Below are 144179 nucleotides of genomic sequence, written 5' to 3'. Positions count from 1 at the left end.
AAAGCTGTAAAACATTATCCTAAATATAAACCATCAACTTAGTGAATACGTGTTTAATATGAGGATTTCAGCATGAAATATCCTTTATATCTTTTTTTACACACCTATTGATTTGACTATGTCAGTATGTCTTTGTTGTCAATGCTTTCGCGTCAAACTGGTGGCAGTGGTGAAAAAAAGTCAATAGTTGGAGTTACAGCGTTAATTGAAAATAATGCCATTGTTGATTATATGCTTTTTCATTAATTAGGCTATTTCTCTTTAACCATATGATCTAGCTACCAGAAACTCATGGACAATATGTACACAAATACAAAAAAATACTATATACACTACTGGTCAAACATTTTAGAACATCTACTCATTCAAGGGTTTTTCTTTATTTTTACTATTTTCTACATTGTAGAATAATAGTGAAGACATCAAAACTATGAAATAGCACATATGGAATCATAAAAAGGTTTTTATATTATATTTATATTTTATATTTGAGATTCTTCAAATAGCCTTTGCCTTGATGACAGCTTTGCACACTCTTGGCATTCTCTCAACCAGCTTCATGAGATAGTCACCTGGAATGCATTTCAATTAAACAGGTGTGCCTTCTTAAAAGTTAATTTGTGGAATTTCTTTCCTTCTTAATGCGTTTGAGTCAATCAGTTGTGTTGTGACAAGGTAGCCCCCCAACCTTGTCACAGATGGTAGCCGTATTTGGTAAAAGACCAAGTCCGTATTATGGCAAGAACAGCTCAAATAAGCAAAGATAAACAACAGTCCATCATTACTTTAAGACATGAAGGTCAGTCAGTACAGAACATTTCAAGAACTTTGAAAGTTTCTTCAAGAGCAGTAACAAAAACCATAAAGCGCTATGATGAAACTGGACCGCCACAGGAATGAAAGACCCAGAGTTACCTCTGCTGCAGAGGATAAGTTCATTAGAGTTACCAGCCTCAGAAATTGCAGCCCAAATAAATGCTTCACAAAGTTCAAGTAACAGACACATCTCAACATCAACTGTTCAGAGGAGACTGTGTGAATCAGGCCTTCATGGTCGAATTTCTGCAAAGAAACCACTACTAAAGGTCACCAATAAGAAGAAGAGACTTGCTTGGGCCAAGAAACACGAGCAATGGACATTAGACCGGTGGGAATTTGTCCATTGGTCTGGAGTCCAAATTGGAGATTTTTGGTTCCAACCGCCGTGTCTTTGTGAGACGCGGTGTGGGTGAACGGATGATCTCCGCATGTGTATTCCCCAACAAATTATAGTGGGACTATCATTTGTTTTTCAACAGGACAATGACCTAACACACCTCCAGGCTGTGTAAGGGCTATTTTACAAAGAAGGAGAGTGATGGAGTGCTGCATTAGATGACTGGAAGAGCTGGGGGTCCCCGAGGAGAGGTTTGAGAACCACTGGTATAAAGAACATTGTTCCCAAAGCACATCCATTGTCTTTGCATACCAAGTAGTCAAGGCAAACTATATCTTCTCCTTTTCTCTCCTCTCCCCTCCCCTCCCCTCTCCTCTCCTCTCCTCTCCTCTCCTCTCCTCTCCTCTCCTCTCCTCTCACCTGTGTTTTTGGGTGCCTCTCCATACATGGGTCCTGGGGGTGGTCCTCCCTGCCATCCAAACTGGGGCTGTCCTGGGTAACCCCCCTGGTAGGGGCCTGCTTGTCCCTGGCCGGGGTAAGGTCCAAGAGGGCCCCCGGGGCCAGCAGGGTAGTTGGGGTAGGCTGGGTTTTGAGGAGGGTATCCACCAGGCTGCTCCATGTTGACGGGGTAGCCCTGGGGAGGGTATCCCTGCTCGGGGTAGCCCTGGGGAGGGTAACCGGGGGCCGTGGGGCCTGGGCCCTTGTATGGAGGAGGCTGCTCAAAATTCATCTCCTGGACAACAGAGACACCTGAAGAAAGAGAGAGGGAGGGACAGAGGTGGAGAGAAGAGGAAGGGAGGGACGGAGGGGGAGAGAGAGGGAGGCAGGGAGGGGGAGAGAGAGAGAGGCAGGGAGGGAGGGGGAGAGTGAGGGAGGCAGGGAGGGAGGGAGGGAGGGGGAGAGAGAGGAAGAGAGTGAGATGAGGGAGAGATGTTTATGATGTTTAATGTTACTTCTGTTTATACACAATTGCTTTTGTATTGCTCCTATAATAAAGCTCATAAAGCTCATTTGAACTGAAAGAGAATGAGTAAGAACAATGAAAAGAGAGAGATTGGAGGAGGAGAGGGACAAACAAAAGCATTGTTGCAGTTTCATATCCCTGTAAAGTCAACACAGGACGGAGATAAGATTAGACATGTACATACGTGGACAGCTATAGGCAGTGCAGGCTTTTGTTACAGAAAGGCTGGAGCAAAGCTCTCCAGGAGCACATGTCCAGGTTAATAACCCTAGTGTCACTGGTGTATGACCGTTTTCCCTGTGTAGATCATACGCATGTTTGGAGTGTTTATCTGACTGGATTAAAACATGAATAAAAAATAAGAAATATGTCCCCCCCACTTCTAAAACCAAAGTTGCGCCCCTGAGCATGGCCACGTCCTTCTAGTTGTCTTTCTAGAAACACAAAGCTCTGTTCATAGCTATAGTGGAACCCCGTATTATCAGCATATTCAACAGCGTTTAAGAAATATATTAGGTTAGGGCGTGTCCGATGTTGGGGGGAAATTAGCTAGTACAGCCAGAGCCATCATACCAGAGAAGTCTATTAGCTAGCAGTTATAACCCTTCTATGAGGAAGTATGTTTACACACACGTACGTCCAACCTATACACCTAGCACCCTAATGGAAGCGGTAAAGTACAAAGTGTCTAGTATTGCATATCTGGGACCCTAAGGACACACCGTAGCATTATAGTTACACAACCTCCTCTCCATATCTGACTGGTTTATCAGAAATGTTTGCTAACCTAACCTTCCTCTTCCTGTCCTAGGTCCAGTTCAGTTGTGTGTTTCAGCTCTAGTGTGTGTCCGTCGGTTTGTCATTGATGGAAAAGAGCCTCCAGTGTCGAGGCCCTGTACTGACACCGTTTCCACAACACACACACACAGAGGAAAAACTGCATCATCACCGTCTCTCTCGCTCACACCCACACACCCACACGGTATCCCCAAAGCAATACCGTTCTAATGGCCATGGTGCGTTGTCAGAATGTGAAGAAACATGAGTTGTGTGCATCAGTCCCTGTCATGGTGCCCTTCCAATACGCTACAACGTTATCCTCAATCCCCTGCGTATGCCAACACCTTGCATAGTATTAGAGCGAGTAACAGCAAGGCCAGCAGCTTATATGTCAAAATGAAACACGCAAGTGCAATAGTATAATGTTAGTAGCAATGACGGATGACCAAAATGATACAGTACTACAAGAGAGAAGTAGGGCTGTCAGCCAAAGGTATTCCACTGAATTCAAACATCACTACAACTACAGCTGATCTGTAAGCCTAGCTAACTCGGGAGACAGGTAGCATCACTACAACTACAGCTGATCTGTAAGCCTAGCTAACTCGGGAGACAGGTAGCATCACTAAAACGACAGCTGATCTGTAAGCCTAGCTAACTCGGGAGACAGGTAGCATCACTAAAACGACAGCTGATCTGTAAGCCTAGCTAACTCAGGAGACAGGTAGCATCACTAAAACGACAGCTGATCTGTAAGCCTAGCTAACTCAGGAGACAGGTAGCATCACTAAAACGACAGCTGATCTGTAAGCCTAGCTAACTCAGGAGACAGGTAGCATCACTAAAACGACAGCTGATCTGTAAGCCTAGCTAACTCAGGAGACAGGTAGCATCACTAAAACGACAGCTGATCTGTAAGCCTAGCTAACTCGGGAGACAGGTAGCATCACTAAAACGACAGCTGATCTGTAAGCCTAGCTAACTCAGGAGACAGGTAGCATCACTAAAACGACAGCTGATCTGTAAGCCTAGCTAACTCAGGAGACAGGTAGCATCACTAAAACGACAGCTGATCTGTAAGCCTAGCTAACTCAGGAGACAGGTAGCATCGCTAAAACGACAGCTGATCTGTAAGCCTAGCTAACTCAGGAGACAGGTAGATGTATCATATAATATACCTGACTATACCCCATGTGAGCTCATTAGCTAACACATCCATGACAACAGGACACACACACATATATACTCACAGAAACTAGCATCTAAAACAACACCACATATGGCCCCTCTGACCTCCTTCTCCCTGATCCGTATTATAGTCTTCAGGCAAAACAGACCTCACCTGTTCCTGGCTGTACCGGTCACCTGGCAAACCTTGTACCACACTGACTCACTTGCCCCAATGAAAGGCTAGAGTTTGCCTTTCTTATTTCTCCATTTAACCCACCCTTTACAGAAAAATCACTTCATGACTTGGTAGTGGTACAAACAGCTAGGACTTCAGTTGTATAGTCAGGAATCTCTCTCCCACATAGGGTCTTTGTTTTTCAGATTCCAGTTTTATACTGAGAGTGAGTGTATGGTAGGCTTGGGCGGTATACCGGGGTATTTGGAAATAGCCACGGGATGATTTTTCAATACCGTTGAAACTATTTATTTGAAGTTTTTCAATACATTTTCATATTTGTAGCTACTTAAGTAAATACCTGCAGTCAACTTGTACAATACGTTAAGAGATAAAGCAGATCACCTTCATTTCACCTGTCACATTATTTTACATGATGAAGATTCCCAAGAACAGTTGAGCCAGTCACATGTTTGTTTGTAAATAGCACAAGGAGAGAAAGTGGGAGCAGGGGAGTCCAGCTGTGTGTTGACAGGGGTCGTGTTTTATATTGAAAGTCAACAGTGTTTTTTTTGCTTCAATAGATTGATCAGGGACGTACTGAAGAGTGTTAGGGCCAAATGAAAAGAAAAAAGAAAAACTGCAACGGGTGGTGGTTCTTGGATTTTAAAAAAGTGGCAATATCTTGAGAATAAAGCGGCAATATTTCAAGAATAAACTTAAAATGTAATTTCGAGAACGAAGTCAAAATTTGTAGAATAAAGTCAACATTTTGAGAATAAAGTCAGTTATATTTCAGTATGGGATTTGGTCATTAATTGCATGTCTCCCTGGCCCTTTTTTTGTGTGTGCTCACCACTGTTGAAATGGCTGAGTTAGAAGACTGGTGAAACTATACTTTAGAATTGGCTTTAGTAACAAGGAAATCCTTGCTCTTTTAGCACAGAATAACCATATTATTATAATTATTACGACCTGGAAGAGGTTGTGCCACAGATTATTTTCACAAGGAGGAACCGTGGTTACATATACAGGTAGAGACGGGCGGGTTGTGTGTGTATGCAGGTGTGTGTATGCAGGTTGTGTGTGTGTATGCAGGTGTGTGTATGCAGGTTGTGTGTGTGTATGCAGGTGTGTGTATGCAGGTGTGTGTATGCAGGTTGTGTGGGTGGTAAAAAGTAGGGGCAAAACCAGCAAATGGGCATCAATCTAATACACTCGTTCAAACAGGTGTCACTGCACACTCACGCTTATCAATCTAATGATCTAATAACTTGTTCAAACAGGCGTCACTGCACACTCACGCTTATCAATCTAATAACTCGCACACACCCACACCAAGTTTCCCCCTGGCAATTTCAGACTATAAGCATACACTCTTCTAATGGCCATGGTGCCTTATGAGCACAAACAAACAATGTTCTTGTCACTGAATGAGAAGAGACCTGGGGTTGAGTCCCTGTCAGTCACTGAATGAGAAGAGACCTGGGGTTGAGTCCCTGTCAGTCACTGAATGAGAAGAGACCTGGGGTTGAGTCCCTGTCAGTCACTGAATGAGAAGAGACCTCGGGTTGAGTCCCTGTCAGTCACTGAATGAGAAGAGACCTCGGGTTGAGTCCCTGTCAGTCACTGAATGAGAAGAGACCTGGGGTTGAGTCCCTGTCAGTCACTGAATGAGAAGAGACCTCGGGTTGAGTCCCTGTCAGTCACTGAATGAGAAGAGACCTCGGGTTGAGTCCCTGTCAGTCACTGAATGAGAAGAGACCTGGGGTTGAGTCCCTGTCAGTCACTGAATGAGAAGAGACCTGGGGTTGAGTCCCTGTCAGTCACTGAATGAGAAGAGACCTCGGGTTGAGTCCCTGTCAGTCACTGAATGAGAAGAGACCTCGGGTTGAGTCCCTGTCAGTCACTGAATGAGAAGAGACCTCGGGTTGAGTCCCTGTCAGTCACTGAATGAGAAGAGACCTGGGGTTGAGTCCCTGTCAGTCACTGAATGAGAAGAGACCTGGGGTTGAGTCCCTGTCAGTCACTGAATGAGAAGAGACCTCGGGTTGAGTCCCTGTCAGTCACTGAATGAGAAGAGACCTGGGGTTGAGTCCCTGTCAGTCACTGAATGAGAAGAGACCTGGGGTTGAGTCCCTGTCAGTCACTGAATGAGAAGAGACCTCGGGTTGAGTCCCTGTCAGTCACTGAATGAGAAGAGACCTGGGGTTGAGTCCCTGTCAGTCACTGAATGAGAAGAGACCTGGGGTTGAGTCCCTGTCAGTCACTGAATGAGAAGAGACCTCGGGTTGAGTCCCTGTCAGTCACTGAATGAGAAGAGACCTGGGGTTGAGTCCCTGTCAGTCACTGAATGAGAAGAGACCTGGGGTTGAGTCCCTGTCAGTCACTGAATGAGAAGTGACCTCGGGTTGAGTCCCTGTCAGTCACTGAATGAGAAGAGACCTGGGGTTGAGTCCCTGTCAGTCACTGAATGAGAAGAGACCTGGGGTTGAGTCCCTGTCAGTCACTGAATGAGAAGAGACCTGGGGTTGAGTCCCTGTCAGTATGCCCTCCGTTGTTATTTGTAACTGTAGGATGAAAAAGTGCATGCACTGCAGACCCAGTTAGCCTAGCTAGCTATTGTTAGCTATCTTAACTAGCTTCTCGTTACGGTTTGATGCAGTGAAGACAGGTACTACGTAAATCGTATTTGATGACAAATAACTTAGCTATGGCAGCTATTAGTCTACTATAGCGCAAATCAGCTTGGTGTCTCTCGTTTCTCCCTCCCTCCTTCCTGCTCCCCATGCCACTCGCTCACAGTACGGCCCCTCCCTGGCCTGCTAGAGCAGCACCTCTCTCCCTCCTCTCACGCTTTATCAGCTCCGGTTAATAAAGTAGTTTCAAAAATATATATTCTGCTGCTTCCCTCACTGGGTTCGGACCGGGTCTGGATCCAACCAGGACTATACAGAACGTGTCTAGTTGTCCTCGGGTCCAATCGGAACGGGTCTCTATATTTAACAAATAATTTATGCATATCGGGTCCGGGTGGGAAAGCCCAAGGTCCAGTTCGGAACGGGTCCAACTTTTTGGTCCCGTGAAGACCTCTACTATACAGGCTATAAAGAAATAATCACTGATCTGACATGAATTGGTTGGTAGCCTAGCGTAATATCTCCTATCAATATCCGTCTATCGGTGATGTCTTCCAGGATGGGAGGAATGAAGGATGCATAGGTTATCCCAAAACAGGGGCATCGTCTCTGTTATAGGCTATTTGTCTCAGTTATAAATGCTAATTTAGGCTACCACTGGCCCAGCTTATAGAGGCTAGTGGCTAGACCTGTAAGGTTAGAATAATGGACCGTCGAATTACTGTTTCAGACGGGGGCTTTAGCAAAACCCCTTCCCCCCTGCCCCATGGCTATGCAAGGTCCATGAGAGGGGTTTGGTGGCAGCTCATGAACCCGACAGGGAAGCGATATCCTTCTCCACGCAATCCGTAACTTACATTCACAAGATAATACGTATAGGCCTATGAGGTTACTGCTCTGGAAGAGTAGATAAAACACCATGCCATCACACAGTTAACCTTCCATTTTGACATATAAGCTGCTGGCCTTGCTGTTACTCGCTCTAATACTATGCAAGGTGTTGGCATACGCAGGGGATTGAGGATAACGTTGTAGCATACTCGAAGGGCACCATGACAGGGACTGATGCACACAACTCATGTCTCTTCACATTCTGACAACGCACCATGGCCATTAGAACGGTATTGCTTTGGGGATACCGTGTGGGTGTGTGTGTGTGTGTGTGTGTGTGTGTGTGTGTGTGTGTGTGTGTGTGTGTGGGTGGGTGGAAAGTGCCGCCTGTATATGTATATATATTTAAAACATACAATATACTTGCAGTGAAGCCACTCAACAACTACATCACATTAGTCATCTAACAGACTCCCATCCAGAGCGATACACAGAAGTAACCAGGGTCAACGCCCTGCTCAAAAGGCACGTCGACAGTTTCACCAGTCTTCTAACTCAGCCATTTCAACAGTGGTGAGCACACAAAAAAAGGGCCAGGGAGCACAAACCAAATCCCATACTGAAATATAACTGATTTTATTCTCAAAATGTCAACTTTATTCTTGAAATTATTATTTTTTGTTTAATCTCAAAATATTGCCACTTTATTATGTAAATATTGCCAATTTTTATCGAAATATTGCCTATTTTTTTAAAGTACTATCCATGCAAAAAATATATATCCAAGTACCACCACCCATGGGGCTGTTAATTTTTTTTTTCTTCACTTGGCCCTAATACTCTTCCGGAAGATTCTCAAGGTAGGCTACAGTAGAATGATTATTATTCAAAATGTGTGGTTTTAAGATCCAAAACGCAATTACATTATACAGTGCCTTCGGAAAGTGTTCAGAACCCTTGACCTTTTCCACATTTTGTTAATTTACAGCCTTATTCTAAAATGGATTAAATATACTTTTTTTCTCAGCAATCTACACACAATACCCCACAGTGACAAGGCGAAAACAGGTTTTTATAAATTTTTGCAAATTTCTTACAAATAAAAACCAGAAATATCTTATTTACATAAGTATTCATACCCTTGCTATGAGACTCGTAATTGACCTCAGGTACATCCTGTTTCCATTTATCATCCTTGAGATGTTTATACAACTTGATTGGAGTCCACCTGTGATAAAATCAATTGATTGGACATGATTTGGAAAAGGCACACACCTGTCTATATAAAGGTCCAATAGTTGACAGTGCATGACAGAGCAAAAACCAAGCCATGAGGTCGAAGGAATTGTCCGTAGAGCTCCGAGACAGGATTGTGTCGAGGCACAGATCTGGGGAAGGCTACAAAAACATTTCTGCAGCATTGAAGGTCCCCATGAACACAGTGGCCTCCATCATTCTTAAATGGAAGAAGTTTGGAACCACCAAGACTCTTCCTAGAGCTGGCCGCTCCAGCCAAACTGAGCAATCGGGGGAGAAGGACCAAGAACCCGATGGTCACTCTGGCAGAGCTCCAGAGTTCCTCTGTGGTGATGGGAGAACCTTCCAGAAGGACAACCATCTTTGCAGCACTCCACCAATCAGGCCTTTATGGTAGAGTGGCCAGACAGAAGCCACTCCTCAGTAAAAGGCACATGACAGCCCGCTTGGAGTTTGCCAAAAGGGACCTAAAGGACTCTCAGACCATGAGAAACAAGATTCTCTGGTCTGATGAAACCAAGATTGAACTCTTTGGCATGAATGCCAAGCGTCACGTCTAGAGGAAACATGGCACCATCCCTACGGTGAAGCATGGTGGTGGCAGCATCATGCTGTGGGATGTTTTTCAGCGGCAGGGACTGGGAGACTAGTCAGGATCGAGGCAAAGATGAACGGAGCAAAGTACAGAGAGATCCTTGATGAAAAAATGCTCCAGTGCGCTCAGGACATCAGACTGGAGCGAAGGTTCACCTTCCAACAGGACAACGAACCTAAGCACACAGCCAAGACAACGCAGGAGTGGCTTCGGGACAAGTCTCTGAATGTCCTTGAGTGGCCCAGCCAGAGCCCGGACTTGAACCCGATCTAACATCTCTGGAGAGACCTGAAAATAGCTGTGTAGCAACCATCCCCATCCAACCTGACAGAGCTTGAGAGGATCTGCAGAGAAGAATGGGAGAAACTCCCCAAATACAGGTGTGCCAAGCTTGTAGCGTTATACCCCAGAAGACTCAAGGCTGTATCGATGCCAAAGGTGCTTCAACAAAGTACTAAGTAAAGGGTCTGAATAGTTATGTAAATGTGATATTTCCGTTTTTTATTTTTAATAGACGTGCAAAAATTTATAAAAACACGTGTTTGCTTTGTCATTATGGGGTATTGTGTGTAGATTGATGAAGGGAAAAAAACTATTTCATCAATTTTAGAACAAGGTTGTAACGTAACAAAATGTGGAAAAAGTCAAGGGGTCTGAATCCTTTACTAATGCACTGTTTATGTTGTGCTGTTCTTTGTTTCTATTCATTAAATTCGGCACAGGGGCGTCATGCGAATCTGAGGGGGCACAAAGTACATGAGGATGGCTGTTGGGTGGTCCGGAGGGGGGCTATGCCCCGTATGTAAATGCCCCATGTAGCTCAGTTGGTAGAGCATGGCGTTTGCAACCCACAATGCCAGGGTTGTGGGTTCGTTTCCCACGGGGGGCCTGTATGAAAAATGTATGCACTCACATTTAAAATGTACATTTAAGTCATTTAGCAGACGCTCTTATCCAGAGCGACTTACAGTTAGTGAGTGCATACATTATTTTATTTTTCATACTGGCCCCCCGTAGGAATCGAACTCACAACCCTGGCGTTGCAAACGTCATGCTCTACCAACTGAGCTACATCCCTGCCGGCCATTCCCTCCCCTACCCTGGACGACGCAGGGCCAATTGTGCGCCGCCCCATGGGTCTCCCGGTCGCGGCCGGCTACGACAGAGCCTGGATTCGAACCAGGATCTCTAGTGGCACAGCTAGCACTGCGATGCAGTGCCTTATACCACTGCGACATTGTACATTTTCATTTTTCAAACACTTGAAACAGACTTTTCCTGCAATCTAGAGCCATAGTCATTATGCTTAATTCTATGTAAAAAATAAAGTATATATTTCTGAATATCTAAGCATACTTCTTGAGCTGTCTGCCATAATACTCTTCTGTAGGGACGTGCAACGATAGTTTTCCTTCACAGAAAATAATGCAACACATTCAGCAGAAAATACCTTCATTTTCATCAGATGACAACAGAAGTGTAACGCTATTTGGCTGGCAGCCACACAATTAAATGAGCTTACAGTGAAAAAAGCAAGGTATTTTTTCAAAGACGATGCATGGCCATCATATTTCTAATGTTTATCACAGAAAGAATGTAGTCAGCTACATTTCCTAATGTTTTGCTTAAAGTTAACCTTGCATTACCAGAGAAAAGGAGTCTGGTTAAATGTACCTGAGGAAATAAGCTACACATCAGTTGGAGCGCTGTCTGCTGACAGAACGCCCGTTCGTGAATTCTCATCTGAGTAGAGAAGTGCAACTGAAGTACGAAATTAGTCTTATGCCGAGCAGAAATTACAATAAGAAGCATTTTACATCTGCGTTCACAAAACGCAGAAACATCTTTCTTATGCGTTTAATCTTTTTTCCTGCATTAATACGACCCCTAAGTTTAACTTGCTAGTTAATCGAAGTAAGTGGCTGAATTAATAAGGTGACAGGGCATTATATTGTGTTAGCTTTCTGCCGTGTTTGAGAAGTCAAAGCTCATTAGATGAGTTATTTGTACAGCTGCCACCATCTTGATTTCCTTTCGTTTTTTCTCCTCTCCCCTCATCTCCAAGCAGAGCAGGCAGGCCTGTTGCCCTAGCGACTGTAGCCTACACATGTTGCTCCAGAGCCAGTACACAATTGACCAGTACAGTGGTCTAAGGCACTGCTTTGCAGTGCTAACTGTGCCACTAGAGATCCTGGTTCGAATCCAGGCTCTGTCGCAGCCGGCCGCGACCGGGAGACTCATGGACGGCGCACAATTGGCGCAGCGTCGTCCAGGGTAGGGGAGGGAATGGCCGGCAGGGATGTAGCTCAGTTGATAGAGCATGGCGTTTGCAACGCCAGGGTTGTGGGTTCGATTCCCACGGGGGGCCAGTATAAAAAAAATAAAAAATGTATTCACTAACTGTAAGTCGCTCTGGATAAGAGCGTCTGCTAAATGACTAAAATGTAAAAATGTAAATGTTCTTCCTTCAGACAAGAATGCTTCAAAACATTGTTCATTTGCACAATGTCTCTCGTTCACATTCACTTGTAAATGTACATAACGTTATGAGCTGGATTGCCTGTCTTTGCAATTAGTTTATTTTCTTTTGTGCTCATTAGCATATGTAGTTAGCAGCCTCCATTGAAATTCTCTATTACTTGTGCTCATTTTATTAACATTCTGGTAATAGACGCCCAATGGGCTTTTTTGCGTCTTTATAACAGAAGGACAGTATGAAGACATACTGGATACCGCCCAACCCTACTGTATGGTTCCAGTTTTACACTGAGAGTGAGTGTATGGTTCCAGTATATTGTGAGAGGATGGAACATACTTCTCTAACACAATAAGATCCCAGTCCTAAATGAGTAAATGTCCCGGGTTATAATAGTCAACTAGGCCTAATAGAACCGCAGCCGGCTGGGGTATAGATCACACTGTTGACTGTTGGACTGGAAAGAACTGGGATATTTCAACATTGTGCGGTTGATAGTCTAAAATACTCTCTCAATTAGGTTTATTTTTCCTGCCACGTCCTGTATAGGCTACATTTATGAGGGGGACTTTGCTGTGTAAAATAGGCTATTCTTCTTCACAGGCGTCTCATATTAGCCTACAGTGTTGTGGCGTCTCATGTTAGCCTACAGTGTTGTTGCATTGATGCCATATTAATGGCACAAAATAACACTTTACTCGCATCTTCGGCTTTATCAACAACTAAATGCTTGATAGGAAAAATTATACAGCGTCGCGTATATAGGCTTAGATAAGTTGATTTGCTGCGATAGACTAATATTTTGAAAGTGGCCTAAATAGGAAGAAGAAATCATTGTATCACGAATTCTATCATAGATAATGACACGTCCGACACGACTTTATCTCCCTTTCTCATTCAATAGCAGAAAATGATGTAAAATATATTGTTGGATACAATGTATCCGGAGAAAGAGACCTGACTGCGTGGTCTTTGAGCCAGTATGAAAAAAAAGTAATAATAATGTATGCACTCACTAACTGTAAGTCGCTCTGGATAAGAGCGTCTGCTAAATGACTAAAATGTAAAATGTAAAATGTCTTTATAATAAGATAAAGATGGAACACAACTAACACCTGCACCGGGCCACAGCCCAAGAACAACGATGTCGAGTTGCAATTTTCCAACAGTCCGCAACTTCGACATAAGCAACGTTTACAGACATATGGAGCCCAATAAAATATTATCACCTACCTTATGAGAAATGATATCCTTTCTCAACAGACAGTCCAGCTACTCTTCAAAAAACTATTAAGCGTGATCTGTATTGCTTTTTTTTTTTTTACCGCACTGAACGACCACCTCGTCTTAAAACTCAGTGCGTATCTCTCTGTTGCGCGAGAACCGTGACGTCAGCCCGATGGTGGCGCGAGGGGTTTGCAGAAGGAAAACACGAAAACGGAGCTAACACAGAAATAGGACAATGAATGAGTCTTTTTAAATTGAGCAAGCAATACTTATCCTTATCTAGTGTCTTAGGTTAGATTGATTAATATATTGTTTTTATCATAAGATATATAGGCTAACTGTAGAAAAATGAAAATGTGACTAATACAGAGTGTACTTTACTTGCTTATAAAAGTCCTCAAAAAACACAGACGTGAAATTGTGTTTCTATTTATACTTCAGCATAAATAGACTAAAGATAAAACTAGTGCTTCCACATCATAGGTCTCACATACATAATACTGGATCCATAAATCACATGTTTTAATCTTTTTGTGAATGGGTTTGATATAATGGACAACAGAGTAGCCTGGTCACTGGCGTGGGCTACAGTACATTTCCATGAGAGATGCAACTCCTTCTTCCCACCAGCAGAGGTCAGTCTTAACTCACTCACTCACTCTCATCAGCTCCTGTACCAATATATTCTCACAGAGCCAGACTAGTGTGTCTCTGAATAATGCATGTAAATGGCATGCAACATTAATGTAGGCCTACATGACACTGGCTCTCCAGTTTCCAGACCAGACAGACCATGAAATGATGAAATGATATGTTTGGAGATTGTCCAAAAAGGAAGAACACACCTAAACCAATACATGTGCCATCACACAAGTCTCAATAGATTGTATATTCTATTCCACCTCATTCTATTATAATTATCATCCACGTGGATGCTCTGTTCCATTGTGTTCCAGTGTTCCAGGAACACACACACATACATACACACACACACTACACAGTGGTACTAGGGCTATACACTGGTAGGAGACAAGAAGGTGAAACAGTGTCATTCCATGTGGCATCAGACAGACAGCTATGTGACATATGGCAGCTGTAAAAGGCAATAGCAAATAATAGCAGGCCTAGAGAAACTAGCCCACAGCCACTTCCCCTAGCACTATCTCTACTCTAACTCCTACCCACTAACCCCTAGCCCCTAGCACCATCTCTACTCTAACTCCTACCCCCTAACCCCTAGCACTAGCACTATCTCTACTCTAACTCCTACCCCCTAACCCCTAGCCCCTTGCACCATCTCTACTGTAGCTCCTACCCCCTAACCCCTAACCCCTAGCACCATCTCTACTCTAACTCCTAACCCCTAACCCCTAGCCCCTAGCACCATCTCTACTCTAACTCCTACCCCCTAACCACTAGCCCCTAGCACCATCTCTACTCTAACTCCTACCCCCTAACCCCTAGCACTAGCACCATCTCTACTCTAGCTCCTAGCACTATCTCTAGTCTACCCCCTAACCCCTAACCCCTAGCCCTAGCACCATCTCTACTCTGCTCCTAGCACTATCTTTACCCTAACTCCTAACCCCTAGCCCCTAACCCCTAGCCCCTAACCCCTAGCCCCTAACCCTAGCACCATCTCTACTCTAGCTCCTAGCTCCTAGCACTATCTCTACTCTAGCTCCTAACCCCTAGCACTATCTCTACTCTAGCTCCTAACCCCTAGCACTATCTCTACTCTAGCTCCTAGCTCCTAGCACTATCTCTACTCTAGCTCCTAACCCCTAGCACTATCTCTACTCTAGCTCCTAACCCCTAGCACTATCTCTACTCTAGCTCCTAACCCCTAGCACTATCACTACTCTAGCTCCTAACCCCTAGCACTATCTCTACTCTAGCTCCTAACCCCTAGCACTATCTCTACTCTAGCTCCTAACCCCTAGCACTATCTCTACTCTAGCTGCTAGCCCCTAGCACTATCTCTACTCTAGCTCCTAACCCCTAGCACTATCTCTACTCTAGCTCCTAACCCCTAGCACTATCTCTACTCTAACTCCTAGCTCCTAGCACTATCTCTACTCTAGCTCCTAACCCCTAGCACTATCTCTATTCTAGCTCCTAGCCCCTAGCACTATCTCTACTCTAGTCCCTAGCACTATCTCTACTCTAGCTCCTAACCCCTAGCACTATCTCTACTCTAGCTCCTAGCTCCTATCACTATCTATACTCTAGCTCCTAAATCCTAGCACTATCTCTACTCTAGCTCCTAACCCCTAGCACTATCTCTACTCTAGCTCCTAACCCCTAGCACTATCTCTACTCTAGCTCCTAGCCCCTAGCACTATCTCTACTCTAGCTCCTAGCCCCTAGCACTATCTCTACTCTAGCTTCTAGCACTATCTCTACTCTAGCTTCAAGCCCCTAGCACTATCTCTACTCTAGCTCCTAACCCCTAGCACTATCTCTACTCTAGTCCCTAGCACTATCTCCACTCTAGCTCCTAGCCCCTAGCACTATCTCTACTCTAGCTCCTAACCCCTAGCACTATCTCTACTCTAGTCCCTAGCACTATCTCCACTCTAGCTCCCAGCTCCTAGCACTATCTCTACTCTAGCTCCTAACCCCTAGCACTATCCCTACTCTAGCTCCTAGCCCCTAGCACTATCTTTACTCTAGCTCCTAGCTCCTAGCACTATCTATACTCTAGCTCCTAGCTCCTAGCCCCTAGCACTATCTCTACTCTAGCTCATAGCTCCTAGCACTATCTCTACTCTAGCTCCTAGCCCCTAGCACTATCTCTACTCTAGTCCCTAGCACTATCTCTACTCTACCCCCTAACCCTTAGCACTAGCACAATCTCTACTCTAGCTCCTACCCCCTAACTCTTAGCAGTAGCACCATCTCTACTCTAGCTCCTAGAACTATCTCTACTCTAACTCCTACCCCCTACCCCCTAGCCCCTTGCACCATCTCTACTCTAACTCCTACCCCCTAACCCCTAGCCCCTAGCACCATCTCTACTCTAACTCCTACCCCCTAACCCAAAGCCCCTAGCACTATCTCTACTCTAACTCCTACCCCCTAACCCCTAGCCCTAGCACCATCTCTGCTCTAGCTCCTAGCACTATCTTTACCCTAACCCCTAGCCCCTAACCCCTAACCACTAGCCCTAGCACCATCTCTACTCTAGCTCCTAACCCCTAGCACTATCTCTACTCTAGCTCCTAGCCCCTAGCACTATCTCTACTCTAGCTCCTAACCCCTAGCACTATCTCTACTCTAGCTCCTAGCCCCTAGCACTATCTCTACTCTAGTCCCTAGCACTATCTATACTCTAGCTCCTAGCCCCTAGCTGTATCTCTACTCTAGTCCCTAGCACTATCTCTACTCTAGCTCCTAGCCCCTAGCACTAACTCTACTCTAGCTCCTAACCCCTAGCACTATCTCTACTCTAGTCCCTAGCACTATCTCCACTCTAGCTCCTAGCCCCTAGCACTATCTCTACTCTAGATCCTAGCCCCTAGCACTATCTCTACTCTAGCTCCTAGCCCCTAGCACTATCTCTAATCTAGTCCCTAGCACTATCTCTACTCTAGCTCCTAACCCCTAGCACTATCTCTACTCTAGCTCCTAGCCCATAGTACTATCTCTACTCTAGTCCCTAGCACTATCTCTACTCTAGCTCCTAGCCCCTAGCACTATCTCTACTCTAGCTCCTAGCCCCTAGCACTATCTCTACTCTAGTCCCTAGCACTATCTCTACTCTTAACCGCTAGCACTATCTCTACTCTAGCTCCTAACCCCTAGCACTATTTCTACTCTAGCTCCTAGCTCCTAGCACTATCTCTACTCTAACTCCTAGCCCATAGCACTATCTCTACTCTAGCTCCTAGCCCCTAGCACTATCTCTACTCTAGCTCCTAGCTCCTAGCCCCTAGCACTATCTCTACTCTAGCTCCTAGCCCCTAGCACTATCTGTACTTTAGATCCTAGCTCCTAGCACTATCTCTACTCTAGCTCCTAGCCCATAGCACTATCTCTACTCTAGATCCTAGCTCCTGGCACTATCTCTACTCTAGCTCCCAGCCCCTAGCACCATCTCTACTCTAACTCCTAACCCCTAGCACTATCTCTACTCTAGCTCCTAAATCCTAGCACTATCTCTACTCTAGCTCCTAACCCCTAGCACTATCTCTACTCTAGCTCCTAACCCCTAGCACTATCTCTACTCTAGCTCCTAACCCCTAGCACTATCTCTACTCTAGCCCATAGTACTATATCTACTCTAGTCCCTAGCACTATCTCTACTCTAGATCCTAGCCCCTAGCTCTGTCTATACTCTAGTCCCTAGCACCATCTCTACTCTAGCTCCTAGCTCCTATCACTATCTATACTCTAGCTCCTAAATCCTAGCACTATCTCTACTCTAGCTCCTAACCCCTAGCACTATCTCTACTCTAGCTCCTAACCCCTAGCACTATCGATACTCTAGCTCCTAGCCCATAGTACTATCTCTACTCTAGTCCCTAGCACTATCTATACTCTAGCTCCTAGCCCCTAGCACTATCTCTACTCTAGCTCCTAGCCCCTAGCACTATCTATACTCTAGTCCCTAACACTATCTCTACTCTAGCTCCTAACCCCTAGCACTATCTCTACTCTAGCTCCTAAATCCTAGCACTATCTCTACTCTAGCTCCTAACCCCTAGCACTATCTCTACTCTAGCTCCTAACCCCTAGCACTATCTCTACTCTAGCTCCTAACCCCTAGCACTATCTCTACTCTAGCTCCTAACCCCTAGCACTATCTCTACTCTAGCCCATAGTACTATATCTACTCTAGTCCCTAGCACTATCTCTACTCTAGATCCTAACCCCTAGCACTATCTTTTCTCTAGCTCCTAGCACTATCTCTACTCTAGACAACAGGTGGATTCATCTGCACCGGAGGTGAACACGTACTGTAAAACTTTATGACAAATGTGACATTGTATTACATCAAATATACCATGATCCTCACCAGATCAATCCACATGGCATACTGTATAAGAGCATTATAGAACGTTAGAACATTACTGTAACAATCCAGCCTTTTTCTTGCTATTTAGTTTGTTCTTATTTAACCAGGAAATACTTTTTTACATAAGGTTAGAAAGCTCTTCTGCGAGGGCCACCTGTTCTTTCATGAGAGTCTAACATCAATGGCCTACATTATTTTTCAATGGTCTACATAGTTTACAAAATAATCTGCATTTCATAATTAGTCTCAGATTTTTTGACCCATTTTGCTTTGGATATCTGTGTTGCTCTGGTTTATTGCATGATGCAATGCAATCGCAACAGACCTAAGTTATTGCTTTGTCCGGAGATGACTGATATAGGATCCATTTGATCCATATTTTGTTATCTTGGTGTCTGTCTCAATACCAGGCTCTGTCGCAGCCGGCCGCGACCGGGAGACTCATGGGCGGCGCACAATTGGCCCAGCGTCGTCCAGGGTAGGGGAGGGAATGGCGGGCAGGGATGTAGCTCAGTTGATAGAGCATGGCGTTTGCAACGCCAGGGTTGTGGGTTCGATTCCCAAAAAATATATATGTATTCATTAACTGTAAGTCGCTCTGGATAAGAGCGTCTGCTAAATGACTAAAATGTAAATGTAAATGTAAATACGGTCTGTTAAACCCTAGTCTCTTCCCAAAGCCGCTCTATGAAACTGGGCAAGCAGGACAAATACAACCCAAGCCCATCTATTTCTACCCAGGCAGACCCAGGTTGCATCCCAAATAGCACCCTATTGCCTATAGTGTACTACTTCTGAGGGCCCATAGGGCTCTGGTCAAAGGTAGTGTACTATGTAGAGAATAGGGTGCTATTTGGAACAAAGCCTAGTGATCTATTTGTCTGAAAGAGAAGGTGGGACAGCAGAGGAATAGAAGCAAAGTATTAGATACTCTTACAGGGGAACATGCTGGTGTGTGTGTGTGTCTGCTATTTGAGCAGCTGTTTATCCTGTCGCCAGAGCGACTCAGCGGCATTAACATTGAGCGTGTGCATGTCTGTGCGAAAGACGTACGAAAATAGCACCTCATCCCATCCGACTCTAAAGGCAATCAGAGGAGGGTAGGGGTGTCAGGGGGTCAGGGGGGTGAAGGGGCTATGGAAAAGGTCAATGGGACACGTTTACTAGCGCTCAGAATATATTTGGTGTGTGTTTGGTGGTGTGTGTGGTGTGTGTGTTGTGTGTGTAAATATGTATCTATTTATGGTATTGTTCACAACAACTATTCCACTATTAATTGTTGTACTGTAGAAAAACAACTATTCCACTATTAACTGTTGTACTGTAGAACAACAACTATACCACTATTAACGGTTGTACTGTAGAACAACAACTATTCCACTATTAACTGTTGTACTGTAGAACAACTATTCCATTATTAACGGTTGTACTGTAGAACAACAACTATTCCACTATTAACGGTTGTACTGTAGAACAACAACTATTCCACTATTAACGGTTGTACTGTAGAACAACAACTATTCCACTATTAACGGTTAAACTGTAGAAAAACAACTATTCCACTATTAACTGTTGTACTGTAGAACAACAACTATTCCACTATTAACTGTTGTACTGTAGAACAACAACTATTCCACTATTAACAGTTGTACTGTAGAACAACAACTATTCCACTATTAACTGTTGTACTGTAGAACAACAACTATTCCACTATTAACTGTTGTACTGTAGAACAACAACTATTCCACTATTAATGGTTGTACTGTAGAACAACAACTATTCCACTATTAACGGTTGTACTGTAGAACAACAACTATTCCACTATTAACTGTTGTACTGTAGAACAACTACTATTCCACTATTAACTGTTGTACTGTAGAACAACAACTATTCCACTATTAACGGTTGTACTGTAGAACAACAACTATTCCACTATTAACGGTTGTACTGTAGAACAACAACTATTCCACTATTAACTGTTATACTGTAGAACAACAACTATTCCACTATTAACGGTTGTACTGTAGAACAACAACTATTCCACTATTAATGGTTGTACTGTAGAACAACAACTATTCCACTATTAATTGTTGTACTGTAGAACAACAACTATTCCACTATTAACGGTTGTACTGTAGAACAACAACTATTCCACTATTAACTGTTGTACTGTAGAACAACAACTATTCCACTATTAACGGTTGTACTGTAGAACAACAACTATTCCACTATTAACTGTTGTACTGTAGAACAACAACTATTCCACTATTAACGGTTGTACTGTAGAACAACAACTATTCCACTATTAACTGTTATACTGTAGAACAACAACTATTCCACTATTAACGGTTGTACTGTAGAACAACAACTATTCCACTATTAATGGTTGTACTGTAGAACAACAACTATTCCACTATTAACTGTTGTACTGTAGAACAACAACTATTCCACTATTAACGGTTGTACTGTAGGACAACAACTATTCCACTATTAACTGTTGTACTGTAGAACAACAACTATTCCACTATTAACGGTTGTACTGTAGAACAACTATTCCACTATTAACGGTTGTACAGTAGAACAACAACTATTCCACTATTAACGGTTGTACTGTAGAACAACAACTATTCCATTATTAACTGTTGTACTGTAGAACAACAACTATTCCACTATTAACTGTTGTACTGTAGAACAACAACTATTCCACTATTAACGGTTGTACTGTAGAACAACACTATTCCACTGTTAACGGTTGTACTGTAGAACAGCTATTCCACTATTAATTGTTGTACTGTAGGACAACACCTATTCCATTATTAACGGTTGTACTGTAGAACAACAACTATTCCACTATTAACGGTTGTACTGTAGAACAACAACTATTCCACTATTAACTGTTGTACTGTAGAACAACTATTCCATTATTAACGGTTGTACTGTAGAACAACAACTATTCCACTATTAACGGTTGTACTGTAGAACAACAACTATTCCACTATTAACGGTTGTACTGTAGAACAACAACTATTCCACTATTAACGGTTATACTGTAGAACAACAACTATTCCACTATTAACTGTTGTACTGTAGAACAACAACTATTCCACTATTAACTGTTGTACTGTAGAACAACAACTATTCCACTATTAACTGTTGTACTGTAGAACAACAACTATTCCACTATTAATGGTTGTACTGTAGAACAACAACTATTCCACTATTAACGGTTGTACTGTAGAACAACAACTATTCCACTATTAACTGTTGTACTGTAGAACAACTACTATTCCACTATTAACTGTTGTACTGTAGAACAACAACTATTCCACTATTAACGGTTGTACTGTAGAACAACACTATTCCACTGTTAACGGTTGTACTGTAGAACAACACTATTCCACTATTAACGGTTGTACTGTAGAACAACAACTATTCCATTATTAATTGTTGTACTGTAGGACAACACCTATTCCACTATTAACGGTTGTACTGTAGAACAACAACTATTCCACTATTAACGGTTGTACTGTAGAACAACAACTATTCCACTATTAACTGTTGTACTGATGAACAACTATTCCATTATTAACGGTTGTACTGTAGAACAACAACTATTCCACTATTAACGGTTGTACTGTAGAACAACAACTATTCCACTATTAACGGTTGTACTGTAGAACAACAACTATTCCACTATTAACGGTTATACTGTAGAACAACAACTATTCCACTATTAACTGTTGTACTGTAGAACAACAACTATTCCACTATTAACTGTTGTACTGTAGAACAACAACTATTCCACTATTAACAGTTGTACTGTAGAACAACAACTATTCCACTATTAACTGTTGTACTGTAGAACAACAACTATTCCACTATTAACTGTTGTACTGTAGAACAACAACTATTCCACTATTAATGGTTGTACTGTAGAACAACAACTATTCCACTATTAACGGTTGTACTGTAGAACAACAACTATTCCACTATTAACTGTTGTACTGTAGAACAACTACTATTCCACTATTAACTGTTGTACTGTAGAACAACAACTATTCCACTATTAACGGTTGTACTGTAGAACAACAACTATTCCACTATTAACTGTTGTACTGTAGAACAACAACTATTCCACTATTAACTGTTGTACTGTAGAACAACAACTATTCCACTATTAACAGTTGTACTGTAGAACAACAACTATTCCACTATTAACTGTTGTACTGTAGAACAACAACTATTCCACTATTAACTGTTGTACTGTAGAACAACAACTATTCCACTATTAATGGCTGTACTGTAGAACAACAACTATTCCACTATTACCGGTTGTACTGTAGAACAACAACTATTCCACTATTAACTGTTGTACTGTAGAACAACTACTATTCCACTATTAACTGTTGTACTGTAGAACAACAACTATTCCACTATTAACGGTTGTACTGTAGAACAACAACTATTCCACTATTAACGGTTGTACTGTAGAACAACAACTATTCCACTATTAACTGTTATACTGTAGAACAACAACTATTCCACTATTAACGGTTGTACTGTAGAACAACAACTATTCCACTATTAATGGTTGTACTGTAGAACAACAACTATTCCACTATTAATTGTTGTACTGTAGAACAACAACTATTCCACTATTAACGGTTGTACTGTAGAACAACAACTATTCCACTATTAACTGTTGTACTGTAGAACAACAACTATTCCACTATTAACGGTTGTACTGTAGAACAACAACTATTCCACTATTAACTGTTGTACTGTAGAACAACAACTATTCCACTATTAATGGTTGTACTGTAGAACAACAACTATTCCACTATTAATTGTTGTACTGTAGAACAACAACTATTCCACTATTAACGGTTGTACTGTAGAACAACAACTATTCCACTATTAACTGTTGTACTGTAGAACAACAACTATTCCACTATTAACGGTTGTACTGTAGAACAACAACTATTCCACTATTAACTGTTGTACTGTAGAACAACAACTATTCCACTATTAACGGTTGTACTGTAGAACAACAACTATTCCACTATTAACTGTTATACTGTAGAACAACAACTATTCCACTATTAACGGTTGTACTGTAGAACAACAACTATTCCACTATTAATGGTTGTACTGTAGAACAACAACTATTCCACTATTAACTGTTGTACTGTAGAACAACAACTATTCCACTATTAACGGTTGTACTGTAGGACAACAACTATTCCACTATTAACTGTTGTACTGTAGAACAACAACTATTCCACTATTAACGGTTGTACTGTAGAACAGCTATTCCACTATTAACGGTTGTACAGTAGAACAACAACTATTCCACTATTAACGGTTGTACTGTAGAACAACAACTATTCCACTATTAACGGTTGTACTGTAGAACAACTATTCCACTATTAACGGTTGTACTGTAGAACAACACTATTCCACTGTTAACGGTTGTACTGTAGAACAACACTATTCCACTGTTAACGGTTGTACTGTAGAACAACACTATTCCACTATTAACGGTTGTACTGTAGAACAACTATTCCACTATTAACGGTTGTACAGTAGAACAACAACTATTCCACTATTAACGGTTGTACTGTAGAACAACAACTATTCCATTATTAACTGTTGTACTGTAGAACAACAACTATTCCACTATTAACTGTTGTACTGTAGAACAACAACTATTTCACTATTAACGGTTGTACTGTAGAACAACTATTCCACTATTAACGGTTGTACTGTAGAACAACACTATTCCACTGTTAACGGTTGTACTGTAGAACAACACTATTCCACTATTAACGGTTGTACTGTAGAACAACAACTATTCCACTATTAATGGTTGTGCTGTAGAACAACTATTCCACTATTAACGGTTGTACTGTAGAACAACAACTATTCCATTATTAACTGTTGTACTGTAGAACAACAACTATTCCACTATTAACTGTTGTACTGTAGAACAACAACTATTCCACTATTAACGGTTGTACTGTAGAACAACTATTCCACTATTAACGGTTGTACTGTAGAACAACACTATTCCACTGTTAACGGTTGTACTGTAGAACAACACTATTCCACTATTAACGGTTGTACTGTAGAACAACAACTATTCCACTATTAATGGTTGTGCTGTAGAACAACTATTCCACTATTAACGGTTATACTGTAGAACACTTGTTTTGGCTAGACACACCTTGTTTCTGTTTATCTCTGTCTGCATGCCCTCTGGTAAAGATAGCCTTATCAGTGATCTCATAGTATTGACAAAACAAGATGACCATTCTACCAGTTCAGCTCTCTCCCATAGGCCTCATCTTGTCATCCTTGGTAAATGACAGTACATAACCTTTGAAGTCAACTGATATGAGTGTATCATACTGTAACTGTACCTTTTCACATGAGCTGTTTTGAGAGCCTACACGGTGTCGTGTGAGTGTGAGTGTGTGTGAGTTGGTGAGTCGTGTGTGTCCTGTAGCTTTTGGATGTGAGCTGTAGGGTTAGGTTTAGGGTTTAGAGTATGTGCGCGTCGTGAGCTAGCTATTTAAATAGATATAGAATGTCAGAGTTACATTGACTCAGTCATACATACAGTTACCGTGAAGGTTCAGATTTCCACGTGTGTGTGTGAGAGTGTATGTTTGTGTGTGTGTGAGAGTGTATGTTTGTGTGTGTGTGAGAGTGTATGTTTGTGTGTGTGTGAGAGTGTATGTTTGTGTGTGTGTGAGAGTGTGTGTTTGTGTGTGTGTGAGAGTGTATGTTTGTGTGTGTGTGAGAGTGTATGTTTGTGTGTGTGTGAGAGTGTATGTTTGTGTGTGTGTGAGAGTGTGTGTTTGTGTGTGTGTGAGAGTGTATGTTTGTGTGTGTGTGAGAGTGTATGTTTGTGTGTGTGTGAGAGTGTATGTTTGTGTGTGTGTGTGAGAGTGTGTGTTTGTGTGTGAGAGTGTGTGTTTGTGTGCATGTTTACCACACCCAGGATTCAGTCCAAGGTACGTGTAGAGAAGTGCATAGCACTTGACTTTTAAATGTAGATTAAAATTCAGCATACAACCGCAGCAGGAACTGTGAATGTGATCTCTGCGAACGTTGGGGACATTGTTTAAATAGGAGCATTGTCAACAGTGTAATGTGCTTCTCTACAGCACGCCATGGATTCAATCCCGGCCTCAACCAATCAGACACAGAGACACACATAATCTTATTACCATACCTCATTTTATTACCGGTAGTCTGAACTGCTGTCCAGCTGGGTCATTCTCATCAACATCAAAACACTGCAACATGTTAGTGATTGATCACATACTACACAGTTTATCATTGTGCTTGGTTGGTTAGTTAGTTAGTTAGTTAGTGTGTGTGTGTTGTCTCAGGACGGGTCAGTGGGTCCATGGGAGAGAAACAGCTGTTCACTCCAACCTGACCCATGAGGACCTGACTGACATACATACACACACACACACATACACACACACACACACACACACACACACACACACACACACACACACATACAGACACACACACACTCCAACCAATATCACTCCATAGTCTTGCAGGGATCTGCGTCTACCATCATGGTATCATACTGTATGTGGAGGCTAGCCTGGTCTAGACCTGAATCATACTGTATGTGGAGGCTAGCCTGGTCTAGACCTGAATCATACTGTATGTGAAGGCTAGCCTGGTCTAGACCTGAATCATACTGTATGTGGAGGCTAGCCTGGTCTAGACCTGAATCATACTGTATGTGGAGGCTAGCCTGGTCTAGACCTGAATCATACTGTATGTGGAGGCTAGCCTGGTCTAGACCTGAATCATACTGTATGTGGAGGCTAGCCTGGTCTAGACCTGATCATACTGTATGTGGAGGCTAGCCTGGTCTAGACCTGTATCATACTGTATGTGGAGGCTAGCCTGGTCTAGACCTGATCATACTGTATGTGGAGGCTAGCCTGGTCTAGACCTGTATCATACTGTATGTGGAGGCTAGGCTGGTCTAGACCTGATCATACTGTATGTGGAGGCTAGCCTGGTCTAGACCTGATCATACTGTATGTGGAGGCTAACCTGGTCTAGACCTGAATCATACTGTATGTGAAGGCTAGCCTGGTCTAGACCTGAATCATACTGTATGTGGAGGCTAGCCTGGTCTAGACCTGATCATACTGTATGTGGAGGCTAGCCTGGTCTAGACCTGTATCATACTGTATGTGGAGGCTAGCCTGGTCTAGACCTGATCATACTGTATGTGGAGGCTAGCCTGGTCTAGACCTGATCATACTGTATGTGGAGGCTAGCCTGGTCTAGACCTGATCATACTGTATGTGGAGGCCAGCCTGGTCTAGACCTGATCATACTGTATGTGGAGGCTAGCCTGGTCTAGACCTGATCATACTGTATGTGGAGGCTAGCCTGGTCTAGACCTGTATCATACTGTATGTGGAGGCTAGCCTGGTCTAGACCTGTATCATACTGTATGTGAAGGCTAACCTGGTCTAGACCTGTATCATACTGTATGTGGAGGCTAGCCTGGTCTAGACCTGAATCATACTGTATGTGGAGGTTAGCCTGGTCTAGACCTGTATCATACTGTATGTGAAGGCTAACCTGGTCTAGACCTGAATCATACTGTATGTGGAGGCTAGCCTGGTCTAGACCTGTATCATACTGTATGTGGAGGCTAGCCTGGTCTAGACCTGTATCATACTGTATGTGGAGGCTAGCCTGGTCTAGACCTGAATCATACTGTATGTGGAGGCTAGCCTGGCCAAGACCTGTATCATACTGTATGTGAAGGCTAGCATGGTCTAGACCTTTATCATACTGTATGTGGAGGCTAGTATACAAAAAACAGTATACAAAAAACTTTATACAGTGGGGGAAAAAAGTATTTAGTCAGCCACCAATTGTGCAAGTTCTCCCACTTAAAAAGATGAGAGAGGCCTGTAATTTTCATCATAGGTACACGTCAACTATGACAGACAAATTGAGGAAAAAAAATCCAGAAAATCACATTGTAGGATTTTAATGAATTTATTTGCAAATTATGGTGGAAAATAAGTATTTGGTCACCTACAAACAAGCAAGATTTCTGGCTCTCACAGACCTGTAACTTCTTCTTTAAGAGGCCCCTCTGTCCTCCACTCGTTACCTGTATTAATGGCACCTGTTTGAACTTGTTATCAGTATAAAAGACACCTGTCCACAACCTCAAACAGTCACACTCCAAACTCCACTATGGCCAAGACCAAAGAGCTGTCAAAGGACACCAGAAACAAAATTGTAGACCTGCACCAGGCTGGGAAGACTGAATATGCAATAGGTAAGCAGCTTGGTTTGAAGAAATCAACTGTAGGAGCAATTATTAGGAAATGGAAGACATACAAGACCACTGATAATCTCCCTCGATCTGGGGCTCCACGCAAGATCTCACCCTGTGGGGTCAAAATGATCACAAGAACGGTGAGCAAAAATCCCAGAACCACACGGGGGGACCTAGTGAATGACCTGCAGAGAGCTGGGACCAAAGTAACAAAGCCTACCATCAGTAACACACTACGCCGCCAGGGACTCAAATCCTGCAGTGCCAGACGTGTCCCCCTGCAGTGCCAGTACATGTCCAGGCCCATCTGAAGTTTGCTAGAGTGCATTTGGATGATCCAGAAGAGGATTGGGAGAATGTCATATGGTCAGATGAAACCAAAATATAACTTTTTTGTAAAAACTCAACTCGTCATGTTTGGAGGACAAAGAATGCTGAGTTGCATCCAAAGAACACCATACCTACTGTGAAGCATGGGGGTGGAAACATCATGCTTTGGGGGTGTTTTTCTGAAAAAGGACCAGGACGACTGATCCGTGTAAAGGAAAGAATGAATGGGGCCATGTATCGTGAGATTTTGAGTGAAAACCTCCTTCCATCAGCAAGGGCATTGAAGATGAAATGTGGCTGGGTCTTTCAGCATGACAATGATCCCAAACACACCGCCCGGGCAACGAAGGAGTGGCTTCGTAAGAAGCATTTCAAGGTCCTGGAGTGGCCTAGCCAGTCTCCAGATCTCAACCCCATAGAAAATCTTTGGAGGGAGTTGAAAGTCCGTGTTGCCCAGCGACAGCCCCAAAACATCACTGCTCTAGAGGGAGATCTGCATGGAGGAATGGGCCAAAATACCAGCAACAGTGTGTGAAAACCTTGTGAAGACTTACAGAAAACGTTTGACCTGTGTCATTGCCAACAAAGGGTATATAACAAAGTATTGAGAAACTTTTGTTATTGACCAAATACTTATTTTCCACCATAATTTGCAAATAAATTCATTAAAAATCCTACAATGTGATTTTCTGGATTTTTTTTTCTCATTTTGTCTGTCATAGTTGACGTGTACCTATGATGAAAATTACAGGCCTCTCTCATCTTTTAAGTGGGAGAACTTGCACAATTGGTGGCTGACTAAATACTTTTTTCCCCCACTGTACACAAGGGTATACACATTTAAACAAAAATACATTAGGCTTCACAGGCATTTAGGGTTCGCCTTACAATTGTATTTATTTTATGGAGCACGTAAAAGAGATACATTATGTAGACTTTGTTCTGATCCTGATTATTAAATAAAAGTAAAACATCCATACCGTCAAGCTGTACCCTAGTACTAGTTGATCTAAATGCTCAATATCTGTCCCAAAAATCTTAGTACAAATACAAATAAATTACTTATAGTTTCATTTCCAATTTGAAAGAAAAAAACAAAACAACTTTCATCGACATACATTTTAAATCTTGACAGTACCTGGTTAACTGGATAAATTAAGTGAATAATTTTAAAAGACACCACTTTCTATTTAAATTCCATACCGCTTTCCAATTAACGTTATTAAATGTAGAATTCCAGTATACTTCTGCAGGAGTAAAAGCAGGCTTGATAAGAGTCTTATAAGACCTGTAGGTATTCACCGTCACTGGAATTCCATATTTATTCAAAAACATAATTATACAGTTGTCAATTTTCAGTAAATAATTGTGTCATTAACAAAATAACGTTCTCAAACCATCTTTGGAAAAATAAAGATGTATTCTTATATTTTATGTCTTTGTTATTCCAAATGAAACACCTATGAGGGGAGAAAGTATGTTTATACAGTATACAATTAACAAGGATAGTAACGCTTGCTTATGGAAATTGCTAATTTAAGAGGCATGTATTTAGTTCAAAGTTCAATTTTATGAGAAATTAAATTCCACCAACCTTTTCAAAAACAACATTTTGAATAATATTCAAAATCCTATTCTTAAATAGGATGTAATTCTTGAAGGCAGGGGAAAGGGGGATACCTAGTCAGTTGCACAACTGAACGTTACAACCGAAATGTGTCTGCGGCATTTAACCCAACCCCTCTGAATCAGAGAGGTGCGGGTGGCTGCCTTAAATCGACGTCTACTTCATCGGCGCCCAAAGTTGTTGTTGGGGGTTAACTGCCTTGCTCAAGGGCAGAACGGCAGATTTGTCCACCTTTCGGGGTCGAGGATTCGAAACAGCAACCTTTCGGTTACTGGCCCAACGCTCTTAACCAATAGGCTACCTGCTATCTCAAATAAAATAAAATAAAATGTCATTTGCCACATGAACCGAATACAACAGGTGTAGACATTCCCTTGAAATGCTTACTTACAGCCCTTAACCAACAATGCATTTCTTTTTTAATAAAAAAGTAAAATAAAACAACAACAACAAAAAAGAGCAGAAGTAAAATAAAATAACAGTAGGGAGGCTATATACAGGGGGGTACTGGTGCAGAGTCAATGTGCGGGGGCACCGGCTAGTTGAGGTAGTTGAGGTAATATGTACATGTGGGTAGAGTTAAAGTGACTATGCATAAATAATTAACAGAGTAGCAGCAGCGTAAAAAGATGGGGTGGGGGTGGGGGGGCATTGCAAATAGTCCAGGTATCCATGATTAGCTGTTCAGGAGTCTTATGGCTTGGGGGTAGAAGCTGTTGAGAAACCTTTTGGACCTAGACTTGGCGCTCCGGTACCGCTTGCCGTGCGGTAGCAGAGAGAACAGTCTATGACTAGGATGGCTGGAGTCTTTGACAATTTTGAGGGCCTTCCTCTGACACCACCTGGTATAGAGGTCCTGGATGGCAGGAAGCTTGGCCCCCGTGATGTACTGGGCCGTATGCACTACCGTCTGTAGTGCCTTGCGGTCGGAGGCCGAGCAGTTGCCATACCAGGCGGTGATGCAACCAGTCAGGATGCTCTCGATGGTGCAGCTGTATAACTTTTTGAGGCTCTGAGGACCCATGCCAAATCTTTTCAGTCTCCTGAGGGGGAATAGGCTTTGTCGTGCCCTCTTCACGACTGTCTTGGTGTGTTTGGACCATGATAGTTCGTTGGTGATGTGGACACCAAGGAACTTGAAGCTCTCAACGTGTTCCACTACAGCCCCGTTGATGAGAATGGGGGCGTGCTCAGTCCTCTTTTTTTTCCTGTAGTCCACAATCATCTTCTTTGTCTTGGTCACGTTGAGGAAGAGGTTGTTATCCTGGCACCACACGGCCAGGTCTCTGACCTCCTCCCTATAGGCTGTCTCATCGTTGTCGGTAATCAGGCCTACCACTGTTGTGTCGTCGGCAAACTTAATGATAGTGTTGGAGTCGTGCCTGGCCATGCAGTCATGGGTGAACAGGGAGTACAGGAGGGGCCCCCGTGTTGAGGATCAGCGTGGCAGATGTGTTGTTACCTACCCTTACCACCTGGGGGCGGCCCATCAGGAAGACCAGGATCCAGTTGCAGAGGGAGGTGTTTAGTCCCAGGATCATTAGCTTAGTGATGAGCTTTGAGGGCACTATGGTGTTGAACGCTGAGCTGTAGTCAATGAATAGCATTCTCACGTATCTAGTCTTAAAAATACTGTTGGATGTACAAAAATCAAGCACATTTAAACCTCCCTGATCTTGAATATTACATATTACACATTGGAGTTTTATTCTTACAAACAAAATTAAAAAGTATTGTGTCTATGTCTTTAATTGTTGCTTTGGGAACATCCAATGCCATTTCAGCATACACAGAGTGTACAAAACATTAAGAACACCTTCCTAGTATTGAGTTCAAGGGGTGTGAATACTTTCTGAATAATAAAGACAATATGCAAAAACTAATCTTAGTTTTTCCAGAACTGGTTTGACAACAGCATTATCAACGATTATTGAGTTATGATGGACAACTATATAATTATCCAGACTTCATGAGAACACACAATGTTCCAATCACTCCTGAGGAGTTTCAAATAATTGTTGGTACTATCCCTAGAGGTGCTGTCGTCTTCTAGGAGAATGCAGTATAGCGGTGCAACTGTTGAGGAATTTCTAGCCTCAATTCTGCTTGAAGGAATTTAAATGTTTTAAAATCTAAATGTAATAACATATCTAAGAAAACTCTGTCAAGGTGTTACTATTCCTTCTGCTAGAATATACTGGAATGCAGCCCTGGGACAAGTGAACTGGAACAAAGTAAGGTGGAAGAAGTATCATTTAAACTAATTCACAAAGTGTAGCCAGTAAAGACTTTTACTGTACAAATTGCTATTGATGACAAATGTGTGTTTTGGTTGTGAGCCAGAAACTCTGACTGCTCTCATGTCAGAAGATGTTGGATTGATTTAGCATACTTTAAGGGAAAACACTTTTAATGTTTAATTGGAAGACTGAAATTATGTTTTATTTTGACCCAACTGATGTGCCCCCGATATAATTTTCAATGTTAATTAGCTTATTTTTCTTGGAAGATTCTTTATTCATAAGATGAAGTGGGCTCAGAACAAACCCCTCTTTAATTTGTTTAAGATCGTTAACTTTATGTACTTTTTGTCTGTATTTTGTGTTATTGTGCATCTTTTATTTTCTTTGTTTCAGTCTGGTAATAGGAGGCTAGCTGAGTCTGGCTGGTCTCATGTCTTTCACCTCCAGATCATCTGTGTATCCCCTGTAGCCTCGACCCAGACCCAGTACTGGACACGTTCCACTGGGTTGTGCTTACCTGGACGTCTTTAGAACCATTCTATACTGAACTAAAATAAACGCAACATGCAACAATTTCACTGAGTTACAGTTCATATATGGAAATCAGTCAATTGAAATAAATTCATTTGGCCCTAATCTATGGATTTCACATGACTGGGCAGGGGTGCAGCCATGGGTGGGCATAGGCCCGCCAACTGGGGAGCCAGGCCCAGCCAATCTGAATGAGTTTTTCCCCCTCAAAAGGGCATTTATTACAGACAGAAATACTCCTCAGTTTCATCAGCTGTTCAGGTGGCTGGTCTCAGACGATCCCACAGGTGAAAAGGCCGGATTTGGAGGTCCTGGGCTGGCATGGTTACACATGGTCTGCGGTTGTGAGGCCGGTTGGACGTACTGCCAAATTCTCTAAAACGACGTTGGAGGCAGTTTATGGTAGAGAGATTAACAATACATTCTCTGGCAACAGCTCTGGTGGACATTCCTGCAGTCAGCATGCCAATTGCACGCTCCTTCAAAACTTGAGACATCTGTGGCATTGTGTTGTGTGAGAGAACTGCACATTTTAGAGTGTCCTTTTATTGTCCCCAGCATAAGGTGCACCTGTAATGATCATGCTGTTTAATCAGCTTCTTGATACGACACACCTGTCATGTGGCTGGATTATCTTGGCAAAGGAGAAATGCTCACTAACACGGATGTAAACAAATTTGTGCACAACATTTGAGAGAAATAAGCTTTTTGTGAGTATGGAAGATTTCTAGGATATTTTATTTCAGCTCATGAAACATGGGACCAACACTTCACGTTGCATTTATATTTTTGTTTAGATTGAAGCATGATGCTGCAAGGTGGGATCACGTTCTGCATGGGGCATGTATGTTTATGACAATATGATGCTGTTATAACGTACAGTTCAAATAAAGTGTTAGTTAAATAGATGGATGATAAGGATATTTGGTAACCAAGACCCAAAACCCAGAACAGATCTATCATCAGTGTTGACTTTATTTAATTTGGAAAGAATGAGAGCGGTTTCCTTTTTTAGGAATAAAAGGTCTTGGTCCCCTACTAATGGGAGCCATATGTTGGGCAATACATCCTAAATGTTAGTCCATAACTCTACAGTATGCTGCCACAGAGGGCACCCAGGGCTTCATGCTCACGTGTTAAACGTCTGTTCTTAGGAAGCTACAATAGAGGGGTGGTGTGGTCTAGTGTGTGTGTGAGAGAGAGGTGGTGTGGTCTAGCTAGCCAATACTGTAGTGACTACTCAATGCAGCCTAACATTATACAGTGGGGGTACATTATGTCAACATTGTAGAGTAAGTTTTGCCTAGCAAAAGCTAGAGGGGCTCCTTAATACTATGCATTCACTGTCTATTATGTATAGTATTTCCACTCCAGGAACCTAAATGTCAATGGTCTGGTCTGTTCTAATACTGTGCTGTGTACCCAATGTAATGACTACTCAATACTGCCTTCTTTATACACTAGGTACATTGTATCAACAGTGTAGAGTTGAGTTTTGTTTTAATGGCAGACATTTGGAAACGATTCAATAACATGTGTAGGCTACATGTGCAGTATTCCAAATGATACAACACTTTGAACCAAAAAAAAGACCCAGACAGCATTGTCTGAAATCTATGTTATTTCCTGCTTTCATTTCCTACAGCCAGGACTTCAAATAAAAACGTAATACAATTATGTAATACCCTAGTTCAGACGGTTTTAGCTGACGCCACAAAAACGAAGCGCGCGCTTCAAAGGGGCAGAATGCCGTGCGTTATGATTCTGAACAGGCAGATAGCTAGCAACAATCACAAGATGCTGCCATCGTAAGTGGCATGTTTCAGGTCGTTTGATCTTGTTCTTGACACCATGTCTTGTTTTGAGGTGGTGTTTTGACTGATGCCACGTCTATGCTAATATGGCAAAAATTTGCTTGCTAAACAACAAATGTAACGTTGTATTGTGCAACTTTGTTTTAAATAAACACGAGATGAAGCATAGATTGATGATAACATGTAAACTAAGCCAACCTCATCTGCTTTGCCCCATAGTTGCACATGCGGCGGTTTTATTTCTAAACAACCAACCCGTCTACACGTCATTTACTGTTGGTTTGTGCTGGGACTTGTTTAGTGTGTATTAGCTAGGTTTGACTTTTCTCAATAGTTAGATTTCCATCCAATTGGCGAAAGACTTTAATGTGAATACTCTAAAATCTGCATAAAAACAATATGCGCATTTCCCCACCAGAGATGTGTTTCTATCACATCGAATTGTTGCCGGTAAAAGGCTGTGCCTGATGACATACTGCACATAAAAATAACTTTCGCGGTTAAATTCCCTTGTACCGAACAAAACAAAAACAAGTTAAATGGGTTTCCATCGCATTTAACTCTGATGGGTTTGTCACAAAAAGAATTGCGTTATACAGTATAGCGAATGTGTCCACTCTGGTCTTGGCACGTGCGCTCTAGCCAAAAGCTTGCACTCGCATATACAGTGCAGGTATTATTATTATGGACAAAAGAGCAAGATTATTTTTATTTGTCAAAGAATCAATTATAATGTCACCAGAATAAGACCCTCGATATTTATTGGAAATTAGCATTATCCTCACCACTGTGCACATTCACCACCCTGTGAAGTTCATCATAATTTATTTAATCTGTAGCCTATAAACTGCATGCTTTACCGAGTCATAGTGGGAGAACCACACAATATAATCGCGTGACTCCAATTAACTTCGATATGTTATTATATCAATATTTGCGCAAAAGGAGTTTCCACCGCCATTTCTTGCATAATTAATTTAACTGACACAAAAAGATCCCACCTTGACTAGCGTATTTTGTTTTGTCTGCATTTGGACATTTAACTGACAAATTTGCTGTTTCCATCACGCCTGTCGTGACATTTTCTATCCGACATTACTCGCATAAAAAGGATGGCTGGAAACATAGTTATAATAAAGCCATTTAGCAGACGCTTTTATCCAAAGTGACTTACAGTCATGTGTGCATACATTTTTACGTATGGGTGGTCACGGGGATCGAACCCACTACCCTGGCGTTACAAGCGCCATGCTCTACCAATTGAGCTACAGAAGGTTATGCTGTTGCTGATTAGATTAGGGTAATGTTCTAATTGTTCTAGCAATTAGAACATGCATACATTACATACTAGAAGTACAGTCATGGGAGTCTATTTACATCTGAAAATGAAAGACAGCCAGCAGTAGCAAGTAGAGTATTTCTTTATTTCATAACAGCAATCTCAATTACATGTTTGGCGATAAATCATTTGATGTAAGAGAGCAAGCCAGATTATTTCGTTTTGTGTGTGTGTGCATATATAAGTAAGTAATGACATGGTAAACTTGCTGTATGTACACATGGCTTTCTGGCATAGTTTGAAAATAGGAATCACATGAGGAAGAATGAGGCACCAACAACAAATAAGAACATGACGGAACTCAAGTTTAGGTTTTGTCTTTATTTTATTTTGAATTTTAATACATTTCAATTCCTCCTCCACAGGCAGACGCATGGAGGAGCCTGTCTAACAGTCACCCCCAACCTCTGACCTTTAACCTTATGCCAGGCTCAGACAGGGTGACCCCTCATAGGCCCAGCAGCCACTCCAAAATGGGAGTATTAGTTTTAAAAAACAACGCAGCAACTCTGCCTTCATGACCAATCCTGCGGTCCCTGTATGTTTAATGTAAAATCGAACATTTCCCTCCTTTAAAAAAAATTAAAAGTACGGTAGACTTATGTACAAATCAAAAACTGTCCAACAAACACATTGCTTCTTCCAACCCTGCAGCTCAAACAGGAATCTGCAACCATTGAAGCATTCTGTGCTTTATACAGCGGTGATTCATTGTTTTCTAACTCAACATACCCCCATTCTCTTTTTCTTTTGGGGAGTTTCCTCAACAAAAAGTTTTTTTTAAAGATAGTTGAAGAAGGTGAATATGTGACGCATGCTGGTCGTAAAGGACCAATCAGACGTCAGAACAGAAGATACAACAGCTCTCTCCACAGGAGGCAATGAGCTGCTGCTCAGATGTCCATCTCAAACTGGCTGTCATCTAGATGGAGAGAGACAGAGAGAGAGAGAGAGAGAGAGGAGAGAGAGAGAGAGAGAGAGAGAGAGGAGAGAGAAGAGACGGACATTAACAAATCAGTCGTTCCTTGTATCAGTCCACTAAGTCCTAACCACACCCATAATAACGTATTGACGGGGGGAGTGACAGTGTTGTTCATCCTTCTTATCAATGTGGTGTTTTTGTCAACTCCAGACAGGAGAGACAACAAATCTCCCAGAGCAGACACACAATCCCCTAACCCAATACACCCTTCCCCTCCTCTTAACCCCCCTGTCTGTTGGCCAAGTAGAGGGGAGAGAAAGGAGGTCATCTTTCATCTCCATCATCTTTAGCCTCACAGAGAGAGGGGGGACAGAGAGAGACAGAGAGCGCAGAGAGATGGGAGAGAGCTAGAGATGGACAGAAAGAGAGGGGTCAGAGAGAAAGAAAGAGATAGTGGCTGGTGTGCCTTTCTTCAGTCAAACCTCTGACCACACCAGGCCACTCCCGCTCTGCTGTTGAAACAACAAGCTCTATTTAACTGTTTATCTAGTGTCCCTGTTCTGATCTGACCTCAACACACTCAGCACAGATAACCAACCTGATAATTAATGACACTGCCTGCAACTAGCCTACAGCTCACTATCATAGTACAGTGTGTGTCTTCAGCCGCCAAAACAAAACCGTGCACTATGACACCGATAGCCAGCTGATACGTAGAGATATCTACAGCCAAGAAACAGATAAGATACACAGAGATAGTGGCAGTTTTGGATAGGAGAACATTACACAATGTTCTATTGGCAATTCCACGGTAAGGGAAATGCTTTGAGCCTCCGATTTTTCACTTAAAATGTATGCCAAACACAATCCATTGATTTCAAGTTTAACGTACCATACAACTCTATGCACAAGGGCTACTTTTAACAATTTAAACTGAACATTTTATAAAAACACATTTGCTGGAAGAACTGTGCAGATGCAAAGTTTGGTAACAGAATTTCAGTAAAATCTCCCTCAGTTTGTGCCCACATTTTCCAAAAACTCTTAAATATCTGCTCCGAATTAAGATTCAACAATGTCTGCAGAAAGAATGGGGTGTCAGCTATGACATGAGACATTGAGTTATTGAACTACATTAAGTGAAGTGGATTTACACCCCTTAACGGAATTGCGGTAACGAAATTACATCATGAGTCCCTGATCTGTACTACACAGAAATGCATAATTATGGATATGAATGTCATGCTCTTCATGGGGATGTATCCTGAAGAGGGACAAAAATGTATAAATATGCAATCTCCTCTTTTGCATATTTGGTTATTATTCTACATTCTAACTATTATTTTAAATGAGCTCTGCCCCTAAAGATCAAATCTGTACTGAACTATACGCCACTTTTCTTTACTGTACTCAAACTTGTGAACCCAACTGTTCTTTGGAACTACTATAATTTCCCATTATAACCAATTCAATTGCAGAAATTCTGTTACCAGTTTTTCTCAAATTTGGTAACAGAATTAAGTTTTAAATCACTTAATAATTCATAAACAAACTTGATATCAGTAAAAACAGTATAACTAATTGATAGGTCTACCTTTTGTGAACTTTCATTATCCTCCCTCCTCATGGGGGAAATTTGAAAATATCTTAAAGATCTGGGTTTTTGATAACGGAATTTCAAGGTCCAAGGCAATGTCTCCTAAACTTACTGCAGGCATAATTTTTTTAATCCAAAACTAAATATAAGTGTTGATATTAGTTGGCAGGAGTCTTTACTTCAACACTGTGTTCTGAGGCATTTCTAATACCCTAAGACTTCTTTTAAAATGGTAGATATTTTCTAAGATGCCTTTTCCATCTGACCAGAAATCAAAGCCTTTGCTTATTCCTTATTTTTAGGATGGACATTTTTTGAAAGGTGTATATATGCCTTAATTTCTGAAAAACATAGACTCAGCTTTCATTTGACAGCCAATTTGACATGCTCCTATGAACTTCACGTTGGTGTGATTAGGCTACTTCTAGGAAGAAAGCATTTTTCTATAGTAAATGAACAGGGCCCAGGACTTGGAAGTCTAGGTCCTGACAGACTAGTATTAGGTAGGCCTATTACATGACTTTGGTCCAAGGAGTCCTAGTTTCACAGTACTGTCAAGAGGCTAAGGCCTAGTAACGTTCCACAAACACTCAACACACAGACAGGAATAACAGCAGGTGATAATGCTTGACAGACAGACAGGAATAACAGCAGGTGATAATGCTTGACAGACAGACAGGAATAACAGCAGGTGATAATGCTTGACAGACAGGAATAACAGCAGGTGATAATGCTTGACAGACGGGAATAACAGCAGGTGATAATACCTGATAGACAGACAGGAATAACAGCAGGTGATAATGCCTGACAGACAGGAATAACAGCAGGTGATAATGCTTGACAGACAGGAATAACAGCAGGTGATAATGCCTGACAGACAGGAATAACAGCAGGTGATAATGCTTGACCGACAGACAGACAGGAATAACAGCAGGTGATAATGCTTGACAGACAGGAATAACAGCAGGGGATAATGCCTGACAGACAGACAGGAATAACAGCAGGTGATAATGCTTGACGGACAGACAGGAATAACAGCAGGTGATAATGCTTGACGAACAGACAGGAATAACAGCAGGTGATAATGCTTGACAGACAGACAGGAATAACAGCAGGTGATAATGCTTGACAGACAGACAGGAATAACAGCAGGTGATAATACCTGATAGACAGACAGGAATAACAGCAGGTGATAATGCCTGACAGACAGGAATAACAGCAGGTGATAATGCCTGACAGACAGGAATAACAGCAGGTGATAATGCTTGACAGACAGGAATAACAGAAGGTGATTATGATTGACACACAGACCGAAATAACAGCAGGCGAAAATGCCTGACAGACAGGAATAACAGCAGGTGATAATACCTGACAGACAGGAATAACAGCAGGTGATAATGCTTGACACACAGACAGGAATAACAGCAAGTGATAATGCTGCTCTGGCCTTCTACTCCCCCTCACCCACTTCTTCAAACAACCAGGCTAGAAATGGTGTCAATAGTTTTGCACAATAACACATAGATGTTGAAACTGCATACACACACGTCTGGTAAGAATATTTAACAAGGTTACACTGTACACTACTGTACATGCAGAAAGTTATCCTACATTTCACAAAGATGGGAATAAATTGCCAACAATGTGCATGGATAGCAGGCAACACTAGGATCCATAATGACAAAGCACATAAAGCCAGGTACATGTCAACATTATCATATAGCTGGTTGAATGGAAATAAAAAAGGTAAGGTAGAGCTAGCAGCAGGTTTTACCAGTTTGTACCTACCATGTCCTCTTTGACCTCTGTGTGTGTGTGTGTGTGTGTGTGTGTGTGTGTGTGTGTTACGTGTTCATATGCAAGTTTATGTCAGTGTGCACATGTCTGTACAGGATGTGTGTATATACAGTAACATGTCTAGTGTGTTTGGTGTGTGTATATTCCTACCTGCCAGGTCCTTCTCCTCCTCCTCCAGCTCCTCTTTTAGCTCCTGTAGTTTGCCCAGAGGGTGCAGAGCGGGCACCGTCACCCCAGGGATCTGGGGCAGGCAACAGGGGGGGGTACGGGCGATGGGAGAGTTCCGACAGTCCAGGAGGAACTTCCTGTCGTAGATAATGCGTGTTCCTGTCAGAGATGGGGGGGGGCAGGGTCAGTTGACTTGCCAGTGAAGGGAGCTACACCATGTTGACCAAAGCAGTGTAGTAAAACCAGTGTAAATTGACTCATGTACCATAAAGTCTGTTAGACTAGTTGTGAACACAACAACATTAAGCAGTCTACAAAATGGATGATTTAGTTCCTGATTTATCTAATCTGGTCCTTGAAAACCGGCCATGAATAGTTTGATGTCAAAACCGCACAAATACAAGAGAGTAGTAAGTCCCTGACAGGACAGAGGGAGGAATGTATCTGGAAGGAACTGAGAGTCCACCCCTCCCTGGCCTCAGGGTCAGGGCTGGTCGACGCATACTAAACACACACACCCTGTTTTCAGCCCGAGGAGAGGGAGAGAGGGAGGGGGAGAAGAGAAGAGGGGTGGTCGGTGGGTTGGCAGTAGTTAGTCCGTTCTAGGAAAGTGGAGCACAGCAACACATTATCCTAGAACCAGGAAGTGGTGACAGAAGGCAGACCAGAACCAAACACACATAACTCTGTGTAGCCTGCACCGTGTAGTACACTTCAGATGTGTACTGTAGTCACCAGCAGAGTTTCCCCTACATTCTGTTTGCTTAGGTGGGCTGACCAGACGTCCTGTGCTGATACCCCATTCCTGAGGCTGCCTGGTTGAGGGGAGGTTATGTTGAGTCAAACACCTTGGTTGTTGTGGAACCAAATGTCATCTTCTCCTCCCCTAGACTATTAGGCATAGGTGACCGACTGGCTCGATCTTATGTAGCAAAATTTGAAATTGTGTTTTTTTTACACTGGATAAAAGTAATGACTCAGAGCTAGAAAATTGTATATCATACACTACAGTTGAGGAACAATGGGAAAGTAATTCTGCTTTGAAAGTTTATAAAATTGTAAAATCACTTTTGAGAAAATGGCCCTTGAATGTTTTGGTACACATACTGGAGAGCTCTTTGTCTACACCCATTCAGCATTGTTCACACCCTCTTAAACTTTAGCCCCACCCATCTCTTTAAGGATTCACATGTGAGGCCATGTACTAAACAACCAGAGATTTCAAGACTAAAGGCTGGTTTATACTACGGGTGGAGACTAAAGGCTGGTTTATACTACGGGTGGAGACTAAAGGCTGGTTTATACTACGGGTGGAGACTAAAGGCTGGTTTATACTACGGGTGGAGACTAAAGGCTGGTTTATACTACGGGTGGAGACTAAAGGCTGGTTTATACTACGGGTGGAGACTAAAGGCTGGTTTATACTACGGGTGGAGACTAAAGGCTGGTTTATACTACGGGTGGAGACTAAAGGCTGGTTTATACTACGGGTGGAGACTAAAGGCTGGTTTATACTACGGGTGTGTTCGTACATTTAATCTGGAGTGCCAGAGGGTTTTCTGCACGTTCGTAAACTCAGAGCGTTGTCAGATTGTCCGTTCGTAAACTCAGAGCGTTGTCAGATTGTCTGTTCGTAAACTCAGAGCGTTGTCAGATTGTCTGTTCGTAAACTCAGAGCGTTGTCAGATTGTCCGTTCGTAAACTCAGAGCGTTGTCAGATTGTCCATTCGTAAACTCAGAGCGTTGTCAGATTGTCTGTTCGTAAATTCTGAGCGTTTCGCTCTCGGAGCGTTCAGAGCGCACACTGGACACTCTGGCCGAGGAGTATGGTCGATTTGAGTGTTCTGACCTAACAACAGCAGTCAAGCACCCAAGCTAACTGGCTAACGTTGGCTAGCTACTTCTAGACACAAATGAGAGAACACCTCACTCTGACCATTATATTCGCCCTAGCAGAGCTGTTTAGGCTGTTTTTATGTTATCCAGAGCGTTGGTGACTGCAACTGTGCTGCTGGCAACAATTTAATTACACTTTTTCCCCAACGTTTACTGACACCGGCCATATTCAACTGGTGTTGAGCGTTCGTAAATGTGTCAGTTATTCTGAACTCTGGCACACTCAGACGAGACTGCTCTGAAATCGAAGTAGATAGCCAGAGCGAATTTACCAGCTACGTCTATCGACAGTTGTCGCATTGACATCATGAACATTCTATTGAAATGGTTACTTGCATAGTGGAGTCTTTTGTTTAGACATGTAGCTAGCTAGCTAAACAATGAACCATAATCCCAACAACTGGGCTCTGACAGGTTATAATATAATATAATAATATGCCATTTAGCAGACGCTTTTATCCAAAGCGACTTACAGTCATGCGTGCATACATTTTTGTGTATGGGTGGTCCCGGGGATCGAACCCACTACCTTGGCGTTACAAGCGCCGTGCTCTACCAGCTGAGCTACAGAGGACCAGCTGAGAGACTGATGATTCCCTGAATTGCAACAGAACATTGATAAACAACCGTTAGATATATCATACTGAATATGAATATCATGCTGATGAACTGAAGTTTGACCTGAACCACTGTGTACTAGATAAACTAATTAGCAGGCTGCCTTCCAGAACATTTCATAAACAGCTGTTAGATGTGAATCATCCAATGTTGTGGTGTCTACTAGTGAAGTTTTCCCTGGACAGGGTTACATGGAGAGGACAGGGAGTGGTGCCGTGCAGTATTTAGTATTAGTACAGCATGCTGGAGTTACAACTGTTCTGCACTTAATCACTTCTATTTACACACACATACACACACTATGCAACCTCTGCCTGTTGAGCACCCTGTCCTGAACAAAAGGGGAGCGGAGGGGAAGGAGTGTGTGCGTGCGCACGAGGGAACATTGGGGCAGGAATTCAGGCAGAAGCTATGCAGAGAGAGCAGGCCAGCCAGCAGCTAAGCTATAGTACCCTGGCCATGAGTTATGCAGCAGAGGCCCAGCCAAGCCCAGCTCTGTGGCCAATCTCTTTGTTCACAGGAAACGTACCACGTCCCATGTAATGCTACTCACTCTGTTTGTGGCAATGGGACATCACCCTCCCTCCCCTCATCACATTACAACAGGGAGAGGAGATGTTACATGATTGGGCGGGGGACCGGAAGAGTCTCTCCATACCATGTTTGTTGTGCTCACATCAGCAGTTAGTTGCATAAACTTTACTTCTGGTTATAGAAGCATCATGTAAAACTACTCTAGGCCATTGGTTGTAAGGCATCAATGAAGAACCACCAATAACCACTGTAACGACAGTAACAGAGCTGTTATATCCATGTTATAACCCCTTAAAGCTCATAACTAAGTTGTTCTGGTCTGGCCATGCCTTCCACAACACATAAGGGACATGAAGTATCCATAGAGGACCTGAAACCACACTGTTTTCTGGCTCCTCAGCCAAATCACACATTCCACCACTCCCTCCCTCGTGCCCTCACTTCAACCATTCTTAGAAAGGCCTCGTTGCACTCCATTTATGCTTCCCAATCCCTCCCCCCTCTGATCCCTCCCTCCCTCTCCACTTGGCTGGAACACAATGTTCCTACAGTATTCCTGAAATGCACCAGGGCAGCTGCGGGGGCGCACAGAGGGGATGTCTCCCTCTCTTCTTCCCAATCATCACCCTGAATCTGGCACCGCCCACCCATAGGTCAAGAGGAGCTTATTGTCCAACAATCTGCTTTTTCACAAGTATTTTTCCGTCCAGAATGTTGTGCCAAATTTGACAACCATAACACCCATCACTATGACTACTTCACTTACATCCCAACTAACAAAACATATGTAAGCTAAAGTTTAATTTGGCCCAGTCAAAGTTAATTGTGAATTGGTTCCCAACATAACACTTTACGTGGGTGTTGTTGTGAATGTGAATTGCAGCAGCCAGCTCCCTTGTCAGCGAGTTTGCGCAGGTCTGAGCTGTGTGTGTGGTAAACAGACAGTACCGAATCTCACCACCAGATTGCTCTGCACAGACTGCACGTAAGCAGCCATGAGGTTGAACAAGTAAACCTTGTTTTTTTCCACATCACTTAAAAATGCATTTTTTATTTTCGTCTGTCAATAAGAATAAAGCTTTTCCAGTAAAGGAAGAGTGACCTCTGTATTAAAAAGACTGGAGGCAATAATTTGAACACTTTTTTTGAAGATGCATTGATTAAATTTGCATTAGCATTTAAAATATCACATAGCAAGCATATTATACACAATTTCCAACATAAACGCTGTATGCTGCAAGTCAAACTGACAGACAGAACACAGTACGCTGCAAGTCAAACAGATACACAACACAGTACGCTGCAAGTCAAACTGAAAGACAGAACACTGTACGCTGCAAGTCAAACAGATACACAACACAGTACGCTGCAAGTCAAACTGACAGACAGAACACTACGCTGCAAGTCAAACAGATACACAACACAGTACGCTGCAAGTCAAACTGACAGACAGAACACTACGCTGCAAGTCAAACAGATACACAACACAGTACGCTGCAAGTCAAACTGACAGACAGAACACTACGCTGCAAGTCAAACAGATACACAACACAGTACGCTGCAAGTCAAACTGACAGACAGAACACTACGCTGCAAGTCAGACAGATACACAACACAGTACGCTGCAAGTCAAACTGACAGACAGAACACTACGCTGCAAGTCAAACAGATACACAACACAGTACGCTGCAAGTCAAACTGAAAGACAGAACACTACGCTGCAAGTCAGACACAGATAGCTAGACTAGTTTTAGCCAGCTAACTAACAAGCGCGTGGCACTCATTTGCGCATGTATTATGTACGACACAAATAAACTGGAAACTGAGGGTTGAGTAACGATGAGTGGTTGCAAGATTTGGGTAGGTAAATGTACGTTTCAAAACAGCTTTAAAGAACGTGAACGTGTTATTTCGTGCACAACCTTCGACAAGTAGCTAGCTAGTTTAGATCCCCTAATCCCACAATATAACGTTCGTTTTCAAACTATAAAAAAAATAGCTGGCTAATGTTGGTGAAACCATAATATATTATATTTACTACGACACTAACGTTAGATAAATTATCCCTGGTACAAAACGTGTTGAGCGTGGTGCATGGTTGATCATAAACAAACATCCGGCTCCGTGCTCTTACCTCCGGGCGTTGTGGAGAAGAGAGTACCCCCGGGAGTCTGACTGTAGCAGTCGGGGAGCTGAGACCAGTCTTTCAGGGTGAGAACCCGGGTAGGGATGGGGCAACTCTTCGCCTGCTGAGCGTTGGTAGTCATCCTGAGTTTGTTTGGGTTCTTCTGATCAACCGCAGAAAGATGCTTTGTGTGAAGATCAGCTGATCTTACAAATTCGATTGTTTACAAACGTTTACCAAACAAGAAAATCTCCAAGTAATTTGCTAACAAGATCCACAACAATGAAAACGTAGCTAAAACTGGCTAGCTAAACAAATAAGAGACGGAATCGACTGCAGTGCTGTTCAGAGCGGACGGTTTTGTTGGCAGATAAGTATTGCTGTCAGCTCAGCAACAACCGTAGCTAGAGAGAACGAACTGAGAGATGTTCAACATGTTCGCGTGCATTTAATAACTGCCAGGGTGACTCTGGTCATGTGACGTGTTGTGATCGCAAGAACATAATCTCCACGAGGAAGGGCGACTGGTTAGTCACTCATACTAGCTCCGCCTGTGAAGGGTGGGGCTGTCCTAAACGGAGTGATATGGTCCTTTTGATCCAGAAGTAATCCAGTGGATCTAATCTGAAGCGATGGTGTAGAACAGAAAGTAACACTGACCATAAACAAGTCCCAATTTGTTTTACTTGACAACAATGGCAAAGCAAATACATTATTCAGCAGAAACACCAAGACTCAAAATACTATAATTTCCATCCAAAAAATAATAAACTGATCTACATCAACTCACCACATTCTGATAATGTACCTACCTGAATATGACTGTGAACCCAGCAAATGAAGTTATGACATCACTAAATGGATCTGTCTGTGTATTGATACCACTGAACAACATATTCCCATTTACTTTTATTTATTGTGATCTGATTAACAATGTGTACACAGGCTGGGTATATTGTACATTCATGGCTGCACAATAAACTTCTCACCCGCGTGAGATAAATATATTTAATTGGTATACAGCATTGATTGTTTTATAATAAATGTAATGGGAACAGGAAGTGTGCTACTGCATGACAGGTCTTCTGACGCACTGAAGAGAACAGTCATCATAACTCACCGCCCGCCGACAAGGACACAATGCCTAAAATGAAGTTTCACCCCAAACTGTAAACTAGTGCGCACACACACGGTTCCCGAAACGGTGAACGAACACACACACGACCTGGCATGCCTCACATTCTCCTTGTTGCCTAAGGCATACATCACTCTGTTTGTCATTTGGCACCCAGCACCTCCCAGCCCCCCAGCTGTCAGGCTCCCACAGCATTAGATCATCTGTTTATCAGTGCGCTACTACAGCACCAGAGAAGGAAATCCCCAGGTAGTTAGTTTCTCTGGACGAGAGTAGCTAGTTGCTCTAGTGTGACGTGACCAACGTGACTACACGTTGCCAGAGAGGTAGAGGCAAAGCGAGATGTTCCACTCTCGTCAATATGTCCACGCGAGAATACAGCGACAAACTTACTAAGTGGGGGCTTTTTGTATGGCGGTCTATGAGTGTCGGATTTGGTCAACAAAAAATGTGATTGGATGCTAATTTGCTAATGTTTCGTAATGTTTAGGTTGTTACAAATTTACTGATATAAGTGGACGCAAGTGGCATCTCGGCAACTTTGAGAAAAATTATTTTATTTGGAGTTGTGTCTGTTGTTCACACACCTATATGCCCTCTCATTGGCTAGAATGTTCCAACCTGCTTACCTGCCTTCTGCCTTTAAGACAATGGGCGCGTTTGAGTGGTGGTGACAGAATGGTTAGTTCCTATGCTTTGAGCTTGCAGACGCCGGACATCAGTGTTGCCAACTCCTCAGTAAGGAAAGTAGCTATTGGCTGTCCTAAAAGTCGCTAAATGACGTAATCGCCTAATTTGCATAATTGGCCACGTGCATGTAATTGTGATGGACGCTGTAGGAGAGAGGAATAACGTTGTGGGAAAGAAAAAGTGATTAAAAAACACCCTACATTTACATCCCACCCTGAATGTAAGCCAGGGCGGGATCAGCCAGCGCGATTCATTTGCAGTCTGGACACGGAGGGGTGAACATCTCCTGCTCTGACTGCAGCTGGGAGGGACTGCTGTGCGAGGACTGGGCTGCCTGTGTGCTCTGGGACGGGGGTAACAAAGCACCCGCTGCTCGTTGAGAAGAGTAAGAACGATAAGTGCTTTCACGTCAGAGTCTCCAAAAGTCTCCAATAACACAAAAAAAAGTCGCTAGATTTGTCGCTAGACGCTTTTTTGAAAATGGGTCGCTAGAGGGGTCTGAACTCGCTAAATATAGCGACAAAGTCACTAAGTTGGCAACACTGCTTGCAATGCCTGGTATTTTAAGTATCAGCTAACCACAAAATTATAGCAATTTGTCAGTCGATGACGTAGCATGCAACCATTGGTTGTTGCGTCTCCTCGCCTTTAGCTGTGGAACTCGCCTTGTCTAATAAAATACAATAAAATTGTGTTTGTCACAGATTTAGACCATACAGTGAAATGCTTACAGTGGGGAAAAAAAGTATTTAGTCAGCCACCAATTGTGCAAGTTTTCCCACTTAAAAAGATGAGAGAGGCCTGTCATTTTCATCATAGGTACACGTCAACTATGACAGACAAAATGAGAAAAGAAAACGTCTGGCACTGCAGGATTTGAGTCCCTGGCGGCGTAGTGTGTTACTGATGGTAGGCTTTGTTACTTTGGTCCCAGCTCTCTGCAGGTCATTCACTAGGTCCCCCCGTGTGGTTCTGGGATTTTTGCTCACCGTTCTTGTGATCATTTTGACCCCACAGGGTGAGATCTTGCGTGGAGCCCCAGATCGAGGGAGATTATCAGTGGTCTTGTATGTCTTCCATTTCCTAATAATTGCTCCCACAGTTGATTTCTTCAAACCAAGCTGCTTACCTATTGCAGATTCAGTCTTCCCAGCCTGGTGCAGGTCTACAATTTTGTTTCTGGTGTCCTTTGACAGCTCTTTGGTCTTGGCCATAGTGGAGTTTGGAGTGTGACTGTTTGAGGTTGTGGACAGGTGTCTTTTATACTGATAACAAGTTCAAACAGGTACCATTTATACAGGTAACGAGTGGAGGACAGAGGAGCCTCTTAAAGAAGAAGTTACAGGTCTGTGAGAGCCAGAAATCTTGCTTGTTTGTAGGTGACCAAATACTTATTTTCCACCATAATTTGCAAATAAATTCATAAAAAATCCTACAATGTGATTTTCTGGAAAAAAAATTCTCAATTTGTCTGTCATAGTTGACGTGTACCTATGATGAAAATTACAGGCCTCTCTCATCTTTTTAAGTGGGAGAACTTGCACAATTGGTGGCTGACTAAATACTTTTCTCCCCCACTGTACTTACAAGCCCTTAACCAACAATGCAGTTAAGAAAAATAAGTGTTAAATTATTTACTAAAATAAACTGAAGTAAATAATAAATAAAACAAATAGAAAAATAACAATTAAAGAGCAACAAAATAACAGTAACGAGGCTATATACAGGGGGTACCGGTAGAGAGAGCAGTCTATGACTAGGGTGGCTGGAGTCTTTAGCAATTTTTAGGGCCTTCCTCTGACACCGCCTGGTATAGAGGTCCTGGATGGCAGGAAGCTTGGCCCCAGTGATGTACTGGGCCGAGCAGTTGCCATACCAGGCGGTGATACAACCAGTCAGGATGCTCTCGATGGTGCAGCTGAAAAACTTTGTGAGGATCTGAGGACCCATACCAAATCTTTTCAGTCTCCTGAGGAGGAATAGGTGTTGTCGTGCCCTCTTCACGACTGTCTTGGTGTGTTTGGACCATGATAGTTTGTTGGTGATGTGGACACCAAGGAACTTGAAGCTCTCAACCTTGCTAACTGGTTGTAATTATACACAGATAGGACAATGAGAGATATTTCACTGGACATATCAATGCGAAGCATCCGCTTGGCATTTCCACTCACTACCAAATATGGTAGTGACTGGAAGCCCATTGGCCGGCAGTGGGAGAAGATGGAACGAGATGGATTTTTGCTGACATTCTGCACATTTTCTCATCAATGAAACATTTGATCTCTATACAGTTTTCTGTTCCCAAAACTACAATCTGTGCCGAACAGAGTGGACAAAGTTTTGTAGACTTTACCCTTTGCCAGTTTTAAAAAATTGCAGTTGTTTAGGAGTGCAAAGACAAATTGAGTTATTGCACACGCGCACTTCAGAGTAGGCGTTCCCTAACGGAAATATGCAAATGTGGCTAGAATGTGCCAAAAGGATCTTGCTAGCTTGTGCTTGGCTCTGCCCACCTCCTTGCTTGTGTTGTGCACTGTGACTCATTTGTTCCCATTGGAAACGACATGCTGTAGTCTATATTCGTTATAAAAATCTTTGGTTATACACGTACAACCATTAAGCAAGTTGGAAATTTGAGTTTACTAGTTCCAACCAGTCCAGCCCACCCGACTAGAATCACTACTCTCGACGGGTCTGACCTAGAGTATGTGGACAACTACAAAGACCTAGGTGTCTGGTTAGACTGTAAACTCTCCTTCCAGACTCACATTAAGAATCTCCAATCCAAAGTTAAATCTAGAATCGGCTTCCTATTTCGCAAACAAAGCCTCCTTCACTCATGCTGCCAAACATGCCCTCGTAAAACTGACTATCCTACCGATCCTTGACTTCGGCGATGTCATTTACAAAATAGCCTCCAACACTCTACTCAGCAAATTGACTGTAGTCTATCACAGTGCCATCCGTTTTGTCTCCAAAGCCCCATACACTACCCACCACTGTGACCTGTACGCTCTTGTTGGCTGGTCCTCACTACATGTTCGTCGTCAAACCCACTGGCTCCAGGCCATCTATAAATCACTGCTAGGCAAATCCCCGCCTTATCTTAGTTCATTGGTCACCATAGCAGCACCCACCCGTAGTCTGCGCTCCAGCAGGTATATCTCACTGGTCATCCCCAAAGCCAACACCTCCTTTGGCCGCCATTCCTTCCAGTTCTCTGCTGCCAATAACTGGAACGAATTGCAAAAATCTCTGAAGCTGGAGACTCTTATCTCCCTCACTAACTTTAAGCATCAGTTGTCAGAGCACCTTACCGATCACTGCACCTGTACACAGCCCATCTGAAATTAGCCCACCCAACTACCTCATCCCTATATTGTTATGTATTTTGCTCTTTTGCACCCCAGTATCTCTATTTGCACATAATCTCTTGCACATCTAGCATTCCAGTGTTAATACTAATTGTAATTATTTTGCACTATAGCCTATTTATTGTCTTACCTCCATAACTTGCTACATTTGCACACACTGTATATATATTTTCTGTTGTATTTTTTTGACTTTGTTTTTTTACCCCATATGTAACTCTGTGTTGTTGTTTTTATCGCACTGCTTTGCTTTATCTTGGCCAGGTCGCAGTTGTAAATGAGAACTTGTTCTCAACTGGCTTACCTGGTTAAATAAAGGTGAAAAAAAAAAAAGTGAACGCTGCATTAACTAGCACTTGTATTCCGCCTCACCACGCTAGCTTCGCCCTCGTGTGAATGCTAGCAAGCATGCTAGGTACTGCTAGGAATCAACAGCCAATCCAGTAGAGGCTGGAATCTATAGTGAGCTTCGATGAGTCAATTACGGTGCGATGTCACAGAGTATTTGCATATTTGGTCCCGTCCTGTTCACGCTCCCTCGCCCATGCATGCGTCGCTCAACGATCCCCTGCCCACTTCGCTTCTTCCATTGGAAATGAATGGCTTTCCGTAGTTTCATCGCCCAGGCACCTAAAAGGACTCTGACCATGAGAAACAAGATTCTCTGGTCTGATGAAACCAAGATTTAACTCTTTGGCCTGAATGCCAAGCGTCATGTCTGGAAGAAACCTGGCACCATCCCTATGGTGAAGCATGGTGGTGGCAGCATCTTGCTGTGGGGATGTTTTTCAGCGGCAGGGACTGGGAGACTAGTCAGGCTTGAGGGAAAGATGAACGGAGCAAAGTACAGAGAGATCCTTGATGAAAACCTGCTCCAGGGTGCTCAGGACCTCAGACTGGGGCGAAGGTTCACCTTCCAACAGGACAACGACCCTAAGCACACAGCCAAGACAACGCAGGAGTGGCTTCGGGACATGTCTCTGAATGTCCTTCAGTGGCCCAGCCAGAGCCCGGACTTGAACCCGATCGAACATCTCTGGAGAGACCTGAAAATAGCAGTGCAGCGATGCTCCCCATCCAACCTGACAGAGCTTGAGAGGATCTGCAGAGAAGAATGGGAGAAACTCCCCAAATATAGGTGTGCCAAGCTTGTAGCGTCATACCCAAGAAGACTCAAGGCTTTAATCGCTGCCAAAATGTGCTTCAACAAAGTACTGAGTAAAGGATCTGAATACTTATGTAAATTGATAGTTTTATTATTTGTAATACATTTTCAAACATTTCTAAAAACCTGTTTTTGCTTTGTCATTATGGGGTATTGTGTGTAGATTGCGGAAAACAAACAATTTAATCAATTTTGGAATAAGGCTGTGCCGTAACACAATGTGGAAAAAGTGAAGGGGTCTGAATACTTTCCGAATGCACTGTATAGGGGTAAGGTGACTAGGCTTCAGGATATATAATAAATAGAGTAGCAGCAGCGTTATTGATGATTGTATGTGAGTGTGTAGAGTCAGTATGTTTGTTTGTGTTGTGTGTGAGCAAATTGTGTGCGCGTGTGTGTTTTGGAGTGTGAGTGTATAGAGTCCTGTGAGTGTGCATAAAGTCAGTGCAAAAATCGAATTAAAAGAAAACAGTTAATGCAGATAGTCCGTATAGCCATTTTGTTAGCTATTTAGCAGTATTATGGCTTGGGGATAGAAGCTGTTCAGGAGCCTATTGGTGTCAGACTTGTTGCTCCGATACCGCTTGTCGTGTTGAAGCAGAGAGAACAGTCTATGACTTGGGTGGCTGGAGTCTAACAATTTTCCGGGCTTTCCTTTCAAACCACCTGATAAAGAGGTCCTGGATGGCAGGGAGCTCGGCCCCAGTGATGTACTGGGCTGTCTGCACCACCCTCTGTAGCGCCATGCGATCGAGGGCGGTGCAGTTGCCGTACCAAGCAGTGATGCAGCCAGTCAAGATGCTCTCAATGGTGCAGCTGTAGAACTTTGAGGATATGAGGGCCCATGCCAAATATTTTCAACCTCCTGAGGGGGAAGAGGCTGTGTGTGTGGACCATTTTAAGTCCTTAGTGATTTGGACACCGATGTGGGAGAAGTCAGAGCTCAGGGATGATAGACGTTTCCCACTAGTAAATCACCAGTTGGAGGGGCGTTCAAGTGGATTTTTCCCCAGTCATATGTGGTAAATACCACCTTCCCACTTGATTATGAACGCAGCATTAGCTGTCAAAATGTTAGTATTTATTAAATGTATCGCGTCGGAGCCATGAGTTGAGTGTGCAGATTTTATTTTCGAAGACGACAATATATAAATACATTGTGTTGTCACTAGTCAAACATGCTATTTATTTTGGGGAAATAAATACAAAGCCCTACCTACACATATACAAAAAAGTGCACTGCCACAACAAGTACATTTCAATATTTTTATTGAATATTAAGGTAAATATTTCACATTAATACAGGCTACGTAAAGTAGAGCCACTATAGGACGTGAAACGTACTCTCATTTTAACCCTTTTTTTAGTATGTAAACAATTATACATGTATTTACCACTAAAAGGTATTCTGATTTCTTTCTCTCGCCCTCTCTTTAGGTAATCATCATCCTCTAGTTCTTGGCTGAGTATCATTAGCTACGTCATCATCATCATCTTTATCAGGTCAAGCTCTCCCCTTAAGGAGAGCGAGAACTCTGTACGTGGGTGGAAGTCCTAAAGCTAAGCTACACAGAGCATGGAGCCAGTTGGACAGGCTGTCACCATCCGTTTGGTTGTTCATCAGACATCAACAGGACTTTAAACAGAACTAGGGCCCAGAGTTTTCCCTCCCTCCCGACCCCACCACCATAACAGCCCTCGCTCAAATTGTAGTATATTTCTTTATTTCTTATTAAAGAACGGTGCCAAGATAATTTCTCTCCAATTGGTCAAACTCTGCTTTGCTCTCTGTTCTCTACTAAAGTTAGCATGTTTTACAAATCTGTTGGTTTTTGTCTCGTCAAGGTTTTGTTGTCAGTTGGAAATTCAATTCATGTTTGTGGTGTGTGTGTGTGTGTGTTTGATTGCTGTCGATGCCGGCCGGCTAGTTGACGTGGTTCAGGTGCACGTGAGGAGCCCAGGTACCAGGCCACACCTGAACGTGAGGAGAGGCAAGGGGGGAAAGAGGAACAGGGGAGAGAGGAAATTCCATTAGCAAAGACAACTGTGTGTGTGTTTGTGTGTGTGTGTGTGTGTGTGTCGATAAAGTCTCACCTGCTGTGGGTCGGTGTTGTCTGCGTTGTTGGGGACCACCTTGATGATGGGGCTCCATGCAGGGTCGGCAGAGTGCAGCCCGTTGAACATGGCCCCCCCCGGACCCTCTCCCATAGGGGGGTTGGGGGGCAGCATGGTCCCTCCATACATCGACATGGCCATACCCTGGAGACAACAAGGTCATTATACACATCACAACAAGGTCCACTAACTACAGTATATTGACATGGCCCTACCCTGGAGACAAGGTCCACTAACTACAGTATATTGACATGGCCCTACCCTGGAGACAACAAGGTCCACTAACTACAGTATATTGACATGGCCCTACCCTGGAGACAACAAGGTCCACTAACTACAGTATATTGACATGGCCCTACCCTGGAGACAACAAGGTCCACTAACTACAGTATATTGACATGGCCCTACCCTGGAGACAACAAGGTCCACTAACTACAGTATATTGACATGGCCCTACCCTGGAGACAACAAGGTCCACTAACTACAGTATATTGACATGGCCCTACCCTGGAGACAACAAGGTCCACTATCTACAGTATATTGACATGGCCCTACCCTGGAGACAACAAGGTCCACTAACTACAGTATATTGACATGGCCCTACCCTGGAGACAACAAGGTCTACTAACTACAGTATATTGACATGGCCCTACCCTGGAGACAACAAGGTCCACTAACTACAGTATATTGACATGGCCCTACCCTGGAGACAACAAGGTCCACTAACTACAGTATATTGACATGGCCCTACCCTGGAGACAACAAGGTCCACTAACTACAGTATATTGACATGGCCCTACCCTGGAGACAACAAGGTCCACTATCTACAGTATATTGACATGGCCCTACCCTGGAGACAACAAGGTCCACTAACTACAGTATATTGACATGGCCCTACCCTGGAGACAACAAGGTCCACTAACTACAGTATATTGACATGGCCCTACCCTGGAGACAACAAGGTCCACTAACTACAGTATATTGACATGGCCCTACCCTGGAGACAACAAGGTCCACTAACTACAGTATATTGACATGGCCCTACCCTGGAGACAACAAGGTCCACTATCTACAGTATATTGACATGGCCCTACCCTGGAGACAACAAGGTCCACTAACTACAGTATATTGACATGGCCCTACCCTGGAGACAACAAGGTCCACTATCTACAGTATATTGACATGGCCCTACCCTGGAGACAACAAGGTCCACTAACTACAGTATATTGACATGGCCCTACCCTGGAGACAACAAGGTCCACTAACTACAGTATATTGACATGGCCCTACCCTGGAGACAACAAGGTCCACTAACTACAGTATATTGACATGGCCCTACCCTGGAGACAACAAGGTCCACTAACTACAGTATATTGACATGGCCCTACCCTGGAGACAAGGTCCACTATCTACAGTATATTGACATGGCCCTACCCTGGAGACAACAAGGTCCACTAACTACAGTATATTGACATGGCCCTACCCTGGAGACAACAAGGTCCACTATCTACAGTATATTGACATGGCCCTACCCTGGAGACAACAAGGTCCACTAACTACAGTATATTGACATGGCCCTACCCTGGAGACAAGGTCCACTATCTACAGTATATTGACATGGCCCTACCCTGGAGACAACAAGGTCCACTAACTACAGCATATTGACATGGCCCTACCCTGGAGACAAGGTCCACTATCTACAGTATATTGACATGGCCCTACCCTGGAGACAACAAGGTCCACTATCTACAGTATATTGACATGGCCCTACCCTGGAGACAACAAGGTCCACTATCTACAGTATATTGACATGGCCCTACCCTGGAGACACAGACAAGAAGAGGAACAGCCATTTGAGAAGGTGATATGATACTTTCAAAATCAGCAAAGGTGTGTGTGTTACCTTGGGGAAGTCCATGTAGTTGTTGGGGTGGTTGATGTGTTGCTGGTGGTAGTTGTTAGCGGGGTTAGAGATGCTGGTGTCGTCCTGCTCCATGGGCTGGTACTGGGAGAAGTTGTGGTCCGCCTGCAGCCCAGGGTGCATCATGTGACTACCCATCAGGGGCTGGGACCAACCTGACATGGCTTCTAGAGGAGAGGGAGACGGGAGATGAGAAACGGGGTGTGGTCTGTTTACCTATCAGCCGTACATCAGGGGATGGAGAGACCAGGGTGGGTTAAAGGTTGTGTGTGTGACTACTCACCCGAGGCGCTGCCGACTCCGAAGGACCATATGCCTCCCTGTCCTACAGGAGCGGTGTAGGAGGTCTGGAGGAGAGGAGGGTTGACGGTGGTCTGTCTGATCCTAGCCAGCCTCTCTGTCCCGATGGGAGGAGGCACCTTCCTGTCCTGCTGGCTGCTACCCTGGCCCTGCTTGGCCTGGTGGGGAGGGGGGCCCGGGGGGCCAGACGACGACACCGTGGAGGCAGGGGGCACCGCCTGGGACTCGCCTGGGGAGGGGAGGGGTTAAAGGTTGTGTGTCTAGTTAGGCAAAAATCTCTTAAATTGTATTAGTTAAATAATTTATGTTCTGTGTGTTGAATTCCTGGAAAATAAGCTTCATGGGCATTTTAGATTCATTTTCACACATCTGTGTCAGTACCTGATGTGGCAGCGCTCCAGGGGTGAGGGGAGAAGTGCTGTCTGCTGAAGGAGGGGGTTCCCACAGCTGCTGGGCCGTGTAGATAGACTGGACTACCAGACATACTAGTAGCATAGCTGGTCAGAGCTACATACAGAGAGAGAGAGTTAGAGGCCTATAGACTGCAGGTACCCTGGACTACCAGACATACTGGTAGCATAGCTGGTCAGACTCAGAGCTGTAAGACAGGGAGAGAGAGTTGGGGCATATACTGTAAGGTCAAACAAAGTCAAAGAGAAAATAAATCATCTAAAATAGCCTTTTCTTTTACCAATAGGACTGTTGACCATCCTCTGTGAGGCAGAGCGGTATCCAGGGGCCTTGGAGCTGTCTGGAGGAGGGGCCATCATGCCATCCATCTGGCCCATGCCCATGTAGGTGGGGGGGGCAGAATACTGCTGCTCAGGGGGGGAGCGGGCAGGGAGGTGGCACGCACCCCACACCTGGTTGTTACCCACCTAATAGAGACAAGTGGTTAGTGAGCAAATTGGGCACAGGTGTGACCCAAAATGAGTAGGCACTGAAGTTTAGGTCACAACCTTCAAACATGTTGTTACTCTATGGCAGGGCTCTCCAACCCTGTTCCTGGAGAGCTACCCTCCTGTAGGTTTTCGCTCCAACCCTAATCTAGCTCACCTGATTATAATAATAAGCTGGTTGATAGGCTGAATCTGGTTAGTTACAACTGGGGTCGGAAGGAAAACCTACAGGAGGGTAGCTCTCCAGGAACAGGGTTGGAGTTAAAACCTACAGGAGGGTAGCTCTCCAGGAACAGGGTTGGAGTGAAAACCTACAGGAGGGTAGCTCTCCAGGAACAGGGTTGGAGTGAAAACCTACAGGAGGGTAGCTCTCCAGGAACAGGGTTGGAGTGAAAACCTACAGGAGGGTAGCTCTCCAGGAACAGGGTTGGAGTGAAAACCTACAGGAGGGTAGCTCTCCAGGAACAGGGTTGGAGTGAAAACCTACAGGAGGGTAGCTCTCCAGGAACAGGGTTGGAGTGAAAACCTACAGGAGGGTAGCTCTCCAGGAACAGGGTTGGAGTGCAAACCTACAGGAGGGTAGCTCTCCAGGAACAGGGTTGGATAGCCCTGCTCTGTTGTAATAAAATGTTTTTCTTTGGATAATAAAAATAAAAATAGTAGAAAATAATGTGTGGTGGCACCCACCTGGTTGTTGTCGAACATGCTGCTGAAATGGTTGAAGAGGGCTGCAGGGCCGAAGTTAGGGGGCATCTGCTGGGGCTTGGCCCCACCATGGACCTGCTGCTGCTGCATCTGAGAGCCGTTCATCAGACCCATGGAGGACTGGGGGTGGTGAGGAGACTGGGGCTGAGGGGGCATGGAGGTTGGCTGGGACGCTTGGGGCTGCTGCTGGTTGGGGTGCTCATGTTGTTGTTGCTGTGTGTTGTGGGGTAGGAACGGTTGTTGTTGTTGCTGCTGCTGGTTGGGGTGTTGGTAGTAGGGCCCTGTCGGGGGCTGCATGCGGTGTGAGACGCGGGGAGCGGGAGCCGAGAAGTGGGGTACGGTGCTGTTGGGGTGTGTGTGTGAGGGGGCGGAGGAGGATGGGGGGAGGTGGGAGCTGGACTGAGGAGGGAGGAGAGGTGGAGGGGAGTCTGAGGAGGAGGTGGAGGTTAGGGGAGGGGGTTGGTGCTGCTGCTGGCGGGGCTCAGGTTTGGAGGGGGCAGCCATGGCAGGGGCAGTGAAACCACCTGAACTAACCCCATTGTTGACTGAGACGGGCTGGGCCTCCTGAGAGAGGGAGGGGGTCAGCTTCTCCTTGCCTGGGGGAGCAGTGGGGGCGCTGGGGGGTGACTTGGGGGGCTGAGAGATGGGGGCGACCTGGGGTTGATGAGGTTTAGGGGCGTATGTAGCCGTTAAGCCCGTGTATTGGTGGGCGGGAGACCCTGTACCTCTCACTGAGTGACTACTACTATTACTACTACTACTACTGACAGTGGTGGCAGTAACCATGGAGACAGAGTTGACCCCTGTGTGCTTGGGGTCAGAGGTGAACAGCTGTTTCCTGACTGAGGAAGGGGTGGGGGCACTGGGTTGGGCCCCAGGAGGGGTGTGGGGTGACCCTGTAGTCGTAGCAGCGTGACTGTTAAAGGCACTAGGACTGGAGACAGAGGACCCTGTGGATGATGTGTTGTGATCATTATGACTAGATAAGTTGGATCTGGCCTGGTTGTTACTACTACCACCGTTGTGTTTGGGGGAGCTGTTGGCGCTACCGGGACTCAGCGGCCGCACCGGGAACGGGCCCCAGGTGCTGGCGGCAGGGGAGAAGGTCCCACCGAACTGGGCCATGGGCAGTCTGGGGAGCCTGATCTGGTGCATGGTCTGGGCTGCCAGAAGGGCCAGCTGGGGATGGGCGTAGGCCAGGGGGAGAGACACGGGGAAGGGCTGCCTCACCCCAGACGACAGACCCTTACCCATCTTACCCCCTGTCTGAGAGGAGGAGGACTGGAAGGAGACCCCAGAGGACGTGACCAGGGAGCCCAGTGCCTTGGCCCCGACGGTGAGGTTAAGGTTAGCCCCAGTGGGGGTGGGGAAGGGGACTGAGGTGGTCTTGGAGCCCGGGGCCCTGATGTGGTTCCTGGGGATCAGGTCCTCTAGTTCCTTGGCTGGGTCCTGGATCAGAGAGTTGATCAGCTGGACCGCGTGGCGTGTCGACTCTGTGCCACCTCTGGAATGGACCATCACAACACGGGGGTCAGGGGATGCACTACAATGTATACATTCCATATGGAAATGGTTCCAACCAATCACAGTATCTGAACTCTTCACTGATATCCTGGAGATCCAGCAGGAGGATGATTAAGACCACACTTCATTCCATCTAAATACTTAGAATCACTCAGATAAATCAACACATACACTACTGGTCAAAAGTTTTAGAACACCTACTCATTCAAGGGTTTTTCTTTATTTTTACTATTTTCTACATTGTAGAATAATAGTGAAGACATAAACTATGAAATAGCACATATGGAATCATGTAGTAACCAAAGAAGTGTTAAACAAATCAAAATATATTTTATATGAGATTCTTCAAACAGCCACCCTTTGCCTTGACGACAGCTTTACACACTCTTGGCATTCTCTCAACCAGCTTCCCCTGGAATGCTTTTCCAACAGTCTTGAAGTAGTTCCCACAGATGCAGAACACTTGTTGGCTGCTTTTCCTTCACTCTGCGGTCCAACTCATCCCAAACCATTCAATTTGGTTGAGGTCAGGGGATTGTGGCCAGGTCATCTAATGCAGCACTCCATCACTCTCCTTCTTGGTAAAATAGCAGCCCTTACACAGCCTGGAGGTGTGTTGGGTCATTGTCCTGTTGAAAAACAAATGATAGTTCCACTAAGCCCAAACCAGATGGGATGGCATATCGCTGCAGAATGCTGTGGTAGCCATGCTGGTTAAGTGTGCCTTGAATTCTAAATAAATCACAGACAGTGTCACCAGCAAAGCACCCCCACAACATAACACCTCCTCCTCCATGCTTATCGTGGGAAATACACATGCGGAGATCATCCGTTCACCCACACCGCGTCTCACAAAGACACGGCAGTTGGAACCAAAAATCTCCAATTTGGACTCCAGACTAAAGGACACATTTCCACCGGTCTAATGTCCATTGCTCGTGTTTCTTGGCCCAAGCAAGTCTCTTCTTCTTATTGGTGTCCTTTAGTAGTGGTTTGTTTGCAGCAATTCGACCATGAAGGCCTGATTTACACAGTCTCCTCTGAACAGTTGATGTTGATGTGTCTGTTACTTGAACTCTGAAGCATTTATTTGGCCTGCAATTTCTGAGGCTGGTAACCAATGAACTTATCCTCTGCAGCAGAGGTAACTCTGGGTCTTCCATTCCATGAGAGCCAGCTTCATCATAGCGCTTGATGGTTTTTGCGACTGCACTTGAAGACCCAGAGAAACGTATTGACTGACCTTCATGTCTTAAAGTAATGATGGACTGTCGTTTCTTTGTTTATTTGAGCTGTTCTTGCCATAATATGGACTTGGTCTTTTACCAAATATGGCTATCTTCTGTATACCCCCCCTACCTTGTCACAACACATGTGATTGGCTCAAACACATTAGGAAGGAAAGAAATTCCACAAATTAACTTTTAAGGCACACCTGTTAATTGAAATGCATTCCAGGTGACTACCTCATGAAGCTGGTTGAGAGAATGCCAAGAGTGTGCAAAGCTGTCATCAAGGCAAAGGGTGGCGATTTGAAGAATCTCAAATATAAAATATATTTAGATTTGTTGAACACTTTTTTGGTTACTACATGATTCCATATGTGCTATTTCATAGTTTTGAGTCTTCACTATTATTCTACAATGTAGAAAATAGTAAAAATAAAGAAAATCCTGGAATCAGTAGGTGTTCTAAACTTCCTCCTGTTCAGTTCTCTACTCTGTTGACTGGTCTAATAGTGGGCTGCTGCCACCAGAGGTCTCTCTCCCTCTCCCCCGTCCTCTCCATCCCCTCCCTTCCTCTCTCTCCCCCTCCCTCTCCACCCCCTCCCTCTCCATCCCTCCCTCTCCACCTGATGGTGATAATTCTCTCTCCCGCCCTCCCTCCCTACCTGATGGTGATCATTCTCTCTCCGTTCTTGTCTTTCTGTTTGTCCACGTCGATGTGTGCTCCCGTCACGTCCTGTATAGCTGTGATGTTGCAGCCTCCTCTACCCATGATCCTCGACACCACCGAGGCCGGCACCGACAGCTTCTTAGACCTGCAGCCCGGAGAGAGAGAGAGGTTCATATGGAGTTTAGAACCGGGCCAAAAAACAAGATCAATGGGGAGCAACAGTGCTGACAACTCACTTTTCCTTATTGTCTAAAACAGTGGTTCCCAACCAGGGGTACTTGGCCTATCCACAGGGGGTACTTTAGAATACTCATGAGACCATAGGTCTACTGTGAAAATGCACATGAGGGGGTTACTACAGGCAGAGAAAGACTGTTAAAAGTAAACAAAAAAGGTTGGGAACCACCGGCCTAAAATGACCTATAGATTAATTTGAAGCATTTCTAGATGGATTTTATGGATGGTGCGTGCGTCTACCCACCGTCTGACCACCTCCTTCCAGCCCTCCTCTCTCTTCTGTCCCCTCTTGGGGCTGGTGAGGCTCTTGCTGTTGGGGGATGTGACGGGCAGAGACATCGTCTTAAACTGAGACGGTAGAGAGCTGCTGGGGGTCATCTCACTCATGTCTGGAGCTCTGAGAAGGGGAGCGGGTGAGAGAGAGAAGGGGGGAGGAAGAGAGAGAGAAGGGGGGGAGGAAGAGAGAGAGAAGGGGGGGGAGGAAGAGAGAGAGAAGGGGATAAATACTTACAATTATTATAATTACGATTCACAATTAATAAGGTTGCTGTTTTTAACTATGCATTTGTATTAAAAATGCACTGTTCTGTGTAATGTGATGGAGCTTGACCAGCTCCTTTAGGAAAACTACAGTTCTTAGTCTAACTCAAACCAATATCTCTCCTCTAAAGTGCTGCAGGTCACTCACTTCTGTGTAGGTTTGGAGATGGAGACGGTGACTTGGTTGCCTGGGTGTAGCTGAGGACAGTGTCTCTTCTCCGGGCCTGGCAGCAGGCTGTGAGAGGGGCCCGAGGACGAAGACGAGGAGGAGGACGAGGAGGAGGAGGAAGAAGAGGAGATGTCGGGGAGGAAGTTGAGCTCCTGGCTCTTGCCCCCACTGCTGCTAGTCTCACTGGCACAGTCGGTGCTGTCCAGGGGGTCTGAGTCGCTGGTGCCCCCAGCCCTGCCCCGCGGCTCCCCATGGATCTTGTTGGCCTTGTGCGGTGCCAGCACCACCTGCTGGACAGAGATGGAATTATCACTGATTAGACACCTTGACTGACTTGATAATAAGACTGTTTGATGGTAGAATTTTGAGTGGAAATGTGTATGTATTTACAGCCTCCCAGAAACAAAACCATCATAGCTTCTCACTCTTGTCCTTGAATTTAGCTACATTATATTTTGCAGTCATGTCACACACACACTACATGACTAGTGTATGTGGACACCTCCTCGTCAAACATCTCATTCTAAAATCATGGGCATTAATATGGAGCTGATCCCCCCTTTGCTGCTATAACAGCCTCCACTCTTCTGGGAAGGCATTCCACTAGATGTTGGAACATTGCTGCGGGGACTTGCTTCCATTCAGCTACAAGAGCATTAGTGAGGTCAGGCACTGATGTTGGGCGATTAGTCCTGGCTTGCAGTCGGCGTTCCAATTCATCCTAAGGGTGTTCGATGTGGTTGAGGTCAGGGCTCTGTGCAGGCCAGTCAAATTCTTCCACACCGATCTCGACTAACCATTTCTGTATGGACCTCGCTTTGTGCATGGTGGCATTGTCATGCTGAACTTCCCAAAACTGTTGCCACAAAGTTGGAAGCACAGTATCGTCTAGAATGTCATTGTATGCTGTAGCATTAAGATTCCGCTTTACTGGAACTAAGGGGCCTAGCCCCAACCATGAAAAACAGCCCCAGACCATTATTCCTCCTCCAAACTTTACAGTTGGCACTATGCAGTCGGGCAGGTAGAGTTCTCCTGGCATCCGCCAAACCCAGATTAGTCCGTCGGACTGCCAGATGGTGAAGCGTGATTCATCACTCCAGAGAACACGTTTCCACTGCTCTAGAGTCCAATGGCGGCGAGCTTTATACCACTCCAGCCGACGCTTGGCATTGTGATCTTAGGCTTGTGTGCGGCTGCTCGGCCATGAAAACATTCTTGAGCTGACGTTGCTTCCAGAGGCAGTTTGGAACTGCCAAGAGTGTGCAAAGAAGTCATCAAGGCAAAGGGTGGCTATTTGAAGAATCTCAAATATACAATATATTTTGATTTGTTTAACACTTTTTTGGTTACTACATGATTACATATGTGTTATTTCATAGTTTTGATGTCTTCACTATTATTCTACAATGTAGAAAATAGTAAAAATAAAGAAAAACCCTGGAATGAGTAGGTGTGTCCAAACTTTTGACTGGTACTGTGTGTATATATAGATTATATAAATATAACTCAGCAAAAAAAGAAACATAAATTTTTCAGGACCCAGATTTTCAAAGACAATTCGTAAAAATCCAAATAACTTCACAGATCTTCATTGTAAACGGTTTAAACACTATTTCCCATCCTTGTTCAATGAACCATAAACAATTAAATGAACATGCACCTGTGGAACGGTTGTTAAGACACAAATAGCTTACAGACGGTAGGCAATTAAGGTCACAGTTATGAAAACTTAGGACACTAAAGAGGCCTTTCTACTGACTCTGAAAAACACCAAAAGAAAGATGCCCAGGGTCCCTGCTCATCTGCGTGAACGTGCCTTAGGCATGCTGCAAGGAGGCATGAGGACTGCAGATGTGGTCATGGCAATAAATTGCAATGTCCGTACTGTGAGACGCCTAAGACAGCGCTACAGGGAGACAGGACGGACAGCTGATTGTCCTCGCAGTGGCAGACTACGTGTAACACTGTTAGATTAATTTGGATTTTAAGAATAATGACTAAAGAATTTCACCCCAAACACAGTATAAATGTTAGAATTATCATGTAGTGTCAACCCACTAACAGAAGGGGCGTTACTAACCATTCAAGGGGGAAGGCGGGAACTGTTTAAGAAAGCCACCTAAAGGTGGGAGGAGCATAGTGTCTTTGTTTGTCAAGGGGTATAAAAAACAGGATATTTGTGTTTTTGAGCAGAGCTCTCCATGAATAAATTTACCGATAATTACTTGTGGATTGTGGACCTTGAATCATTGATGATTAAAACCAGAGCTTTACAACCTCTGGTAATGATTCAAGCTTAGGTCGAATTAGAGATAGAAATTCACATGACAAACACCTGCACAGGATCGGTACATCCGAACATCACACCTGCGGGACAGGTACAGGATGGCAACAACAACTGCCCGAGTTACACCAGTAACGCACAATCCCTCCATCGGTGCTCAGACTATCCGCAATAAGCTGAGAGAGGCTGGACTGAGGGCTTGTAGGCCTGTTGTAAGGCAGGTCCTCACCAGACATCACCGGCAACAACGTCGCCTATGGGCACAAACCCACCATCGCTGGACCAGACAGGACTGGCAAAAGGTGCTCTTCACTGACGAGTCGCAGTTTTGTCTCACCAGGGGTGATGGTCGGATTCACGTTTATCGTCGAAGGAATGAGCGTTACACCGAGGCCTGTACTCTGGAGCGGGATCGATTTGGAGGTGGAGGGTCCGTCATGGTCTGGGGCGGTGTGTCACAGCATCATCGGACTGAGCTTGTTGTCATTGCAGGCAATTTCAACGCTGTGCGTTACAGGGAAGACATCCTCCTCCCTCATGTGGTACCCTTCCTGCAGGCTCATCCTGACATGACCCTCCAGCATGACAATGCCACTAGCCATACTGCTCGTTCTGTGCATGATTTCCTGCAAGACAGGAATGTCAGTGTTCTGCCATAGCCAGCGAAGAGCCCGGATCTCAATCCCATTGAGCACGTCTAGGACCTGCTGGATCGGAGGGTGAGGGTTAGGGCCATTCCCCACAGAAATGTCCGGGAACTTGCAGGTGCCTTGGTGGAAGAGTAGCTTAACATCTCACAGCAAGAACTGGCAAATCTGGTATAGTCCCATGAGGAGGAGATGCACTGCAGTACTTAATGCAGCTGGTGGCCACACCAGATGTAGAGGTCTGTAATTTTTATCATAGGTACACTTCAACTGTGAGAGACGGAATGTAAAACAAAAATCCAGAAAATCAAATTGTATGATTTCTAAGTAATTAATTTACATTTTATTGCATGACATATATATTTGATCACCTACCAACCAGTAAGAATTCCGGCTCTCACAGACCTGTTAGTTTTTCATTAAAAAGCCCTGCTGTTCTCCACTCACTGCCTGTATTAACTGCACCCGTTTGAACTCGTTACCTGTATAAAAGACACCTGTCCACACACTCAAACAGACTCCAACCTCTCCACAATGGCCAAGACCAGAGAGCTGTGTAAGGACATCAGGGATACAATTGTAGACCTGCACAAGGCTGGGATGGGCTACAGGACAATAGGCAAGCAGCTTGGTGAGAAGGCAACAACTGTTGGCGCAATTATTAGAAAATGGAAGAAGTTCAAGATGACGGTCAATCATCCTCGGTCTGGGGCTCCATGCAAGATCTCACCTCGTGGGGCATCAATGATCATGAGGAAGGTGAGGGATCAGCCCAGAACTACACGGCAGGACCTGGTCAATGACCTGAAGAGAGCTGGGACCACAGTCTCAAAGAAAACCATTAGTAACACACTACGCCGTCATGGATTAAAATCCTGCAGCGCACGCAAGGTCCCCCTGCTCAAGCCAGCGCATGTCCAGGCCCGTCTGAAGTTTGCCAATGACCATCTGGATGATCCAGAGGAGGAATGGGAGAAGGTCATGTGGTCTAATGAGACAAAAATAGAGCTTTTTGGTCTAAACTCCACTCGCCGTGTTTGGAGGAAGAAGAAGGATGAGTACAACCCCAAGAACACCATCCCAACCGTGAAGCATGGAGGTGGAAACATCATTCTTTGGGGAAGCTTTTCTGCAAAGGGGACAGGACGACTGCACCGTATTGAGGGGAGGATGGATGGGGCCATGTATCGCGAGATCTTGGCCAACAACCTCCTTCCCTCAGTAAGAGCATTGAAGATGGGTCGTGGCTGGGTCTTCCAGCATGACAACGACCCGAAACACATAGCCAGGGCAACTAAGGAGTGGCTCCGTAAGAAGCATCTCAAGGTCCTGGAGTGGCCTAGCCAGTCTCCAGACCTGAACCCAATAGAAAATATTTGGAGGGAGCTGAAAGTCCGTATTGCCCTGCGACAGCCCCGAAACCTGAAGGATCTGGAGAAGGTCTGTATGGAGGAGTGGGCCAAAATCCCTGCTGCAGTGTGTGCAAACCTGGTCAAGACCTACGTATGATCTCTGTAATTGCAAACAATGGTTTCTGTACCAAATATTAAGTTCTGCTTTTCTGATGTATCAAATACTTGTCATGCAATAAAATACAAATTAATTACTTAAAAATCATACAATGTGATTTTCTGGATTTTTGTTTTAGATTCCGTCTCTCACATTTGAAGTGTATCTATGATAAAAATTACAGACCTCTACATGCTTTGTAAGTAGGAAAACCTGCAAATCGGCAGTGTATCAAATACTTGTTCTCCCCACTGTGTGTGTGTGTGTGTGTGTGTGTGTGTGTGTGTGTGTGTGTGTGTGTGTGTGTGTGTGTGTGTGTGTGTGTGTGTGTGTGTGTTATATATATATATATATATATATACACACACATATACAGTGAGGGGAAAAAGTATTTGATCCCCTGCTGATTTTGTACGTTTGCCCACTGACAAAAACATGATCAGTCTATAATTTTAATGGTAGGTTTATTTGAACAGTGAGAGACAGAATAACAACAACAAAATCCAGAAAAACGCATGTCAAAAATGTTATAAATTGATTTGCATTTTAATGAGGGAAATAAGTATTTCACCCCCTCTCAATCAGAAAGATTTCTGGCTCCCAGGTGTCTTTTATACAGGTAACGAGCTGAGATTAGGAGCACACTCTTAAAGGCAGTGCTCCTAATCTCAGTTTGTTACCTGTATAAAAGACACCTGTCCACAGAAGCAATCAATCAATCAGATTCCAAACTCTCCACCATGGCCAAGACCAAAGAGCTCTCCAAGGATGTCAGGGACAAGATTATTGACCTACGCAAGGCTGGAATGGGCTACAAGACCATCGCCAAGCAGCTTGGTGAGAAGGTGACAACAGTTGGTGCGATTATTCGCAAATGGAAGAAACACAAAAGAACTGTCAATCTCCCTCGGCCTGGGGCTCCATGCAAGATCTCACCTCGTGGAGTTGTAATGATCATGAGAACGGTGAGGAATCAGCCCAGAACTACACGGGAGGATCTTGTTAATTATCTCAAGGCAGTTGGGACCATAGTCACCAAGAAAACAATTGGTAACACACTACGCTGTGAAGGACTGAAATCCTGCAGCGCCCGCAAGGTCCCCCTGCTCAAGAAAACACATATACAGGGCCGTCTGAAGTTTGCCAATGATCATCTGAATGATTCAGAGGAGAACTGGGTGAAAGTGTTGTGGTCAGATGAGACAAATTGAGCTCTTTGGCATCAACTCAACTCGCCGTGTTTGGAGGAGGAATGCTGCCTATGACCCCAAGAACACCATCCCCACCGTCAAACATGGAGGTGGAAACATTATGCTTTGGGGGTGTTTTTCTGCTAAGGGGACAGGACAACTTCACCGCATCAAAGGGACGATGGACAGGGCCATGTACCGTCAAATCTTGGGTGAGAACCTCCTTCCCTCAGCCAGGGCATTGAAAATGGGTCGTGGATGGGTATTCCAGCATGACAATGACCCAAAACACGCGGCCAAGGCAACAAAGGAGTGGCTCAAGAAGAAGCACATTAAGGTCCTGGAGTGGCCTAGCCAGTCTCCAGACCTTAATCCCATAGAAAATCTGTGGAGGGAGCTGAAGGTTCGAGTTGCCAAACGTCAGCCTTGAAACCTTAATGACTCGGAGAAGATCTGCAATGAGGAATGGGACAAAATCCCTCCTGAGATGTGTGCAAACCTGGTGGCCAACTACAAGAAACGTCTGACCGCTGTGATTGCCAACAAGGATTTTGCCACTAAGTACTAAGTCATGTTTTGCAGAGGGGGTCAAATACTTATTTCCCTCATTAAAATGCAAATACATTTATAACATTTTTGACATGCGTTTTTCTGGATTTTTTTGTTGTTATTCTGTCTCTCACTGTTCAAATAAACCTACCATTAAAATTATAGACTGATTATGTCTTTGTCAGCGGGCAAACATACAAAATCAGCAGGGGATCAAATACTTTTTTCCCCCCACTGTATGTATAAATAATAAATAAATAAAACACACAAAAAATCAAAATTTGAATCTATATTTTAAATACACCAACCGCCTGTGGTTCCTGCAGTATGATTGGTTAATACCTGTGGGTCCTGCAGTATGATTGGTTCGCTGGAGGACGAGTCCTTGATCTTGTTCTTCTTGCTCTTGCGGTTGGCGCTGGTCGTCGTGGCAACACTGGCCCTCTTCTTGCCGAACACACAGCTGAAGGAGACCGAGGTGGCGGGGATACCGATGGTGGTGGTGGTGGTCGCACTGGGAGGGTCGATGGGGGGGTCCACTTCTGGAGAGGGGGAGGGACGGACGGAGAGTTGAAGGGATAGTTCCACAATATTACATATTAGACATTTGTTTCCTTACTTTGAAAACAGTCTATGGACAAGGATTGACTGCAATCTTTGCTTTTGTTAAACTAGCTACAGCAAACAAACGTTAATAATCAGCATTTTTGGGAACAAAAGATTAGATATTGAAATCAATATATAATTTACCCTCAGCCGACTCGTCCTCCTTCTGCATCTCACCGTCTTCCTCCTCCTCCTTGGTAGTCTTCTGCTCCTCCTCCTCCTCCTCCTCCTCCTCCTGCTTTTTCTTCTGTTCCTCCTTCTTCTTCTTGCGTTTCTCCTTGCGTTTCTCTCTCTTGGCTGCCAGGGCCAGCTTCTTGCTCTCCTCTCTGGACTTCTCCAGGTCGAGCTCCTTGAGGAGAATGCTGGCGTTCTTGTTGGCCTCAGCAGCCTGCTGGTCTTTGGCTTTGACGATGGTCTCCATGCACTGGTGGCACTTCTTCAACAACTCCTAAGAGCGAGGGAGGAATGGAGAGAGTTGGTGGAGACAACTCTTTCTAACCCACCGCCATACTTATACAAGCTATGCCGCATTTGACAGTAAATGATATCCAGCCAACATCCAAACTCACAGAGTGATCCTTCCAACCTGGTGGAGGTGTGTTACCTTGTCAGCGATGGTGGCGATGTATCTCATACACTCAATGTCTGAGGGGAACTGGTTGACCTCTTTTACCAGGTACTGAACCACCTTTACATGACCCTGAGAAACAGACACAAGGAGATAGAGCGAGATGAGATAACTGTAAAATAGACCAACATTGTTTCAGGCTGGGGGCAGTAAAGGGAGGCGGTAGACTGTAGGACCTAGTAGTAGGACTAGGTAGTGAGGGGGCCAGGTGTTGCAGAGGGGAAGGGTCATCCTGCGACACGACCTACCTTGCGGAAGGCAGCCATGAGCGGTGTGATCTTGCGGTTGTCTGCAGCGTCTACGTCGGCCCCGGCCTGCACCAGCAGCTGAACCACGTCAAAATGGCCGCCGTTGGCCGCCAGCCACAAAGGGGTGTTCCCTTTCTTATTGCGCACGTCAATGTGAGCCCCTCTGGTGAACGGAATAAAAGAGGGAGGAGTTAAGAGAAGAGAGATAAACAGGATAAAAAGAAGATGAAGGAGAGAATTAAAACATTACCTTTTAGGGAAATTCCTGGCTTCAAAATGAATACCCACTCAGACAAAGACTGATTAATTCAGAATGATTGATTATTTGATTGGCTGGTTTAACACCCACCTGTTGATGAGCAGCTCACAGAACTTGTAGTGGCCCTTGTCTGCAGCGATGGTGAGGGCTGTGTCTCGGGACGAGGGGACAGGAGGGGCGTTGACATCAGCCCCTTTATCCAGCAACACCCGGCCGACCTCAGCATAGCCCCCCGACGCCGCCTCCATCAGAGGGGTCAGACCAGTCTACCAGGGGAGAGGGAGGTCAACATCACATGTACAATATGGGGCCAATCCCTCACTCAAATCACTTAGTCATTGCACTGAGACGGAGTGACAATTCTAAAGTTAGGATTCCCCAGACCCTATATGTAACTTGGCTCTGGACTTGATATACTACTATAACAGTCCATGTGCAGTCCCGGTCCGGTCTCCTCACCTTGGCTCTGTGCTCTACGTTGGCCTTGCGGTCCAGCAGCAGACTGACCACCTCCGCGCGGCCCTGGAAGCAGGCCAGAGTGAGAGCCGTGTTCCTGTTGGTCTCTATCTGAGCGTTGATGTCTGAGCCCATGTCAAGCAGTAGCTTGACTGCTGGAACGTGACCATTCATCGCTGCCAGCATCAGGGGAGAGATACCCAGCTTACTGCCCGTCCTAGAGAGAGAGAAAGAAAGAAAGAAAGAAAGAAAGCGAGAGAGAGAGAGAGATATTGAGGGTGGATTTTATCAATGAGTGAGAGATGTGAGGAGGGGCTTTCACTATCAAAGACGCAGTCATCATTCATTTAAACAACACGGTGCAAGTTTCTGATGTAAGACATTTCAGAAATAAATGTATTTGATCAAGACCTGGAAAAGTAGTGTTATCAGTTAGAAGAGAAGAGAAAATAAGATGTAGTCTCGCCCTGCCCCTTCTCGCCCTGCCCTGCACTGCACCGTCTCGCCCTGCACCGCACCGTCTCGCCCTGCACCGCACCGTCTCGCCCTGCCCTGCACTGCACCGTCTCGCCCTGCACCGCACCGTCTCGCCCTGCACCGCACCGTCTCGCCCTGCCCTACACTGCACCGTCTCGCCCTGCACCGTCTCGCCCTGCCCTGCACTGCACCGTCTCGCCCTGCCCTGCACTGCACCGTCTCGCCCTGCCCTGCCCTGCACCGTCTCGCCCTGCCCTGCACTGCACCGTCTCGCCCTGCCCTGCACTGCACTGCACCGTCTCGCCCTGCCCTGCACTGCACCGTCTCGCCCTGCCCTGCACCGCACCGCCCTGCACTGCACCGTCTCGCCCTGCCCTGCACTGCACCGTCTCGCCCTGCCCTGCACTGCACCGTCTCGCCCTGCCCTGCACTGCACTGCACCGTCTCGCCCTGCCCTGCACTGCACTGCACCGTCTCGCCCTGCCCTGCACTGCACCGTCTCGCCCTGCCCTGCACTGCACCGTCTCGCCCTGCCCTGCACTGCACCGTCTCGCCCTGCCCTGCACTGCACCGTCTCGCCCTGCCCTGCACTGCACCGTCTCGCCCTGCCCTGCACTGCACCGTCTCGCCCTGCCCTGCACTGCACCGTCTCGCCCTGCCCTGCCCTGCACCGTCTCGCCCTGCCCTGCACCGCACCGTCTCGCCCTGCCCTGCACCGCACCGTCTCGCCCTGCCCTGCACTGCACCGCACCGTCTCGCCCTGCCCTGCACCGTCTCGCCCTGCCCTGCCCTGCACCGTCTCGCCCTGCCCTGCACTGCACCGTCTCGCCCTGCCCTGCACTGCACCGTCTCGCCCTGCCCTGCACTGCACCGTCTCGCCCTGCCCTGCACTGCACCGTCTCGCCCTGCCCTGCACTGCACCGTCTCGCCCTGCCCTGCACTGCACCGTCTCGCCCTGCCCTGCACTGCACCGTCTCGCCCTGCCCTGCACTGCACCGTCTCGCCCTGCCCTGCACCGCCCTGCACCGTCTCGCCCTGCACTGCACCGCCCTGCACCGTCTCGCCCTGCACTCCACCGCCCTGCACCGTCTCGCCCTGCCCTGCACCGCCCTGCACCGTCTCGCCCTGCCCTGCACTGCACCGTCTCGCCCTGCCCTGCACCGTCTCGCCCTGCCCTGCACCGTCTCGCCCTGCCCTGCACTGCACCGTCTCGCCCTGCCCTGCACTGCACCGTCTCGCCCTGCCCTGCACTGCACCGTCTCGCCCTGCCCTGCACTGCACCGTCTCGCCCTGCCCTGTCTCGCCCAGTACCTTGAGTTGATCTCTGAGCCGGCGTTGAGGAGGATCTTGATGATGTTGACATAGCCTCCGGACGCCGCCAGGCTCAAAGGGGTGTAGTCTGACACGTTACGATGCTCTTTATTGGCTCCTCGCAACAGCAACAACTCCACCACCTAGGACAGTTATCTGTAAGTACTGGGACATAGTCTTTATTATGTTTTCAATATGCTATTTCAGTGAAAGGCGAGTTGATTCAGTGAGTCGTTTCAGTGTGGTGATTCATAGAAGGGAAGTGAGAGTGTACCATAGAATTCCATATTAGAAATAATTAAACACATTTAAATCAGATCTCTATGGTGTGTACCTCCTGTCGTCCCCCTGAGCAGGCCAGGGAGAGGGGCGTGTCTTTGGTTCTCTCTGACTGGGCCTCTATGTCACCTCCTTTATCCAGAAGGACCTCCACCACACCTACGTGGCCCGCTGTCGCAGCCAGGATCAGAGGGGTGAAACCTGGGGAAAGGACGAGGAGAGGGGGTCAGAACCAAATATCAAAATTCACCCAATACAATGTGAAGCACTTTGAACACTGTATAAATCCTATCTTGGATGTAAGAAAAATATATTCCTGATTAATCAGAAAATAAAACATGTCTGACGGATATACCGGCCCAACTAACATTCAGAATGAACAGTAACTTAATGTGTGTGTGTGTGTTTGTTTGTTACCCTTCTTGTCGCGGTGCTCGATGTTGGCTCCTCGTGCGATGAGAACAGACACCAGCTCCTCGTGTCCTCCGGCACATGCCAGCGTCAGCGCTGTGTCATGGTTACTCTCCGTCTGAAGGGAGACACACATTTACAACAACACTGTGTGTATCGGTTTGTCTCTCAGTCTTGAATGTGTGTATGCGTGACCATGGGCTTTACAGTACATGAGCATCGATATCCACAGTGTGTGTGTGTGAGCAGTGACTTACATGTGCGTCGATGTCCACAGAGGGGTAGAGGGGCAGTGGGGAGGGGGGAGAGCCCATGTTGGAGGGGGTCTGTGACAGGGGGTCAGATAGGGGGGTGGGGGACGTCGTAGTGTTCAGCATGGGTACTCTGCTGCTCACTGCTGCTGGAACAGAGAGAGGAGGAGAGAAACAGGGGAGGGAGAAGGAGGGAGAAGTAAGCATCTGTTACTTTTCAGGCCTTTCCTTTGGGGAATTTGTTCATCAGTCCTGTTCTTTCAAGTCAGTGTAGTTGAAGGAAAGGAGACAGGGAGTATACTAAGGAGGAAAGGAGTTAAGACTATTGAGATGCACCCACCCACAGCAGGCAGAATGGAAGGAAAAGAGACGGGGAGTATACTAAGGAGGAAAGGAGTTAAGACTATTGAGATGCACCCACCCACCCACAGCAGGCAGAACAGCTGTAAGACCACGCTACGCTACGCTACACACACTCACCTGCCATGATGTCATCCAGTGTGTCTGTAAGCGTCTGAGCGGGCGTAGCCACCATGAGTCCGTCTGGGGCCTGCTGCCCTACCATCCCTGGTCCTAACCCCTGACCCAGACCCAGACCCAGCATCTGCTGGCCCACCAGTACCCTCTGCAGATCAGGGCTGGTACTGCCAGGGCAGGGGTAGTCGGCAGGGCACGGGCTGTACTCGGGTAGGGGTTGGATGGGCACGAAGGCTGTCTGGAGGGGGGGAGGGGGGTGGAGATGGGAGTGGGGGGAGGACAGGGGCTGGGGGGAGGGCGAGGGCGGCAGAGGGGGCTGCTGTCCATCCCTGTAGAGGATGGTGTCCACCTGGGGAAGCTTAGTGTAATCTTCCTCCTCTCCTTCCACCTCGTCATCATCATCTTCATCCTCCTCATCGTCGTCATCCTGGAATAGAAACAAGGCAAACTTAAAAAAAATTAACAAAGCATCTAAAAGTATGAAACAGTTTTCACAAAAAACTGCAGAAATGTGATCAGGACAACTTAGACAGTCAGAAGAAATGAAGATTTGGGCTAGGGGATGGATAGGTCTGTTTCTATTAGATATGAGGGGATGGATAGGTCTGTTTCTATTAGATATGAGGGGATGGATAGGTCTGTTTCTATTAGATATGAGGGGATGGATAGGTCCGTTTCTATTAGATATGAGGGGATGGATAGGTCTGTTTCTATTAGATATGAGGGGATGGATAGGTCTGTTTCTATTAGATATGAGGGGATGGATAGGTCTGTTTCTATTAGATATGAGGGGATGGATAGGTCTGTTTCTATTAGATATGAGGGGATGGATAGGTCTGTTTCTATTAGATATGAGGGGAAGGATAGGTCTGTTTCTATTAGATATGAGGGGATGGATAGGTCTGTTTCTATTAGATATGAGGGGATGGATAGGTCTGTTTCTATTAGATATGAGGGGATGGATAGGTCTGTTTCTATTAGATATGAGGGGATGGATAGGTCTGTTTCTATTAGATATGAGGGGATGGATCGGTCTGTTTCTATAAGATATGAGGGGATGGATAGGTCTGTTTCTATTAGATATGAGGGGATGGATAGGTCTGTTTCTATTAGATATGAGGGGATGGATAGGTCTGTTTCTATTAGATATGAGGGGATGGATCGGTCTGTTTCTATAAGATATGAGGGGATGGATAGGTCTGTTTCTATTAGATATGAGGGGATGGATAGGTCTGTTTCTATTAGATATGAGGGGATGGATAGGTCTGTTTCTATTAGATATGAGGGGATGGATAGGTCTGTTTCTATTAGATATGAGGGGATGGATAGGTCTGTTTCTATTAGATATGAGGGGATGGATAGGTCTGTTTCTATTAGATATGAGGGGATGATAGGTCTGTTTCTATTAGATATGAGGGGAGGAGAATGTCAGAAAAGCAGAAACTCTTGATTACTCAGAAATAACAGAACACCACCAACAACTCCTAACCTCCTCCTCCTCTTCTTCCTCCTCCTCTCTGTTCCCCTCCTCATCAGACCCTGTATCCGACCCGGGCTGTGTGTGTGTGTTAACCCCCGGTGGTGCTGTGAGGGCCCCAGGCATGGTAGTGTTGGCCCCTACCCCCGGCCCTGGCCCCGGGTCCTGGCCTGCCTCCTGCTCCTCCTTCAAGCCCTTGGCCTCCATGTACTCTTTGGTGAACTGCTGCTGGGTCTTCAACTGCAGCTGGCGCTCCACCTTCTGCAGCTCCTTCAGAATCTTCTTCTTCTTCTGGACCTAGAAGACACGCACGCCACAGGGGAGAGAAATCAGACCTCTATCCATCTATCTATCAACATATTTCCTAGACCCATCTGGTCCCTTCAGACCTGGGTAGTGTTCATTAGGCACCAACCAAAATAAATAAATGAAACGGAGATGGAACTACCTGGACTGCCTGGAATAAGAAACACACATTTTCGCTTTGCATTGCAAAAAGTTACAACATTTTCCATTGTGTGCCCTTTACCTACCTGTATTGAGGGTCTATGACAGCATTTCCCAAACTCTGCCCTGGGGACCCCAAGGGGTGCACATTTTGGTTTTTGCCCTAGCAATACACAGCTGATTCAAATAACCAACTCATCATCAAGCTTTGATCATTTGAATCAGCTGTGTAGTGCTAAGGCAAAAACCAAAACGTGCACCCCTTGGGGCCCTCAGGCCTGCGCTTGGGAAACACTGGTCTACGACCTCATCCCCTCTAATAATTCAATAGGATCTCTGTGGTCCTATACCTATGAATGATCCATCTGTCTGTCTGCTCTCACCTGCTCCTCCCGGCTCTTCTTCAACTCTTCGATCTTGTCTTTGGTGAGCGGCTCTCCCTGGATAAGTTCCAGAGACTGCAGCTGGGCCTTCTCTATGGCTGAGATCCTCTGGCCCAGCTCATTAAGCTTCCCCTCCGTCTCCTCCACGATACACTCCAAGGGCTGGCACAGGTGGAATGGGGGCAAGGCCTCTGCATCCCCGGGACCCGGGCCGGGACGCACCCCTCCTGGACTGGAGGGGCTGGGAGGGAGGGCAGCCTGTCTCTGCTTAGACCAACCTGGAGAGGAGGGATGGAGAAAGGGATGGAGGGAATGAGGGATAACAGGATTAGGTCACACTACAATAAAGCCAATTCATCATCAGTTGAAGTCACGTCATCTTTAGACACTTTTGATATGTATACTGAACAAAAATATAAATGCAACATGTTTCATGAGCTGAAATACAAAATCCCAGAAATGTTCTATACGCACAAAAAGCTTATTTCTCTCACATTTTGTGCACAAATGTGTTTACATCCCTGTTAGTGAGCATTTCTCCTTTGCCAATATAATCCATCCACCTGACAGGTGTGTCATATCAAGAAGCTGATTAAACACCATGATCATTACACAGGTGCACCTTGTGCTGGGGACAATAAAAGGCCACTCTAAAATGTGCAGTTTTGTCACCCAACACAATGCCACAGATGTCTCAAGTTGAGGGGGTGTGTAATTGTCATGCTGACTGCAGGAATGTCCACCAGAGCTGTTGCCATAGAATTTAATGTCAATTTCTCTACCATAAGCCACCTCCAGCATCATTTTAGAGAATTTGGCAGTACGTCCAACCGGCCTCATAACAGCAGACCACGTGTATGGCGTCCTGTGGGCGAGCAGTTTGCTAATGTCCTTGTCGTGAACAGAGTGCCCCATGGTGGTGGTGGGGTTATGGTATGGGCAGGCATAAGCTACAGACAAAGAACAAAATTGCATTTTATCGATGGCAATTTGAATGCACAGAGATACCGTGACAGAGATTCTGAGGCCCATTGTCGTGCCATTCATGCGCCGCCATCACCTCATGTTTCAGCATGATAATGCACGGGCCCGTCACACAAGGATCTGTACCCAATTCCTGGAAGCTGAAAATGTCCCAGTTCTTCAATGACCTGCATACTCACCAGACATGTCACACATTGAGCATGTTTGGGATGCTCTGGATCGACAGCATGTTCCAGTTCCCGCCAACATCCAGCAACTTCACACAGCCATTGAAGAGGAGTGGGAAAACATTCCACACCTGATCAACTCTACGCAAAGGAGATCTGCATAACGCAAATGGTGATCACACCAGATACTGACTGGTTTTCTGATCCATGCCCCTAGCTTCTTTTTTTTTAGGTATCTGTGACCAAGAGATGCATATATGTATTCTCAGTCATGTGAAATCCATAGATTAGGGCCTAATGAATTTATTTCAATTGACTGATTTCCTTATATGAACTGTAACTCAGTAAAATCTTTGAAATTGTTGCGTTTATATTTTTGTTCAGTATAGAACAGGCCAAGCCAAGGCAAGGCTCTTCGTTTATAACAGGCCAAGCCAAGGCTCTCTGTTTTACCTTTGCTGGTGACGGGTGGCGGGGGCGTGGTGATGTTGGAGGGGGCTCTGTCTGGCTCCTGGGGGGGCACCACCATGGCCAGGGCCTGGAATGGGACACGAGGAACCTGGGAATAGAAGAGTGGTTGTAAAACATCAAACACTTTGACAACAGTTAAACATAACTTCCATGCCGGCCATTTCCTGTTTCAATAGCGCAAAACAATCTCATAAAATATTTTTTATCTGAGAGGGGTCTTACCTGAGAGGGGTCTTATGAGGGGGGTGTGAGTTTTACCTGAGAGGGGTCTTGTGAGGGGGGTGTGAGTTGGCAGAGGTCAGGCGCGGGGACAGACAGGATGTTGTTAGGGAAGTCTAGCAGGTAGGACACCACGTTGGTGTGGCCGCCCTTAGCAGCTTCAATCAGCATCGTCGAGCCGTCCTATTGGAGGAGAAATAGGAAGTGAGAGTAAGTCTGCATGTGGCTTCATCAAAGTTCACTTTTTCTATTCTGATCCTCTTGTTACTATGGCTGAGTTAAACAGCTTCCTTATGAGGTTGATGCTGGTGTTTGATGACGGTGTGTGAGTGTTGTACCTTCAGTCTGTGTGTGGGGTCAGCTCCATGCGCTAGCAGCAGTTCTACCACAGCTAGGTGCCCTCCAGCGCAGGCCAGAGACACCACCGTGTGGTCCTTGTTAGCTGTCGCTCGGTTCACGTTAGCACCTGGACACAAAACACAGGAAAGAAACATTCATATACCGCTTTAAATTCACTTCTAAGAATCAATTGTTTCATACTAATAATAGTTCAAAATGAATGTAGATCCCAAAGGAGGGACTTGTTTTTATGTTTTTAATGCAGTCTAACCCAAAGAATACTAGAACCGGGTTGTAACCAGTTCAGGAAACCGAACAGAAAACCGGAAAATAACATATTTCGAGGAACAGAACCATTATTCTAAAAGCATGGGAACCGGTTAATAACGTTATTTTAAATTCCAAGCATTTTTTTCACTCCCACAAGAAATGCCACCAAAGACCGTACGCAAAACACTCACTGTCACTTCAACTTCTCCTTCCAGTGTCTGCTATAGTAGGACATTGTAGAGGTTTAAAAAATAAAAGATGCAGTCTAACCTAACCCACCCTTGCTGATGAGGAACTGCACGGTGCAGAGGTGTCCTGCTCTGGCTGCCTTCATCAGGGGAGTCCTCCCCCCCTCAGACTCATGCTCCTGGAGGACAGACAAACAGGAAGTGGATTTTAGGAGAGGACATGGGTCCACACACACAGTTTTGTATTGCTATCCTTGTGAGGACCAAATAACGGATTCCCATCCAAAATCCTATTTTCCGTAACCCCTAAACCTAACCGTAACTCCTAACCCCAACCTTAATTCTAACCCTAAACCTAACGCCTAAGCCTAAAATAGTATTTTTCCTTGTGGTGACCAGCAAAATGTCCCCACTTGTCCGAATGTTCCTTGTTTTACTATCCTTGTGAGGACGTCTGGTACCCACATGACAGTAAAACAAAAACCACAAACACACAGAAAGATTAGAATGGAAAGAGAGCAAAGGATAGAAGAGAGGGGAAGATAAAACAAATGGAGGGAGATGGTGACAGAACGGGACAACAGGAGTGTGTACCAGATCTGCTCCTGTCTGCAGCAGAACGTCGGCCACGTCGGTGTGTCCGTTCTCACACGCGTACGTCAGCGCTGTGTCTCCTGTCGCCGTGGTAGCGTGCACGTTTGCCCCTATAGAGAGAGGTCAGAGTTCAGAGCTGACCCAAAAGAAAAACTAACAAGCCCTGTTTAAAAAGGTAGAAGTTGTCAACTTTACTTACAACAGCCATCTAGTTACTAGGCTAAGGCCTGGAGTCTCACAAGTTCCCTACAAAAATACTAACGATCAAACAAAGAATTCTCAATAAGCAACCAGGAGGTTTCCCTCTCTCCCCGTCCGCCCGCCTCTGTGTCCGTCCGTCCGTCCGCCTCTGTGTCCGTCCGCCCCAGTGTGTCCGTCCGTCCGCCCCAGTGTGTCCGTCCGTCCGCCCCAGTGTGTCCGTGTGTCAGTCCGTCCGTCCCTCTCCGTGTCAGTCCGTCCGTCTCTCTCTCCGTGTCGGTCCGTCCGTCCCTCTCCGTGTCGGTCCGTCCGTCTCTCTCCGTGTCGGTCCGTCCGTCTCTCTCTCCGTGTCGGTCCGTCCGTCTCTCTCTCCGTGTCGGTCCGTCCGTCTCTCTCTCCGTGTCAGTCCGTCCGTCTCTCTCTCCGTGTCAGTCCGTCCGTCCCTCTCCGTGTCAGTCCGTCCGTCCCTCTCCGTGTCGGTCCGTCCGTCCGTCTCTCTCTCCGTGTCGGTCCGTCCGTCCGTCTCTCTCTCCGTGTCGGTCCGTCCGTCCGTCTCTCTCTCCGTGTCGGTCCGTCCGTCCGTCTCTCTCTCCGTGTCAGTCCGTCCGTCTCTCCGTGTCAGTCCGTCCGTCTCTCTCTCTCCGTGTCAGTCCGTCCGTCTCTCTCTCCGTGTCAGTCCGTCCGTCTCTCTCTCCGTGTCAGTCCGTCCGTCTCTCTCTCCGTGTCAGTCCGTCCGTCTCTCTCTCCGTGTCAGTCCGTCCGTCTCTCCGTGTCAGTCCGTCCGTCTCTCCGTGTCAGTCCGTCCGTCTCTCTCTCCGTGTCAGTCCGTCCGTCTCTCTCTCCGTGTCAGTCCGTCCGTCTCTCTCTCCGTGTCAGTCCGTCCGTCTCTCTCTCCGTGTCAGTCCGTCCGTCTCTCTCTCCGTGTCAGTCCGTCCGTCTCTCTCTCCGTGTCGGTCCGTCCGTCCGTCTCTCTCTCCGTGTCGGTCCGTCCGTCCGTCTCTCTCTCCGTGTCGGTCCGTCCGTCCGTCTCTCTCTCCGTGTCAGTCCGTCCGTCTCTCTCTCCGTGTCAGTCCGTCCGTCTCTCTCTCCGTGTCAGTCCGTCCGTCTCTCTCTCCGTGTCAGTCCGTCCGTCTCTCTCTCCGTGTCAGTCCGTCCGTCTCTCTCCGTCTGTGTGTCCGTCCGTCCCTCCGTCTGTGTGTCCGTCCGTCCCTCCGTCTGTGTGTCCATCCCTCTGTCTGTGTGTCCGTCCGTCTGTCTCTGTGTCCGTATGTCTGTCTGTGTGTCCGTATGTCTGTCTGTACCTGCAGCCAGGAGGTATTTGACCAGCTCCAGGTGTCCCTCCTGAGCAGCCTCCATGAGAGGTGTGGAGCAGCCCAGTTCGATGTCGGCCCCGGCCTTGATAAGGAAGTCAGCCACCTCCAGGAACCCTCCACAGCAGGCCAGGGTCAGGGCTGTCTCCTGGGTTTCCTCCGTCTGGGCGTTGATGTTGGCACCTGGAGGGGGAGGGAGGAGAGAGAGCGATAAATAGAGTGAGAGAGAGAGATGGAGAGAGGTTAGTGTCTATTTTAGGAGTGAGACCCTCTCCAACAGGCCTGACAAAGCAGTTATTTCCACACAATAACATAGTATATGCAAGAGCATTGAACAGTGTGCAGGTATCCATTTATGTTCTAGTTCCATATGATCCCAGTTGCCAGTCGTCTCCCAGTTCATTACCCTGAGCCAGCAGCAGAGCCACCATCTCTTCATGGCCTTCTCTGGCTGCCTCCATCAGAGGGGTATAGCCTTCATCATTCACCTAGACACATTAAAACATCCAGTTACAGGACTCAGTGGCTGAATCCCAAATCACCCCCTTCCCCTCGCCCCGCTATTTGCACATTCACGTGCGCCTCCGCCATTTGCACAAGTGTCCCAAAGCAGAAGGAGTGAAAATGATCAAGGGCGTAGAGGCTAATTAGCCCCTCCAGTAGGCACTTAGACTGAGCCTGCAACGCTGCCGGCTTCATAGCGAAGTGGAATCCCATAAGGCACTGTGTTGTTTTTGTGCAATTTCACAAAAGAATGGAGAGGCGTGCCTAATTATATGACACGTGCATTGGTTTGTCTGATGTCGAGACTTGACACATGTAAAATATAAAAATACCTCCCAAATTAAATGTTTAACTGTTACGGAGGGTTGTAAAACGGCAGGGGGGGATTTGTTCATTTGAATTTCCTGCTTCTTTTATATGAATATGAATTGCATCATTCAAGTCAGGAGCGTCCTGAAGTTGATGGGTTTATTGATCCCCTCGCCACTAGTCACCCTCAGTGTGACAACAGAGGGCCCTCAGAGCGGGTTGGTAGGGGTGAGTCACCGTCTCTCTCTCTGTGTGACCCTAACCCATCAGAGGGCTGTAACCCTCATCATTCACCTACACACACACACATTCTAACATCCACTGTTATTGTGTTGCTACTCACCTCCTCTAGGTTGGCTCCTCTCTCTATGAGCAGAGCTGCTAGTTCTACGTGCCCGCCGCAGGCTGCCAGGGTGAGGGGCGACTCGAAGGAGTCAGCGGGCATGTTGACCTGCGCCCCGCTGTCCAGCAGCAGCCGTGCCACCTCCACATGCCCATCCTGGGACAGGAGACACACACACACACAGGGACAACATAAGCACCTGAGTGGGTTACACACACACACGCAGGAAGAGAGAAGAGAGGGGCTGTGTGTTGGGTCATATGCTCACCACGCAGGGAGAGAGAAGAGAGGGGCTGCGTGTTGGGTCATATGCTCACCACGCAGGGAGAGAGAAGAGAGGGGCTGTGTGTTGGGTCATATGCTCACCACGCAGGGAGAGAGAAGAGAGGGGCTGTGTGTTGGGTCATATGCTCACCACGCAGGGAGAGAGAAGAGAGGGGCTGTGTGTTGGGTCATATGCTCACCACGCAGGGAGAGAGAAGAGAGGGGCTGTGTGTTGGGTCATATGCTCACCACGCAGGGAGAGAGAAGAGAGGGGCTGTGTGTTGGGTCATATGCTCACCACGCAGGGAGAGAGAAGAGAGGGGCTGTGTGTTGGGTCATATGCTCACCACGCAGGGAGAGAGAAGAGAGGGGCTGTGTGTTGGGTCATATGCTCACCACGCAGGGAGAGAGAAGAGAGGGGCTGTGTGTTGGGTCATATGCTCACCACGCAGGGAGAGAGAAGAGAGGGGGCTGTGTGTTGGGTCATATGCTCACCACGCAGGGAGAGAGAAGAGAGGGGCTGTGTGTTGGGTCATATGCTCACCACGCAGGGAAAGAGAAGAGAGGGTCTGTGTGTTGGGTCATATGCTCACCACGCAGGGAGAGAGAAGAGAGGGGCTGTGTGTTGGGTCATATGCTCACCACGCAGGGAGAGAGAAGAGAGGGGCTGTGTGTTGGGTCATATGCTCACCACGCAGGGAGAGAGAAGAGAGGGGCTGTGTGTTGGGTCATATGCTCACCATGCAGGCTTCCATCAGTGCTGTGTGCATTTCATCCGTCTTATGCTCCTGATCTGCCCCAGCTTCCAGCAGAAACCTCACCATGTCCAGATGACCTGGAGGGAGAGGGAGAGAGCAGGGGAAGGAGAGAGTAACAGAAAGATCATTTAATTTAAATTGTTATTTTGTTGTCTATGAATGTTGCTTTTGGGGGGCTATGTGAGCGAGCACCACAAGAAAACATCTAAAGCAATCAAAGGGAACAGTGAATACATAGATGAGAAGTGAAGTAGAGTGTCACCTTTGTAGCAGGCCAGTGTGAGGGCGCTCTCCTTGAACTCGTTGGAGTGTGTGTTGATCCCGGCGCCGTACTCCAGCAGAACCCTGGCCACATCCACGTGGCCCGCGCTCGCCCCCTCCATTAGGGGTGTGTGGCCGTTCTCGTTGTGGTCCTCGATGTTGGCCCCCTCCTTTAAGAGAACCTTCACCACATCTACGAACCCCCCGGCACACGCATACGTCAGGGCTGTGTTACCTACAGGGAGAGAGCCCATACGTCAGGGCTGTGTTACCTACAGGGAGAGAGCCCATACGTCAGGGCTGTGTTACCTACAGGGAGAGAGCCCATACGTCAGGGCTGTGTTACCTACAGGGAGAGAGCCCATACGTCAGGGCTGTGTTACCTACAGGGAGAGAGCCCATACGTCAGGGCTGTGTTACCTACAGGGAGAGAGAGAGAGAGAGAGAGGCGGAGGGAGAGGAGGACTAGATACAATACTTGTGTTAGTGCGGTTTAGATTTAATGCAACTCAATGGAGCTAGATGGGGCCAGATGGGGCATATTGTCCAAGCAGAAATCTAAACATTTTGGTTTGGACCAACAAATAATGAATAGAAATAACCACACGCACATTGAGCAAGGCAGATGGAAAACGATAAATATGTGTGTGTGTGTGTGTGTGTGTGTGTGTATATTCGTACCAGTGGAGGACTGTGCGTTGGCATCAGCCCCGTGGACCAGGAGCAGCTTGACGATGTCGACGTAACCTCCGCTCGCCGCCGCCATCAGGGGAGTGATGTCACCTTTAATCCCCCGGTCCTCCACGTTGGCATGCATGGCCAGCAATACCTAACAACCAATCACAGCAGGGGTCAGAGGTCATACAATGTAAATGTACAGTGAGGGAAAAAAGTATTTGATCCCCTGCTGATTTTGTACGTTTGCCCACTGACAAAGACATGATCAGTCTATAATTTTAATGGTAGGTTTATTTGAACAGTGAGAGACAGAATAACAACAAAAAAATCCAGAAAAACACATGTCAAAAATGTTATATGTCTGCAAAACATGACTTAGTACTTGGTGGCAAAACCCTTGTTGGCAATCACAGTGGTCAGACATTTCTTGTAGTTGGCCACCAGGTTTGCAAACATCTCAGGAGGGATTTTGTTCCACTCCTCTTTGCAGATCTTCTGCAAGTCATTAAGGTTTCGAGGCTGACGTTTGGCAACTCCAACCTTCAGCTCCCTCCACAGATTTTCTATGGGATTTAGGTCTGGAGACTGGCTAGGCCACTCCAGGACCTTAATGTGCTTCTTCTTGAGCCACTCCTTTGTTGACTTGGCCGTGTGTTTTCTTGTCATTGTCTTGCTGGAATACCCATCCACAAACTATTTTCAATGCCCTGGCTGAGGGAAGGAGGTTCTCACCCAAGATTTGACGGTACATGGCCCCGTCCATCTTCCCTTTGATGCGGTGAAGTTGTCCTGTCCCCTTAGCAGAAAAACACCCCCAAAGCATAATGTTTCCACCTCCATGTTTGACGGTGGGGACGTTCTTGGGGTCATAGGCAGCATTCCTCCTCCTCCAAACACAGCGAGTTGAGTTGATGCCAAAGAGCTCGATTTTGGTCTCATCTGACCACAACACTTTCACCAATTCTCCTCTGAATCATTCAGATGTTCATTGGCAACATCAGACGGGCCTGTATATGTGCTTTCTTGAGCAGGGGGACCTTGCGGGCGCTGCAGGATTTCAGTCCTTCACGGCGTAGTGTGTTACCAATTGTTTTCTTGGAGACTATGGTCCCAGCTGCCTTGAGATCATTGACAAGATCCTCCCGTGTAGTTCTGGGCTGATTCCTCACCGTTCTCATGATCATTGCAACTCCACGAGGTGAGATCTTGCATGGAGCCCCAGGCCAAGGGAGACTGACAGTTCTTTTGTGTTTCTTCCATTTGCGAATAATCACACCTTCTCACCAAGCTGCTTGGCGATGGTCTTGTAGCCCATTCCAGCCTTGTGTAGGTCTACAATCTTGTCCCTTACATCCTTGGAGAGCTCTTTGGTCTTGGCCATGGTGGAGAGTTTGGAATCTGATTGATTGATTGCTTCTGTGGACAGGTGTCTTTTATACAGGTAACAAACTGAGATTAGGAGCACTGCCTTTAAGAGTGTGCTCCTAATCTCAGCTCGTTACCTGTATAAAAGACACCTGGGAGCCAGAAATCTTTCTGATTGAGAGGGGGTCAAATACTTATTTCCCTCATTAAAATGCAAATCAATTTATAACATTTTTGACATGCGTTTTTCTGGATTTTTTTGTTGTTATTCTGTCTCTCACTGTTCAAATAAACCTACCATAAAAATTATAGACTGATCATGTCTTTGTCAGTGGGCAAACGTACAAAATCAGCAGGGGATCAAATACTTTTTTCCCCCTCACTGCATGTGCTGTAGATAGTTTGTGGGGGACTGAAACTCATTCTGACATAACCCCAAAAAGAGAAGACAGTTCACGAAAGTTACTAAGATGTTTTTGAAAAAGAACGACTACACACTCGCGTACAGACACGCACTGCTCTCTCTCACACACACCTGTGCGAGTTCATAGTATCCAGCAGAGCAGGCTAGGCAGAGCAGACTCTCTCCCTCCTCAGTGTGTTCGTTGACGCTCCTCCCCTCGTCTAGTAGCTTCCTCACAGCGTTCACGTCTCCGTCCGAACACGCCTCCGCTAGACTACGGCTGAAAATAACCAGACTGCTACAATTACTGCCACTGTGACAGGAGAACACACAGGTCCCTTACATACATGCATTAACACACAACGAATACCAACACACACACACACACACACACACACACACACACACACACACAACTAATGCCCACACACACACACAGCTCATGATCACACTTCTGCTATTACAGTGACAGAGAAACTACCAGACATATGATGCTTGACTAAACTGTTTGATCGAGTGACATTTTGATCACGGAGGTAATACATTGACTGACATTCAGATATTGATTGCTATATTCAGTTGGTCTCACATACTTGTCAGCCTGCCCAGCGTTGAATATGTTCTCTTCTCATGTCTGCTAAATGACTAAAATGTAAATGTATTGATATATATTGACGTACAGACTGGGGTAGATACATACTTGTCGGCCTGGCCAGCGTTGAGTGTGTTCTCTGCTCTCATGCGCGTCAGGGCGGCAGCCGCCTCGTCCAGGGCACAGCTCACTGACGACGTCAGCCTCCGCAGCACCTCGGGATCTGCAAACGCTTTACCATCCGCAGTTGACAGTTTACCAATGCCTTCCGGGTTAAAGGTCATCACAGCATGGGGGAAAAACCACACCAAAGAAGCCAGGCAGGTGATCGTAGAGGCAAGTCCAGCCACAGCCAATCCAATCCATGGTTAGTAGAGGCATTCATTAAAACAAAAACACACAAGCATGGGTTAGATCCAAATCAGGAAAACTGAGATTTGACAAGCTTAACAGTCTTGGGTATATACACTGTGTACAAAACATGACACGAGTGCTCTTTCCATGACATAGACTGACCAGGTGAAAGCTATGATCTCTTATTGATGTCACTTGTTAAATCCCCTTCAAATCAGTGTAGATGGAGGGGAGGAGACAGGTTAAATAAATATTTTTTATTGAAGCCTTGAGATATGGATTCTGTATGTGTGCCAAACAGAGGGTGAATGGGCAAGACAAAATATTGAAGTGCCTTTGAACGGGCTGTAGTAGGTGCCAGGCGCACTGATTTGAATGTGTCAAATCAGTGCGCCTACAGATCCTCTGTAGCTCAGCTGGTAGAGCACGGCGCTTGTAACGCCAAGGTAGTGGGTTCGATCCCCGGCACCACCCATACACAAAAATGTATGCACGCATGACTAAGTCGCTTTGGATAAAAGCGTCTGCTAAATGGCTTATTATTATTATTATTAAGAACTGCAACATTGCTGGGTTTCACACTCAACAGTTTCCAGTGAGTATCAAGAATGGTCCACCCCCCCAAAGGATATCCAGCCAACTTGACACAACTGTGCGAAGCACTGGAGTCAACATGGGCCAGCATCCCTGTGGAACACTTTTGACACCTTGTAGAGTACATGTGGTCCTCTGTAGCTCAGCTGGTAGAGCACGGCGCTTGTAACGCCAAGGTAGTGGGTTCGATCCCCGGGACCACCCATACACAAAAAATGTATGCACGCATGACTGTAAGTCGCTTTGGATAAAAGCGTCTGCTAAATGGCATATTATATTATATTATACATGCCCTGATGAATTGAGGCTGTTCTGAGGGCAAAAGGGGGTGAACCTCAATATTAGGAAGGTGTTCCTAATGTTTTGTACACTCTGTCTATGTCTACATGTTAAAAAGGTCAAGAGATATTTCACACTAAGTAATGTGAGAGTAGCTCCACCTTCCCCTCTGAGAGGCTAGGTGGAAACCGACCTGACCCAGTCCTCACAGATCTAACCCTAAGAGCCTGGGGGCTAGACTAGAGCCCTAAAGGGCTGGGGGCTAGCTGGTGTCTAGGGAGTAGGGACTAGCTAGGGGCTTGGGGGCCTATAGGCTAGCAGAGCTCGGTCATCTGCCTCCTGTGTGTGAATTATAGATGACGACTAGAGTGGTGGACTAACACTGTGTAGAAAGTATTGGACAAGAGAAACAGCAGGGAGAAAAGCAGGAATGTCATACAAGAGAGTGTGTGGGAGGGAGGGGAGGTAAGGGGAGGGGAAGGAAGAGAAAGCCTGCAGAAGAGAGCGAGAGGACCGAGATGCAGGGAAGAGAGCGAGATGCAGGCATGAGGATAAAACAGACCGCTTGTTCTGTTAACCTACATTGAAGGACCTCTTTCACAAGGAGCAAGACCCACTTCCCATCCAGGGAGGCCATCCAAGCCAAAATACTGTGTTTTTTATTTTATTTTTATTTTATTTCACCTTTATTTAAACAGGTAAGAAGCCAGTTGAGAACAAGTTCTCATTTACAATTGCGACCTGGCCAAGATAAAGCAAAGCAGTGCGATAAAAAACAACAACACAGAATTACATTTGGGATAAACAAAACATAAAGTCAAAAATACAACAGAAAATATATATACAATGTGTGCGAATGTAGTAAGTTATGGAGGTAAGGCAATAAATAGGCCATAGTGCAAAATAGTTACAATTTCGTAATGAACACTGGAATGATAGATGTGCAAAAGATGATGTGCAAATAGAGATACTGGGGTGCAAATTAGCAAAATAAATAACAATATGGGGATGAGGTAGTTGGGTGGGCTAATTTCAGAATGGCTGTGTACAGGTGCAGTGATCGGTAAGGTGCTCTGACAACTGACACTTAAAGTTAGTGAGGGAGATAAGAGTCTCCAGCTTCAGAGATTTTTGCAGTTCGTTCCAGTCATTGGCAGCAGAGAACTGGAAGGAATGGCGGCCAAAGGAGGTGTTGGCTTTGGGGATGACCAGTGAGATATACCTGCTGGAGCACAGACTACGGGTGGGTGTTGCTATGGTGACCAGTGAGCTAAGATAAGACAGGGATTTGCCTAGCAGTGATTTATAGATGACCTGGAGCCAGTGGATTTGGCGACGAATATGTAGTGAGTGCCAGCCAACAAGAGCGTACAGGTCACAATAGTGGGTAGTATATGGGGCTTTGGTGACAAAACGGATGGCACTGTGATAGACGACATCCAATTTGCTGAGTAGAGTGTTGGAGGCTATTTTGTAAATTACATCGCCGAAGTCAAGGATCGGTAGGATAGTCAGTTTTACGAGGGCATGTTTGGCAGCATGAGTGAAGGAGGCTTTGTTGCGAAATAGGAAGCTGATTCTAGATCTAACTTTTGATTGGAGATTCTTTATGTGAGTCTGGAAGTTGAGTTTACAGTCTAACCAGACACCTAGGTATTTGTAGTTGTCCACATACTCTAGGTCAGACCCGCCGAGAGTAGTGATTCTAGTCGGGTGGGCGGGTGCAAGCAGCGATCGGTTGAAGAGCATGCATTTAGATTTACTAGTGTTTAATAGCAGTTGGAGGCTACAGAAGGAGTGTTGTATGGCATTGAAGCTCGTTTGGAGGTTTGTTAACACAGTGTCCAATGAAGGGCCAGATGTATACAAAATGGTGTTGTCCGCATAGAGGTGGATCCGAGCGTCACCAGCAGCAAGAGCGACATCATTGATATACACAGAGAATAGAGTCGGCCCGAGAATTGAACCCTGTGGCACCCCCATAGAGACGGCCAGAGGTTCAGACAACAGGCCCTCCGATTTGACACATTGAACTCTGAGAAGTAGTTGGTGAACCAGGCGAGGCAGTCAGAGAAACCAAGGCTATTTAGTCTGCCAATAAGAATGCGGTGGTTGACAGAGTCGAAAGCCTTGAACAGGTCGATGAAGACGGCTGCGCAGTACTGACTTTTATCGATCGCGGTTATAATATCGTTTAGGACCTTGAGCGTGGCTGAGGTGCACCCATGCCCAGCTCGGAAACTGGATTGCATAGCGGAGAAGGTACGGTGGGATTCGAAATGGTCGGTGATCTGTTTGTTAACTTGGCTTTCGAAAGGCAGGGCAGGATGGATATAAGTCTGTAACAGTTTGGATCTAGAGTGTCACGCCCTTTGAAGAGGGGGATGACCGCGGCAGCTTTCCAATCTCTGGGGATCTCAGACGTTACGAAAGAGAGGTTGAACAGGCTAGTAATAGGGGTTGCGACAATTTCAGCAGCTAATTTTAGAAAGAAAATGGTCCAGATTGTCTAGCCCAGCTGATTTGTAGGGGTCCAGATTTTTCAGCTCTTTCAGAACATCAGCTGTCTGAATTTGTGTAAAGGAGAAGCGGGGGAGGCATGGGCAAGTTGCAGCGGAGGGTGCAGAGCTGGTGGCCGGGGTAGTGGTAGCCAGGTGGAAAGCATGGCCAGCCGTAGTAAAATGCTTGTTGAAATTCTCGATTATTGTAGATTTATCGATGGTGACAGTGTTTCCTAGCCTCAGTGCAGTGGGGAGGAGGTGCTCTTATGCTCCATGGACTTTACAGTGTCCCAAAACTTTTTGGAGTTAGTGCTACAGGATGCAAATAACTGTTTGAAAAAGCTAGCCTTTGCTTTCCTAACTGATTGTGTATATTGGTTCCTGACTTCTCTGAAAAGTTGCATATCGCGGGGGCTGTTCGATGCTAATGCAATACGCCACAGGATGTTTTTGTGCTGGTCAAGGGCAGTCAAGTCTGAGGAGAACCAGGGGCTATATGTTATATCTGTGTGTGTGTGTTGACACAAGAGACGGGGAGAAAGTGAGCGTAGAGGCATACGTTTGCCTTTACCCTACATTAGTGGAAGTTTTAGTTGTCACATGCACAAGTACAGTGAAAATCTAAAACTTGCAAGCAACAGCACAGTAAAGTAAAGATAAACGCCAAAAGAATCAGAAAAAAGCAAAAGTTGGGTCAGAGATTAAGACAGCAGCCACACGGTACGCAAACATCTTTGTAACAGAAAAGTTTAGAAGTAAAACTGTGTGAGTGGGTGGGTCCTGCCAGTCAGTGTTGTCATAACTACTACCCTCTGCTCTGCCTGTGTGAGTGAGACTAAACTTTGGCTATGCCTAGCTGTCAGAAGGATTTCACAACATTTCCCCAGGCGGGCAGGCAGGGCAGGGCAAGTGGTGGAAGGCTGAGGTTTGGGGGGTTGATCGTTGTATTGTCCTGTCTAAACAACATCATATCAGCTTTTGACAACAAGCAGTATTGTGAGGCTGTTTTTACTGATCTGGCTAAAGCCTTTGAGTCTGTTAACCACTGCATCCTGCTCAGACTCAGCGACCTAGCCTAGTTTGAAAAAGACTTCTCTGGCTGTGTACAATGTGTCAAATCTGAGGGCCTGCTGTCTAATCCACTGGAACTATCTATGAGAACACCATGAACACCATGTAACAACCCTACAACATAGCTTTAACATCCAGCACTGATGTTGAGCGATTAGGCCTGGCTCGCAGTCTGCTTTACAATTCACCCCAAAGGTGTTCGATGGGGTTGAGGTCAGGGCTCTGTGCAGGAGGGTCAAGTTCTTCCACACCGATCTCGACTCTGTGCAGGAGGGTCAAGTTCTTCCACACCGATCTCGACAAACCATTTCTGTATGGACCTCGCTTTGTGCACGGGGACATTGTCATGCTGAAACAGGAAAGGGCCTTCCCCAAACTGTTGCCACAAAGTTGAAGCACAGAATAACATTTCGCTTCACTGGAAATAAGGGGCCTAGCCCGAACCATGAAAAACAGCCCCAGACCATTCTTCCTCCAAACTTTACAGTTGGCACTATGCATTGGGGCAGATATCGTTCTCCTGGCATCTGCCAAATCCAGATTCGTCCGTCGGACTGTCAGATGGTAAAGCGTGATTATTCACTCCAAAAACGCCTTTCCACTGCTCCAAAGTCCAATGGTGGCGTGCTTTACACCACTCCAGCCAACGGGTGGCATTGTGCATGGTGATCTTAGGCTTGTGTGCGGCTGCTTGGCCATGGAAACCCATTTCATGAAGCTTCCGACGAACAGTTATTGTGCTGACATTGCTTCCAGAGGCAGTTTGGAATGCGGTAGTGAGTGTTGCAACTGAGGCAAGACGATTTTTACGCGCTTCAGCACTCGGCGGTCACATTCTGTGAGCTTGTGTGGCCTACCACTTCATGTTCTTGCTCCTAGAAGTTTCCACTTCAAAATAACAGCACTTACAGTTGACCGGGGCAGCTCTAGCAGGGCAGAATTGTGACGAACTGACTTGATGGAAAGGTGATATTCAGACCCTTTACTCAGTACTTTCTTGAAGCACTGTTGGCAGCGATTACAGCCTCGAGTCTTCTTGGTTATGACGCTACAAGCTTGGCACACCTGTATTTGGGGAGTTTCTCCCATTCTTCTCTGCAGATCCTCTCAAGCTCTGTCAGGTTGGAGGGGAGCGTTGCTGCACAGCTATTTTCAGGTCTCTCCAGAGATGTTATATCGGGTTCAAGTCCGAGCTCTGGCTGGGCCACTCAAGGACATTCAGAGACTTGTCCCGAAGCCACTCCTGCGTTGTCTTGGCTGTGTGCTTAGGGTCGTTGTCCTGTTGGAAGGTGAACCGTCGCCCCAGTCTGAGGTCCTGAGAGCTCTGGAGCAGGTTTTCATCAAGGATCTCTCTGTACTTTGCTCCGTTCATCTTTGCCTCGATCCTGACTAGTCTCCCAGTCCCTGCCACTGAAAAACATCCCCACAGCATGATGCTGCCACCACCATGCTTCACCGTAGGGATGGTGCCAGGTTTCCTCCAGACGTGACGCTTGGCATTCAGGCCAAAGAGTTCAATCTTGGTTTCATCAGACCAGAGAATCTTGTTTCTCATGGTCTGAGAGTCTTTAGGTGCCTTTTGGCAAACTCCAAGCGGGCTGTCATGTGCCTTTTACTGAGGAGTGGCTTCCGTCTGGCCACTCTACCATAAAGGCCTGATTGGTGGAGTGCTGCAGATCGGGTTGTCCTTCTAGAAGGTTCTCCCATCTCCACAGAGGAACTCCAGAGCTCTGTCAGAGTGACCATCGTGTTCTTGGTCACCTCCAAACTTCTTCCATTTAAGGTTCTTGGGGACCTTCAATGCTGCAGAAATGTTTTGGTACACCTCCCCAGATCTGTGCCTCGACACAATCCTGTCTCGGAGCTCTACGGACAATTCCTTCGACCTCATGGCTTGGTTTTTGCTCTGACATGCACTTTCAACTGTGGGACCTTATATAGACAGGTGTGTGCCTTTCCAAATCATGTCCAATCAATTGAATTTAGCACAGGTGGACTCCAATCCAGTAGTAGAAACATCTCAAGGATGATCAATGGAAACAGGATGCACCTGAGCTCAATTTCGAGTCTCATAACAAAGGGTCTTAATACTTATATAAATAAGGTATTTTTGTTTTTAATTTCTAATAAATTAGAAAACGTTTCTAAAAACCTGTTTTCCAAAAAAACAGTTTGTCATTATGGGGTATTGTGTGTAGATTGATGAGGATTTTTTTATTTATTTAATCGATTTTATAATAAGGCTGTAACGTAACAAAATGTAGAAAAAGTCAAGGGGTCTGAATACTTTCCGAAGGCTATGCACACACACGTTGACATTAGAAACATGGACATATCTCTTTCTGGTTTTCCATCAGGCTGGCTTTGCCCTGTTTGAAACGCCTCCTGCCTTCCTCCTTCCCCTGAAGTAACCAGTGATCTAACATGGTCGGACGGTAGGTGACAGCTATGCTGTGCAAGATGCAGATAACCACACGTTCACTTCAATGGATCAAGCAGAAATGCGACAGTCTGCAAGGCAAGGTGTTAGGGTCAGGTTTGTGGGAAGTACTAGATGGGCGAGTCGGGTTCTGGTAGGGTGGAATTGGGTTGCTGGTGGGGTCCTTTCACGTCAAGTAGGGTTGGATAGAATTGGTTTGGATGGGGTACTAGGCCTAAGTCTTAGGGTGAAGTGAGTTTGAATTGAGTTAGACTAAATAGAGGCAGGTTTGGGACAGGGCTGAACCGTGGGATTGGGCCCAGTTGGGTTCTGAACAACAGGGGTCAGGGTTAGGGCCCAGAGATGGGTTCAGGGTCGTACCTGCAGCCTCTAGCAGGGCCTCGAGGCGGGCCTGTGTCTCTGGGTCAACGGTGCGTAGGTCCACACCGTCTGTGGCGCTGGACAAAAGCAGCTCAGAGGCAGTCTTCATGATGGGGTTCTCCAAGTCCTCCTGGTCCAAGATAAATGACTCCACCTTGGGTAAGGAGAGGGGGGGAGAAAAGCAATGCACAATTTATAAAGTACATAACAGCAGACAGGGAAATCTCACTTTTGATGTTGCATCATCATCTGCAGCCGACCCCCAAAACGTGTAATATTATATTGCTTAAAAATCTGTATCCATAGGTATATATTTGACTTTGTCATCAACAACTAAGACAAGGGGTCTAATGTAAACTAGCACAGCTCTCCAGTTTGACTGGTGTCCTCCACAATTCCAGTCTTATTTGCATGACTGGATGTTTTTCTCCAACACCACCGCATGAGGGAGTAGAAACGCGTGGATCAGATAACCAACTTCAGCTGAAACGTATTGGCCGTGGCGTGTTGCCGGGTAGAATGGATACTGCATCTACTCTAAACAAATGACCAGACAAATGAGGGGTGTGGTTCCATATTTTTAACACACATCTTTTCCAGAGAATTATGTCAGACATTGTTATCGTTTATAAAAAGGGAGGTTCAGTTACATGTCTCTGCATTTTGGTCCAAAGTTGTGTCTGTATGAGACTTAAGGCTTCCCATTTGAAACAGTTCAGCAATATATTATGACCACATTGTGACGTTTTGGTCTTCGGCAAGGTTTTTTTTCGGCTGCTCGTGCACACACATTATTTTCTCAAGGCAAGCGGAAGTCGGTTGCCGAAGTATACACCCCTTCGGCGGTGATTGGTCAACAGTAGGGATGAAGTATACACCCCTTCGGCGGTGATTGGTCAACAGTAGGGATGAAGTATACACCCCTTCGGCGGTGATTGGTCAACAGTAGGGATGAAGTATACACCCCTTCGGCGGTGATTGGTCAACAGTAGGGATGAAGTATACACCCCTTCGGCGGTGATTGGTCAACAGTAGGGATTCTTCAATTAAGTGTTTATCATTCAACGAGAGACTAATTGTTTTCAAGCACATTTTTTCACTTTTTAGATGTAAAATTTAGCAACTAAGATCGCCTTGGCATAAACTTAAAAATTTATGACAGATTTCTTGAGTTTTCTTAGATTAATTCTGACCATTTTGAGGAAGTATATACGGGCTATGGCATCTCGAGATGGACAAACAGTACTATTGCAGCATTCTTTCATTTTTCAAGGTCTTTAAAGGGAGTATTGCGAGCACACTCGTTCGGTTAGGTGCCAACCGAACAAAAGCATGCAGAAAGCATTAGGCTGAGCTTCAAGTTTTTCCTGAACGCGTGAACTGACCAGGACAAGGTCATGTCAATTAAACATCACACCAGACTATATATTTTGGCCCACCGACACAGACATTTGGTCTGGGACAGCTGTAGGGTTAGGATGAACTTTCAGCCTGCTTTATGGCAGGCAGGGACAGTGAAAACGAAACCTCCCACTGTAATTTCTCAAGGAGTCCCTGTCCTATACGTAGGCCTCAGGCCTGTGCTGGTTTTTCCCTTTGTTGACCTAGACATTCTGTACACACCGAGGTGTCACGTCAGGTCTGATGCAAAGTCCATCCCTCCATCTTTAGCCAGGGCCTCTAGAGTAGCATTGCAGCCTGACACATTCACATTGGCCAAGAGGCCTTATAACGGACATGGTCTGAGCATTGAGGAAGACTCCGTCAAGTCAAGGCTTCAGATGCACTGCATTCGGAAAGTATTCAGACCCTTTGACCTCCCCACATTTTGTTACATTACAGGGTTATTCTAAAATTGATTCAATAAAAAATGTTCCTAAATTTACACACAAAACCCCATAATGACACATTATTTGCAAATGTACTAACAAATTAAAAACTGAAATACCTTATTTACATAAGTATTCAGACCCTTCGCTATGAGACTCGAAATTGAGCTCAGGTGCATCCTGTTTCCATTGATCATCCTTGATATGTTTCTACAAATTGATTGGAGTCCACCTGTGGTAAATTCAATTGATTGGATATGATTTGGTAAGGGACACACCTGTCTATATAAAGGTCCCACAGTTGACAGTGCATGTCAGAGCAAAAACCAAGCCATGAGGTTGAAGGAATTGTCCGTAGAGCTCTGAGACAGGATTGTGGCGAGGCACAGATCGGTGGAAGGGTACCTAAAAAAATACTCCCAGCTAACATACCTGACTCCAATAATCAACGAATCGTGATCTTCAGTTTAGAATGCAATTAGTTTAAATCAGCTGTGTTTGCTAGGGTGACACAGCTCCAGTGTATGTGAGCGGAGTGGCGCGGGAGCGAGGAGGAGTGCCCAATTTGACTGGAGCTCGGGGCGAGTTTCCCAAAGGCTGGAGGGTCGGCTTTCTCGCCCACTCCAATTTCACTCCAGTATCAATCAATCAATTTTATTTTATATAGCCCTTCGTACATCAGCTAATATCTCGAAGTGCTGTACAGAAACCCAGCCTAAAACCCCAAACAGCTAGTAATGCAGGTGTAGAAGCACGGTGGCTAGGAAAAACTCCCTAGAAAGGCCAAAACCTAGGAAGAAACCTAGAGAGGAACCAGGCTATGAGGGGTGGCCAGTCCTCTTCTGGCTGTGCCGGGTGGAGATTATAACAGAACCATGCCAAGATGTTCAAAAATGTTCATAAGTGACAAGCATGGTCAAATAATAATCAGGAATAAATCTCAGTTGGCTTTTCATAGCCGATCATTAAGAGTTGAAAACAGCAGGTCTGGGACAGGTAGGGGTTCCATAACCGCAGGCAGAACAGTTGAAACTGGAATAGCAGCAAGGCCAGGCGGACTGGGGACAGCAAGGAGTCACCACGGCCGGTAGTCCCGACGTATGGTCCTAGGGCTCAGGTCTCTCAGTTGGCTTTTCATAGCCGATCATTAAGAGTTGAAAACAGCAGGTATGGGACAGGTAGGGGTTTCGAAACAGCAGGCAGAACAGTTGAAACTGGAATAGCAGCAAGGCCAGGCGGACTGGGGACAGCAAGGTGTCAGCATGCCCGGTAGTCCTGACGTATGGTCCTAGGGCTCAGGTTCTCAGAGAGAAAGAGAGAACGAGAGAATTAGAGAGAGCATACTTAAATTCACACAGGACACTGGATAAGACAGGAGAAGTACTCCAGGTATAACCAACTAACCCCAGCCCCCCGACACATAAACTACTGCAGCATAAATACTGGAGGCTGAGACAGGAGCGGTCCGGAGACACTGTGGCCCCATCCGAAGAAACCCCGGACAGGGCCAAACAGGAAGGATATAACCCCACCCACTCTGCCAAAGCACAGCCCCCGCACCACTAGAGGGATATCCTCAACCACCAACTTACAATCCTGAGACAAGGCCGAGTATAGCCCACAGAGGTCTCCACCACAGCACAAACCAAGGGGGGGCGCCAACCCAGACAGGAAGATCACGTCAGTAACTCAACCCACTCAAGTGACGCACCCCTCCTAGGGACGGCATGAAAGAGCACCAGCAAGCCAGTGACTCAGCCCCTGTAACAGGGTTAGAGGCAGAGAACCCCAGTGGAGAGAGGGGAACCGGCCTGGCAGAGACAGCAAGGGCTGTTCGTTGCTCCAGAGCCTTTCCGTTCACCTTCACACTCCTGGGCCAGACTACACTCAATCATAAGACCTACTGAAGAGATAAGTCTTCAGTAAAGACTTAAAGGTCGAGACCGAGTCTGCGTCTCTCACATGGGTAGGCAAACTGTTCCATAAAAATGGAGATCTATAGGAGAAAGCCCTGCCTCCCGCTGTTTGCTTAGAAATTCTAGGGACAATTAGGAGGCCTGCGTCTTGTGACCGTAGCGTACGTATTGGTATGTACGGCAGGACCAACTCGGAAAGATAGGTAGGAGCAAGCCCATGTAACGCTTTATAGGTTAACAGTAAAACCTTGAAATCAGCCCTTGCCTTAACAGGAAGCCAGTGTAGGGAAGCTAGCACTGGAGTAATATGATCAAATTTCTTGGTTCTAGTCAGGATTCTAGCAGCCGTATTTAGCACTAACTGAAGTTTATTTAGTAGTGCTCACTTCACGAGCTCAGGGCATGCCCGGCCCAGCATGCATTTGTAGTCTACTTGTGTGCTGCTATAGCCCTTTGCTTTAGCTACTGTCATGAAGTTCACTAAATATTTTCATCAAGAATGATAAAAAACACAGAGGAGCAAACTCAAGGTGACTTAAAAAGATGAGGAGGAACAAGAGGAAGAGAGTGAGTGTCTACAACTAAAGAATCATTGTGGAATCTGAAAAGACACATATCCCGAAAGCATGAAGGTGTACTATGTGCACATGCTAACAGAAATGAACAAGGTTCTATTATCATTGATTTTGGACCAATAGGCCTGACATATGACTTCTTCCAAGGAGCTTTCTATAGGCCTACATGTAGCTCAGTTGGTAGAGCATGGCGTTTGCAACGGCAGGGTTGTGGGTTCAATTCCCACGGGGGGCCAGTATGAAAAATTAAAAATAAGAAATAAATAGAAAATATCAAAAAAATAACAAAACATGTATGCATGTACTCACTAACTGTAAGTCGCTCTGGATAAGAGCGTCTGCTAAATGACTAAAATGTAAATGTACCTATAGAAACATTATACAAAAACATTTTGTTCCAGGAACGGTAAAAGACTGGAATAATAATAATAATAATAATAATAATAATAATAATAATAATAATAATAATAATATACTGAATGCATTAACAGAAATGACCGTAACCAAACAAACATTGTAGATGAGAAATAGGAATTAACGGTAAACGTACTGCTGGTGATATGTGGAATTGATAGACACTAACAATCAAACATACAATCCACACAATGAAGTTATGAAACAATGAATGTGCACAAATTGACGGGAGAGCGCACATTCTGAGAGAGACGTGCATTGTGCATCTTAGCCACACTCCCCTTCTTGGACTGTGCCATCCCTGCGGCCTCCGTAATGGATTAGTCCACTGAGATGGGTGTGAATCAGACAGGTGTCGTGAGCATTAAAAAAAACATATTTGCTGCTGCTTGACAAAAAAAATATTGGTCGACCAACAGCCTATCAACCAGTCGACCAATTGGTGTCAGTCCTAATTTGTATTTACAGAGAAGGAGATGCAGCAGCCATGAACTTTGCAGGAGAAAGACACACTCCAATATTACTTTTCTGCACGTAAAGCCCCGGCAGTGTCGCGGAAGAGAAAGAGCCAATTGGATGAGGCTTTCTTTTAAAATGGTTTACTTGGACTATGAGCCCCTAACTAAGGGAGAATGGGAAGGGATCCGGTACTTTGTACGTGCAGCTCAACCAGGCTACACAGCTTGCTATAGTACGGTCCGAGACACCCTCATGCCCTCCAAGAAATGGAAGCCATGCTGGGAGATCTATTGCAACTAGGTGATGGTTTCGTTGTGTCAACTGACATTTGGACTAGCAGAAGGGGGCACAGTTTCCTGGGGGATTGTCACTAGTTTCATTGACGGAAAATATAAAGGCCACATGGTGTTGCTGAGCTGCGAGCACATACAAGGACACCACACAGCAGAGGCCATTTAGCAGAAAGATCAAAGTATCCTGAGGAACTAGAACGTGCAGCGACAGCTGATACAAGTGGTGACTGACAGCGCAAGCAACATGGTCAAGGCCTTCACCCTACCTGCTTTAGAGTAGACCAATGATGGACAGGACTAAGAGGAGGCATCCGACACGGAGGAGTAGGACGCACCACCTGCACTCTCAGTCCCAAACTGACCATATAGCCAACAACATTGACACGATTGTAAACCAATACTTCGGAGTCAAATCTCAATTTACAGTGCCCAATTCACATGCTTCAGCTCGCAATAAAGGATCCCATTAACATGCATGATGGGGTTAGTGGACTGATCCAGAAAGTGGGGAAACTTGTGAAAAGTGTTAGGAAGAGTACATTGAACACAGAGGAAAGTGACAGATTGGGAGCGCACCCCACAGAAGCCTGCATGACAAGATGGAACAGCCAATTACGCATCATTGAGTCTGTAATGAAGATGTTCGAAAGAGGCCCATTGTGGCAAAACAAACTGAAGTCTATGTCCGATTATGAAAAATTCCCCCTAAACTAAATGTATTGGCAAACAGGTCCTGGTGGAGGTTCTGACACCACTATGCAGAAAGAGCTGGGGACCCTGGGCATGATTCTCCCTGCCATGTCGGAAATAAAAGAAACTGTTGACTACAGTGTCTCAGCCCATAGACATTGCTGCTTTGCAGAAACACTATCAGATAACGTCTCCACTCAGTACTATAACGATAAACATTCTGGTCCTCGCAGTCCTGGAGCCCAGGTTTAAAACTGATTGGGTGATAGGGGATGAACTGGTGCGTAACCAGCTTGGAGATACGCTACCTCCTCGTGATGGAAACTGAGGCTATGAAAATGAAACAGCGCCTTTGAATTCACTTTTAGAAATAAGTTTGGCCAGAGTCTTGTGGCTTCAAGCGATGGTGCCTGGAGAGTGGCCCGAAGGGTGTTTAGCATCCCCAGTGGCTTTGCAAGCGTGGAGAGGGTATTCTCCGCTGCTGGCCTGCTCTACAGGCACCATCACATGAGCCTGAAGCCACAAGACTCTGGCCAAACTTGTTTCTAAAAGTGAACTCAAAGGCACCGTTTCATTTTGATTTAATTCTAAGTAAGTCACAGCCTCTAAATTGACAATTTATAGACTATCGTGATTTAATAACAAAATGTTGTTTAAATGCTGAGCGCTTAATGTTCCTGCCAGCCTAATCATTGAATTAGGCTAATAATATAGCCGAAATAATTCCTTATTTACCAGTGGCTGTTTAGAGTGTTTATATGCTGTTTAATATGACATGTAGCCTATTTGAAACGATGAGCGCTTCTTACAGTCACCTTTTCCTGTTGTTTATAACAAATAATTTTTATTCAAATCATATGGTTTGGTTTCAATACTTCAAAACCAAATGGCAGGTCCACGTAGTCAAAAAGATAGATGGGGAGTTGTTTAAATTGTGACTTAAACCAAAAAAATGAATGGAGATAATGTGTAGAGGTTGTTTTATTTCTTCCTGTGAGCGAGGAGTGGTTTTTAGCAGAGCAGTTGGAATGTGGAGCGCAGAGCGGGATTTCCGACAGCTCAACTCCGCTCACATACTCTGCACCACTCGGCCCCCGAGGACTGGAGTTGCCCATCCCTGGTTTAGATAGAAAATGTACTTAATGGTAGATAATATAGTCCATGTCCACTCCATGCTAACAAAACTTAGATTCAGTGGGGAAAGGTTAACATATTATGCATATGATATGTTCCCAGTGTAAGTGCAACTCTGATGTGGATGGGAGAGAACAGAGCCTGTTTCTCCATTCTGGAACCGTTGATTAATGAATGGCTTGGCTCTAAGGTAGAGTGAGTTACCCTGAGCTGAGCACAAAAAGGCCAACCTAGCTATAGAATATCTAAGATCCAGGGTCTCCATGTAGGACGACACTCGTGACGGACACAGATTTCCATCTCAGTTTTCTACCTCACAACGTCGTCCGCAAACTAACTCAAACATTTTCGGTGTACAAACTCCTTAAATGTTCTAAATCAATGTTTTCCAAAATGGTGGTTCATATTACGCTGATTCCTTTAAGGGGATTTGCAACCGAAAACTGTCTTTTGACCAAAAAACATGAGTTTGTTTGCTTTGTGTGTGTAATAACTGAAAACATTCAAGAGTTTGATGTGGGTCAAGGAGCAAAACAACTGTTCCATAATAAACATCTCAAAAACATACATGGAGTGACATCCGTTCCATATCAACACCATCAACCAGCATGAGGTTCTCTCCAGTGGGGCCAAGCAGGCTCTGATAAGTTAGTGTACTGTAAACAGTGCAAGCCAAGCTCTTGATTTAAAAACCATATCCATCAGTTTCCAGCTCTGAGAGAAAGGCTGGCTTGACCGTATGGTATTGGACTGTACATGGCTGTATGTATCTGGGGGGTACGGTATTGGTGCCTGGGAGTGTTGGCCCATAGCTGACCCTTTAACACAGAACAGCACAAAAGCATTGAGGAGGAAAACAGTATGCGGCAAATTCAGTACATACAGCACGGGCCCCCTGGCGCAGCTCCGTGCTGGGACTGCAGCTGCCCAAGGTCAGGGGCAGAGAGAGGGGCTTGTGTCTGTCTGTGTACCCAACATGCCAACCAACCTGTCCCAGCTCCAAAATAGTGTACTGTTTACTAGCATTGCTTGGCAAAGATTTATGAGGAACGTGACGTGAGTGCAGATAAAATGAGGGAATAGATCCTGTGAATTCAACAATAGCAATATTCAAAAGAGCATTAATGATGTGTTTAAACTTCAGACAATGGGTAGTAAACTGTTTCAAATTCACACAAAAACATTAAATAATTAAGACAAACTGGTCACATTCCTAGTAGTACAGTATGCAAAGATATGTCATGAAAACAACGTGCCACCTGCAACTGTCAAACAGCATTCAAAATAAAAAGATGACTGCGCTAACTCCGTCAATAGTCTGCTCTTAGCTGTAGTCCTTTACAGAGATGAGGACCAGTAAGGAAAAGCTACTGGGTGTCCACAGACAGACTAGCGGCAGTCTGTGTGGAGGAATGTAGCTATACACTTGGAATGCAGAAAACAATTACTTTTGGGGGATGTAGTTTCAAGAGGGCTCTCACAAACAACAATGTACATCAGTTCTGCCCATCAATGAACTACAGTTCCCAGCACTGTGTTGCATCCGGAGAGCTGGAAAGGCCTGGAAAGGCATCTGCTTAATCCTGGAGCTCAGAGTTCAGCTGCAGCCCACAGGAGTGAGCTCTCCACTAGGCTAACATTTCACAACAATACCTCCCTTTCAGCCAGATCCTCAAGGCCTTTTAGGAAGGCCACAAAACATGACACAGGTATCAGACATATACTGTACATTCAGCCTCAACTAATTCCCAACAGAAGGTAGAGCGAGAGCGAGAAAGATAGCTGCCTGCTTTCGTCTCCTATCCCCCCCATCTCATTTTCCAAATGAAACATAAGAACTTATAATCCATTGCAGATGTAATGCTCACTATTTACTTGTGGGTTATGGTATGGTCAGGAGGTGGTAGCTCAACAGGCAGTGTCTTCACCCTGTTAACATGCCAGGCTCCACAGCTTCCATCCATCCAACACCATGAAATGGGAAAGTGCTCTCTGCAGGTGCACGTTACAACAGATAGACTTATAACATGACAGAAAAAAAATGTCACTGCCTCATGAATAAATAAAACCCTTTGTTTAAATGTATGAGAAACGTATTAGTGGATTGATTTTCCAGTATTATCTGGATTGTGCCCCTTAGCCCTGCATCACTATCAGGTTGTCGTCTGGTCTGGCAGTTCCAACATGCGTCACACACATGATCCTTGCCTAGAAACCCGACTGCATTGAATTCTATGTCGGGCAGAAATTAGTGTTTGATTCAGGAACATTTCCTCTCTCCAACTCCATCAGCCAGAATGTTGAATAAAATGATATTTTAACTTACTTTACCAGTTGTCTGTGTGGTTGGTCCTTTTGCAGGTAGGGATGAGAGACATTATATCCACAGGAAAGTATAATTACATCAACTTTTCAAAGCGCTGGTAGTGCGTTGAGATTTCTATCACCTGAAGCATGCGCACAAAATGAAAACGCAAGCACAGCACGCATGCATACTTGCCGAGCTGGTGCACGTGTTTACCTGGTTCTACCCATGCTTCAGGTGATAGACATCTCAATGCACTACCAGCTTTGATAAAGTGATTTAACTATACTTTCCTGTGGTTATATGGTCTCACATTCCTACCGTCAAAAGGACCAACAGCGGTAACAACCGGTCTAGACTGCTTAAATATAATTTGCTGGCTTGTAGAGGTCGTGAGAGGAAATTTTCCTGAACCAAACACTCATTTTTGACCGACGTAGAATTCAATGCAATTCAACGTTGGGTTTTCAGGCAAACATTATCCTAGACTGTGTTCCTAGAATGGCAGTCCATAGACTGTCACATGACGCCATGCCATGCAAGCCTAATTACATTTCAACAGTTAGAATAACAAGGCAGGCATGGTGTTTTTGTAGCCTGTGTAGGAAGTGGACAGGATAGCCAGACAGGTAGCGATGTGTCAGTCAGACAACTTGATAGTGTCATGGCCGCCACAAGTCCACAGACAGGTTAGGGTTGGGCTGGGTATGGTATAGTAGGGCATGGTTTGGTAGGGCATAGTATGGCAGGGCAACCACAGGTGTGGCTTCAAAAGTCACACCTTCACCTGACCTGGAAGCAGATGTTGATTGGTTGGTGGTGAACACGCAGAGGGCAAACGTGTCAGGGAACCAATCCACATAAGAAAGATTTTACAGTTGAAACCGTTGTGTTGTCATCATCATTACTGATGACAGAACAGGAACTCGTGGTTTGTGTTTGTGCGTGTGACCATGTTGTAGCTCGCGATCTCAGATCAACTGTCAGGTATCAACCTCAACCGTGGTGCCCTGTAAGCCTGCCAACACATGTAAAGTTGCCCACAGCTCAGAAAGTGGACTGTTATCAATTGTAACAGCGCAGGACAGTGATAGAGTTGGCCATTTAGTTGGCACCGTCTCGTGAGGCTGAGACCAGTGTCATCTGATCCCTCCGTGTTCTTTATTTATGATAGCACGATGATCGACCACTCAACTAGCTACGACAGTTAACGTTAGCTAACTAGCTGTCTAAAACGTGTGTTGAGGAATTGAAGGACAGTCGGATTTAAAATTGATATCATTTATAAAAAGGTGACGTAATTGCACCATTACGATAACATTTGAGCTAGTTTTAATATTGGCAAGATTGACAGCCCGTGCTTGTTCTGACTGTGTGTGAATACGTACTCTCCCACCACTGTGTACAGTGTCCGAAGTTGAGAATGTGTGTCTGCGCTGCGAGACGATTGCTAACTTACTAACGTTAGCTAGCACTGACGATGGCATGATCGCTTCCACCCGAACTAGGCCGTGGTCACAGCCTACGCCGCATAAATAAAACATTCCATCGGTTATCGTGCAATTATGTTGGTGTCTTGCACTATTTGCCTTATGTCTGACAACCCATGAGAAATTGAGTTTGCTGGAGACATGTTTCGAGCAAATTCTTAGTTGTTTTTTAGGTTATTTCGTCAGCCTAAGAGAGGGTGGCTGCCCACAACTAACTAGCTGGCTAGACAGGGAGATGAACGTTTGCTAGCTAGCTAACTAGCATATCCAGCTAACGTTACCTCTGAGACCTCGTCTTCGTCGCTGTTGGATCCGGGACCAGAGGAAAGGACTGCAGCCGCAGCCAGTTTGAAATCCAGTCTATCTGTAGAAGGCCCACCGGGCTCGCCAAACAATCGTACTTTCTTTCCGCCCACACCAATCCCTATGCCCCGGAGTCCGACTCCTGGTGTTGCTCCTACCCCCATCCCTACCGCTGGGGTGCGAGGAGTCACCGAGTCGATCTCGTCCTCGAAGCCGTCCGTCAGCATTCTCGTCCCGGCTACTGCATCCTGCATACTTATCTTGACAATACGTATATTAGCGTTCTTATTGTTGACCTTAACTTCCTTTAGGGGTATCTCTTGTAGAATATTCGGGTGTTTTTACTTCAGGAAATCCTGAAACTCTCCCGAAGCGAGGGTTGAGGAGGATCTCTTTCCCCCAGCCATTAGCTAACTTTCTAGCTAACAACCTAACCCATTTCTCAGTGTTTGTCAGAAACCCCGCCTCTAAACAAAATACTGAAATCGCCATTGGCTGACGTAAAAAAATGACTGACAATGATTGGTTTACCTTGGTGCTTGTCAAGCGGAAGCACGCGACGTCAGTTAGGTTTACCGATATCACGAGTCTCTCAGAACGAACGTCAAAACGTGTAGTGGCCTCACTGGCCCTGGCACTTTTATTAAAAGTAAATATGTATAAACTGGAATATTTCAGGCATAATTTTTTTTTGTCATATCAACATGATATTTGGAACGCCATAAACAGGGTCATCAAAAGGAAAGTAACTGAACTGAATGACTACCGACATGCTTAACACCCTGGCCAACCGACAATCTAAACTAGATGCCCTCAATCTCACACAAATTATCAACGAACCTACCAGGTACAACGCTAAATCTGTAAACATGGGCACCCTCATAGATATAATCCTGACAAATTGACCCTCTAAATACACCTCTGCTGTCTTCAACCAGGATCTCAGCGATCACTGCCTTATTGTCTGCGTCCGTAATGCGTCCGCGGTCAAACGTCCACCCCTCATCACTGTCAAACGCTCCCTAAAACACTTTAGCGAGCAGGCCTTTCTAATTTACCTGGCCCGGGTATCCTGGATGGATATTGACCTCATTCTGTCAGTAGAGGATGCCTGGTTGTTCTTTAAAAGTGCTTTCCTCTCAATCTTAAATAAGTGTGCCCCATTCAAAAAATTCAGAACTAAGAACAGATATAGCCCTTGGTTCTCCTCAGACTTGACTGCCCTTGACCAGCACAAAAACATCCTGTGGCATACTGCATTAGCATCGAACAGCCCCCGCGATATGCAACTTTTCAGGGAAGTTAGGAACCAATATACACAATCAGTTAGGAAAGCAAAGGCTAGCTTTTTCAAACAGAAATTTGCATCCTGTAGCACTAACTCCAAAAAGTTTTGGGACACTGTAATGTCCATGGAGAATAAGAGCACCTCCTCCCAACTGCCCACTGCACTGAGGCTAGGAAACACTGTCACCACTGATAAATCTACAATAATCGAGAATTTCAACAAGCATTTTGCTACGGCTGGCCATGCTTTCCACCTGGCTACCACGACCCCGGCCACCAGCTCTGCACCCTCCGCTGCAACTTGCCCATGCCCCCCTCCCCCCTCCCCGAGCTGGTCATGGGTGCACCCCTCAGCCACGCTCAAGGTCCTAAACGATATTATAACCGCGATCGTTAAAAGACAGTACTGCGCAGCCGTCTTCATCGACCTGGCCAAGGCTTTCGACTCTGTCAACCACCGCATTCTTATTGGCAGACTAAATAGCCTTGGTTTCTCAAATGACTGCCTCGCCTGGTTCACCAACTACTTCTCAGATAGAGTTCAATGTGTCAAATCAGAGGGCCTGTTGTCTGGACCTCTGGCAGTCTCTATGGGGGTGCCACAGGGTTCAATTCTCGGGCCAACTCTATTCTCTGTGTATATCAATGATGTCGCTCTTGCTGCTGGTGACGCTCGGATCCACCTCTATGCGGACGACACCATTTTGTATATATCTGGCCCTTCATTGGACACTGTGTTAACAAACCTCCAAACGAGCTTCAACGCCATACAACACTCCTTCCGTAGCCTCCAACTGCTCTTAAACACTAGTAAAACTAAATGCATGCTCTTCAACCGAACGCTGCTTGCACCCGCCCACCCGACTAGAATCACTACTCTCGGCGGGTCTGACCTAGAGTATGTGGACAACTACAAATACCTAGGTGTCTGGTTAGACTGTAAACTCTCCTTCCAGACTCACATTAAGCATCTCCAATCAAAAGTTAGATCTAGAATCGGCTTCCTATTTCGCAACAAAGTAAAACTGACTATCCTACCGATCCTTGACTTTGGCGATGTCATTTACAAAATAGCCTCCAACACTCTACTCAGCAAATTGGATGTAGTCTATCACAGTGCCATCAGTTTTGTCACCAAAGCCCCATATATGCTCTTGTTGGCTGGCTCTCACTACATATTCGTTGCCAAACCCACTGGCTCCAGGTCATCTATAAATCACTGCTAGGCAAATCCCCGTCTTATCTTAGCTCACTGGTCACCATAGCAACACCCACCCGTAGTCTGCGCTCCAGCAGGTATATCTCACTGGTCATCCCCAAAGCCAACACCTCCTTTGGCCGCCATTCCTTCCAGTTCTCTGCTGCCAATGACTGGAACGAACTGCAAAAATCTCTGAAGCTGGAGACTCTTATCTCCCTCACTAACTTTAAGTGTCAGTTGTCAGAGCAGCTTACCGATCACTGCACCTGTACACAGCCATTCTGTAATTAGCCCACCCAACTACCTCATCCCCATATTGTTATTTATTTTGCTCATTTGCACCCCAGTATCTCTATTTGCACATCATCTTTTGCACATCTATCATTCCAGTGTTAATACGAAATTGTAACTATTTTGCACTATGGCCTATTTATTGCCTTACCTCCATAACTTACTACATTCGCTCACACTGTATATATATATATATATTCTGTTGTATTTTTGACTTTATGTTTTTGTTTACCCCATATGTAACTCTGTGTTGTTGTTTTTATCGCACTGCTTTGCTTTATATTGGCCAGGTAGCAGATGTAAATGAGAACTTGTTCTCAACTGGCTTACCTGGTTAAATAAAGGTGAAATAAAATTAAAATAAAATAAAATGTAGCACTCACTTCCATCATCATGAAGTGCTTTGAGAGGCTCATCAAAGACCACATCACCTCTACCCTCCCCAATTCGACTACCACCCCGACAGATCCACGGACGACGCAATCGCCATTGCACTGCACACTGGCCTCACCCACCTGGACAAAAGGAATGCATATGTGAGGAATGGATGCGGTTCATTGACTACAGCTGGCCTTCAATACCATAGTGCCCTCTAAACTCACCACAAAGCTCACGGCCCTGGGACTGAACTCTTCCCTGTGCAACTGGGTCCTGGATTTCCTGACAGGCCGTCCCCATGGTGAAGGTAGGCAACATTACCTCCTCCACACTGATCCTCAACACGGGGGCCCCACAAGGGTGTATCCTCAGTGCCCTCCTGTACTCCCTGTATACCCATGACTGCATGGCCTCACACAGTTCCAACTCCATCATCAAGTTCGCTGACGACACGACAGTAGTAGGCCTGATTACCAACAACGACGAGACAGCCAACAGAGAGGAGGTAGGCACTCTGCCGGCGTGGTGCCAGGTAAACAACCTCTCCCTCAACATCAACAAAACAAAGGAGCTGATTGTGGACTTCGGGAGGAACCAGGCTGGGCACACCCCCATCCTCATCAACGGGGCCGCCTTGGATACAGTCAAAAACTTCAAGTTCCTTGGCATACAAATCTCCAAGAACCTGAAATGGTCAAACCACATGGGCACCGTGGTGAAGAAGGCACGACGGCAACTCAGGAGGCTGAAGAAAGGGCCCTCGCAGTTTTCTACAGGAGCACCATCGAGCACATACTGTCGGGCTGCATCATAGCCTGGTACGGCATCTCCACCGCCGCTGACCGCAAGGCACTACAGAGGGTGGTACGCTCAGCCGAACGCACCATTGGGTGCACACTGCCTGCCCTCCAGGACCACTACAACACCAGGTGACGCAGGAAGGCCAAGAAGTTAATAAATTACCTCACCCACTCAATAGCCACCACTAGGCAGCTACCTGCTCCCCAATGGACATTTATAATTGTTACAGTTGTAAATATGTATATATTATTATTATTATGTTGATTTATTATTGTTTCATTAACTTCTCTTTTTGACCTGCACTGTTGGAGCTTAACAATTTCACTGTACCCTGCAATTACATCTGCAACCCTGTGCATGTGACTAATAAACTCATCCAATCATCTAAAATCTAATAACACCAAGAGGAACGTAGAAAGATTGACCCTAACTAAAGTGACCAGTAGATTACAGTATTCTATGTGATTAGGCTGCAGTACTGACTGTAATCCCATGTGACTATTAATGAGAGGTGATGGATGGAGTACTTCAAAGCAGAGGTCTTCACAGGTCCACCCAAACCGAATACCCGAAACCCGACCCGGGAACCTTTGGGATTCAGGTCCAAAATGTAAAACGTAACTCGGGTCCAGGTCTGGTCCTGTTTGATTGTCACAGGTCTTGGTCTATGTAACTACTACAGCCTATATATCCGGGTGGACCCAACCGGACCAGACCATGGCTCTGCATAGCCTATTTATTTGATACTAAGAAGGCGAAGTTGTTGCTGTATAGTAGGGCCTACTAGTGCTTTGGACTGAAATAGGTGCCGGTACTCATTTTGGATTCTGGTACTGTTTATATGTAGGAGCAGGAACTGCAATACTTTTGAGCTAATATTCTATAAGAGGTGCAGGAACTCAAGCATTAGAACATTTGAGGTGTCGGTACTCAGTTCCGGTGAGCTTCTGCCCAAGTCAAGCTATGCCTACTAGCCAATCCGTGCCACATCTGTTCAACAAACTGTTCACACCCCTCTTGTTGGTGGAGAGAGTTTTGCAGGTTTAAAGCTTATTTCCTGCAATGCTACATATTTTATCATGGGCTACAAAGAAAATGTTGCAGTTTTAAAGCTATTTTTCTTGCAATTCTATACATTTTGCAATGTCTAATGTGTATTCATGTGATATTTGAGTGAGTAAAAAAATTACAACAATATCTATGGGCTAAAAAACCTAAATAATTTTTTTTTAGCTGATATGGGCTAGTTGATTTGGACATTTCTGACAAGTTATAAATAGCTCTAAGGTATGCAATGACTAACATGACAAGAGGAACTGATGATGCACTACCCAATTTCGAAAATGCTCCTTGTGCATTCTACTATTACAACATTCAAGAGTAAGTTTAAAGCCGGACTGAGTTCCTTTAAAAATAAAAGTAAAATACAAATGTGGGGAGTGGGGGACCCAGCACACCCCCCACCGACCCCTCGCGCCCTACAATGGCATAGAAATTACTAGGTTAGGGAGTTCCATAACTTCCGTTCCATAACTTCCATTTCAAATTTCCACTCGCACATAATGACAAATTAAATAGCCTACCTACAACTGGTAAAAAGTTATCACGATGTATGCGTGTGCTGCTCTGTCAATTAAATTACCATTCAATTCAAGGGGCTTTATTGGCATGGGAAACATATGTTTACATTGCCAAAGCAAGTGAAATGGGTAAATAAAAGTGAAATAAACAATAAAAAGTGAACAGTAAATATTACACTCGCACAAGTTTCAAAAGAATAAAGACATTTCAAATGTCATTATGTCTATATAGAGTGTTAAAGCGATGTGCAAATAGTTAAAGTACAAAAGGGAAAATATGGGTTGTATTTACAATGGTGTTTGTTCTTCACTGGTTGCCCTTTTCTTGTGGCAACAGGTCACAAATCTTGCTGCTGTGATGGCACACTGTGCTATTTCACCCAATAGATATGGGAGTTTATCCAAATTTGATTTGTTTTCGAATTCTTTGTGGGTCTGTGTAATCTGAGGGAAAATGTGTCTCTAATATGGTCATACATTTGGCATGAGGTTAGGAAGTGCAGCTCAGTTTCCACCTCATTTTGTGGGCAGTGTGCACATAGCCTGTCTTCTCTTGAGAGCCAGGTCTGCCTACGGCGACCTTTCTCAATAGCAAGGCTATGCTCAATGAGTCTGTACATAGTCAAAGCTTTCCTTAAGTTTGGGTCAGTCACAGTGGTCAGGTATTCTGCCACTGTGTACTCTCTGTTTAGGGCCAAATAGCATTCTAGTTTGCTCTGTTTTTTTGTTAATTCTTTCCAATGTGTCAAGTAATTCTCTTTTTGTTTTCTCATGATTTGGGTGGGTCTAATTGTGTTGCTGTCCTGGGGCTCTGTGGGCTCTGTGTGTTTGTGAACAGAGCCCCAGGACCAGCTTGCTTAGGGGACTCTTCTCCAGGTTCATCTCTCTGTAGGTGATGGCTTTGTTATGTAAGGTTTGGGAATCGCTTCCTTTTTGGTGGTTGTAGAATTTTCTGGATTTTGATCATTAGTGGGTATCGGCCAAATTCTGCTCTGCATGCATTATTTTGTGTTTTACGTTGTACACAGAGGATATTTTGCATAATTCTGCATGCAGTCTCAATTTGGTGTTTGTCCCATTTTGTGAATTCTTGGTTGGTGAGCGGACCCCAGACCTCACAACCATAAAGGGCAATGGGTTCTATAACTGATTCAAGTATATTTAGCCAGATCCTAATTGGTATGTCAAATTGTATGTTTCTTTTGATGGCATAGAAGGCTCTTCTTGCCTTGTCTCTCAGATCGTTCACAGCTTTGTGGAAGCTACCTGTGAGGCTGATGTTTAGGCCGTGGTATGTATCGTTTTGTGTGTGCTCTAGGGCAACGGTGTCTAGATGGAATTTGTATTTGTGGTCCTGGCAACTGGACCTTTTTTGGAATACCATTATCTTTGTCTTACTGAGATTTACTGACAGGACCCAGGTCTGACAGAATCTGTGCAGAAGATCTAGGTGCTGCTGTAGGCCCTCCTTGGTTGGGGACAGAAGCACCAAATCATCAGCAAACAGTAGACATTTTACTTCAGATTCTAGTAGGGTGAGGCCAGGTGCTGCAGACTGTTCTAATGCCCTCGCCAATTCGTTGATATATATGTTGAAGAGGGTGGGGCTTAAGCCACATCCCTATCTCACCCCACGGCCCTGTGGAAAGAAATGTGTTTTTTTGCCAATTTTAACCGCACACTTGTTGTTTGTGTACATGGATTTTCCATCAATTTGTATAGCAGACCCTCATGCCAAATTGGGTCAAAAGCTTTTTTGAAGTCAACAAAGCATGAGAAGACTTTGTCTTTGTTTTGTTTTGTTTGTTTGTCAATTAGGGTGTGCAGGGTGAATATGTGGTCTGTCATATTGTGATGAGGTGTGAATGAAGGAGTCAGGCGCAGGAGGTAAAACACCAAAGTCCAGAGTTTATTCCGTTTACATAAATAAAACGTACCAAGCGTCAAAACAAAACAATCACAAGGGAACTATTCCACCTTGGCAATAACAAATGGCGCTACTCAACTGAGCTACTCGCTCTCACAATGCAACAATCACTCACAAAGACAAGGGGAACAGAGGGAACACTTATACACATACTAATTAGGGGAATGAGCACCAGGTGTGTGTGATTGACAAGACAAGACATGACAAGTGGAGTGCTGAGAATGGGATCGGCAGTAGCTAGTAAGCCGGTGACGACGAACGCCGAAACAAGGAGGGGAGGCAGCCTCGGCAGAAGTCGTGACACATACGGTCATTTGGTAAAAAGCCAATTTGACATCTGCTCAGTACATTGTTTTCACTGAGGAAATGTACAAGTCTGCTGTTAATGATAATGCAGAGGATTTTCCCAAGGTTGCTGTTAACGCATATCCCACTGTATTTATTGGGGTCAAATTTGTCTCCACTTTTGTGGATTGGGGTTATCAGTCCTTGGTTCCAAATATTGGGGAAGATGCCAGAACTGAGGATGATGTTAAAGAGTTTAAGTAAAGCCAATTGGAATTTGTGGTCTATATATTTTATCATTTCATGTAGGATACCATCAACACCACAGGCCTTTTGGGGTTGGAGGGTTTGTATTTTGTCCTGTAGTTCATTCAATGTAATTGGAGAATCCAGCGGGTTCTGGTAGTCTTTTAATAGCTGATTCTAAGATTTGTAATTGATCATGTATATGTTTTTACTGTTTGTTCTTTGTTATAGAGCCAAAACGATTGGAGAAGTGGTTTATCCACACATCTCCGTTTTGGATAGATAATTCTTTGTTTTGTTGTTTGTTTAGTGTTCCAATTTTCCCAGAAGTGGTTAGATTGTATGGATTCTTCAATTACATTGAGCTGATTTCTGACGTGCTGTTCCTTCTTTTTCCGTAGTGTATTTCTGTATTGTTTTAGTGATTCACCATAGTGAAGGTGTAGACTCAGGTTTTCTGGTTCTATGTTTTTGGTTGGATAGGTTTCTCAATTTCTTTATTAGGTTTTTGCATTCTTCATCAAACCATTTGTCATTGTTGTTAATTTTCTTAGGTGGTGTGCTTGAAATTTATTTGATAGGAACGCTGAAATGTCAAATATACTGTTTAGGCTTTCTACTGCCAAGTTTACACCTTCACTATTACAGTGACATGTTTTGTCCAGGAAGTTGTCTGAAAGGGATTTAATTAGTTGTTGCCTAATAACACCTAATTCCACCACTCACTCAGCAACAGCTTGTCTCATTGCCTGATTGTAGCAGGTGATTTTGGACGGAGTCACGCGCAGGAGGGTAAATCACTGAATAAATGGTTTATTCGGCAATACAGCGGTACGCAGCAATGAGTAAAACACTACAGTGCGGTAAAACGGCGCACTGGAGAAAACAAGGCAATATCCCGGCGATACAAAATAGCTCCACCGAGCTATCGTCGCCTCCACAATAAACATTCACACATAAAGACACGGGGGGGGCAGAGGGAATACTTACACATTTACTGATGAGGGGATATGAACCAGGTGTGTGTAATAAACAAGACAAAACAAATGGAATCCTGAGAAGAGGAGCGGCAGTGGCTAGAAGGCCGGTGACGACGAACGCCGAAGCCTCCCCAAACAAGGAGAGGAGGCATCTTCGGAGGAAGTCGTAACACTGATAGTCAGCAGCAGCAGGTCACAGTGAAATCGTTTTTTAAAACATTTATATATTTTTTATAGAAATTCCATTGTCAGCAGCGGTGGAAAGTAACCCAAAAACCTACAAGCCGCGACCAATACATTTTAATCCGGGACCAACCAATACATTTTCACCCGCGTTTTCAAAGTAGCCCAATTTCAGTAAAACCGCGGACATGGCAACCCTGTGGGTAGGTTCCCTCCTAAACACTGGGCATGGTAAGGATTGAGATATAGTAAACTGATCCTAAATCAGCAGCAATTTCCCCTAACCTGGCCTAACTCTTCCCGAGTGGTGCAATGGTCTAAGGCACTGCATCTCAGTGCTTGAGGCGTCACTACAGACCCCCTGGTTCGATTCCAGGCTGTATCACGACCGGCCGTGATTGGGAGTCCCATAGGGCGGCGCACAATTGGCCCAACGTCGTCCGGGTTTGGCCGGTGTAGGCCGTCATTATAAATAAGAATTTGTTCTTAACTGACTTGCCTTGTTAAATAAAGGTAAAATAAATTGATAATCTGTCCAAGACAGTCCAAGACAATTAATCTTCTCCTTTCCCCCTTCTGATAACCAGGTGGCGAATCGCATCTCTACATGTCTGGCAGACATATCAGTGTGGATGACGGATCACCACCTCAAGCTGAACCTCGGCAAGACGGAGCTGCTCTTCCTCCCGGGGAAGGACTGCCCGTTCCATGATCTCACCATCACGGTTGACAACTCCGTTGTGTCCTCCTCCCAGAGTGCAAAGAGCCTTGGCGTGACCCTGGACAACACCCTGTCGTTCTCCGCTAACATCAAGGCAGTGACCCGATCCTGTAGGTTCATGCTCTACAACAGGGTTCTTCAATTCCGGTCCTGGAGGGCCGAAACACTTCTGTTTTTTATTTCTACCTGGTAGTTAATTGCACTCACCTGGTGTCCCAGGTCTGAATTAGCCCCTGATTAGAAGGAGAGGATGAAAAACAGAGGTGTTTCGGCCCTCCAGGACCGGAATTGAAGAACCCTGCTCTACAACATCCGCAGAGTACGACCCTGCCTTACACAGGAAGCGGCACAGGTCCTAATCCAGGCACTTGTCATCTCCCGTCTGGATTACTGCAACTCGCTGTTGGCTGGGCTCCCTTCCTGTGCCATTAAACCCCTACAACTCATCCAGAATGCCGCAGGCCGTCTGGTGTTCAACCTTCCCAAGTTCTCTCACGTCACCCCGCTCCTCCGCACACTGGCTTCCAGTTGAAGCTCGCATCTGCTACAAGACCATGGTGCTTGCCTACGGAGCTGTGAGGGGAACGGCACCTCCGTACCTTCAGGCTCTGATCAGTCCCTACACCCAAACGAGGGCATTGCGTTCATCCACCTCTGGCCTGCTGGCCCCCCTACCTCTGCGGAAGCACAGTTCCCGCTCAGCCCAGTCAAAACTGTTTGCTGCTCTGGCACCCCAATGGTGGAACAAGCTCCCCCACGACGCCAGGACAGCGGAGTCACTCACCACCTTCCGGAGACACTTGAAACCCCACCTCTTTAAGGAATACCTGGGATAGGATAAAGTAATCATTCTACCCCCCCTTACCCCACCCCCATAATTTTTTATTTATTTTTTTATTTCACCTTTATTTAACCAGGTAAGCCAGTTGAGAACAGGTTCTCATTTACAACTGCGACCTGGCCAAGATAAAGCAAAGTAGTGCAATAAAAACAACACAGAGTTACATATGGGGTAAAAAACATAAAGTCAGAAATACAACAGAAAATATATATACAGTGTGTGCAAATGTAGCAACTTATGGAGGTAAGGCAATAAATAGGCTATAGTGCAGAATAATTACAATAGTATTAACACTGGAATGCTAGATGTGCAAGAGATTATGTGCAAATAGAGATACTGGGGTGCAAAAGAGCAAAATAAATAACAATATAGGGATGAGGTAGTTGGGTGGGCTAATTTCAGATGGGCTGTGTACAGGTGCAGTGATCGGTAAGGTGCTCTGACAACTGATGCTTAAAGTTATTGAGGGAGATAAGAGTCTCCAGCTTCAGAGATTTTTGCAATTCGTTCCAGTCATTGGCAGCAGAGAACTGGAAGGAATGGCGGCCAAAGGAGGTGTTGGCTTTGGGAATGACCAGTGAGATATACCTGCTGGAGCGCAGACTACGGGTGGGTGCTGCTATGGTGACCAATGAGCTAAGATAAGGCGGGGATTTGCCTAGCAGTGATTTATAGATGGCCTGGAGCCAGTGGGTTTGACGACGAACATGTAGTGAGGACCAGCCAACAAGAGCGTACAGGTCACAGTGGTGGGTAGTGTATGGGGCTTTGGAGACAAAACGGATGGCACTGTGATAGACTACATCCAATTTGCTGAGTAGAGTGTTGGAGGCTATTTTGTAAATTACATCGCCGAAGTCAAGGATCGGTAGGATAGTCAGTTTTACGAGGGCATGTTTGGCAGCATGAGTGAAGGGAGGCTTTATTGCGAAATAGGAAGCCGATTCTAGATTTAACTTTGGATTGGAGATTCTTTATGTGAGTCTGGAAGTTGAGTTTACAGTCTAACCAGACACCTAGGTATTTGTAGTTGTCCACATACTCTAGGTCAGACCCGTCGAGAGTGGTGATTCTAGTCGGGTGGGCGGGTGCCAGCAGCGTTCGATTGAAAAGCATGCATTTAGTTTTACTAGTGTTTAAGAGCAGTTGGAGGCTACTGAAGGATTGTTGTATGGCATTGAAGCTCGTTTGGAGGTTTGTTAACACAGTGTCCAATGAAGGGCCAGATGTATACAAAATGGTGTCGTCTGCGTAGAGGTGGATCTGAGAGTCACCAGCAGCAAGAGCGACATCATTGATATACACGGAGAAAAGTGTCGGCCCAAGAATTGAACCCTGTGGCACCCCCATAGAGACTGCCATAGGTCCAGACAACAGGCCCTCCGATTTGACACACTGAACTCTATCTGAGAAGTAGTTGGTGAACCAGGCGAGGCAGTCATTTGAGAAACCAAGGCTATTTAGTCTGCCAATAAGAATGCGGTGGTTGACAGAGTCGAAAGCCTTGGCCAGGTCGATGAAGACGGCTGCACAGTACTGTCTATTATCAATCGCGGTTATAATATCGCTTTAGGACCTTGAGCGTGGCTGAAGTGCACCCGTGACCAGCTCGGAAACCGGATTGCATAGCGGAGAAGGTACGGTGGTATTCGAAATGGTCGATGATCTGTTTGTTAACTTGGCTTTCGAATACTTTCGAAAGGCAGGGCAGGATGGATATAGGTCTGTAGCAGTTTGGATCTAGAGTGTCACCCCCTTTGAAGAGGGGGATGACCGCGGCAGCTTTCCAATCTCTGGGGATCTCAGACGTTATGAAAGAGAGGTTGAACAGACTAGTAATAGGGGTAGCGACAATTTCGGCGGCTAGTTTTAGAAAGAAAGGGTCCAGATTGTCTAGCCCAGCTGATTTGTAGGGGTCCAGATTTTGCAGCGCTTTCAAAACATCAGCTGTCTGAATTTGTGTGAAGGAGAAGCGGGGGGGCATGGGCAAGTTGCAGCAGAGGGTGCAGAGTTGGTGGCCGGGTTAGTGGTAGCCAGATGGAAAGCATGGCCAGCTGTAGCAAAATGCTTGTTGAAATTCTCGATTATTGTAGATTTATCGGTGGTGATAGTGTTTCCTAGCCTCAGTGCAGTGGGCAGCTGGGAGGAAGTGCTCTTATTCTCCATGGACTTTACAGTGTCCCAAAACTTTTTGGAGTCAGTGCTACAGGATGCAAATTTCTGTTTGAAAAAGTTAGCCTTTGCTTTCCTGACTGCTTGTGTATATTGGTTCCTAACTTCCCTGAAAAGTTGCATATCGCGGGGGCTATTTGATGCTAATGCTGTACGCCACAGGATGTTTTTGTGCTGGTCAAGGGCAGTCAAGTCTGAGGAGAACCAGGGGCTATATCGGTTCTTAGTTCTGTATTTTTTGAATGGGGCATGTTTATTTAAGATTGAGAGGAAATTACTTTTAAGGAACAACCAGGCATCCTCTACTGACGGAATGAGATCTATATCCATCCAGGATACCCGGGCCAGGTCAATTAGGAAGGCCTCCTCGCTAAAGTGTTTTAGGGAGCGTTTGACAGTGATGAGGGGTGGTCGTTTGACCGCGGACCCGTTACGGACGCAGGCAATAAGGCAGTGATCGCTGAGATCCTGTGTCACGATCGTCTTGACGAGAAGTAGACCAATACGCAGCGTGTTGAGCGAACATGATTGACTTTATTACCGTCAGTGATAATAAGCACACTACACAAAACAATAAACGACTCGTGAAGTCCACGGTGACAAAGACCGACAAGGAACAAAAACCCACAAACCCAAAGTGAAACACAGACAGTTAAATATGGCTCCCAATCAGAGACAACCAGCAAACAGCTGACACTCGTTGCCTCTGATTGGGAGTCACTCAGTCAAACATAGAAAATGACGAACTAGAACACCCAACATAGAAACAGAACACATAGAATGAACACACCCTGGCTCAACATAATGAGTCCCAGAGCCAGGGTGTGACATCCTGGTTGAAGACAGCTGAGGTGTATTTAGAGTGGTTGTCCCACTGGCTATCATAAGGTGAATGCACCAATTTGTAAGTCGCTCTGGATATGAGCGTCTGCTAAATGACGAAAATATATATATAATTTAATAATAATTTGGTAGGTGCTTATATTTGTCCTATATCACACATGTGAATTGGAAATGTGTTTTTTACTCCACTCAGAGAGTGGGTTCTTGGCCAGGGTCAGCCATTATCAACGGCGACCCTGGAGCAATGGAGTTAAGTGCCTTGCTCAAGGTCACATCGATCTGATCATCTGTGAAGTGTGCCTGGCAATGAAAACAAGCTATACTAGAACGTGCCTTAAATCTCCAGCTTCAAGTTCACAGATTCACAGAGGAACACAAATGTAACTCAAGTAATTTAGTTAAAGGCCCAATGCAGCCTTAAAAAAAAATCTATATCAAATCATTTCTGGGTAACAATTAATTACCTTAGTGTAATAGATTTCCATTTAAATGGGCAACGATAGCTTTTTAGCAAAACACTTTCTCAAGCAAGTATTTTCCTAGGACTGTCTGGGAGTGGTCTGAGTGGGGAGGGGAAAACTGAAAACTAGCTGTTAATGAGGGGATTTGATTAATCTGGACCGGGTGCCCGGGTAGGTGTCTTTAGCACCGGGTGAAAGTTGATTGCATTCATTTTGAAACCGGTCTGCCTCCCAGGCATGAACCAGGTGCCTGTTCAAAGCCCATGGCGAAGTCGGCTCAAAACAAAAGTGACCTAATTAAGCACAAAGAGTAATGAGGAGGATTCTGTGTTTTCACAGGCAAAAGTGATTGCTTTAAATAAAAATGCTTTATCTGCCTTCCCAATGAAAACTATACTGAACAAAAATATAAAAGAAACATGCAACAATTTCAAAGATTTTACTGAGTTACAGTTCATAAAAGGAAATCAGTCAATTGAAATTAATTAATTATGCCCTAATCTATGGATTTCACATGACTAGGCAGGGGTGCAGCCATGGGTGGGCCTTGGAGGGCATAGGCCCAACCACTTGGCAGCCCCACAAAAGGGCTTTATTACAGACAGAAATACTCCTCAGCACCACCCCGGTTGTGTGGCCATTTGGACATACTGCCAAATTCTCTAAAACGACGTTGGAGGCAGCTTATGGGAGAGAAATGAACTTTTAATGATCTGGCAACAGCTCTGGTGGACATTCCTTCAGTCAGCATGCCAACTGCATGCTCCCTCAAAACTTAAGACATCTGTGGCATTGTGTTGTGACAAAACGGCACATTTTAAAGTGGTATTTTATTGTCCCCAGCACAAGGTGCACCTGTGTAATGATCATGCTGTTTAATCAGCTTCTTGATATCCCACACCTTTCAGGTGGATGGATTATTTTGGCAAAGGAGAAATGCTCACTAACAGGGATGTAAACACATTTGTGCACAACATTTTAGAGAAATAATTTTTTTGTGCGTATAGAACATTTCTGGGATTTTGAATTTCAGCTCATGAAACATGGGACCAACACTTTACAGTGTAGTTAGAAAATTAAAATATGTATTTTGTAGAAAATAGATGTTGTATGTTTCTGGATGATGCACCATGCTGCCTTGTTGACAACATGAATGAGCAGCGCAGATTACTGTTCAAGTTGAGAAGGGCGTTCCTCCCTCACCGCTTTTGCCCGTTCACGTCACGGGCCATAGACCGGTGCCCCGAGGCTCAGCATAATCCAATCTGCCCATAGGCAGAGAGGTTTGGAACTCTCTTTGTTGTTGGTCTATTAACCAATTTACTGCATGGTGATGTCACCATGGAAAGCCGAAACTCCCGCCCATGCAAACCTGCTGATTAGGTCCTGTGTAGATTGTATTTTCAAGCAGCAACTATCAGGAAATACCACTGATTACATTTTGTTTTAACTTTTACAGTGTTAGTTTCATCAGCTGTTGTACAATATTATACAAAACACAGGAAAAAAATATTCCACTGCACTGGGTCTTTAATGTTAAAATTTCTAAATATTAGATTAGGAATGTACCTTAGAGTAATGTGAGTGCATTTTTTCTCAAGAGCAATGGAAAGCAATGGAAATGTTAACTCGGACAGCAATAAATAGCTTTCCAAGTTTCCCAAGAAGCTAGCTAGGTGTCATGTAGTCTTCAGCATTGGTACAGTTTAGTATTCACTTTACAGTTTCCTCAGTAAAATGGGGCCACAATCAGGCACGTCATACTTTCTGGGCGTGGACCTAGTTAGCAAGCTAGGAGCTAGCTACTGTAGCTAGCAGAAAAAGACCGACCTGATACAGAAACACAGCTAGCTAGCAATCCTGGTTGTGATAATATTGTCACTGGATTTAAATTAACAGGTAGCTATGTCTATTTTTCAACGAATGTGATTTGTGATAATACCTTTACCTTGTGAGTCCTTGCTTGCTGTTTAGGTCATCCAATTTGATCAAGCTAGCAAGCCAGGTAACTGACGTTAGCTAGCTAACGCCAGGCCTGCCATTTGTGTTTGATGATCAAATTATGATCTAATAACGTTAGTCACATTAACTTCATCTAGCTATTTTGTTAGATTCAAAGTGCAATCGCGTGTTTCATGATAATGAATTTAGCTACTGTAGCCAGCTAAACGTATTTAACTAGCTAACGTTAGTTACTAGCAACAATGCGCTAGCTAAATTCACAATGTTAGCCTTGTTAGATAGCTAACATTACCAGCTAGCATTTGCAGCAATTTCAAATGTCTAACGTTACAGGACATGTTTAGCTAGTTCACTGCATTCACTTACCTAAAAGTGAAATACAATTTAGATGGGTAGCTAGTTAACTAGTTGCCTAGTTAAACATTATTAGCCAAGTAGCTAGCTGAGTAACGGTAGCTCGTTAATTAACGTTATCTAAGCATTACAAACATACCGATATGCTTCTTCACTTTCCTCAGGTTTAAAATAATACCAACCATGTCTGATGGAGAGGGTTACGTGGTACGTGTGAGAGGCCTACCATGGTCCTGCTCTGTGGATGAAGTACAGAGGTTCTTCTCAGGTAATAACACCTTTACGATAACACTTGTATAGCTTGATACTACACCTTTATAGTCTACACCTCTCACAGCTGAGATAACTTTGAGTCCCTCTTCTTGGTATATAGATTGTAAAATCGCCAACAATGGCACCAGCATCCATTTTACCTCCACACGTGAGGGCCGACCCAGCGGAGAGGCCTTCGTTGAGCTGGAGGACGAGGATGACCTGAAAATCGCTGTGAAGAAGGACAGAGAAACCATGGGCCACAGATATGTGGAAGGTGTGTGTCTCTGTCTCTCTGTGTGTGCGTTTGTGTGTCACTGTCCAAGTCTTCCTGAAGTTTCAATGTTCGCAGCAGGAGCATAATATGTGCCTTGGGACTTCACTTTGGGCTAAATTTCTCAGCCGTTTACATTGTGTAGCACTTTCAGTAGTGACTTAGGTCTGTGTGTGATGACTTGACTTGTATTTCCTCAGTGTTCAAATCCAACAACGTGGAGATGGACTGGGTGATGAAACATTCTGGTCCAAACTGCCCAGAGACGACTGGAGACGGCCTGGTCAGACTCCGAGGCCTCCCCTTCGGCTGCAGCAAGGAGGAGATCGTCCAGTTCCTCTCAGGTACCAGTAACTAGGTCCACATGAACAGCCCCATAACATCCTGTAGGAGTAGGTAGACCGTCCTCAGCCCTCATCAATTTTTCAGTCATTTAGCAGACAGTCTTGTCCAGAGCAACTTACATTATACAGGCTATAGTTTGTCCAGGATTTCCCCATCACCTAAGTTCCTCTATCACTGCTTTGGTCCCAACCAACACTTTTTTAAATGAATTATTCTGTACAATAATTTGGCCAATCAGGGCTGACATGCTAGTCTCCTCTGTCACTTTCCATTGACAGTTGTCCTGTGGTGTTTTCCCATGAACCCACTATATCATAACAAAGATGTCATTCATCCCATTGGGACAATTATAGAATGGTTGGGTACTAAAGGTAACACAAGTACTGCCAGAGCCACTCCTCTTCATTCCTTCCCACCTACAGTCTCTTCCTCTGCTGTATCCTTCTCTCTCGCTCTCGCTCTCGCTCTCGCTCTCTCTCTCTCTCTCTCTCGCTCACTCTTTCCCCTCTCCTCTCATCCTCCTTTATGTTCCCCCAAATGCAGTAAAAGTAAGTACCATGAATGGTCACTTACTCATTGGTTAAAAACACTCACCTGGTATGTACAGTACATGTCATAATGTATAGTTTTCATTATATCTCTCTCTTAAAAAAAAAAGTATCTATCTATCGTACGAAATAAATAAAGCAACAATAGAGAAAGCTACCTTTCTGTAACTGGGCATGTGATTTACTGTGTCCCCCGCTGGGGTTATCTGTCCTTGGGTTGAAGGGTTGGAAATCGTGCCAAATGGGATTACATTGCCGGTGGACTTCCAGGGGAGGAGTACGGGGGAGGCCTTCGTGCAGTTTGCTTCACAGGATATAGCTGAAAAGGCTCTAAAGAAACACAAGGAAAGAATAGGGCACAGGTGGGGATGGTTGGTTGGTTGGCTGGATAAAGCTGCTTTTCTTATGGTGTACAACTTACAAACATTAACCATACGTATCACTGACTGACATTCAACAGAACAGTTCATTTAAGACAACACATACTCAGGTATTGACTGTAAAGACACATAGTTACAATATTAGATCAGAACACACTGACACTCATTCACTCACTCACAGCAGTCTTTGGGAAAATGAAGCACATTCTCTTGTTCTAAAACCATTGGGAGATAGATCATATTCTGAGTTTAGTGCCGAGGTGTCTTGAAAGCTCTCAGGTTCGTCACCAAGTTTGGTTGAGCGAGCAGAGTAAAAATTACAGTTGAATTTGGGCATATCCATTTTACCCCAATTAAGAGTGAAGCTAATTGGTTCCTGGGCACTAAACATAAGTACAGGTAGCCAATAGACAGACAGATACGATTCTCCCAGGTTTTCTAACTCACTGAGGGCCAATCAACATGAGGACACGGACCCCGCCCACTGTCACTCACAGGTAATGCTCAGAGAGTGGGTCTCCATGGATAACAACAGGACAATGACCACGACAGGGACACAATGTAACAGGACACAGATTGTACTGTAACATCAATGTTAACTGTATCGGGTACCTGCAGGTAACCATAAGAAAAGTGCCTGTTGTACTGTCAAGGCTTTATTTTTTCCCTCTCATACTACACAGTATACTGTTACCCACTAGATCAAGTCTCACCTACCTACGGAGCAGTAGTGCCAATGGCAGCACCTGGCCTGAATAACCCAACTTTATCAGTACCCTCAATGACAAGCAAATACACAAAAATGTCAGCTCAGCAACTGAATATTGAACACCCAACTTTATTGGTACCCTTTACATTTGAACAGACACATTCATTCAGCCTTTGGCGCTGTACAGTAGCTAGCTCTAGCCTACCCTCCTGTGTGTGGTGCGGTCTTCATGGTGGTGTGTGTACTGTATGTATCTCAGGTACATTGAGATCTTCAAGAGCAGCCGTGTCGAGGTGAGGACCCACTACGAACCCCAGAGGAAACCTATGGGGATGCAGAGACCGGGGCCCTACGACAGACCGTCTGGGGGCCGTGGGTACAACATGATGGGGGGCCGAGGAGGGGGCTCCTATGACAGGGCTAGACGCGGAGGCTATGGTGGAGGTGTGTGTAATGTCTACCCAGTCATGCTCTTCCTAGCACTATGCACATTCCTATCATGATGAGAGACGGTATGATATGTCTCCATGACCCAGACCAGTCTCTCTGTAACTAAGGTGTGTGTGTCTAACTTCAGGTGTGTCTGATGGGAGGTACGGTGATAGTAGCTCCTCCTTCCAGAGCACCACGGGTCACTGTGTTCACATGAGGGGTCTGCCCTACAGAGCCACAGAGACCGACATCTACAATGTGAGTTATAGGATCTCTTACTAAGAATGGTCTGTGTGTGAGACGGTGAGTATAACGTCCTGCTTTCTCTCTCTCTCCGTAGTTCTTTTCTCCTCTGAACCCAGTGAGAGTGCATGTAGAGATCGGTCCTGACGGCAGAGTGACAGGAGAGGCTGACGTGGAGTTTGCTACACATGAGGACGCTGTGGCAGCCATGTCGAAGGACAAGGCCAACATGCGTGAGTCTGTCAGTTTTTTTTCATCAGTTTGAGCCGACCACAGCTTCACCCTCATCCTCCCCAGCATTCCTTCCTTATTTTCCTACCTTAAGATTATTAAATACATGTGCTAACCAGCTGTCTGTCTTGCAGAGCACCGCTATGTGGAGCTGTTCCTCAACTCTACAGCAGGGGGCAGTAATGGCTCGTACGGCAGTCCGATGCAGGGTGGTATCGGGAGCCAGTCCTCCTATAGCAGTGGAGGGCTGAGCTCTGGATACTCTGGAGGCTACAGCGGCCAGGGCAGCATGGGAGGTTACAGTGATTATAGTGAGTATCAGCTCTGTAAAACACACACCTGTTCACATGTACCTCCACCACTGTTGACCAGCCTTGTATGTCGTATCTGCGTATGACCTGAACTATCAAGCTTTAGAGTGTGTGTGACCTCTGAACTTCTCGGTCCCATAGTGTGTATCTCTCTCCTGTCAGGTAACCAGGGCGGTATGAGCAGCAGTTATTATAGCGGCGGTGGAGGAAGCAGGAGTTCCAATGGCCTGGGGGCAGGATGGGGGATGTAGTTCTTTAACCAAGCATGTGTTCGGCTGGAAGGACTGGAATTGTAGTTCTTACCTGGATGTTTTGTTTTAGACCGATCGTATTCATGATTGAGGCTCCTTTGAAGTAATGTTGGTAGAAATTAGAGACATTTCGTTTTCACCCTCTCCTATCCTACTGTTAATGACATGACTGCAGCGACACAAACTGTTTGGTACTGTTGGAACAAAAACTGACCTTGGGCGGAATGCTTGTTTCATCATCGTTACCAGGAAGTGTGTGTTGTTTTGGTGTTTTAACAAAGATTCAAATAACCAACTGTGATTATGACCCAGTCTGTTTCTTTAACCCACAGTAGCTCACCTTATGTTGACCAGAGCTTTTATTTGACCATGAAGTGACTGACTGCAGGGTTGGGGTAAACTCTAGTCAATTCAGAAAGTAAACCAAATTCCAATTCCACATTTTGTTTTAATTGAAATGTAATTGACCCCACCCCTGACTGTTCTGTCTCCCCGAGTGTATGAACCAACACACCTCTGTAAATAGTATTCTAGATGTTCCTTGTCTTTTCTCCAGTAGGTGCAAAAATATGTAGACTTTGTTGAAGTCTGAAACAATGGTGTGAAGTTAACATTTTACATGGTGAACAAAGAGCATGTTTGAGTTTGTTTTATAATGAAGAGTGATTGTTATGGGAGGGGTTACGGGGAATTCTCCATGAGGGATGGATACTTACCTAATTTAGTTGGCAAACAAACCTTACGTTTTTCTGTTATAAAGGTTTCTTTCTACTGCCTATGGGGAATTTTCTCTTTGTATTTCTTGTAAGGTGCACAAGAGTGAATACAATTTTAAGATGGATACATGTCTGTTTGTCTTGTTTGAGGTGAGTAGTTTCTTAGACAGTCAAGGAGAAACAACACATTCAGATACGTTTTTATTAAATTAGATGTCTTTATAGAAAACATGCCCCGATTACCCGTCAGAAAGTGGCTGTTTTAGTAGCACTGGTCACAATCAATCCACAAAATGATCGTTATTTATATACATTCTAAAATAGACCTTTAGTATCTTGATTTGTTAAGAACATTCTGTAGTCATTTACAATAAAAAAGACCTGGGTCTAACAAATCCACAATTCTTCAGCTAGGCAGGTTAAGATGAACAGAAAATAACTTGGTTCCTTTGCTTCACTGGAAGTGAAAGAACCACTTGAAATGATCTATATAATCGCCTCGAAGATAGACCTTTTCAAAACTGAGAAACTCCTGATTTATAATAAAGTGAATCAACACAATGCTATTATTGAAGGTCAGTTCGTCTACTAACATTTCCCCCCAATTGTGACATTGTTGCATATTGGGTCATTCATAATACAACACAAATACTGATGCCTGTTCCAATACCCTGTGGCTCCCTTCAACTACAACTATCCTTTAAATTCAGCATCCTAGAAGGTATATGGAGTATAACTGGGAATGGAGTTAGTTTGTAACAGCTGGCTGACTCATTGTATTCTTTATTGATCTTACTTTGTGAAATCCCCTCAGGTGAGTTTAAAAGAGAGAAGGCAGTACCTTCTACCGTTCAACAATCAACCATGCCCAAACATCTTGAACTTTATAAACATTATAGATTACACCAAAGCCCCTGTTCGTGCTCAAATATGATAAATGTTTTCTCAGTGACCAATAGTACTGTGGGCTTTGATCACTACAATGACTTGAGCGAGGGAAGAAAGATTGAGTGAGAAGGAGAGCGTGTGTGAGGGTCCTATGTGTGTGGGTTCTGTCAGGAGGTGCTCCTCTGCAGCAGGAGGGAATGGCAGATGTCACAGACCCGTACAGGTCGAGGGTAGGAGGGCAGGGCCAACTCGTTACTAGAACAACTGTTGCAGTAGATATCTCCACAGTTCCTACAGTGGTGCTGCAGACAGGGAGGGTGAAAAAAAATCCAGACATTTAGTATAACTGTATTTGTAACACTTGTGGCAAATGAGAGCATTTCATACGAAGGCATTTCTAAATCTTTCTCTACATCTGCCACAGACCAGAATCCACAACTGAAGGAAAGACAGAAGAGATGGCTGGACAGAGCCGCTTCACCTTTCTGCGAGCGATGGAGAACTCCTTCTGACAGTGTTTACACTGTGTAGCCTCGTCGTCTTTCAGCCAGGCTTGGCCCTGATGGACACGGACAGACAACAATGCTCAAACACAAATGATTACATAATAGAGTGTGTGTCGTGTAGGTCATAGACTTCTCCTTGTACCTGAAGGACTCTATGACCAGCGAGACCACCAAGGAGTACCCGTCTCTTCTGTTCTTCACTAGTAAACTCCATAGAGACTTGGTGTAACAGAGGGCTAGGGGAAAGGGGAAGTGTTATGGAGGACAGGGAATACGTTACCTTCAGGGCTTTATTGACCTCTTTGAAGTCCTCCATCTTCAGTTTCGACCTACGAGAGAGATGAGTCACACAAAGATAAAACAGAGGGAACACAGGAAGGAAGAGAAAGAGGAGGATTAGGAGTGGGCCTAGTACAGTACTCACTGGCTGAGGTGTAGGCCCATCTCCTGTAAGGCTGTCTAGTACAGTACTCACTGGCTGAGGTGTAGGCCCATCTCCTGTAAGGCTGTCTAGTACAGTACTCACTGGCTGAGGTGTAGGCCCACCTCCTGTAAGGCTGTCTAGTACAGTACTCACTGGCTGAGGTGTAGGCCCACCTCCTGTAAGGCTGCCTAGTACAGTACTCACTGGCTGAGGTGTAGGCCCATCTCCTGTAAGGCTGTCTAGTACAGTACTCACTGGCTGAGGTGTAGGCCCATCTCCTGTAAGGCTGTCTAGTACAGTACTCACTGGCTGAGGTGTAGGCCCATCTCCTGTAAGGCTGTCTAGTACAGTACTCACTGGCTGAGGTGTAGGCCCATCTCCTGTAAGGCTGTCTAGTACAGTACTCACTGGCTGAGGTGTAGGCCCATCTCCTGTAAGGCTGTCTAGTACAGTACTCACTGGCTGAGGTGTAGGCCCACCTCCTGTAAGGCTGTCTAGTACAGTACTCACTGGCTGAGGTGTAGGCCCATCTCCTGTAAGGCTGTCTAGTACAGTACTCACTGGCTGAGGTGTAGGCCCATCTCCTGTAAGTCTGTCTAGTACAGTACTCACTGGCTGAGGTGTAGGCCCACCTCCTGTAAGGCTGCCTAGTACAGTACTCACTGGCTGAGGTGTAGGCCCACCTCCTGTAAGGCTGTCTAGTACAGTACTCACTGGCTGAGGTGTAGGCCCATCTCCTGTAAGGCTGTCTAGTACAGTACTCACTGGCTGAGGTGTAGGCCCATCTCCTGTAAGGCTGTCTAGTACAGTACTCACTGGCTGAGGTGTAGGCCCATCTCCTGTAAGGCTGTCTAGTACAGTACTCACTGGCTGAGGTGTAGGCCCATCTCCTGTAAGGCTGTCTAGTACAGTACTCACTGGCTGAGGTGTAGGCCCACCTCCTGTAAGGCTGCCTAGTACAGTACTCACTGGCTGAGGTGTAGGCCCATCTCCTGTAAGGCTGCCTAGTACAGTACTCACTGGCTGAGGTGTAGGCCCATCTCCTGTAAGGCTGTCTAGTACAGTACTCACTGGCTGAGGTGTAGGCCCACCTCCTGTAAGGCTGTCTAGTACAGTACTCACTGGCTGAGGTGTAGGCCCACCTCCTGTAAGGCTGCCTAGTACAGTACTCACTGGCTGAGGTGTAGGCCCATCTCCTGTAAGGCTGTCTAGTACAGTACTCACTGGCTGAGGTGTAGGCCCATCTCCTGTAAGGCTGTCTCCTGCTCCTGACAGCTCTGCTGGAGCTGCTTCTTCTCCTGACGAACATCTTGCAGCTCCTAGAAACACATAGAAACAAGCTCAGAAGAAAAACGGGAGGTGGACTTGTCTTTTCTCTGTGTGTGTGATGCTGACCGTGTGTAGCCCCTGTATCTGTTGTAGTTGGGTGCGTAGCTCAGTGCTGTTGTCCTGTTCTCTCTGTAGAGCTCTCTGAATGGCCTGTCTCTGCTCCTTCTCACTGCACAGATCACTCTCCAGACCCAGCCTAGACAGACAGGGGGGAGTAGGTCACAACGTGTGTGTGTGTGTGTGTGTATCCCCGTGCGTACGTACCTCAGTGTGTCCAGGTCAGACAGTTGTTTCTGTAGGGAGTCCACTCTGCCCTCCAGCTCTGTCCTCATGTCTCTGTCTGTCTGGTCACACTGTCTGCGATCACGCTCAGAGTTCTGCAGTCTGAAAATACATGGGCTACAATTAGCATTCAATCATGTTAAAACACAGAATCCATTATGGAAAAAACCCTGTTACCCCCCCCCCCCCATCCCTCCCCACACACACCTCTGCTCCATCTCCTTAATGGTGGTCTCCATCTGGTTCATCTTCTCCTCCAGTTGTCCTGCCGCCTCCTGCTTCCTCTGGGCCTCGCGCTCACAGTCCTGCACACACATTCTGTCAAGTGTTGTGTCCTCACCACGGTGTTGCTGCATAAGTGAGTGTGTTTGTGTTTCATGTTTGCTTGAGCATGTGTGTGTGTCTGTGTGTCCGTGTGTGTGTGTCCGTGTGTGTTACCTGTGCCTTATGGAACATCTGCAGGTTGAGGGTTTTGACCTGGTCTAGTTGGTGTCGGAGGGCTTGCAGTGTGTCCTGTTTCTCATGCGTGTCTTTCTCCAGCAGCCTCATGGCCATCTCCATCTCCTGCTTTAGTCCTCCCTGAAGCTCCAACTCCCGCTCCAACTCCTACACACACACACAGGAACAAAGGTACAGGAACACACACACCTGTTGTAGAGGCAGTTAGTTAGCTAGGATCTCATAAAGAAATATAGAGCTAGTTGTTCATCTCGCTGTTTCACATACCTGTCTGATGCGTTTCTCCTCCTGGTACTGTTTCCACACCACGCTGTACATCTCATCCAGACCCTGCCGTGTCTGTCTGTATGTCTCCAGCTCTACTGCGCTGTCCTCCAGGGTCGCCTAGGAAACCAAACAGGACGTGAAATGCCAGCTCTTCATATTGTCTGACTTAGATGACAGTTACACAGACTGAAAACGGTTGCAGGGAGTGGGAGTGTCCTGACCTCCTCTTTCTTCTGGCTGCTCTGGACGATGGTCTCATTCTCATGTCTCAGTGATTCCTGTTCCTCCCGTAACGAGTTAATTCTGTCTGTCGCTGCCGTCAGCTGTAGGGTTATAACACATCCATAAGCACTGTAGTTTTTTCTTTCTTTTTCTCGTGATTAATCACATTGTCTGATAGTGTTAAAATACACTTAAAACAACCAAATACATAATATATACAGCTAAAATCGACTATGCCATGTAAAAACAAGTTGACATTGAGGTTAAAGAAAGTCTGCTTTTCTCAATTTAGCAAATTTTACTAACCGTTACTTTAGACAAAATCAAGACGTGAATATACTTGTAATGTTTTTTGTATGAAAAATCTTCAATTACAGTTCACACTTTGAGCAAATTCGGAATTTGCGATTAATCACAGCTAATCCTGCGATTAAGTTGATTAAAAAAAAGAAATTGACAGCCCTAGTTAAAACACATCCATAATGTCTGTAGGGTTATAACATGTTTAAGCACTATGTAGGGTTAAAACACATCAATAAGGACTATAAAGGTTATAACACATCCATAATCACTACATAGGGTTATAACACATCCATAACAACTACCTGAGGTTATAACACATCCATAATCACTATGTAGGGTTACAACACATCTGTAAGGACTATATAGGGTTATAACCATCCATAATCATTACATAGGGCTATAGAACACATCCATAACAACTGCATAGTGCTTATGGATGTATTATATAACCCTATGTAGGGATATAACTAGGGATGTGCATCTTTCCCTTTCAAGACGATTCCATATGTATCTAGATACATACGATACGATACAGGAACGATTCGTTTTAGTTTGAAACGATTTGGTGCGATTTGTTTTAATTAGAGGAACAAATCGATGCGATTCGGTCCGATGTGATACGATTCGAAGCACTAACATTTATTGCATAAACACATTCATTTTCTATTCTAAATTAAAATCGCTGCTGATGGAGCGCGTCAGCCAGATCTGTCTGAGCTGACTTGTGTGTGTGTCTAAATGATGTATACTGAACAAAAATATGAACGCAACATGTAAAGTGTTGGTCCTATGTTTCATGAGCTGAAATAAAAGATCCCAGAAATGTTTCATATGCATAAAAAGCGTATTTCTCTCAAATGTTGTGCACAAATTTGTTTACATCCGTGTTAGTGAGCATTTCTCCTTTGCCAAGATAATCTATCCACATGACAGGTGTGGCATATCAAGAAGCTGATTAAACAGCATGATCATTACACAGGTGCACCTTGTGCTGGGGACAATAAAAGACCCCTCTAAAATGTGCAGTTCTCTCACACAACTCAATGCCACAGATGTCTCAAGTTTTGAAGGAGCGTGCAATTGGCATGCTGACTGCAGGAATGTCCGCCAGAGAATGTAATGTTCATTTCTCTACCATAAGCTGTTTTAGAGAATTTGGTAGTACGTCCAACCGGCCTCACAACCGCACGCCAGCCCAAGACTTCCACATCTGGCTTCTTCAACTGTGGGATCGTCTGAGACCAGCCACCCGGACAGCTGATGAAACTGTGGGTTTGCACTGCCGAATAATTTCTACACAAACTGTCAGAAACCGTCTCAGGGAAGCTCATCTGCGTGCTCGTCGTCCTCACCAGGGTCTTGACCTGACTGCAGTGCGGCGTCGTAACCGACTTCAGTGGGCAAATGCTCATCTTTGATGTCCACTGGCACACCGGAGAAGTGTTCTCTTCACAGATTAATCCCGGTTTCAACTGTACCAGGCAGATGGCAGACAGCATGTTTGGCGTTGTGTGGGCAAGCAGTTTGCTGATGTGAACATTGTGAACAGAGTGCCCCATGGTGGCGTGGGGGTTATGGTATACGATATGACAACAAACACAATTGCATTTTATCGATGGCAATTTGAATGCACAGAGATACCGTGATGAGATCCTGAGGCCCATTGTCATGCCATTCATCCGCTGCCATCACCTCATGTTTCAGCATGATAATGCACAGTCCCATGTCGCAATAATCTGTACACAATTCCAGGAAGCTGAAAATGTCTCAACTCTTCCATGGCCTGCATACTCACCAGACACGTCACCCATTGAGCATCTATGGGATGCTCTGAATCGACGTGTACGACTGCGTGTTACAGTTCCCTCCAATATCCAGCAACTTTGCACAGCCATTGAAGAGGAGTGGGACAACATTCCACAGGCCACAATCAACAGCCTGATCAACTCTATGCGAAGGAGATGTGTAGCGCTGCATGATGCAAATGGTGGTCACACCAGATACTGACTGGTTTTCTGATCCACGCCCCTACTTTTTTTTTTTAAGGTATCTGTGACCAACAGATGCATATCTGTTTTCCCAGTCATGTGAAATCTATAGATTAGGCCCTAATTAATTTATTTCAATTCACTGATTTCCTTATATGAACTGTAACTCAGTAAAATCTTTTAAATTGTTGCATGTTGCATTTCTATTTTTGTTCAGTGTACAGTTGAAGTCAGAAGTTTACATACACTTAGGTTGGAGTCATTAAAACTCGTTTTTCAACCACTCCACAAATTTCTTGTTAATAAACTATGTAAGTGTAACACTGGGAATGTGATGAAAGAAATAAAAGCTGAAATAAATCATTCTCTCTACTATTATTCTGACATTTCACATTCTTAAAATAAAGTGGTGATCCTAACTGACCTAAGACAGGGCATTTTTACTAGGATTAAATGTCAGGAATTGTGAAAAACTGAGTTTAAATTTATTTGGCTAAGGTGTAGGTAAACTTCCGACTTCAACTGAACAGAGCCATAAAGGAGATTGGGCATCTACCACCACACTATCAGTTTGGGGGGTGGGGTTAAGGGGTGATGGACTCTGAACTCCCCATTACCCACTAATTCATTTTTGCAGATTAAAAGTGTTAGAGCTAGTAATGTATCAATATGTATCTTTAAAAATTAGCTATGACACCAAATGAATATATAGCAGACCTTTGGATTTCACCCCCGTCTCATAATCGAATGGTTTGACCGTTTGGAAGTTTTGACAAGTCAGAGTGAGCTTCTCTTCTTCTCCTGCTTCCACCATGCAGTGCGGGTAGCAAAAGTGATTGCTGTCCTCATTATTCAATTATTAACTTTACCCTGTATATCTACAAATGACCATATATACTGATTGCTTCAAGCAAAACTACCAAAACTATTGCTAATGGTGAACCTGAATTATCTAAGTAAAATATAATGTAATCCCGATCAGCATGTAGGCAATAGCCAGATGACAGTTATGTCTCTGGTGGTAGCTCAGGGTCATCTCCATGTAAAAGGACCCATGAGCACCAACACGTCAAATGAAAGCTAAGAGTCTATATTTTTTTATTTATTAAGGCATATACATTTTCCAACAATTTTCCATCCTAAAAATTATGAATAAGCAAAGGCTTTGATTTCTGGTCAAACAGATGGTAAGGGGGTCTTTGAAAACATCTACCAGAAAAAGTCTTAAAAGGTATTATACATACATCAACACACAATCATGTTGAAGTAAAGACCCCTGTCAACTAATATCAACACTTATATTTAGTTTTGGATACATTTTTTGCCTTCTTTAAGTTTAAGAAACATTGCCTTGTGCCTTGAAATTCAGTTACCAAAAACCCACATATCTTTAAGATATTTTAACATTTCTCTCCCTCATGAGAAGGGAAGATAATGAAAGTTCACAGAAGTAACAAGTAAAGGTAGACCTATCAATTAGTTATACTGTTTTTACTGATATCAATTTTGTTTATGAATTATTAAGTGATTAGAATTTGAAATTCCGTTACCAAATCGGTAACAGAATTTTCAGAAGGTAGAAAGAAAGTAATTTGACTAAAACATTTTAGTGAACCGCCGATTCGTAACTCTGAATAGATTTTCTGACTGATGCATGCTACATTTGGATCGGTTTAGTGTTTAGGAGGAGTGAAAACCTGCAGACACTTGGCCCTCTGTGGAATGAGTTCGACACCTGTGCCTTAAGGTATAAAAAAATATATACTTGATGAAACAATTAATTTGGCCTTACTGCTATCAGCCCATAGAAACGCATTGAATAACAGCTTCATACATGGATAAAAAATAAAAAAATCTAAAGGAAGTCTGTTCTGAAGTGTCTGTCCTATATCTGTGTTTTGCTCCGTTCATCCGTGTTTGTGAGAGACTCACCTTTCCATAGAGGGATCATATTGGTCCTCTGTAGCTCAGTTGGTAGAGCACGGCGCTTGTAACGCCAAGGTAGTGGGTTCGATCCCCGGGACCACCCATACACAAAAAAAAAAAATGTATGCACGCATGACTGTAAGTCGCTTTGGATAAAAGCGTCTGCTAAATGGCATATTATTATTATTATATTAGCGTGTAGCTCAAACTATTTGGACGCTACAGACAGAAGTTGGCAGATCGGCTGTACCGACTTCAGACGAGACCCGTGACACTTGTGGGGGTCGTAAAGCAAAACAGAGAACACCATCGTGTTCGTGAGAGTCTCATCTTTCCATAGAGGGGCCAAACCTTTCGCACACTACAGATGTTTTTGTGAGAAGACCGATTTTCAGGATGTCTCATGGTCTGACAAACACCATTCTAGCTCTGCCACCTTTCACCGCAGATGCGGAAAGGCAAAATCGGCGGATGCAGTGGATTGAGACGCAGCCCATGCAAAAAAACAGATATGTCTAGCTTAAACTGACGGATTTTGATGGGCGCGCAGACATCGACTCTAGGGGGTTAATAAACACTACAAATGATTAAAACACATTCATAAGCTCCTCTGACCTCCTCAATGAGCTTGCTGTTGGTCTTCTCTATGGAGTCCATCTTGGCCTGCAGGTCAGTGACGGAGCAGCTCAGGTGTCTGTTCAGCTCCTCAATGTAGTGCTTCTGGTCCAATATGGCCGTCATTTTAGCATCGCTGACAGAGGAGAGGTTACAGGAGATGAGACAGAATAACAGAGAGAGAGGAGTTTGGTTTATGTTGATGCTTTATCTTTGTATCACTGAGAAAGAAAGAGGAAATTAGAATAGGAAAAAACAAAGAGAGGAGGAGGTTAGAGGAAAGGTGAATAGTCATAAATAAACAGAGGAGTGTGTTTGGGGTGAGGGAGGAAAGGCAGAGACATAGTACTTACTCCTTAGTGGTCTCAGTGGTCATAGGGTCCTTCAGGTACAAGGAGAAGTCTATGACCCCAACCTGGGAATCCAGGTCCTCTCCTTTGATACAGAGGTTAGCGTCGATGACGTTTAGCCCCACCAGCATCCCTCCTATCACTGTCCCCTCCTCCTCCATCATCAACGCTCCTGGATCATAGAACTCACTGTGGGAGGAAGGAGGGAGAGAGAGAGATGTAATAAGATAGATACAATAACTACTGTAAATGTGAATAGGACACAAAATGCTTACTGGTATTACATGTTTATTACATACTTATTACACTGACTCAGTTCCAGCAGCAGAGCCTTGCGCTGTACTCACCACAGGAGGTCCTTATGGTCTAGCAGGGCTTTCAGGTAGTCAGACAACTTCTTCTGCATCAGGGCCAGATGCAGCCAGGCCCGAGCCCGACCTAACCCAGTCTTTAGCCCTGGCAGGTCTCTGGCGCTGGTGGCAATATCAGTAGACTCAGGACACAGCTTCTGAACCAGCTCCAGAGGACCCCAGATAGACTTATTCTGATTGATGAATGACTTCTTCACTACAGAGAGAGAAGATAGGAGAATGTTGAGGTAGTGTTCTTCAAAGTCCAAAACTAGTAAGTCTCCAACTTGGTTGTGCAGGCTTTCGCTCCAGCCCCGCAGTAACACACCTGATTCAGCTAATCAAGACCCTGACAAAAGTCTGCAACACACCTAGTAGCTTTCCAGGCAGAGGGTTGGCCTGTCACCCCTGCTCTTGAGCAAGTCTCACCTTTCAGTCCGTGTTTGAGGCAGTGCTCCAGAACCACAAAGAACTGCTGCAGAGGAGGGTAGTCAGAGTCCAGGGTTCTGCCCAGACTCAGAGATGACTGGATCAGGACCTTAATACTCAGCTTCATCATACTGAACAGGTTGGAGCGCTCCACAGCCATATGGTCCTTCACAGCTACAAATAGAGAGGGCGAGACAGAGAGAAAAATTAAGAGAGTAGAGAAAGAGAGAAAAAGAGAGAAAAAGAGAGGCGAGAGAGAAAGAGGGAAAGAAAAAAAGAGAGGAAAGGAAGGGAGAGAGAGATCTTAATCTGAGTTTCCTGTGCAAAAGTAATTTCAAAAAGTACACTAAGAAATGACCACGGACAAATATAGACTATTAGATATGTCGTCGATATATATGATGTTGAAGCATGCCATTCTGAATTCCTCGCCAGGCAGGAGTCATGTGTTCTGATGACAACTGAGATACAGAAGAGGGAAGTCGCTGGTTCAGCACTTCACTACCTACTAAGTATATATACTTCCACATTGGCGTGCAATACAATAACCTTGCTACGTACCTGGTAGGTATTGGTTAGTGTTGGTGTCATTCTCCGTAGAGTTTTGTATAGTCGGACTCGTCGGAGAGCTCGCGGCAGATCCCGACGATGTGGCGTTTCTCAAAGCTGCACGGTAGCTGACCCCACTGCTGATCGTCTCGGTCGCCTTCCGTGCCAGCGACAGGATCGGTGTTGACCAGTTGCTCTCGGTCGCCGGTTTGTCTTTTGGAGCCTCTTCATCGCTGCTAATGCCAACAGGGTGGCTGTCTGGAAGAACTTCCAAAACTTTGGGTTCCTCTTCTTTTGCCTCGCTTTCCTCAGCGGCTGTGTTTGTTTCACCTACCCCGTCGGCCATGTTTTCATAATGGAACACGTGACTCCAGGCCAGAGCAGTCGCCTATCATGCCTGCGAGAACTCCAAAGTAATCGAGCTATGATTTTCAGTAAGTGTTCTTTTAATTCGTTTCGCATTGTTTGAAGTGTTTTCTTTCCAATAATATTTTACGACTTTTTTAAGCGAAGCTAAGTATTTTTATGTATTATTATTATATATATATTGATTGCAACAATAATACCAATATTACACATGAATACAGGGACATTCATGTGTATAGAATAAAAATTAATTTAAAAAAAGATACTTTTTTTGCTAAGTATTGGGGACAACAGCCAATATTTATGAAATTATAGATGTGTAGCTATTTCATGCCACTAGATGTCACTATTGATATTGTCTCTTGTCCTTCAGGTGTGTCTCCATTGCGTAGGTAGGCCTATGATGAAACTGAGTTAAGGTTTCAGACCTAGAAGTGCATTCAGATCAGTGGCTTTTGGTTGACAACATATTATTAAAGATTTAAACCAGTTTCGAACACGTTTAGCTGTTTTCCCGGTTATAGATTAAGTCTAGTCCTGACTAAGTAGATCTTTCAATAGAGAATCTCCATTGAACATGTTTTTTTTTTAGTTCAGGACCAGGCTTATTAAACTGTGACTGGTAAACTGACCCTAAATGTCATAATTTGCATGTTTTTTTCTATTAATGTAGTCACAGGTCTAATGGTAGCGTTTTGTCCTTTATTCACATTCATTCAAATGATACAGAAAGAGGCACAATATGATCAGCAATATGATGTGAAGCAATGCACTTTTATGTTATTTTTCTAACTTAAATTCCTAAACAGTCAACAAAATTAGACACATTTTCATTTAGCCTACATTAGATTGTTGTAACTTTATAACCCATGTATATGCTTTAAACCACTCTATATGTATAAACCATTATAATAAGGTGTATAGCATATAAACATGTTGTAATAGACAGATTACAGTAGTCTACCGTTTAGGCGTGGTCGAGGCAGTCTATATAAATCGTGACGCCTCTAGTCTGGCGTTCCTTCCACTCGTCCCCACTCTGCAAAGGCTGTGTGCGCCACCGCTACCCGAGACGCGCCCGGCATCTTGAATAAGAAAGTCGCACTGAGAACCGAAGGAATAGGCCTACCAGGAACGTGTAAAGAAAACAAATATCGAGTACGTGGACAAGAGAAAGGAAAACGATATACAGTGATTTTTGCAGAATTACAGTTGGTGGTGATTGAAGTTTGAAGACATGAGGATTCTACGAGTTGCGCTCCTGCTCGTCCATGCCTTTGGTAAGTGTCAAGTTACACTTTTATATATCAAGTCAGATTATATAGTTCCTATTCTGTAGCGTTTATACTTTAACATTGAATAAACTATTGGTGGTAATAGTTTCTCCTAGACTTGATTCCTCCTAAATGGTATATTTCTTATTCATAAGAGACATGTCTTGGAGTTACACTTGTTGACTGTAAAAGAGTGTGAACTCTAGCATGACCTTCTGAGCAAGTCACATAAACTTTTAAAAGAAGAGTCAACGATTTTCATAAGGTGTAGGCCAGTCTATGCCATTGAAGAACGAAGTGTGGTCATCTTTCTATTTTAAAACATGCTTTATGTAACTGGATATACTTATTTTTAACTCATATTCTTGTACATTAGCTAACTGTCTGTCAATGCAACATTTTGTGTACCATAGCCAAGCAGGATTATAGTCTCCCCTGTACAGAATACTGTACATGCATGATGTTGTTGGGTGCCTCACAGTTCTTGGAGCTGAAATGCAACTATCCAGTTTAATAGGCTCACCTGGAGGGGCCATGGGGCCTCATGCAGGGTTCTCAGTCTAGAGACATGTTTCAACTTGCCCACTCAAACCCCTCCATTTTCTTGGCACCTGAATGAATTACTGTGTTGGAAAGAAAAGCTTGTCTTCCCAGTGAGCAAAACTGCTTGAAAAGATTTCATTTCAACAAGTTTTGCCATTGAAATGATGTATTTTCAACTAGCATTGCTCACTGGGTTAACTCCTCACGGTGTCAGTCAGAATCTAATCTACATCTTTAAACCACAAACTATTGAATTGTGTAGCATCAATAATGGTCAAATGTTAATCTTGTGTTTCCTTGTGTTTTCCAGTGGTGTCGAGATTGGTGAGTGGAGCTGTGGTGGACAGGTATGAGATTGAGAGGCCGCAGCAGCAGCACACGGCAGTTATCAACCTGTTGGATGTCCTGAGCGACAGAAGGATGGAGGGAGGGATGGAGGAGAGTAACCACGGCGTGGAGGGTCCAGTGTTGGAGGATGATGGAAGTGAGGAAGAGGATGAGGAGTACTATGATTACTACGATGAAGATGAAGAAGATGCCTCAGGGGACTATGAGGTGGAATTACCTCGAGGTATTTAATAACTCACTTTGATTTATGTTTGTTTATTGCTCTGTTGTAGATCCTCCTATTGTTTATAGGTTCTGGAATCCTCACTGACACATTTATTAGAATACCCTTTATAAACATGATTTGTGGCACTATTATTCATTAGTTTAACTGACAGGTTGTCAGTTCCATTTGAACACCTGTTCCTATGCAACCCGTAGTTAAATTTACTGTATGGACCAGGTAGCCTAGCGGTTAGAGCGTTGGGCCAGTAACCCTAATTTGCGCCAGGGGTGCTGTACTACTATGGCTCACCCTGTAAAACAACACATTTCACTGCACCTATCTGGTGTATGTGACAGTAAAACTTGTATTCTATGAGATGTGTTGGCTAGATCCATGGATTCAGTTGATAAACATTTCTTGTCTGTGTTCTTTTCTTTTTTTTAGTTGCATTGTCGACTAAACCTAAAGACCCATCGGCCATCTTGGAAGCTGAGAGGAAGAGGAGGAGAGGAAAGGGGAGGAAGAAGGGAAAGGGGAAGGGGAAGAAGAGGAACCCTTGTCTGAAGAAGTATAAGGACTTTTGTATCCATGGCACCTGTCATTACCTGAGGGACATCAAAGCTGCGTCATGCATGTAAGAAACACCTCTCTCTCTCTCTCTCTCTCTCTCTCTCTCTCTCTCTCTCTCTCTCTCTCTCTCTCTCTCTCTTTCATTCTCTCCCGCTAGCTCTCCCTCTCTCTTTCTCTAAACTGCTCTCTCTCTCTCTCTCTCTCTCTCTCTCTCTCTCTCTCTCTCTCTTTCATTCTCTCCCGCTAGCTCTCCCTCTCTCTTTCTCTAAACTGCTCTCTCTCTCTCTCTCTCTCTCTCTCTCTCTTTCTTTCATTCTCTCTCTCTCTCTTTCTTTCATTCTCTCTCTCTCTCTCTCTCTCTCTCTCTCTCTCTCTCTCTCTCTCTCTCTCTCTCTCTCTCTCTCCTCTCTCTCTCTCTCTCTCTCTCTCTCTCTCTCTCTCTCTCTCTCTCTTTCATTCTCTCCCGCTAGCTCTCCCTCTCTCTTTCTCTAAACCGCTCTCTCTCTCGTTCTCTCTCTCGCTCTCTTTCATTCTCTCCCGCTAGCTCTCCCTCTCTCTCTCTTTCATTCTCTCCCGCTAGCTCTCCCTCTCTCTTTCTCTAAACCGCTCTCTCTCTCTTTCTCTCTCTCGCTCTCTTTCATTCTCTCCCGCTAGCTCTCCCTCTCTCTTTCTCTAACCCGCTCTGTCTCTAGCTCCATCTCTATCTCTCCAGAAGAACAATATGCCTGTTGTACTGTATGTTGCATGAATCACATCTCACCCCTCTCCCTCTCTCTCTCTCTCTCTCTCTCTTTCTCCTTGTGCAGATGTCGTCCCAGTTACTCTGGGGAGCGGTGTCACCTGTTCACGCTGGCTTCAGAGGGGAGGGACGTGGGAGGCTACAGCAGGACCACAGCTCTGGCTGTGGTGGCAGTGGTGTTGTCCTCTCTCTGTCTCACCATCATAGGCCTGCTGCTGGTGCTCAGGTCAGTACTACAGCCTTACACACACACACACACACACACACAGTTTACCACAATTTTTCACCACTACTTCCTGGCGTATTATCTAACACAGGGGGTATATAGAACCAGAGCAGCTGTATAACACAGGGGGTATATAGAACCAGAGCAGCTGTATAACACAGGGGGTGTATAGAACCAGAGCAGCTGTATAACACAGGGGGTGTATAGAACCAGAGCAGATGTATGACACAGGGGGTGTATAGAACCAGAGCAGCTGTATAACACAGGGGGTGTATAGAACCAGAGCAGCTGTATGACACAGGGGGTGTATAGAACCAGAGCAGCTGTATAACACAGGGGGTGTATAGAACCAGAGCAGCTGTATAACACAGGGGGTGTATAGAACCAGAGCAGCTGTATGACACAGGGGGTGTATAGAACCAGAGCAGCTGTATAACACAGGGGGTGTATAGAACCAGAGCAGCTGTATAACACAGGGGGTGTATAGAACCAGAGCAGCTGTATGACACAGGGGGTGTATAGAACCAGAGCAGCTGTATGACACAGGGGGTGTATAGAACCAGAGCAGCTGTATGACACAGGGGGTATATAGAACCAGAGCAGCTGTATAACACAGGGGGTGTATAGAACCAGAGCAGCTGTATAACACAGGGGGTGTATAGAACCAGAGCAGCTGTATAACACAGGGGGTGTACAGAACCAGAGCAGCTATATGACACATTATACATTGCATTATGCAGCAGCTGAAGATAAACAAAGTCTGTATTGGCACTGTATTGTGGAAATGGGCCAACAGGAAATGAATAGTACACAACCTAATTGATTGTAGAGGAAAAGGGAGATGAGGCTATAACAAACATATGACAGGATAGTTCAGCATTGTCATAGTTCAACATGTCATAGTTTAGCGTTATTGTTCTCACCTCACAACAATTATGGGAACCACAGGTGTTGTTGTTGTTGTTGTTGTTGTTGTTGTTTCAAAACAGTTCCAGGATCCACAGGTCTGAACTCTGTTGTTGTTTTCCTCCAGGTTTCACAAGCGAGGAGCGTACGACATAGAGAATGAGGAGAAGGTGAAACTGGGGTCAGCGCCCAACCACTGAAGAGCTGGAGAGAAGGGTGAGTTACCAGGGAAACCTAAATTCCTCAATTGACAGAAAGTCAAACGTCATCATAACATTACTATACATTACAGTATGATTGTGAAACAGAGGCTGGATTTAGATTGATGAAAGATTAGTCTGGGTTTTGTTTTCACACGGTCTGAGTGTTGAAGGAGTGTTGTATGAGTGTTGAAGGAGTGTTGTCTGAGTGTTGAAGGAAACTTGATCACTCATTGTTTCTCCCTCTTCTATTTCAGGACAGGATAGGGAAATTCTACCTCAAAATAGAAAAGAAGAAGTGAAAAAAAGCCAGGAGAGAACCCAGAGAGACATGGAAGGTATGGGAGAGAAGGGGGACTAGATGGGCGTGACCTGGACACATAGCCCCATCCCGTCTCACTGATGGACAGATGTGATTGGGTAGCTCAGGATTCTGCGGTAGGCCCTGCAACCTATCAGGAGATAGCCTGCCTAAAACTGGAACTCTGATTGGCTGGGAGAAAAGACTGGAGTGGTGATGAGGATATGGAATTTGAGAGGAAGAGGAGGAACATTTCTGGGCCCGTATCCACAAAGAGTCTCGGAGAAGGAGAGCTGATCTGGGATCAGTTTGACCTTTAGATCATAATGAATCAGATTATATGGACTGACCCTGGATCAGCACTCCTTCTCTGAGATGCTTTGTGGAAACGTCCCTAGACTCAGTGCTGCTTCTTGTTAAAAAGACTACCAGGAGTCTCAAACTAAAAGAACACCATCTTCTCTTCTTCTGCCAGAAACAGAGAAAACCCTGGTCTTTCTTCAAAAGGAGTGTTGTTTTTACCAATCAGCATTTGTATTTTCCTGCACATGTTCGTTCGTTGTCGTTTTCTAGCGTACTGTAAAACTTTTATTTATACCATATACTTCCTCTTTTAATTTATTTATTTATGTGTTGTTGTTGCTGTATTTATGCAGATTTTTAACTGCTTCTTCTACCCAAAGATGCACTGCCAGTTTGTAAAGATTATATATCAGGTCATCATTGTGTTTTTATATTTAAATGTTCAATCCTATTTATTGATGAGAATTAAGATAAAAGGAATAAAACATGTACAGTACTTTTGGAGAAATCGACATTTAAAAGTAAGAGTCCTCTTGGTCTCATAGAGCTACCTGATTGCTGACTGTGATATCGGCACTCTGGTTACAGGCAGCTGAGAACACACACCACTGTGGTTGGTTGATTGACTTATTGATTGATTGATTAAACAGCGCTGTGGTGTATTCCACCAATGTACCACTGACAGGTCTCTCTGTGTGTACCATTATGACGTGGTTGCATTGGTCTTCTGTGTTTGACTCTGTGAAGAAGACATGCAAAGCATCCAGACATAGAAGTACATTTAACAGAACCTACTCTAGAATCCCAAAATATAGAATATAGAAAATATTCTAGAATGTTTAAAATCTAGAATCCAGTTTAGATTTTTATGTATTACAATCAGGATGTGGAATAGGTGCAAGGTAAACGCTGGTGCCTTGTTGAGTCCAGCCATTGTAGCGAGTGTTGGAAGGCAGAAACACACACAAATGGCGTAGTTTTTATTGTCTATAAGAAACGAGTTGGACATAAATCTCCAACAGTGTTATCTCCAATTTCAGTCATTTATTTCTGTGACCTGCCAGTTAGTTGTGTTGTTGTCTTGTCTTAGCATGGTGGGCATGGTTAGGGAAATACTCAGTGATTTACTGTCCTGTAATA

At 45.1% G+C, this 144179-nt stretch overlaps 6 protein-coding genes and 1 long non-coding RNA gene across 21 annotated transcripts in view; 3 read left to right on the top strand and 4 right to left on the bottom strand.

Moving 5' to 3' along the window:
• LOC121536755 (cysteine-rich and transmembrane domain-containing protein 1) overlaps positions 1-13416 on the bottom strand; it is an 18154-nt gene extending 4738 nt beyond the window's left edge. Inside the window, exons 1-2 of the mRNA XM_041844275.2 lie at positions 13277-13416; positions 1577-1906 (exon numbers count right to left, since the gene is read on the bottom strand). Coding sequence (XP_041700209.2) covers positions 1577-1886 — 310 coding nt within the window. The 5' untranslated portion in view covers positions 1887-1906; positions 13277-13416. The remainder of the gene's footprint in view (positions 1-1576; positions 1907-13276) is intronic.
• A 22411-nt stretch (positions 13417-35827) lies between these two features.
• Positions 35828-45681, bottom strand: LOC121533155 (eukaryotic translation initiation factor 4E-binding protein 3-like). Its single transcript, XM_041838962.2, has 3 exons — positions 45193-45681; positions 39993-40169; positions 35828-36448 (listed from the first exon to the last, which is right to left on the bottom strand). Exons 1-3 carry the CDS (start codon positions 45323-45325, stop codon positions 36420-36422), a joined length of 339 nt encoding a protein of 112 aa, XP_041694896.1. The 5' UTR covers positions 45326-45681; the 3' UTR covers positions 35828-36419.
• LOC123492943 lies at positions 38028-40080 on the top strand. The gene is made up of 2 exons (XR_006661941.1): positions 38028-38699; positions 38803-40080. It is a non-coding gene; the product is annotated as an uncharacterized LOC123492943 (long non-coding RNA).
• Positions 45682-52796: 7115 nt separating the features above from the next.
• LOC121533092 (ankyrin repeat and KH domain-containing protein 1) lies at positions 52797-105387 on the bottom strand. 13 transcript variants are annotated; one of them, XM_041838860.2, is made up of 38 exons: positions 104945-105387; positions 93559-93712; positions 86068-86224; positions 85500-85662; positions 83603-83750; positions 82923-83156; positions 82643-82737; positions 81639-81800; positions 80889-80970; positions 80474-80665; positions 78975-79084; positions 78463-78559; positions 77922-78049; positions 77623-77766; positions 77347-77452; positions 75743-76020; positions 74925-75209; positions 73439-73862; positions 72965-73107; positions 72714-72825; positions 72352-72497; positions 72018-72160; positions 70233-70446; positions 69864-70039; positions 69515-69677; positions 69243-69338; positions 68783-69086; positions 68375-68574; positions 61830-62140; positions 61386-61538; positions 60900-61049; positions 57467-58988; positions 56572-56758; positions 56262-56387; positions 55864-56109; positions 55563-55747; positions 53639-53803; positions 52797-53519 (listed from the first exon to the last, which is right to left on the bottom strand). In XM_041838860.2, exons 1-38 carry the CDS (start codon positions 105218-105220, stop codon positions 53469-53471), a joined length of 8028 nt encoding a protein of 2675 aa, XP_041694794.2. In that variant the 5' UTR covers positions 105221-105387; the 3' UTR covers positions 52797-53468. The 13 variants fall into 13 exon arrangements, with proteins under 13 accessions (XP_041694794.2, XP_045082610.1, XP_041694801.2 ...); XM_045226675.1 differs by having other exon boundaries at positions 55563-55744; XM_041838867.2 differs by having other exon boundaries at positions 61830-62137.
• Positions 105388-120923: 15536 nt separating this feature from the next.
• On the top strand, positions 120924-126296 carry LOC121533077 (heterogeneous nuclear ribonucleoprotein H). Of its 2 annotated transcripts, none has more exons than XM_041838849.2 (10): positions 120924-121062; positions 121644-121747; positions 121853-122008; positions 122206-122349; positions 123122-123260; positions 124247-124431; positions 124565-124677; positions 124760-124895; positions 125028-125204; positions 125363-125445. In XM_041838849.2, the coding sequence occupies exons 2-10, from the start codon at positions 121663-121665 to the stop codon at positions 125368-125370; spliced, it is 1143 nt and encodes a 380-aa protein (XP_041694783.1). In that variant the 5' UTR covers positions 120924-121062; positions 121644-121662; the 3' UTR covers positions 125371-125445. The 2 variants fall into 2 exon arrangements, with proteins under 2 accessions (XP_041694783.1, XP_041694775.1); XM_041838841.1 differs by having other exon boundaries at positions 120926-121062; positions 125367-126296.
• A 63-nt stretch (positions 126297-126359) lies between these two features.
• Positions 126360-137446, bottom strand: LOC121533061 (RUN and FYVE domain-containing protein 1). 2 transcript variants are annotated; one of them, XM_041838829.2, is made up of 15 exons: positions 137071-137446; positions 136510-136683; positions 136078-136297; positions 135734-135919; positions 135381-135516; positions 130548-130649; positions 130327-130443; positions 130039-130206; positions 129808-129905; positions 129583-129702; positions 129385-129514; positions 129214-129308; positions 127708-127894; positions 127541-127618; positions 126360-127361 (listed from the first exon to the last, which is right to left on the bottom strand). In XM_041838829.2, exons 1-15 carry the CDS (start codon positions 137402-137404, stop codon positions 127227-127229), a joined length of 2280 nt encoding a protein of 759 aa, XP_041694763.1. In that variant the 5' UTR covers positions 137405-137446; the 3' UTR covers positions 126360-127226. The 2 variants fall into 2 exon arrangements, with proteins under 2 accessions (XP_041694763.1, XP_041694770.1); XM_041838836.2 differs by having other exon boundaries at positions 127846-127894; positions 137071-137443.
• A 975-nt stretch (positions 137447-138421) lies between these two features.
• On the top strand, positions 138422-142730 carry LOC121533051 (proheparin-binding EGF-like growth factor). The gene is made up of 6 exons (XM_041838821.2): positions 138422-138704; positions 139552-139812; positions 140239-140428; positions 141171-141329; positions 142363-142451; positions 142693-142730. The coding sequence occupies exons 1-5, from the start codon at positions 138662-138664 to the stop codon at positions 142433-142435; spliced, it is 726 nt and encodes a 241-aa protein (XP_041694755.1). The 5' UTR covers positions 138422-138661; the 3' UTR covers positions 142436-142451; positions 142693-142730.
• Positions 142731-144179: the final 1449 nt, after the last annotated feature.

The sequence above is a fragment of the Coregonus clupeaformis genome, chromosome 2, assembly GCF_020615455.1.
Source record: "Coregonus clupeaformis isolate EN_2021a chromosome 2, ASM2061545v1, whole genome shotgun sequence".
Lineage (NCBI taxonomy): Eukaryota > Metazoa > Chordata > Actinopteri > Salmoniformes > Salmonidae > Coregonus > Coregonus clupeaformis.
Note: the sequence above shows the minus strand (reverse complement) of the source record. Positions and strands in the feature narration are given on the sequence as shown.

Excerpts from the sequence above, each read along its gene's own strand:
- LOC121533155 (XM_041838962.2), bottom strand. The coding sequence starts at position 45,325 with ATGACTACCAACGCTCAGCAGGCGAAGAGTTGCCCCATCCCTACCCGG. Across the intron at positions 40,170-45,192 it reads CTTCTCCACAACGCCCGGAG|GAACACGCATTATCTACGAC; the intron begins GTAAGAGCACGG and ends CATCTCTGACAG. Across the intron at positions 36,449-39,992 it reads GGAGGAGAAGGACCTGGCAG|ATGACAGCCAGTTTGAGATG; the intron begins GTAGGAATATAC and ends CTCTCCATCTAG.
- LOC121533092 (XM_041838860.2), bottom strand. The coding sequence starts at position 105,220 with ATGCAGGATGCAGTAGCCGGGACGAGAATGCTGACGGACGGCTTCGAG. Across the intron at positions 83,157-83,602 it reads CAACGCACAGTCCTCCACTG|GTAACACAGCCCTGACGTAT; the intron begins GTACGAATATAC and ends CTCTCCCTGTAG. Across the intron at positions 56,388-56,571 it reads GATGGTCAACAGTCCTATTG|CTCTGACCAGCTATGCTACT; the intron begins GTAAAAGAAAAG and ends CTCTGTATGTAG.
- LOC121533077 (XM_041838841.1), top strand. The coding sequence starts at position 121,663 with ATGTCTGATGGAGAGGGTTACGTGGTACGTGTGAGAGGCCTACCATGG. Across the intron at positions 122,350-123,121 it reads GATCGTCCAGTTCCTCTCAG|GGTTGGAAATCGTGCCAAAT; the intron begins GTACCAGTAACT and ends CTTGGGTTGAAG. Across the intron at positions 124,432-124,564 it reads ACGCGGAGGCTATGGTGGAG|GTGTGTCTGATGGGAGGTAC; the intron begins GTGTGTGTAATG and ends GTCTAACTTCAG.
- LOC121533061 (XM_041838829.2), bottom strand. The coding sequence starts at position 137,404 with ATGGCCGACGGGGTAGGTGAAACAAACACAGCCGCTGAGGAAAGCGAG. Across the intron at positions 135,920-136,077 it reads GACCATAAGGACCTCCTGTG|TGAGTTCTATGATCCAGGAG; the intron begins GTGAGTACAGCG and ends TTCCTCCCACAG. Across the intron at positions 130,444-130,547 it reads GCAGCCAGAAGAAAGAGGAG|GCGACCCTGGAGGACAGCGC; the intron begins GTCAGGACACTC and ends TTGGTTTCCTAG.
- LOC121533051 (XM_041838821.2), top strand. The coding sequence starts at position 138,662 with ATGAGGATTCTACGAGTTGCGCTCCTGCTCGTCCATGCCTTTG. Across the intron at positions 139,813-140,238 it reads TGAGGTGGAATTACCTCGAG|TTGCATTGTCGACTAAACCT; the intron begins GTATTTAATAAC and ends TCTTTTTTTTAG. Across the intron at positions 140,429-141,170 it reads ATCAAAGCTGCGTCATGCAT|ATGTCGTCCCAGTTACTCTG; the intron begins GTAAGAAACACC and ends CTCCTTGTGCAG.